General features: G+C 39.1%; 6 protein-coding genes across 11 annotated transcripts; 1 reads left to right on the top strand and 5 right to left on the bottom strand.

Annotated features, from left to right (window-relative positions):
- Positions 1-7,095: 7,095 nt before the first annotated feature.
- zgc:174863 (uncharacterized protein LOC100136852 homolog) lies at positions 7,096-23,879 on the bottom strand. Of its 2 annotated transcripts, XM_037765415.1 has the most exons (9): positions 23,727-23,879; positions 13,748-13,827; positions 13,319-13,657; positions 12,619-12,924; positions 11,230-11,352; positions 9,568-9,600; positions 7,966-8,010; positions 7,809-7,844; positions 7,096-7,696 (listed from the first exon to the last, which is right to left on the bottom strand). In XM_037765415.1, exons 2-8 carry the CDS (start codon positions 13,821-13,823, stop codon positions 7,810-7,812), a joined length of 957 nt encoding a protein of 318 aa, XP_037621343.1. In that variant the 5' UTR covers positions 13,824-13,827; positions 23,727-23,879; the 3' UTR covers positions 7,096-7,696; position 7,809. The 2 variants fall into 2 exon arrangements, with proteins under 2 accessions (XP_037621343.1, XP_037621344.1); XM_037765416.1 differs by lacking the exon at positions 9,568-9,600.
- Positions 23,880-25,291: 1,412 nt separating this feature from the next.
- jpt1a (Jupiter microtubule associated homolog 1a) lies at positions 25,292-39,816 on the bottom strand. 2 transcript variants are annotated; one of them, XM_037765720.1, is made up of 5 exons: positions 39,584-39,816; positions 34,969-35,111; positions 29,310-29,407; positions 28,956-28,983; positions 25,292-26,802 (listed from the first exon to the last, which is right to left on the bottom strand). In XM_037765720.1, exons 1-5 carry the CDS (start codon positions 39,637-39,639, stop codon positions 26,645-26,647), a joined length of 483 nt encoding a protein of 160 aa, XP_037621648.1. In that variant the 5' UTR covers positions 39,640-39,816; the 3' UTR covers positions 25,292-26,644. The 2 variants fall into 2 exon arrangements, with proteins under 2 accessions (XP_037621648.1, XP_037621649.1); XM_037765721.1 differs by having other exon boundaries at positions 25,292-26,778.
- A 3,118-nt stretch (positions 39,817-42,934) lies between these two features.
- Positions 42,935-49,904, bottom strand: sumo2a (small ubiquitin like modifier 2a). Its single transcript, XM_037765417.1, has 4 exons — positions 49,732-49,904; positions 45,581-45,712; positions 44,362-44,433; positions 42,935-43,467 (listed from the first exon to the last, which is right to left on the bottom strand). Exons 1-4 carry the CDS (start codon positions 49,750-49,752, stop codon positions 43,402-43,404), a joined length of 291 nt encoding a protein of 96 aa, XP_037621345.1. The 5' UTR covers positions 49,753-49,904; the 3' UTR covers positions 42,935-43,401.
- A 4,043-nt stretch (positions 49,905-53,947) lies between these two features.
- On the bottom strand, positions 53,948-69,177 carry gga3a (golgi associated, gamma adaptin ear containing, ARF binding protein 3a). 3 transcript variants are annotated; one of them, XM_037764987.1, is made up of 17 exons: positions 69,034-69,177; positions 67,455-67,539; positions 67,230-67,305; positions 67,044-67,142; positions 66,268-66,391; positions 65,979-66,082; positions 64,171-64,251; positions 63,833-63,970; positions 62,804-62,885; positions 62,420-62,545; positions 61,104-61,301; positions 60,915-60,988; positions 60,401-60,852; positions 57,648-57,934; positions 56,625-56,794; positions 56,323-56,433; positions 53,948-55,683 (listed from the first exon to the last, which is right to left on the bottom strand). In XM_037764987.1, the coding sequence occupies exons 1-17, from the start codon at positions 69,068-69,070 to the stop codon at positions 55,573-55,575; spliced, it is 2,355 nt and encodes a 784-aa protein (XP_037620915.1). In that variant the 5' UTR covers positions 69,071-69,177; the 3' UTR covers positions 53,948-55,572. The 3 variants fall into 3 exon arrangements, with proteins under 3 accessions (XP_037620915.1, XP_037620916.1, XP_037620917.1); XM_037764988.1 differs by having other exon boundaries at positions 60,401-60,819; XM_037764989.1 differs by having other exon boundaries at positions 62,465-62,545.
- A 5,778-nt stretch (positions 69,178-74,955) lies between these two features.
- Positions 74,956-116,540, bottom strand: grb2a (growth factor receptor-bound protein 2a). 2 transcript variants are annotated; one of them, XM_037760990.1, is made up of 8 exons: positions 116,399-116,540; positions 114,930-115,015; positions 101,591-101,672; positions 95,072-95,078; positions 86,970-87,069; positions 82,895-83,017; positions 76,774-76,948; positions 74,956-76,010 (listed from the first exon to the last, which is right to left on the bottom strand). In XM_037760990.1, the coding sequence occupies exons 3-8, from the start codon at positions 101,657-101,659 to the stop codon at positions 75,840-75,842; spliced, it is 645 nt and encodes a 214-aa protein (XP_037616918.1). In that variant the 5' UTR covers positions 101,660-101,672; positions 114,930-115,015; positions 116,399-116,540; the 3' UTR covers positions 74,956-75,839. The 2 variants fall into 2 exon arrangements, with proteins under 2 accessions (XP_037616918.1, XP_037616927.1); XM_037760999.1 differs by lacking the exon at positions 116,399-116,540 and adding an exon at positions 115,113-115,219.
- Positions 108,396-112,863, top strand: mchr1a (melanin-concentrating hormone receptor 1a). The gene is made up of 2 exons (XM_037760976.1): positions 108,396-109,268; positions 110,339-112,863. The coding sequence occupies exons 1-2, from the start codon at positions 109,211-109,213 to the stop codon at positions 111,358-111,360; spliced, it is 1,080 nt and encodes a 359-aa protein (XP_037616904.1). The 5' UTR covers positions 108,396-109,210; the 3' UTR covers positions 111,361-112,863.
- Positions 116,541-117,812: the final 1,272 nt, after the last annotated feature.

Here is a 117,812-nt window from a genome sequence, read left to right as displayed (position 1 = left end):
TGTGTCCTCCGGTGCTCCTAGTGGCATCTGCAAGATTTCCCAGACTGGAGGAAAACAACCAATCAGAGCCGAGCTGGAGCCTGGCCGTCTCTGAGCAGCTGTCAATCACTCGCAAACTCGTCAGTCAAACTAGGCAGCGCTGATCAAATATGAATCAATATTCTGTTACTGTAATGCCTATTTCTCGCCTCAAATGTTTTCAGAAACATCTTGTAGTGTACTGTTTAGCTGTAAAATGATAAAGTTTGTGACCTGGCAGCCATGTTGAGATCAGTTGAGGAAATACCAAGCACCGATTGATTGATTGGAATTGGGCCTATATCTACCTGTCCAATAACTCCAGTATTTGACAGATTGTATATTGTGCCTCTTGGCCAGAGCTTGTTTACTAGACCGAGGTGAGATTGCCCCCTAGTGGAGGGTTTGGGAATTATTTTGACTCAACAGATACAAAACAGACATGTGCTTGTGGACACAGTGGGGGGCATTTTTATGAGTATTTACATCATCCCAGGCCACAAAACAAAAACAACTATAAAAGCAACTGCAACAAAAGCTATAGCTTTCAACATACAGGTGGTGGACAAAATAACAGGAACACCTTACAGTATACTACAATACATTACAATAATCATGCAATCAAAATATTATTTAAAACATTTCTTCTAAGTTTTGACCCTATAGCCGCTGACTGACCCCATTTACATTGAAAATCCTAAAAAAACACTGATCCCACAGACTCTGTTCTGAACTCCCACACATTGCCAATCATCTTTTCAAGACCATATTTGAAAATCTATGGTCATTGCTCCATGCACTTGATTTTTTTTTTTACATGAACACTGTCACATGTTTGCCAACAAATCAAATAACTCCTGTATGCAAAATAATATTACTATAAAAAATAAATAAAATAAATAAAATAAATAAAATAAATAAAAAAATAAAATAAATAAAATAAATAAAATAAATAAAATAAATAGACTTTCAAATGTGGCCTTGGAAGGATATCATCCTTTTGACCTGGTTTTGAGCCTCTATAGACTTTCAGAAATGGTCTTGTCTGGCAGCAGCATCTCAGCTGCAGACAGGAAGAGGCTTGATAAAGTAATCAGGAAGGCCAGCTGTGTCCTGGGATGCCCCCTCGACACAGTGGAGGTGGTGGGAGAGAGGAGGATGAATGCTAAACTGTCATCCATGATGGAGAATGACTCCCACCCCATGCAGGACACCATCACAGCACTGGAGAGCTCCTTCAGCGACAGGCTGCTCCACCCGAAGTATGTGGAGGAGCGCTATCATAGGTCCTTCCTTCCTGCAGCTGTCAGACTCCACAACCAGCACTGCTCCCAGTAGACCAAATACACACCAAAAACTGACAATAACTGCACTATACTGTACACCACCTGTCTATCAGTACTACTCAGGTGCAACTTCAATTCATACTGTGCAATAATTCAGGTGCAATTTCATTCTCACTGTGCAATATCATATTTCCACCTGTGCAATTGTGTTAATAGTCTGCTTATTGTATATATTATTCCAATTTGTTAATATTCCCCCATTTTTATATTTCCTTCTATTTAAATTGTTCATATTTGATATGCCCGTCTACTTTTGTTTTGCTTTTTGCACTGTGTTGTATCTTGATTTTTGCACTATCCCCTTTGCTGCTGTACACTGCAAATGTCCCCACTGTGGGACTAATAATGGAATATCTTATCTTATCTTATCTTACATGTGATGTCCAAAAGTGAACCAGGATGTACTGACACTAAGAGGACAATCTGCACATCCATGCAACACTGAGTGTTTCCTGGGAAATCTGGACTGATAACATTAAAATCCATGCCTAAGCACTGACTGACAAAGTAAAGACTGTGAGCATAAACAAGCAGAAGTAAACTCTCTTTCAGTCCTGATGTCATCTATACGTGTGCATCAACCCCTTAGGTAAAACCTCTAGCTTCTGCCTGTAGCCTACATGCAAACATTAGGTTCATAAGGAAATTCATGAGGAACTCTTACTGTGTGACACGCCTGAACGCTTTGTCAGAAAGAGCATTTCTCTGTGTACAATAGAGCTTATCTGTCTTTTGTATGTTTATAAAAGCAGCTGAAACCGACTTCCTTTTCATCTTACTGCACAGATCAACTTACCCAACTTGTTCTGCAGTCTGCTCCAACCAATAAAAAACTAAACCTTGTCTCTCAGAAACGTTGTTCCCGCCTCCTGGAATAATTAACAGATTTTGAAACGTGATACTCTGTTGATTCGGGGTATTTCCAAGGATCTCCTCACTGTAAATGTTTTATTGGCGACACTTGACACAATTCTTATATTACTGGTGTTCTTTTAAAATGGTTAACTCAGTCTACTTGAACTTCTATTCAATCACTCTGAGTGTAAACAAGGGTTGAATTAAGCTATATATCATTTCTGTCATTTAGCCTACCCTGGGGTAGACAAAATAATAGAAACACCTGTCAGTATAACGCAATACAATTCACCAGAACCATAATCTGCAGCCTCCAAAATGACCATGAAACAACAAAAACTAAACATTATAACCTTAATTAAGGTGGGATTTACTAATAGGTCAACTGAGCGTATATACCCATTTTTGTTGAGTCTCTCAGGTGTTCATTATTAGCTCTATGTTCAGTTTTGAGGCCAAAGGTTATAGTGTTGTAAAGCAAATGTTCTGTAAACCTTTGTGAATTTTATCTCATTTGTTTAACGGCCTTGTGACCAGAGAAACCTTTTAATGCAAACAAAGTTTATGTTGGATACATTTTGCATCATCTCAATTTATGTACATGCACATTCGTGACCTGAAAGGAATAAATTCAGCAAATGAGGAAGAAGAGTTCCATATTTCAAGAATGAAAAAGATCATTCTTATAAATTTTAAAGGGCACTTTTGATTACTTCTAAAGATGCATTTATTTATGTTAAACAATCTCACTTAAGGTCCACTTAACTTAACTTACCTTAACTTAACCACAACGCGAGGTCTTGATCAACAGGTGGGGTTTGGTCCAGTTTTCATGGAAATGTAGACGTTCAAACCTTTCATGAACCTGAGCACCTCTGGGACTTCTTGATTATATGTGTCCACGTTCATATTTGCTTTTAAGCCGGGCCACTACTGCTGGAGGTTTGTGCCAGTCAGTGAAATGACACTTAACAATCAGTGTAAAACTAATTTCAAAATAAAAACTACCCTACTACCAATCAGTTTTCATGTGATCCACCTGCGCTGGTATGACCTAACAACATGTTGTAATGCTATGTGTCCAATAGGGGGCAGGATTGAGATCCAAATTATGGTTTGAAAGATCCAAATTCTGCAATATTAATCTCAAATCTGGATCAAAACAATCTGATACCATAATATGTGATTAATTGATATAAAAAACAAACAAGTTTAGCCTGATACTGAAGCAGAAATAATGATAAGACACTTGATTTGAGGCTTTAAAAAAAGTACAGGTTCGGTTTGAAAGTATCACAGTAAACTATTGCTTTGCAAAAAGGTAAAATAAATGAAATGTGTCTTCATTTCTTTACATGGTTTTATGCACAGATGAGACCATTATCAAGGAAGTGAAGAGAAAGCGGAACAAGAATAAAGAACACTATCAGATCCTGTGTGGTGTTGACACACTGCTCCATTATCAAATGATCTATTCAACAGGAAGGACAAATGCAGATGTACGTAAATGTGTTGCAGACACAGCAAAACACAACTTTAAATTTTTCTTCGGAAATTGTGTCATATCTGTTAACTTGAAACTGAGTGACCAGAAAAGTGACGTTGGTTTTCATCATGTCTAGACATATACGCTACAAATACCCATTAACAACAAACCGCCATTTCTGAAATATAATCTACAAAATCATTCACACGGTTCTCTTTTTTAATTCACAATGTGTTTTATTAAATGGAAAAATCACATATCAGTTCATTCAGTGTTTAACAAACAGTATATGTTAATCATGAAAACACAAAAGTGAGTAAAGTCATTAAAAAAGTCTGGCCTGGCTGTAGTCCAGAGGCAGGTTTCATTTGGACCTGATAACCTGGGTCAACAACATAAATTCACAGATAAACACAGAATCACAATTTTCACAGATTTATAAAAAACACAGTATATATACAAAACACAAAACCAAAAACAAAACAGTTCTCACAAGCTCCTATGTTAATTTTTTGTAAGGACATTTGTGTTATTTTCAATTTCCAGAAGAATCTTTCAAATTAAAAGCCTTTTAAATTTGAATAATGTTGTTTTTCTGTTTCCAAAAAGTCAATGATTAATGCTGATAGCTCTGTGTCAGATAACCAAGATTAATCACACACTGTGCCAATGTTGATAAGGTGCCTAAGCTCTTAACTTTTTTTTTTGGTGGTGTCAGGACAAAGCTTTTGAGTACAGCTATGTGACCTATACAGCAGGTCTCAGACCAGAAATCACGTGTCTTATTTCTATGAGGGCTGAACTGAAACCAAAAACCTCTCTGGGATTGTGAACCAACTATTGATTTGGCAGTGAAGTTGCAAACCGCTGCCAAAAGTTACATAATCCAAATTTCATTGAAGACAATTAGAGAAACACAAACATGTTTTGGGCACCGCAAAATATTTTCCAATAGCAAGTATGTGACATGTGATGATCATGTGAAACGCGGAAGTTGCGACCAGCATTTATATAGTGCACTTTCAGTGGTTAGAAAAAGGATATGAAATTTGCTGGTGTTGAATGTTCTCATGCAGTGAGAGGTAACACTGGACTTAGTTAGTTAGACCAGTTGATTTTATTATTTGTCTTTAAGCAGGAAATAACCAAAGTGTTCTCAAACCAGGACAAACTTCGGAATAAAAGCTGGCAATACTCTATATATATATTTTTTTTCTACAAATCGCATGAAAAGACAAAAACCATCAAAAAACAAATCCATACAACATAAGGCCTGATATAGCTTATTCCTCTGTGCCACACAGCTCCATTGTAGTCTAAGCTTTACCCCAAGAACCTGGCACTGCCTACACTTCATTTTTTCCACACATTGCAACATGATGCTCTGACTAATTTACCGCAAAACAAAAAACACAATGCACAATATAAATCAATCATTCAGTGTTACCTGCTGAGCTGAGTCAGACAGATTCTCATGTATCTCATTTTATGATCAATCTAGTGATGAGGAGTTCACTCCTTAAATTTCGACATTTTGATTCCATCCCACCTGGTGCCATAAAAACTTACTAGCGCAAAAAAAAAAAAATGCTTTATAATCTGGGACTGAAAATAGCTCGAAACGCTTAGACTATAGCACATTGCTATTTGTTGACAGTAAGACAAATATAGTATAACTATAGTCTTTTCTTTTAACACCTTCGCAAAACTACTTATCAAGTCGTGGAATGTGGAAAAAATGCAAAAAAGAAATCTAGCGGCAAGCGAGCCAACACAGACCGAGTCTCGACTTTTGACACTTTCCAACACCTGCATTAAAGATAACTAACAAGTTTTATGGCAATCACACAGATGCTCATTGATTTACGACCAAATCTGTTGCATTTGTGGCGCCCTCTAATGGTCGATTTGAATGAAACTTTCAGGGTATGTTTCAGTTACCGATGTGGATGTGTCCTATATGTTTCGAGGTGTTTGGCTCAACTGTTGTGGAGTTCATTTTATTGATATGCTGAGCCACACCCTTCTAAAGTTAAAGGGACTGTTTGTAACTTCTTACACAGGTCAGTGTACCATCCATGCTCACGTGTGGCTACCCTGTTCCAACACAAACTACACGGAAGCACTAAATCCGCTAAGTTATATCTAGTGAAGCCTGTCTTGCAAAACAGTGTTAACTCTTCCTGTTCTACCCCCCCGACCGCGGCCAGAAGACACAGGGGAGACCGTAGCTTCGGTCTCCAGGGCCGGAGTCTCTGCTCCTCTGCCTGCCTGCTTGCTCGTTCTCAACCGCTCCACCTCTCACATGCATGCACACTACACACTGCAGACGACGGGAGTCTGAAGCAGGACAACACAGTATCAGCATTGATTCATGGAGAGACCTTCGTCTGGTCAGCTAACATTACTGCCAAGCAGCTGAAATATAGAGTGATATTGTGGTTTTAGCTGACGTGTGTCGCCGCACTGTTTTGACCGATGCTCGTTCATGTCTATGTAGGGCGAGCACAAGCGCGAGCGCGAGCAACAGGACGCTGACTTTCGTTGACTTAACGGCCACATGTGTCGTGGCGTAAGAGTTATAACTTGACGTGTATATATAGTCATATTTGTTGAGCAGCAACAAGTTGCATATAACTTCCAATCATTGGTGAAAATGTCATGTCTATATTGTACTATCTCACGGAAATTTGCAACATTTCTGAAGAAAAATAATAATAATAATAATTAGGGCTGTCAATCTATAAAAATAATCGTGATCAATCCCGAGGTTGTCCATAGTTAATCGTGATTAATTGCAAAATAATCTAATAATTTCACATGTTCAAAATGTACCTTAAAGGAAGATTTGTCAAGTATTTAATACTCTTATCAACATGGGAGTGAGGAAATATGATAGCTTATGCAAATGTCTGTATATATTTACTACTGGAAATCAATTAACAACACAAAACAATGACAAATATTGTTCAGAAACCCTCACAGGTACTGCATTTAGCATAAAAACATATGCTCAAATCATAAAATGGTAAACTGAAGCCCAACAGGCAACAACAGCTGTCAGTGTGTCAGTGTGCTGACTTGACTATGACTTGCTCCAAAACTGCATGATCATCATAAAGTGGGCATGTCTGTAAAGGGGAGACTCAAACCCATTTTCATTCACATATTTTGAGGTCAGAGGTCAAGGGACCCCTTTGAAAATGGCCATGACAGGTTTTCCTCATCAAAATTGTGTGCATCTTTGGAGCGTTATTTAGCCTCCTTTGCGACAACCTAGTATGACATGGTTGGTACCAATGGATTCCTTAGGTTTTTTCTAATTTCATATGATTCCAGTATCTTCACTCTGGTGGCTGAACTCGGCGTGCTACAAGCTCACAATTTGCATTAATAATAAATCGACACAAAACAATATTCTGTAAAATCACACATGCACACACAAACGCAAACACAGATACATACATAACTTCCTATCCTAATAGCACGATTCAGCGTGTTCCTGGTAATGTTGATTTAATATGACAAGAGGAAGTGAGAAGCCAAGCTGCCAAAGGCTACTGTACAGTTACTGCGTGGGCGAAATGAAACAGAATTGTTCCTCAAACCACCAAAACATATCAGACATTCACTAACGTCCTAAATTCCCTATCAAGTTGGTTTTCGGTGGTGTCACACATTGCTCCTGGTGTGGTTGTCAGAGTTTTAAGTTCACGGGGCCTGAACACGACCCCCGGCCTTCTAGTTATCCGTCACTGATTCATAAATCAGTCGAGATCTTTCTTTAGATTTTGACTTGATTAAAAAGTGTTCAGTTAATAAGCTTTAGTGAACAAAGCACTTAAAGTTCCTCTGAAAAATCACAGTAATACAAGTTATCCCTGGTTATAGACAGTTGTTTGCAATTGGGAAAAGTACAATGATATAGTGCAACAAGGAAGTATTGATTTCAGAGGTTGCCAGTAATTCAGCATGTGACCTGCAGTGTCTCCTGCAGAGGAAGAGAGCTTTTAGATATCTGATCCTGTCTCGTAGCCAATACACACATAAAGAAAGAGGAGAAACTAATCTTTTCAATTGTTTGCTTGGAGCATTATAATTACCTCAGGCATGGTTGTCTCCTTTCTCCTGAAGATCACCTGCAAAAAGATTTAATTTAAAAGCCTGATTTAAATCTTACAGAGTGCATTTGAAAACTGTAATAAAACAAAGCTCTATTAGTTAGACACAGCTGGTCAAAATATTGTAATTTACACATACCTTCCTCAACATCTGGCTCATATGTTGGGACCCCGCGATGGTTTCCTGGAACAAATTAACAGATTTTTTTAGATTCTGTGGGTTACAATGGGTGGGTGTCAAACCATCACCATATTAAGCTTAAGTTTGTGACATGCAAGCATAGGCAGTGTCAGGTTAGATTTAAAAAGTGATTAGTAACCAAGCCCAGTTTCACACAAGCCATGAGAAAAGACTAAATCTATATCCAGCGTAGTTAAAAAATGTCACTGTCCCAGTGAGCAGTTTACATACGCTGATAGTGCAGAGACAGTTAACATGTGCTCCAACTGGGTTAAGGAACAAGGTTCAAAACACAGCGGGAGTACATGCCTTAACAGGCTTTGGAATGAGATCAGAAACCTGTTTGTGGTGAGTGAGTTTGGTTTCATGTTGACTCAAAATATGCAGTCCAGGAGGCCACTCAGTCAATTATTAGCAGAAGGTTTTAAAAAAGATGTGTCTTTTAGATTCATTTTAGCCGACTAAACCACTCATTACTACAGAAGGTCTGTAGCAAATATTTAGTGTTTGTGGCAGGTAAAACTGGCTGATAGCAGTGCTTGAAATGGGTAGACGTTACAGGCACTTTGGTGCACCATGATTTTTTTCTTGCGCACCGGCACATCTCACTCACTCTATTCTTTTCTGTCCTTTCCATATCAGGTTCTCTGAGGTATATGATGAGATAATGATGAATCATAATAGCGCAGAGCCAGCATTTTTGCATAAGCCGTATGTAGAGAGCATCTGGACGAGCCGACACATGGCACGGCACGGCACGGCACGGCACGGCACGGCACGGGGGATGAGAACGAGGGTGCTGTAATTTATCGGCACAATGTTCACATCCTTTTTGTAAAATAATTAGCGTTACTGTTCATCATAACTTTTTTTTTTTTTTAATTTGTGAACAAATATAATTGATGTAACATTATTTAAAAGTTTTCTGAATTTGCTCATTTGATTTACAGAATATGATTTTACAGGGGAAACATTTCCAGAAGAATGAAATGTTCAGACGAAGGCTGTGATAAATAATAAATGAATAATCATTTAACTACAGCAAGTTTTATCTTTAAGCTTTTTGGGTGTTTGGCCTGTCTGGCTGGCTGGTGTTGATTTCAGGCAATAGGCATCCTATAATGTATTATAGAGCGATACTATAGGCTACAAATAAGACAGGAAAGCACTTCAAGTATTAACACTACGAGTAAATATACAATCACATCACCTTAACACTATAATACTTTAGCTGGAATATTACTGGAGTATTATAGGCCAACTATAGGAGATGCGTAGCCCACGTATAATAATATAGCAATAAAATCACAGCTGATTATGACTGACTCAGTATAACACGCTTAAAGAAATAATGAATAAATAAATATGAGCAACAGATTGCCGATACCGGCCGATACGCACGCTAACATGTGAATGAGGGGAGTACCGTCACTTATTTTATTTCCACTTCAAGCACTGCTGATAGATAGAAAGATCAATAGATAGAACCTTTATTTGAACCTCTAAAGAGAGCCGAAGTTAGAACAAAAACAGCAACAACATGTCCAAAGATGGACCTACCCATAAGGGGTGCAGTGGAGAGCCTCCGGGCCACTGTCAAGAAAATGAGGAATGAAAATCAGATATCGACTTGTGCTTACGTAAACAATCTTTGTGAGACATTTTGTAGAACGCTGTCTAACGATGGAAAGTGTTTTTGCTCAACTGTTTTAGACTGACGAGAGGTTTGCAGTAGCTGCACCTTGATCCAACACAATAAAAGAGTGTGTACTTTCCCATTGTTAATATATGGCTGCTTGCCAGGGGATTTACAGGTTTTTCCATTTCCACCTACTGTGGTGTAAACTTTCATCTATGGTACGGTTATTTCCTGTTAGCTCTTTATTGTTTACAGAAAGCCACTGACAAAATATCACGTAACATTTGAGAATGTTAGTATTGAAATGTCACATAGCTATTGTATTTCGGTCACTGTAGATCAGCAATACTGCAAGTCACAGACAGTTTATCACAGTTTAAAGGAAGTATGAGGAGGAAGGATGATTACAGCAAGCAAAACCTCTCAATGCACCTGCCTATTATTTTAAGACAGACTTGAAAAATTGTGAACCGTCCCTCCTGGAATATTTCAGTGAAGGAAATTGCAGCTCAACAATGTGTGCGATAAAGCTGAAGTAGGTAGAATTGGAGCAAATATAATTAAGAAAAGTTATTTTTTATAAAATGGTCACTATATCCTGACAGTGGTGCATGAGACAGGTAATCTGAATAAAAATCGTGTGTCTCTGTGTCCTCCGGTGCTCCTAATGGCATATGCAAGATTTCACAGACCGGAGGAAAATAACCAATCAGAGCCGAGCTGGAGCCTGCCGTCTCTGAGCAGCTGTCAATCACTCGCAAACTCCGATCAAACGGTCAAACTAGGCAGCGCTGATCAAATATGAATCAATATTCTGTTACTGTAATGCCTATATGTAATGTTCTTGCCTCAAATGTTTCAGAAACATCTTGTAGTGTACTGTTTAGCTGTAAAATGAGGAAATACCAAGCACCGCCCACACGCTGGAGCAAACCTTCTCATTTTACAGCTAAACAGTACACTACAAGATGTTTCTAAAAACATTTGAGGTGAGAAATAGGCATTACAGTAACAGAATATTAATTCATATTTGATCAGTGTTGCATAGTTTGACCGTTTAATCGGAGTTTGCGAGACTCTCTGAAATGACCTGTGATTAGCCGAAATCTCCCGTCACGATTTTTTAAGGTCTGAAAACAGAGCCATGAGGAAGTGCAGAAGTTTAGTTTTCTCTCAGAACACTTGAATTACAATATGCTGAAAGGTTATTATGGAATTTTTGCCGAATGATGCCAAAAACATTTTGCCTACTGCAGGTTTAATGAGAGGTCTTCCATAATGTTGCACTACGTTACATACATTTGGCAGAAGCTTTTGTTCAAAGCGACTCCAATATTTTCATTTAAGTCCACAAGATGTCAATAAAAACTGTGAGTGTATTTGTTTTTTGCTGACTGTGTAGTCTGAAATGGTGAATGTGAGCGAAATCTCGTTCCTTAGAGGAAGAAGGAAATACTACATTAAACTAGCAACATTTGTTAATCTTCTTTGTACCTTTTATATGTGTATTACTCAATAATCAAAAAGATAGTTATTGGTTCATTTTGACCAACAGCCAAAAGAGGGCCTGTGTAGGTACTCACGTTGAGATCGCCTTCTATAATACCACAGCATCACGATCAGCAACCCTACGATCAGCGATCCGATGACAAACGCAGGAGCGGCTATTTTGGTGGCTGAATCCACCTCTTTCCGGCCGTCCAATACTGGATAAACAAATTGAATGACAAAGATTTAATGCTATCACGTCATTACCAAAAAAAAGTAAAGATGCAAGTTGTTAAAATGAGGCATGCATGGCCTGATGGGAAGTCCCCCCTGAAATACTTTAGCAACATACATCACTTTCACTTTTACTCTCAGAGGGGTCGGCAAAAGTTGGACATCAAAAATGTCCTCTTGCTGTAGTGGCAGCTGTGAGAGCTTCAATAACAGCTCAGCTACACAAACATGACACATGAAGCACCCAGTCTTATCAGGCCTGCATGCATAGTTTTCCTTCTTTGTGAGGAGAATTGTTTTGAAGTTTTTGGAAAGATTTCAGGTCAAATTTAAGCCAAGTTCTTACTAGAAGACTTTCAAAGTCGTCAGATCACAGTACTGTTCACACTACACAACTTGCTTTCTTGTAATTGGGAGTCTTTAAGTCGTCGTGGTTTTCACACTACGTGACTGACCAGCGACAGTGACCAACAAGCTCCTTAAAGGTACAGTGTGTAGGATTTGAGGGCATCTAGTGGTGTGGTTGCAAATGGCAACCAACTGAGAACCCCTCCGCTCACTCCTCCCTTTCCATTACTGCAGTAACGTGAGCCGCCAAGTGCAAAACCATCGTAGCGGCGTTCGCCTCGCTCAGAGGCCATCCTTACTATAATAACTCCAGCAACGGAAGTCAGACGGTGGCTGGCGGTACCACAGTTTTGCACTCTGCGGCTCATGTGTCGGAGAACTACGGTGGCTTTCAGGTAACGTAAAAATGCAAAAGGCTCTCTCCAGAGCCAGTGTTTGGTTTGTCCGTTCTGGGCTACTGTAGGAACATGGCAGAGCAACATGACGGACTCCGTGAAGAGGACCTTCTCCCTATATAGATATGAAGGGCTCATTCTAAGCTAACGAAAACACAACGATTCTTAGTTTCAGGTGATTATACACTAATGAAAACATAGTGCTGAACATTATATTCCATTTCTGCTAATCTGATGATCCCCTGAAATGTTACACACTGTTCCTTTAAGACTACAGCGTTCACTCTCTGGTTTCTGTTGAAAGATTCAGCCCTCTACAACCTTCCATGCCAACACAAAACATGCACTACCGTAGGCTCAAATTCCTCTGAGTTGCACAATCCTAAACAAGGGTCTGTGTATGTAACTGTAGTGACATGCCTTGCTTCAGATTTCAGGTAAAGCATGACCTCACATGTAACAGTGGCTGAAATTACTGTATGATATATCACTGTGTGAAGCAAATACCTCCACGTTGTAGTGAGGGCAGTACTACAACCTCTTCATCCTCTTTGCCTCCACTGGCATTGAACACTCTGCAGGTGTATTTGGAGCCCATGGATCCATGCTCCAAAGTCAGATTGCTTGAGAGGTTAAACAGACCATTTTCTGTCTGCTTCGCCTCCGTTTGAGAGTTCTTTGTTTTGTTGTGCTCATCAAACCAGCGAAGTTCGCCTTTTGGGTAGCCACCTTTGGATTCACACGTCAGGGTAACGTCTGCATTTGGAGTTATCTTCTCAGGGTTGGAGCGTAGGGTTGGTTTGTTGTATTTGGCTGCAAAAAGTAAACGGAAAACAAACCTGGTCATTAAGCTGAATATTGCTCCATGACGTCAATCAAATGACACCAATAAAGTATCATCAAATGATTTGACCATTATACTTGAAGTGTACAATATGTGGAAAGCAAGACAAACAATGAAGGAACTTGCTCCTAGAACAGGCATATCTGGATGTGATTATTTGTAACAACGATACTGAAAGTAAGTAAAGACAAAGGGAAATACCAATCTGAGAGGCCAGGAAAGTCCCCTGGATCTCTAAACAAATAATCTTCACTTCATTAAGGCAACAATTAAATCTTTTTAAAGATCATTTTCTGTTTGTAACTAGAACACATTAACGTTCACAGAAACAACTTTACTCAACGAAAATTAACCACGGCTCACCTGTGACTTTAAGGCTGATGCTGCTCGAGCCATCACCGCTGTCTGTTATCACCATGCATGTATAATCTCCCTGGTGCTCTACTGCAGTGTTGGTGATGAGCAGCGAGACGTTCATGTTTCTGACATTCCAGGACGGCTCAGCAAACGAATAGCCTGGCTTAGGCTCAGGTAGTCCTCTGTTAAAAAGCAGTAAGGGTCTTTGGTCTTTTTGGTCTTTCTTCTTCCAAGTGACCACCCGGATTTCTACATCGTTTTGTAGGGTTTTGACGACACACTCCAGCAGTGTCTGCTGGCCGTACTGTCCCACCTTTTCATCCTTGCATTCCACATTTATAAAAGCTGTAGAAGAAAATATTTTTAAAAAGGGATGAGAAGTCAGTAGCATGCAGCATTTCATACTTAACATTCTCCGATTACAGCAGAATTTACCTGCTTCTGCATTTCCTGTGCTGACATAGATGTAGACAGTGAGAATAAGGAGGATACCAATTGAGGCCATGTTCATTTACCTGAAATGACAAAAAAAAACAATTCTTAATGTGGGGATCAGATAAAATGTAACACATGTTTTAACTCGCAGAGGATTCATTTCTGCAAAGGGCAGTCAAGTTCACCGTGTACACTAGGGCTGCACGATTTTGAAAAAATATCTAATTGCGATTATTTTAACAAATATTGCAATTGCGATATGTTTTGCGATATTACAGGGGATGATCATTTTTAAATATTTTCTTTCTCATTTTCATTGAAAAACATATTAAAATGATTATGGTGTTATTTTTGCAGGAATCTGTACCAAACAAAGAAGTTTTCTATAAGTTTGTAGAATATGATGTGTAGGCCAGGACATCTCTGCAGCACGACAATATTTAATTTAAAATGGTATTTTGACACATATTTCGCCTTTAACAAATATTGCGCCTCCTAAAATTGTATTAATTGTGCAGCCCTAGTGTACACCAAGGGCAATTTTGGTATTCTTGTGGCCAGAGGAGCATAGCACCACCTAGATATGTGATAGGATTATTAGGACATATCTATTATTATGCATTAGAGGTCAGCGTGTTAGAGGCTGGTGAAAGGCAGCACTCTCCCCACCAACACGCTTTGACAGTTTGTTAATTGAATTCCAAGATATTCAGTTTACTGTCGTAGAGGAGTAAAGAAACCAGAAAATATTCACATTTAAGAAGCTGCAATCAGAAATCTTTTTTTTTTTTTAAATGAGTCAAACCGATTAAACGATTATCAAAATTGTTGGCGATTAGCTGACTAGTTGACAACTAATCAATAAATCATTGCAGTTCTAATTAAATATCCAATCTGGTGTTTTGCTGGCTGTATATTTTGTACATTTTCTGTTTTCTTTATTTTTCTGTAATTATTAAAAATGATTATCTCTGGCCACATCCCTATAAAATGTAACCATCAACCATGGTGTTCCAGGTGGTACTGCAAATTGTACTGCAAAAACTAAGACAGTGTGTAGTGCAAGCGTGTTTTACAACTGTGTTGTGCTGGTTGGACAAGATTACTGGTTTTACAATGCATGTCTCCCTGCAGATGGAACCCATAACTAAACTGCCACCCTCATATATGACTGTGTGTGGCCTTCAGCTGCTGTGTTGTGGCAGATGCTGTTAAGATACAGGTACAGAATAATATTTTTTGTTTTCATTTTTGTTCTGACACAATCAGATTTTTTTCCTGTGCAATATCAAATGTCTTGAAAGTATGATACAAGTAAAACAAAGTATTGAAAGTGGTGTAAACAGGATATGGGTGTGTTGCAAGTTGTCTGTTTTCCCGTGGTTTGTAGAGATTGCATTTTGGATTGTTCTCTGTGTGAAAATAAACTGAACCATGGGGAAAACGCTCCAAGTTTACAAACTCATCAACTGATTTGGACCAAAGCAAACGATCTATGGGTGTGAAAATGCCCTAAAACATGAACCTTCAGAGGGAAAGAGTAGATGAGCAATTTCCCACGGCATTATTATTATTATTATCATTATCTTCATTAACAAAACTAGTCATAGGTCAACTGAGTTTCACACCACCTTGGCTAAACCATTTCCTGGGGGAAAACCCAGCGACGGTATGCCCGAACAAAAATAGAGACTGTAACCTTTTCACGTCAATAGTTTCCCCTGTGACGTAATTAACTCATATTTATTTTTTTAAACTGTCAAGATTCATTCAGGTTATTTACAGAATGATGACTAAAAAGAAAACCAAGTTAACAATAGTCTCATGGGTGTTTGTTTGTCTGAAAGCACTTATTTCCATTGGACCACGATCAATGACACAAATTAGTGAATGCACAAAGAACAATTTGCAGCTCATCATCCATCACAATAACTTGTTCTTTACTAAACCCAGGGGAAACACAAAAAGCTTTTAGACACTAGATCTTGCATGGAGGACAACCCAATACTCAAACTGATACTGAAAGTGGCAATAGACAACTTTTTTTGCTTTAACTTAAGTAAATATTGATCGCACAGTGTAATCTCTATAGAATAATGACACCATCTGCGATAGGACTGGTTTACACTATGCAGTTCTGTCTGCACACCGGGTCTCAATGTCCCGGGGGAAATGAAGGCTTGAGGGCCGCCACTGCAAAAATGTCTATAAATGGAAAACTGGGTTGTTTTACTCCGCCTTTATCATAGCACTGGGATCTGGGGTTTGTAGTTCCAATTGGATTAAGATTGTATTTTGGACAGCAGACTAGCTGCTAGTAGTAGCAAGAAATCGAACCAGGAGCTACAGGGAAGGAAGCCAGGACCAGCCGTACACAAACATCTACGTTTATTTCTGGAACAAAGGAAACAAACATATATAATTCATTGTCCGTTTGATAATCTAAACAAAGAACATATTTTCTTGTGGTGGCCTTTCAAAAATGAGCAGCGGTGAAACTTAACTATATTCTGTTATATTCGATGCGGTCATCTTTGCGACAGGGTCGTGTCTAGAAGGTAAACCATAATTTGTGAAACTCTCGTGAGATGGTTAAGGTTAGGCAATGACCTCTAATAGTTAAGGTTAGGCACTGACCTCTAATAGTTAAGGTTAGGCACTGACCTCTAATAGTTAAGGTTAGGCACTGACCTCTAATAGTTAAGGTTAGGCATTGACCTCTAATAGTTAAGGTTAGGCATTGACCTCTAATAGTTAAGGTTAGGCCCTGACCTCTAATAGTTAAGGTTAGGCACTGACCTCTAATAGTTAAGGTTAGGCCCTGACCTCTAATAGTTAAGGTTAGGCATTGACCTCTAATAGTTAAGGTTAGGCCCTGACCTCTAATAGTTAAGGTTAGGCATTGACCTCTAATAGTTAAGGTTAGGCATTGACCTCTAATAGTTAAGGTTAGGCACTGACCTCTAATAGTTAAGGTTAGGCATTGACCTCTAATAGTTAAGGTTAGGATGGGTTGACGGGCAGCGAGTCTCGCGAGAGTTTTTGCAACCAAAATTGTGCAAAGCTGACTTGTGTTTTAGCTGCTCTGACTGCCGAACCCTTGTGTTCTCTTGTCTGGTTTCCTTATACCATCCAGCCAACTAGAAAGATTCTCATCATTTGAGCTCTATCTCTAAGTCTCTGTTTTCATTTTTGTTCTCCTTTGTAACTTGACATTACCATGCCTACCGGGTGAAAACAATAAATAGGCTAGATACCTCGCACGCATGTGTCTTTTTGTTCGAGAGAGGGTGAATTACCCTCACCTGGCACACACAAAGCACCGGAAAAACAAACAAACTGGGGCTGTAATGCTGCATGAAATGTAAGTGGAAAGAAGTGAAAGGAGTGAGAATGATGTCCATAACTTTATCTGTTGCTGAGTTATGTACTAATTCAGTTTTGTTTTATTTATGTTTGAAGGCCTGTGTCTTGTCTCAGTGTTTACATCAGTATAAACTAATTTCTTTGGGGTTGTTGTTTATGACCACTCAGTTCCGTGAATGTCTAAACAGGACTGGGTACAGCGTTGGATGCGGGCTCCTGTTCATTTCTATAAAAGTTGCTCAGTGGCGCGTGAAGCCAAAATGGCTCTGCTGCGGAGTATGTGCACAGCATACTATTAGTTCAAAAACAATTCACCTTTGCACAACCTTTGTATTCTGCTACACTATGAAAGAGTGAAACAAAAGTCTCAGGCTACGTCATGAAATACAGCCAATAATCTATAACATGTGTTTCCCTAAACAGAGACAGATTTAGCTAGAAAGATTTGTCAGGTCAGTTTATAAGCTGCAACATACAGTTTTTACCAAAAGGGACTGCAGTTAAGCAGCAAGAGGAAGCAAAGTCTCCAGAGAATACATTGTTCTCTGTGTGTATAAATTTACGAGGCATTAAACAGTCTCTGAGAAGAAATTCCCCCTTTTTTTTTGCAACGCATGTACCTTGAGTGGATTTAAAAAAGAAAGAAAAAGAACGGTGCACAAACAGAAAATAGAAAGTGAAAAGTAGATGCGATCCTAAGTTAAGACATTTGATCACTCATTACTACATGTCTAATCACTTTTGTAAATCTGTTTTGACGTGGAACTTTTAAATGATTCTGGCTCTGCAGATATAATCCATTTTGACTTTTGTTTGTACCGTCTGTATTTAATTCCTTGAGAATGTGGCAACAATAAGATCTTATCAACGCCATCTTGTCTAAAATGTTTGTTCACTGGCTATATATAATCTCAAGGAGGTTGGTGATTGTGGGTGCTGGTTAAACCATGGCGCCGCAGTGCACGGTACCTTGTTTGTCACATAAACATGTATCTAAATGTAGGCAAGTTTGCTTCTGTTGTTTCTAGAAGTTGCTCATATTGTAACTGGCGGTCTAACATGAGGCCGGGACTCAGAAACCTGTTTGATCAGTTTCCCACTAGCTTTCAAAGTGTTTGTGTTTACTTGCACTTGAAATGTCACTTTGTCCCACACATCAAGATAGACTAGTCATACTGAAAGAGAAAGTCAAAAAGATCAAGTCCACTCAAAAGATTTATATCAAAACAGTTAGTTTAAGAGTTGCCAGATGTTAGGCAATATCCTGTTCGAAAGAGCTAGAAAACAAATATCTGTGATGACCCCTATGCTCTTTTTTGTTCCCTTTCAGAAAGTAAAGTGTTGGACTCGTGGTTTGTTGCTCACTCAGTCTCTCTAATCCTGCAATGAAATATTGGTGTGGTTGTGGTTTTTGGCATCTTGGCATTCCTGTCTGCGCCATTTTATCCAGGCAGCCTCCGTACTACAGATGATACTTGTTGCCACACTCCACTGCCATTTTGTAACTATTTTACTTACTTTCCCTCAGTTTATTTTGATCACATGTGTAATCTCCCACCTTTTGCCTTGAACCTTGATTCAGTTCATGACACAGTTATCATTTAGGGCAATGGTTCCCAACCTGGGGTCCGGGGCCCCCCTTAGGGGGGCGCCAAAGGTCACAGGGGGTGTGCCAGGATTTGTCTGAGGTTGTCAAAATTAGATTTGCTCATGTATAACTAAAATCCTAATAACACACTTACTGGATAATTTATACAAAAGTCTGTATATAAAACTATTTAAAAACATATTTTTTCGCTACATAGTTGCCCAAACTAACTAAATATTCTGCTTCAAACCATATTTGTTGGCGTTTAGCCTTTCAAAAACAACATTTTGTTGTTTTTGCACACAAAGGGAGGCTCTCACTTGAATTAACAAGGCGGCGTAGCAGTAATCTAACATCACCATAAATTACATCTAATTAACCACAATAACAAAATCATTACTTTGGCTTTAGCACTATCATAGTGAATTAATCAAGCCATATTATGCATCTGCTTTCACTTGGCGAATCTGTCAAGACGTTATTACTTTATTTATGTTGATGAAACTGATGAGTTATGCTAATTAAAGAAAATGTATTTAATAGCTCATTTAACCACTGATTTAGAGTACGGCTTGATCGGCCACATGATCGAAAACAGAAAACAAGTTTTGATTTTCCATTTGAAATGGTCACTATTACGCCAACACAAAAGGGCAGGGACAGCGCCGCTTCCCTGAGCAACTTGTGTTTGTGGGCACGATTGGGAATTCAAACAAACAAATATGAAGTTCACACTCATTCACATAGGCTACAAGCTACAGTCTGGATAACAAGGTGAGGCAAAATACAAGAACATTTAAAACATAAGTGAATTCCCTGCAGGATAATCGAGCCACTGCAGCTGTGTGGTGGAGGATGCCTGTCTGAATCACTTCACAGTGGAGAAACATCTGCACTCCCCACGCAACCACGCCAGGATTTAATCTACGAGTTTCTACGCTGATTGCAACACACAGAACATATAAAGCACATCCTGCTTAAACACCAACTGAGACTAAAGGTCAATCCAACCCTGGAGTTACACACACCGTCATGTGGGACAGGTCACAGCACATAGTGGTTGTGGTTTTAACAAAAATGACATTCAGTGGTACGAGTTCTATCGTAATTCTTTTCTCCATTTAACCCTCTGAGGTCTGAGTCATTTTTCCCTATTACTGGGGCCTCGACTCAATAATATATAAGCGTATGTGTGTGTATAAGTACAGTACTGTATATAAGTTCAGTACTGTACAGCACAAGCAAGTAATTGATATAATTTTTTTCAGCACAACATGGGAAATTTGAATATGTAAGTATGTAAATATTTTGCCTTCATGTAGCTCACTACAGTTCAGATAACTATCTTGATTCATCTATTTACTCTCTGAAGGTTACTTCCGTGTTGCAGTAGATTTCTAAATGCTCAGCATTGTAAATTGGCAATACATCCTTTTTATAACCGCCATTGGCGCAGTGCTTTATGCACGATTCACCACCCAATATCATAGCTCGTGTTTGGAGAGGAGAGAGTCAACATGCCGACAATAATGTTAAAGAGTTATTTGCGTAGTCGGCATTATCGGATTATCGCTTGTATTATTTTCCGAAAATAACAGTGTTTCCTTAACTGATTACCAAGCCTCTGGATGGATTATAAGAACAAGTGATGATAGTGACAGAGATATTATTAAACGTGTGAAGCGAGTGCTTTTGCATTCACGGGCGAAGGTCGCGACCCAAGAGGCTTAAGGCTTCCTGTATAAAGTGTTTGAATGTCCTCACAGCCTCTTCCTCAAGAGCTCTTGAAGCTTAACATCTGCGAGGTCAATGAGCCGTGCTGTTGTGGAAGGCTGACAGTTGACACTGTGGCCCGATTCATACTGACATTTGACAGCTTCAAAATCCACTAACTATATATTGGCTGATGTTGTGTTTTTCCGACATGTCAAATAGACTTTATAAGACTATTAAGAGTATGACAAATACCCCCAATATTCTTTTAATGAAATTCGCTTAAAGCTGCAGTTAGTAACTTTGAGGAATGTTTTAAAGTCAGCAAAGATTAAACATCTATCAACATGTCAGTCAGTCAGTCCTCCCTTTCATTGTGATGCCAATGTGAAACTTTCACTCTGTCTACAATCGCACAGTCAAATGAAAACCTATAATGATCATCACTCAGTAGCTTTCACAACCCTTACGTCACTCATTTCAACTCCCCCAGTGAGGTTGCCAATACAAAGGCCGACTAGCTCGTTACATCACCTTCACAACTTCCTTTTTTCTAACTGACACTACACGCACATAAATGGCGGAGGACAGAAAGTATGTTTGCATAAACGCATGCCAAGTTTGCTCTTTGCAATTGCTCTTTTGCTATGCTGCCTTCCATGCCAGAAATATTGCAATAATCTGAGGTCATCTGTCCAGCTGCTGTCTATGAGAGCCGGCTGCCAATCACTCGCGAACTCCGACCAAACGGTCAAACTAGGCCGCGCTGATCAAATATGAATCAATATTATGTTACGTTAATGCCTATTTCTCGCCTCAAATGTTTTCAGAATCATCTTGTAGTGCGCGGTTTAGCTGTAAAATTAGAAAGTTTGTGACGTCGCCGCCATTGTGAAATCTGGTGAAGGAACGGCAAGTTCTGGTCACATGACCGGATGGAGCACAGCCAATAGGAACGCTCTCTCTCAATGAAATGACCTGTGATTGGCCAGAGTCCCCCGTCACGGGCTAGATTTTCTAAAGCCTGAAAACAGAGCCATGAGGACGTGCAGATGTCTAGTTTTCTCTCAGATTACTTGAATTACGAAATGCTGAAAGGTTATTATGTAACTTTTGCCCAATGATGCCAACAATATACTGCCTACTGCAGGTTAAATTCTGCCTACTGCAGGTTTAATTTTGAAAAAAAAAAAGTCAAAATCATCTGATTCCAGCTTCTTAAATGTGAATATTTTCTGTTTTTTTTTACTCCTCTATGAGAGTAAACTGCATATCTTTGAGCTGTGGACAAAACAAGACATTTGAAGACGTCACATTGGGCTTTGGTCAACATTTTTCACCATTTTCTGACATTTATAGACCAGAATTTCTGCAGAATGATGCCAAAAATATACTGCCTACTGCAGGTTTAGGAGGTAAACCCAGATTAACCACATTTTTATTCTGTGCTTAGGCCCTCATAATTAACATGCTTGGAATACAGTATATTCTATGTCTAATTGTAGAAGAAACCAACATATTTTTCCAGAACAGTTGGGCTGACTATCCCATGAATCAGAGGTGGAAAATATGCTCTTTTTATGGTGTGATTCATTCCCCTGTCTAAAATGTTTTAACAGCAATCTGATGAAGTTTTGTTTAGGGCTGCAACAATTAATTGATTAGTAGTTAATCTATTAAAGCTGCAGTGGGTAGAAATGGAGCAAATATGATTAAAAAAGTTATTTTTATTATCCTAGGATCCTGACAGTAGTGCATGAGACAGGTAATCTGAAAAAATTAATGTGCCTGTGTCCTCCGCTGCTCCTAATGGCATCTGCAAGATTTCACAGACCGGAGGAAAACAACCAATCAGAGCCGAGCTGGAGCCTGTCGTCTCTGAGCAGCTGTCAATCACTCTCAAACCCCAATCAAACGGTCAAACTAGGCAGCGCTGATCAAATATTAATCAATATTATCTTCCTGTAATGCCTATTTCTGCCTAAAATGTTTTCAGAAACATCTTGTAGTGTACTGTTTAGCTGTAAAATGAGAAAGTTTGTGATCTGTTGAGGAAATACCAAGCACTGCCCACCAGTCGGAGCACAGCCAATAGGAACGCTCTCTCTGAAATGACCTGTGATTGGCTAATCTTATCTTTGTAAGGTGTTTTTATCTTTGTAAGGTGTCCTTGAGTTTCTTGAAAGGCACCACCAAATAAAATATATTATTATTATTATTATTATTAATAATAATTAATAATAATTAAAGTCTCCCGTTAACAGGCTAGATTTTTCAAAGCCTGAAAACAGAGCCATGAAGAAGTGCAGAAGTCTAGTTTTCTCTTAGAACACTTGAATTACAATATGCTGAAAGGTTATTATGTAAGTTTTACCAAACGATGCCAAAAATATTCAGCCTACAGCATGTTTAATTTTTTAAAGGTAAAAAAAAAAAGGTGATTTCTTTCCTCCTCTATGACAGTAAACTGCATATCTTTGAGCTGTGGACAAAACAAGACATTTGAAGACGTCACTTTGGGCTTTGAGCAACATTTTTCACTATTTTCTGACATTTATAGACCAAACAACAAATTGATTAATCAAGAAAATAATCGACAGATTAATTGACAATGAAAATAAATCTGTAGTTTCAGCCCTATAGTTTTGTTGCATCATGGTGCAAGCTGCTACCCAAACATTTACTTTTACTGTATTGTTATGGCAAAACGACATGATTACAATGATTTATGATTTACAAGAAGTCCAAAATAACACATGAGCACCACCACTATCTGTTGTTTTATGGTTTCATCTCAGGACTGTACATCCTACAGCCCAAACTGAGCTGACTCAAGGGATTTCTTCATACTTTGTGGAAATCATAACACAATAAGCAACTGGTTGATTGCTCATAGGTTGCATATTTGCCAATTCTTAGTGTTGGCAAAAGCATGTGATCAGTTAATAAACCATGTGCTTTAGCTGTGGATCCCAATAACATGTCTGTTCCTTTTTTTATATTCTTTAAGAAGAAGCACTGTCAACACTTCATAGCTGCCACCACTTGTTGAGATTTTAGATGTAAAAACAACCTTGTAATGAATAGACTGAGTCCAGACATTAAGCAATTCACATACTTCTACTGTTGCTTCAGTAACATAAAAATACAACACTTAACAAACAAACCACCATTTATTAAACTGTGAAATGTAGGTTAATTTATAGCTACCGTGTGTCTGCTGCTACCTCACTAACTTAATGTACACACACACATGTATATGATGGTTTTCCTATGCGACAAACCACGCTGCCAATGTCGTGTTAAACTCACCAGACACGCTCCTCTTCAAGGCGACGTCTCTTGTTAGTGGAACACTGGTCGGACTGCCTACTCGACACAGAGACACCCAGTCTTGTTGCCCTGGTTCATTTTACTTTCACTTTCAGAATGAGTACGCTTTGCTTGCCTGTTCGACCACATGCCAGACCAAAAATATCACGGGAGGTTGGACTGAGTCCAAGGTCCACCCAGAACAAAGAAGACATGCAATGAGGACTCAGCACAGACACACACACACAGCTAGGGCATTTACTGTAAGAGGCTCATTGATAAGGAAATGAATGAGAAAATGTTTTTTGAAAAACACGTTTGCCCACTTCAGGCTACTCTGATTGTTATCCGCATGGCATTAAATACTATAATTGCAACGTTTGCACCAATCATACATTTTAACATGGGAGTGCTTTTAGGTATGAGCAGGGGCGGACTCAGCCTGTCTGAGGAGCAGGGGCGAAGGTTTTTTACAAGGGCACCAGCTGCATGCAGTGGGTCCACCAGCTGCATGCAGTGGGGCACCAGCTGCATGCAGTGGGGCACCAGCACACAGAAAGTTTTATAGCATGTAGGGCAGCCTATACTGGCACTGCATCATGCTTTCTCAATATTAAAGCCACCATAGAGGGCACTTCATTACCTTTTCTCTACTGGAAGGACACCCTAGAAGGCATGTTATTTTGGTTTTCTCCACTGGAAGGGCACTCTAGAGTGCACTGCATCACATTTTCTCTACTGAAAGAGCACCCTAAAGGGCGCTTTATCATGTTTTCTTCACTGGAAGGGCACCCTAGAGGACACTTATAACATGTTTTCTCCACTGGAAGGGCACCCTAGAGGGCACTTTATCATGTTTTCTCTACTGGAAGAGCACCCTAGAGTGCACTGCATCACATTTTCTCTACTGAAAGAGCACCCTAAAGGGCGCTTTATCATGTTTTCTTCACTGGAAGGGCACCCGAGAGGACACTTATAACATGTTTTCTCCACTGGAAGGGCACCCTAGAGGGCACTTTATCATGTTTTCTCTACTGGAAGAGCACCCTAGAGGGCACTGCATCACATTTTCTCTACTAGAAGAGTACCCTAAAGGGCGCTTCATCATGTTTTCTTCACTGCAAGGGCACCCTAGAGGACACTTTTAACATGTTTTCTCCACTGGAAGGGCACCCTAGAGGGTACTTCATCACATTTTCTCCACTGGAAGGGCGCCCTAGAAGGCACTTTTGTTGTGTTTTCTCCACTGGAAGGGCACCCTGGAGGGCACTTTATCATATTTTCTCCACTGGAAGGGCAACCTAGAGGGCACCACATCATATTGTCTTCACTGGAAGAGCACCCTAGAGGGCACCCCAATGTTTTTTCCACTGACAGGCAGTCTCAAGTGCAGTTTATCATGTTTTCTGAAGTCAGTCAAATCAAGTGGATATCTTCAGAAGTTACATCTTTTTAGTATAAAATCTCCTCTTTGTGTTTGGCCCAACAGTGGTTCCCCCTTGAGCTGCAGTGGAATAATTATAACTGCTACAGTGTCAGATAAAACACAAACAGCAAATACAACCCATGGTCAAAATTGATTTTTAATGTTCATTTCCACTTGTGCCATTTCTTGATTTCAAATTTCTGCAGTGACTTACATCCAGCAACAGGAATTGGTATAGGATGCAAACACACATTTTGCATCATAACAGACGTTAAAAATAAGACACCACAGGAATATTACATTTCATGTACCTGAAATGTTGGTATTCTTGCATGACGGCTGGCTGACACAGCAGTCACACACGCGACTCAACAAGACAGAAGCAGGAGGGAGTTTTGAATTTTGGTTTAAATAATGTGACAAAGAGATGTACAAAAAGACTGTTGTATATTTCCAGTGAGCATGATGATAAACACATGTATGAGGGGGGTAAAACATAGAAAAAAGGCTGAGCTGTCATAAGGTCACTTGTCAAATCTAGGATGGGTTTTTCCGGAAACACTCAGGAACAACATTCCATTGATTCCCAATGGAGATACTAGGTCTCGTTGATACTGGTAGGATGCAATAGGGGAAACCCAACCTTATTTGATACTGTAGCCTAACACACAAACAGGCACACTTTATTTCAGAGTAAAATTTACCTATAAAAACATGGGGCACTCAAAACCGGCACTGGGGTTACAATAATCTAGTGACTACAATATAAAAAAGGCTTATTCCAATTCCGACATGGGACCTACAGTACTCATCTGAAGACAAATGTTTGCATCCTTCAGATCACAATGACAGTAATTTATGTGGCTCCTATTTGGCTTCTAAGTGGTTAATAATATAATCAGTAGAAAGTTTCCAACTTCATGCAACAACAATACAACAATTATTCCACAAAAACAAAAAAAAAAACAGGTTAAATAAATAAAAAAAAATCTTCACAGTTACGTTTCTTCTCACATTCATACGTTACAGACCAGACGTGCATGCAAGATGGATCAAAACTGAACACAGTGCAAAAGTGACAGCTTTTTTTATTTGCTTGTGTTCTGGAAACTGCTTCACATACAGCTTGTGCTGTCGCAATAAATTTAGGGGAGATTAATTTATCAGTATCTGATATGAGAAATGTGATCCTTGTACCCTGTTAGGCACATCCAGTGCATTACAGGGGGCAAAGGCAGACGTTGTCTACATAGAAATACATAAAGTGCTTCTGTCAAAACAAACAAACAATAAAAACAGTACAAAACGGTTTTCAAAAAAGAGGTATCAAAACAATGCACTTGGGGATGTGGAGGAAACTGGTGTCTGTTGGACATCAGATAGGATTCCTGCGGTACAGACAAATGGGCCGGGGTTCCTTGTTTAAAAAAATAAATAAAAATAAGACGAGTTCAGAGATGAGTGGATGTAGGGATGGGTAGCTGGCTGGGATTCAACCCAGGATGAGGCTGGACTTGCCCCCGGGGGGATTCCTGCGACCGGACGCTACTCCTGCAGCGGTGTCGTCAGCCGGAGGGGCCTCTTCCTTCTGCTCTGGAACTGGTTCAGGCTCAGGAGCACTGTTCTCTGAACAGGCAGGGAGGCACGGAACTATCAGTTATATTTGGAAACAATAACAAAGGGATAGTCACTATAATTTGTCATGAGAACACATTACACCCATCGGAAGCTTGCCAGGTTCGACTTAATTGAGACATTTCCCTGAAGGAACTCTAAGCACGTACTGTGTAGCTATATGTTGCCAAATCATCATCTTCTACTCTTTTTTCTCCTGCTTTATTCTTATTAAATGGTCACAGATTTGGAAAGTAGTTGATATTGAATTACACGGCAAAACAACGACAATGCTGTTTCTTCATTTCCATCTTTTCTACATGGATCATCAACATGTGAGGATGCTGACTTTTTGCCTGGTTTTACCCTCCGTCTTTCCACACAGTACCATGTCTGCAGCCATCAAATGCATATTTAAGACCCTTTCACAAGATTCTTGTTTTAAAAAGGACCAATATGTAATATATTTACTGTATTAAATCATGACCATGATATGTCATCAGAGATTAAGGAAACAACTGCTCATTTTTACACCCGTTGCCACATATGAAACAAACTGGCATGCAAACACAGCCTTCTGCAGCCATGGAAGGAAGCAACGGACTGGATCAACAGAGATAACAATAACGTATCTGTGTGTGGTCCGTGTGCAGCTGGGTTATCGAGGCAGCGAGTATCTGAGACACACAGCCGGTGAAGTTATTATGACTACTGCTGCCGGCCAGAGGCTAACGTCGTGATGATAACACAGGCTAACTGCTATCAGTCACACCGGAGGAGCAGACGGGCCACGGCTCCAATGTTTTGAATTTTAAAACGCCCTCTGTCAGTGCTACATATTGCTCCTTTAAAACAAGTCAGCTGGAGACGGTGTTTTTAAACCAACTCGTGGATCTAACGTCAGCTTAGTTGTCTAGCTAGCTACAGCTAATAAAATCTGAGACAGTTGTCATTTCAGACAGCAAAGCGGACGGGACGGTCACTGGATGGAAATGAGAAGCTGCTTTTGTCCTCTGTAATCAAGGACCCACTGTTTATAAAAATGACTAAGAATTTTAAGCGGTAAATAATATCACAGTTCTTTCTTGGACATGTTGTAAAGTGTTACTATTTGATGGTATATTTTTAAAAACACATTTAGATAAAGTGCCAACAAGCACTTGATTTTGTAATATTTTGGTTTAACCGGAAATCGCTTAGCATTAAAAGGTATAATATGCAACAATTTGATGAAAAACAATGTTTAGACTGATACAAAAATAATCCCTCTCAATCATCACTTATGACCCTCTAGAAAGGGTGGCTGTGTCTGTTTCTGCAGAGACCCTGCAGCCCTCAGCCTGTATTTTCTCATGGCCATCTGCAAACAGCCTTCCGGGCCCAAAAGGGGGTGTAACCCCCAGCCAATAACAGCAGCCATATTAGACGGATGAGAACAGGTTTGTTACATCACTGTGAATTCCCCTGTTCCTCTGTCTCTCCTCTGCTGTGTGTAGTGTCTACCGTGTGCTGCTATCAGTGTCAGTTGGACCAAGACACAAACACCAGGCAGAGAGGACAGCCTGCCTTTCGACTGCATTCATTCAAAATCGGGCAACTCGGCACCTTCCTGCAGGGTTGTGCGGAATTAGTTGTGTGTTTACTTGTATTTAAGAATGTAACCGCCGTGAAACAATAAAAACATTTTATTTCTCCGACTCGCTGCTTTGTTACCACTAACGCCGCTCTCTCTCCGTTCACTCTATAGCTCGCTCGACCACTGCTGCTGTCTCTCTCTCCCTCTCAGCTCGTTGAGGTGTGGAGGATGGGCCAAATTTGAATGAGGTGTGTTTACAAACACCAACCGACAACTGCTGCATGTTATACCTTTAACTTTATCAAAATAACCTAAATCTTCAATATTGGGTGGGCATTATACTGTATAAGGTATTGTAACAACAATTTAGAAGAATATTTTCTTTTAAGTGAAGAAAATGTGGACGTACCTGTATGCATTTATGTATGTCTAGGCATGTATGCGTATGTATACAGGTACACATAATGTATGTACACATGTATATTTGTATATGTGTGATGTTATATATGTGGAATTTATGATGACATATCACTAATCTGTTCTTTGTAATACTGGATCACTGGTTTAGGGTCTACTAAAGTGCCTGATGTGACCAGAAACAACAAGTTCTTACCGTATTCGCGTACAGAATTTTCTCCATCCTACAAAAACAAGCAGAAAAAAGAAGAAGTGGTAAGTATTTCATCAGACTTCACAGATCGAAATGGAAATGTACTGCGTTATCAGCTGTGATGGAAGGATGCACTGTACTGAATGAGGAAATGCAATTAAGAAATGCTGAAATGTTATTATGGTAATGTTCCTATGTGATTGATACACAAGCTACATTTGAGACATTAAGGGAAGATGAAAAGACAATGAACAGATACTTCAAATCATTTGGACTTGGTTCCCTATATGTTTGTCTGCCCTCAGGTTTCACTTCATTTCTTCCCACCATAACTCATGATCTGATGCATGATCTTACTGTGGCAGGGGCGTCTGCGGAGTTGTTGGTGGTCTGGTTCCCTCCTCTCCTCAGGGGGGCTGACGACTCACCACAAAGTACACCTGTGGGCTTCCCACCTGGAAGAACAAGGAGACATAATGGCTCAGAGAGGAGACCGGAGGTGCAAAGACTAAATCCAATAAACAATTTTTTTTAATAGAGACAAAAGTCATGGTGACATACAGAATGTTAGATCAGTACAACATTGCACTTCCTCTTCCAAATAAGTTTGGCTAACCTAACTGAATTACCTTGGGCAAGTTCAATACTATAATGACAGGGATTAGCTATCAAAATCTATGGGTTGAAATAAACTGGAGTACTTTAGTTTTTAATTTTAAGATTTAAAGGACGGAACATAATCTGAAATGTGATGGCAAAGAAAACTGCTCAAATGAAGGAATGATGTTACAGAAAAATGATAGAAAAGTTAGTCCACAGGGGTCAATAACAAGAACAACTTGATCTGATCTCCCTCTCCTGATAAACGGCTGCCAATTGAGCACCTGGATCATTATTTACTGAATATGAGCTAGCTAAAATAATTAACTGATAATAAAACCAATAAACTGGATCATAAAGAAGTTTAAGACACCAACTCGTTCAGGCTGGGCAGGAGGTGAGGTGAAACATTACTGTAGTTGTTGAAAGAAAGCTGCCAGCGAGCTGGTTAGGTTCACAGAGTAGGTTGCCATAGAGACTAACGTAGAGTCAGGGGTCATCAGAGAGGGCCCATACTCTATGTCACAAAGGAGGACACTATCAAAGTCATCATTTAAGTAGATGGATTCATTTTCATTTTGCTTAAAAGAAGACTAAAGGTGCTTTCAAACAGCAAGCAGTTACCACTGTGTCATCTGCTGGGCTCAAGGCTAACATCTGCAGCAGAAGTGTAAGAACACGCTGCATGGCAAATATCATATTTACCATGCTCACCATCTTAGTTCAGCATGTTAGGATGCTAACATTTTGCAGCATCTAAAATATACATCACTGAAACTGAGCCATTAGAGAAATATGATCTTTTTTTTCTATATATTCTTCTATATTATAGTTTCTATAATTGTTTTTCTGCACGATTTATGTTTTTGTGATATATATTTGACTCAATTTTGATATGTGTCAATGTGTGTTTGGTATGTATATATTTATTTATTTATTTAACCAGGATGTCCCTTGAGATTAAAATCTCTTTTTCGAGGGAGACCTGGCCAAGATGGCACACCACATTTACTTTATGCTTGTTAAATATTTATATATTAATGATATCTTGATGTTTGTGGGAGAATCAGACAGCCAACTTGTGCCAACTTGAGAATAGATTGACTCTCGATCATGCAGATCACAGTCACCTGAGTGATGAATGTGTTTGTGTCTATATATTGCTTGTTCTGCTTTGTGATGGTGATTTGATAATCCCTGATGAAGATCTCTGTTAGATGGAAACGTTGCACAATTAAAATTGCTAGGAGCTTTTAATACAGTGTGCAGATCTTTTGTTTAATATTTTTGATCCAGCAATTGTTTTTTTTTTTTGGATGTGCATACCCTACATCCTGTTTATCACTGGAGAAACATCCCACAGTCAAACAGGCTGCAATTCATGTCTTAAACATCCTGACACATGGAATCCTCTTAACAGATAAAACACTGTGGAACGATATACTTTAGGACTTCATTAAAAGAAGTCGGTGATGTCTGCTATATTTTCTTAATGCTAAGCTTTCAAAAATACTGATATTTCATAAGAATATTAGTACAGTAGCAGTGTACTATGCATTTACATGCAACATTTACATGTAAGCTTTATCTCCATCAACATTTTGGTCATTACGTAATCACAGGAAATTCCGTTGTTGTAATTGTCTACAATCTTTATACTCAAGAGTAAACAGGAGGAGCACTCAAATTCCCTACAAATATGTAAATCAAATGCTCAAGCATGGTGTCAAGGTCTTCACAGGGTGGGTGTGGAATTTCCCAGGAACTAACTGGGGACCACTTGTCTCAGTCATAACGTAGGAATTTGAAGGCAACAAAGGGAAATGACAGTCGCACGAGCAGAACAAGCCTGATGATTGCAGTCCACTGATTTAATAACTTGACCTTATGGCCCACATTATGCTGGACTTTTCTTTGTAAGAAAGTTGCTGTGACATTTACTCCTACATTTCATATTAGCTTCCTATTGTGCTTTGGGGAATTTTTCTGATTTTGGAAGTTTCATTTTCACACTAAATGTCTTTCTGACAAGAACTCTGTTCACTTGTGGGGAAAAAACGGGGCGTTTTATGGAATTTTATATAGTTTCGTTTTTTCTGATCATGTCCAAAAGTTTAAACACTCAGCAAATATCTGCATATTGATAGATAGATGAGTGTTTTTTAAGAGTTTCTGTTATTCATCATTTGTCCGCCTCTCAACAACAAATATGATTCTATTGTACAGATCCACACATATTTAATATCGCAACTGTATGATACATGAAAGGGGTAATGCCCGACAAGGTGTCCATTATCAGGAATTAATGCGCGGAGGACGGTGTCTTCCTGGTTGTGGACACCTCGAAGTGAATTATCCCACTTAGACCATGGTCACTTGCAACCAAAGTCTAAAGTTTTTCACAATCCATTAACTCCGTTTCCCTGGTAACCCTGAGGGTTTGCTAATACCTGGACAAATCACAACCATCCCATAAGGTTCCTATGCAATGGAAACGTTGTTCACTGCTCCAATAAATAGGATGGACCTTAGCTATGACTTGGCACCTGGGGATATCTCTAGATTTCTAGCAAGATTCAACATCAATAACATTGACATATGGTTGAATATATATATATATATATAAATAATTTGACAGTATGTTTAATGATAACATTAGCTACAGTAGCTATCCAGGCATGTCATTGTCCCAAAATCAATATCAGAAGTTTCACGAACAAATGAGAGGCTATGTGTGTGTACTGTCAGCCGCAGCTTGAAGTGGCAAGTTGAATAGTGAATTGGATGCATATTATGTGATAGTATAAGTTCAGAGGGGCAGTGTTAACTTACTTCTTGCAGCTTGTGTGTTACAGTCGCCACCCTGTGGTGTTCAGAGGATGATGTACTGAAGGACTAACATTACACTCACTGTTGTAAATAACATATTCAGATTTTTTTGGAGCCAGAGCTTTAATTTAGAACTGTGAACAGACAGTTTCACAGGCATACTCAATCAGACCATGATATAAACCTGTTTGGTTCATCCCTCGACACTGAATTGTTCTGTTGTATTGTATGTACATATTTGGTTCATACTTGTATACTTGTTTTGTATATCAGATGATACACACTTAGTTTAACTTTTTGACATTGTTGAACATAACTCTGTTTACGATAGAAAGAACCCTTTGACCTTACTTTGGATGGATGCCAGTAGGTGCGGCTGGCGCCCTCTGACAGGTGGTTTTCAACTAAGCTGTATTTATATATATATACACATGGTGCTTGTGTTGTTTGTCTTTATAAATCTTACATGGTGAAAGTCAGAGTGAGTACAAGAGAACGACAGTGTGTGGTATTCACTCGAGAGTTTTTGATCCTACACACCTGTCAATAAGACTTTCTGGTGTCCTTTGTCTTAGATGTCAACAGCGAAGTGAATGGAAGAGAAGCAGAGAGTAATGATGTTTACCATAAATATTTACATTTTGATATTTTTGAATTATACTTGACTAAATTCTTACAGAAAAATACTATATATTTTATTTCATTACATTGAGCTTCCAGCAGTACGTGGTATAGTTTAAAGAGTAGATGGAAGCCTCATTTGTGTGAAAATGTGTTTTGAATAGTGAGCATACAAACAGATTATGCTGCAAGAGTGATTTGACAAGTTTCTTTGGATGTTGACACTGTAAAAAAGGTTTGCTGCCAACAGACCTCACGATGCTCTTATTTCAGATAGTCTGGGCATGATTGACGTCTGATATCATGTACAGAAGGTTCCCCAAGCGTTGGCAACGGAACGGATGGCCAGCTACTTTTATTTGCTGCTGCGATATACACAATTGTAAGGTTGGACCAAGCCTCTCCAGTACTGCACAGTGAAATCAAAACCGTGAGAAAAGCACTCCGTGACTGCGAGGAAAACAGCTTGCTGAAATTTATTTTTTTTAAAGTTGATCCTGTTCAAAGGAGACAGACATTCTGACTTCATTAAATCAAGGTTCAAAACACTGTTAGGACTAAAGGTTAATTTATATTTCTGCATGTGAGAAGTAAAAGGAGGAAGACGGAAATATCAGAGGGAGAATGTGTGAAAGCTTCAATACGCATTCAGCCTGTGACTACGTAGAATCTCTTTAAATACCCTCTGTAGGTGTTGATGACTGAGAAGACCAACAGGAGATATTTTTAGACAGACAAACTATTTGCTTTGTGTTTTAGCCACTTCATTTAGGCTGTTGTTATACACTGCACCATCTCAATAAACATTCCAAATAACACATTTTGGTGAAACTTCATTTTACAGGTCCGCAAATTTCATGGTAATTAGGTGATAATTAGCAAGTAACCTATTTGACATTTCTTTTTTTACTGCCAAATTACCCCAATATTTACCTCAATTTGATAGAAAATTACTTTATTATAAACATTATTTGATAATTATATGCTAAAATAGCATATAATAGTTAAAATAGGGCCCTTAGGCTTGAGAAGCGGCTGCTCTTCATCGGAGGTGGAAAACCAAAACTAATAGAAGACGCTTATGATCAGGCACAAATCTCACCATTGTGTGACTTATTGTCTACACAAATGTAACCTGGTAGTTAATGGAATGATCTCTGTGGAAGATATCTGACGTTTGGTTCCCACTTCTAACGAGGCTTGTGAGCTTGTGAGTTTGACATATAGGTGCCAAGCAACGACTTGTTGTGAAGTGAATTCAAGGGAATGGGGGAGAGAGAATGCGACATTTAGTGGCTGAATGATATCATTGTTATCAATAGAACCTTTAAATTGGTGCATTTGTTCTAAGAAATTAGGAACCACTGGTTGGAAACAAAAATGAATACCTGGCTGTCATCACTTTTACTTCCTATTATGTTTCAATTCCTCTATCGGTCACATTTTGCTGTTCATTCGACATTTAGAGAAGGATTGGAAACCCCCAGCACTGGGCAAGAATGACCTGTTTCTCAGCCTTTTATTATTCCTCTTAGAAATAGACTTTTTACTTGAGGCAGCTCAATTCTACATGAATATTTCAGATCTCTGCAGGCTTGAGAAGATCCTGATTAATAAAGAAACACCAGTGATTGAATATCTAATGACAGCGCGAAAGAGAAATCAATTCATCATTTGGGCACCTAAACCTATTATGTCAAGTAGAACCACTAGAGACAGCAAATGTTATTCTTATGTATTCAGCTGTTTGAGGATTTGAGTAGACCTGGGGAGGCAGACGATCAGTTTGGTCCAGCAGAGAGAGAAAAACCTGCAGTGAAAACCTTGTACCTCCAAAACACAAGAAAACAATATTCTCAAACTGGTTTTGTTTTTAAGTGACACCATCCATTAATGTTGTGGTAAACTGCCAAAATAAGATGGCTGTGAGAAATTGAGTTATAAGCTTTCACACTAAAGATTGTACCTGGTGGATTGTTCCTTCGATTAGCGTAGGGGTCCTCTGGCTCAGCGAAAACACTGGAGGCCATCTTGTCTTTCCGGACGGGAGCCTTCTCCTCATCTGGACCGAGTGAGAAGTTGGAGCCGCCGCCAGGAGGGCGCAAAACCCTGGAAGGAGAGAGATGGTCAGCACTGTTACTGAAAGCTGGATCGTACTGGCTGATTTCTCTGGAATAACCTACCTAAATGCTGTGGTTCAGACTAGGGATGGGCAGGGAGATATTATTGTTCATTCATAAAAATACATTTTATTTTGCATCATTTAACAATGTGCTACCCTTTGGATAAAATCTAATGACCTAAACTGTCTCTCCGATGTTTCAACTCATCAGAGTGGTTGTAGAGTGTCTTTGCTGGGCAGCCAGATTCAAGTGGCGAGGAAAGACCCGTTGGTCCCCGCTGAGATAAAAAGGTCACATCAGACACTTTAAATTAATTAAAGGAATACAAAAGCATTCCCTCTAATGTGTCTGTGTGGACTTTATATGTAGGCTACTGTAATACTGTGGTAATACCTGTAACAATGATAATATTCATTCCCTGAAACATGGTTCCTCGCCTCAGTGAGGCCACCATATGCAGGGCAGACCACTACAAGATGTCTTATTGTACTTCTTCATCGATAACTGATCTGAAATCCCACCCAACACCCAACACCCAACTGGAATGACACATCTGACACATCAGACAGGATTTGCATTTCTCTTTGCAAATAAAATAAAGTATTGACTGAGTAAATCTTTGCTTGTAAACTATTAATTAGAAATTAATACAGGGTTTTTTGAAGAATCGATACAGTATCACTAAACATAATATTTCAATACTCAATATTTTCAATATTCCACTGCTAGTAAACACTGAGTCAGTGGTAACAAGACAGTAGAAATATGGATCATGTAACCTTAATCACTGACTATTTTTAATTTAGGAATTGCTAAGTTTTTTCCCCCAGGCCATCAGACTTTTAAATAGATAATTCATATGACACCTTCTCACACAAAAATATATCTTATACTGTATATACTGTATATGTTCTTAATGTATATATTCTTAATATGCCCTTGTACAGTATTTCCTTTTATAATTGTAATATAACTTATTATTTTAATGGAGCTTCCCAGCAAAAAGCATTTCACAAGATTGTACCTGAATAACCGGTGTGACAAACATCTTGAATCTTGAATCTTTTTAAGAATGAGATTTTTTAATATAAGGAAAACCTGTCTGGCATGGTGGCAGGTGACCTGACATTTTTACCTGCCACAGTAAAAAGACAGCAATTGGTGAGATGATACAAATGTGATGACACCAAACAAATTGAGGGAGGGATGGGAGTGCAGATGACAGAAGGCAGATTTCTAATCAATACAGTATCACTAAACATGATATTGCAATACTCAATATTTTCAATATTCCACTGCTAGTAAACACTGAGTGAGTGGTAACAGACAGTAGAAATATGCATCATGTAACCTTAATCACTGACTATTTTTAATTTAGGAATTGCTTTTTTAAGAATGATATTTTTTTATTATAAGGAAAACCTGTCTGCCATGGTGGCAGGTGACCTGCATTTACCTGCCACAGTAAAAAAACAGCAATTGGTGAGATGATACAAATGTGATGACACCAAACAAATTGAGGGAGGGATGGGAGTACAGATGACAGAAGGCAGATTTCTAATCAATACAGTATCACTAAACATAATATTGCAATACTCAATATTTTCAATATTCCACTGCTAGTAAACACTGAGTCAGTGGTAACAAGACAGTAGAAATATGCATCATGTAACCTTAATCCTGACTATTTTTAATTTAGGAATTGCTTTTTTAAGAATGATATTTCTTAATATAAGGAATCTGCCATGGTGGCAGGTGACCTGACATTTTTACCTGCCACAGCCAACATTTATACCCTGTATTTAGCAGGTGACAGGTGCTAATTTCATTCCCTGTAACATGGAATCGATACAGTATCACTAAACATGATATTGCAATACTCAATATTTTCAATATTCCACTGCTAGTAAACACTGAGTCAGTGGTAACAGACAGTAGAAATATGCATCATGTAACCTTAATCACTGACTATTTTTAATTTAGGAATTGCTTTATTAAGAATGATATTTTTTAATATAAAGAAAACCTCCAAATTGTTACCTGCCTCAGCCAACATTTGTACCCTGTATTTGTCAGGTGGCAGGTGCTAATTTCATTCCTGTAACATGGAATCGATACAATATCACTAAACATGATATTGCAATACTCAATATTTTCTTCCATCCTAGTAAACACTGAGTCAGTGGTAACAAGACAGTAGAAATATGGATCATGTAACCTTAATCCTGACTATTTCTAATTTAGGAATTGCTTTTTGAAGAATGATATTTCTTTATTATAAGGAAAACCGGTCTGCCATGGTGACAGGTGACCTGCTATTTTTACCTGCCACAGTAAAAAGACAGCAATTTGTGAGATGATACAAATGTGATGACACCAAACAAATTGAGGGAGGGATGGGAGTGCAGATGACAGAAGGCAGATTTCTAATCAATACAATATCACTAAACATGATATTGCAATACTCAATATTTTCAATATTCCATTCCTAGTAAACACTGAGTCAGTGGTAACAAGACAGTAGAAATATGCATCATGTAACCTTAATCACTGACTATTTTTAATTTAGGAATTGCTTTATTAAGAATGATATTTTTTAATATAAAGAAAACCTCCAAATTGTTACCTGCCTCAGCCAACATTTATACCCTGTATTTGGCAGGTGGCAGGTGCTAATTTCATTCCCTGTAACATGGAATCGATACAGTATCACTAAACATGATATTGCAATACTCAATATTTTCTTCCATCCTAGTAAACACTGAGTCAGTGGTGAACAGACAGTAGAAATATGCATCATGTAACCTTAATCCTGACTATTTCTAATTTAGGAATTGCTTTTTGAAGAATGATATTTCTTTATTATAAGGAAAACCTGTCTGCCATGGTGACAGGTGACCTGCTATTTTTACCTGCCACAGTAAAAAGACAGCAATTTGTGAGATGATACAAATGTGATGACACCAAACAAATTGAGGGAGGGATGGGAGTGCAGATGACAGAAGGCAGATTTCTAATCAATACAATATCACTAAACATGATATTGCAATACTCAATATTTTCAATATTCCACTGCTAGTAAACACTGAGTCAGTGGTAACAAGACAGTAGAAATATGCATCATGTAACCTTAATCCTGACTATTTTTAATTTAGGAATTGCTTTTTTAAGAATGATATTTCTTAATATAAGGAATCTGCCATGGTGGCAGGTGACCTGACATTTTTACCTGCCACAGCCAACATTTATACCCTGTATTTAGCAGGTGACAGGTGCTAATTTCATTCCCTGTAACATGGAATCGATACAGTATCACTAAACATGATATTGCAATACTCAATATTTTCAATATTCCACTCCTAGTAAACACTGAGTGAGTGGTAACAGACAGTAGAAATATGCATCATGTAACCTTAATCACTGACTATTTTTAATTTAGGAATTGCTTTTTTAAGAATGATATTTTTATTATAAGGAAAACCTGAAATCTTTACCTGCCACAGCCAACATTTATACCCTGTATTTGTCAGGTGGCAGGTGCTAATTTCAATAACTGTAACATGGAATCGATACAGTATCACTAAACATGATATTGCAATACTCAATATTTTCTTCCACTCCTAGTAAACACTGAGTCAGTGGTGACAAGACAGTAGAAATATGCATCATGTAACCTTAATCCTGACTATTTCTAATTTAGGAATTGCTTTTTGAAGAATGATATTTCTTTATTATAAGGATAACCGGTCTGCCATGGTGGCAGGTGACCTGCATTTACCTGCCACAGTAAAAAGACAGCAATTGGTGAGATGATACAAACTGAGGGAGGGATTGTAAGACAATAATAATCAAATCAATATTCCACCTTTGCTTTCAGTATTTATTCCCTGTTATTTAGCAGGTGGCAGGTGCTAATTTCATTCCCTGTAACATGGCCCCTCTGCTCAGTGAGGCCACCATATGCAGGGCAGACCACTACAAGATGTCTTATTGTACTTCTTCATCGATAACTGATCTGAAATCCACGGGGGCCCCACCCAACACCCAACACCCAACACCCAGCTGCAATGACACATCTGACTCAGACAATAAACACAAAAAAGGATATTGAAGGGAAAATACATACATAAAAGGCCTTACAGTTAATGTGTAGTCTGCTGTATGTGCTAGCTAAAGGAGAGCCTCTCTACAAAAGGGAGGCACATGTGTGCTATCTCTGCTAGCTTAAAAAAGGGAATGTCCATCCCATCAGACAACGAGAAGGTGTGGTACCCAGTTTTCTCTCAGCATCCTCGCCTCATGTTTCGCCTCATCTCGAGGTGGTAAAGTCATAACAACAGGCAGGAGTCAGGGCTAAAACACGTCTTATATTCTGGGTTAGCGTTGAGGTTAGATGCTGGACTTGTTGGCATCATGGTGGCTACACGGCGGTTATACGAAACGACGCATTTCTTTTACCTGGAACTGCTTTTGGAGCCGGGCTCCATCCCTTGATATGTCGTGGTCGTCGTCATTTTTTTTTGCACCAAGAAGTCGTTAAAATGTGTATAAATTTAACAGGCGAATTACACTTTCATTAGCTTATTCACTTCACCGCCTCATCATTGTCTGTATCCTAGCGCGGTGCTGGTTCCCAATAATCAACCTGCTTGCTTTCCAGTCTGGAAGTGGGCAAGTGTCAAAAGTGACCGGACGGAGATGGCTCACTTCCGGGAAAAATTTCCAAAATAAAATATGCTTTAATAATTTTACCATTATATCAAAGTATTTTTTTTTTTGTAAATATGTTTTAATGATTTTTAAAGATTTTATCTCACAAAAATAACATGTATAAATCAAACAAAATAGATATCATTCATCAGATCTGATTACAAAGTTAAGTCCAAATCCCCTTCCCTACCCCCTTCCCTACCCATCCATAGGGTCACAGGTTACAGAATACATTTAGGTGCATGAAGGAAAGATATACAATAAACAAAAGACAGGGGGAAAAATAATTAGGAAAATAACTTATAAAAAGAGAAAAAGAAAATAAATGAATGAAAAAATAAATAAATAAATAAAAATAAGATAAAGAGAGAAAAAAGAAGGGGGGGCTGCTAACTACTGTAATATGACATTCATGTTTTCTACTCTACTCTTCGTCAAGGGGTTCCTGCAGAGTCATAAAAATCCAATTAACAAGGATTTGAGAGGAACCTTTCAGCGTGTATTTAACTTTTTTTTAGTTTTAAGAAATACATAACCTCATTGACCCAGTGAGAAAAGGATGGAAGAGTGCATTGTTTCCATTTTAGGAGGATCAAACATCTCGCAAGGAGTGTAGTAAAACCAACGACCACACAGGCCTTATCTGGAAGGCGAGCACTGGATTCCTTTGGTATTAAACCAAAGAGAGCTCAAATTGGATCCGGGTCGAATTGGGTTCCAAACATCTCGCTAAAAGCTTTAAAAATACTTATCCAGAAGGTGGAGAGATTCGAGCACAGCCAGAACATGTGCATTAAGTCTGCTGGTTTAAAGTATTTATTTAAGGAGATCATGATTTACAGTTAATAAGTATTTCTTTATGACCTTGTAGTGAATTTCAACAAAAAGTGACACATCTTGTATTGTATTTTGAAGGCGAACCAGCTGTATTTCCGGTTTTCCTCTGCTTATTTCTGGCTGGTTCTTCCTCAGAGCATCCATATAGCACATCCATGGGTTGGTTTGACTTGACAGAAGAGCGGGTGCGACAGAAAGCTTTGTGGAAGAGGGCGTTTCTATCAGCCTATGTACCGCCCACAAGTGAACAGCTACTTCCATGATTGGATCCTGGTGTATTAATCAAAAACTGTGATTGGATAAATTAATTACATTTACTAGATTTGATGTGTGCACCACAGATATCGTCCAGAAAGCCTCAGAGGTACTGCATTTAGCATTAAAAAAATCTGCTCAAATAACAGCATGGCAATGTAATTTCATTGTGTATTAAAAACAGCTGCTCTCTATTTTAATCTTTTTCCAAAATGCATGATATGGATCTGATAATACTTGAAAAAGTGAAGCAGTTTGAGGGCAAATTCAATTAGTGCTTGCTGGTACCTATGATAGGGACAGACTGCAGTTTACCTGAGAGATCCTACAGGAGACATTTTCATCTTTAGAAAGGACAGACGGAGACAATTTCATTATGCTATTAGAAAACCAATGCACAGTATAAACCTGCCATATTTGAGACTGAACAACACCTGCATCCGAAAAAGAAAACTTATTCCAAATAATACACATAAAATCAAAAGATAACTGACAAACTGCAACCTTATAAAAGAGTAGAGAGTAGAGTAGAAAAGAGTGGAACACATATACATTTTATTTGTAATAAAACTGTGAAGTCACTAGGAATCATCAGCAAACTAAGAAGTTTCATAAATATTTCTTGTTTATTAACCTTATATTATTCCATGATTTATCCCTATTTGATTTATGGTAATATTGTTTGGGCAAATACATACCCCTCCAATCTTCATAAACTTGTAACTTGTAAGACTGGCAACTTTGTGAAACTCTAAGGAGGCTCCAGCTCCACTGTTCAGGAAACTGAACATTCTTTCAGTTTATGACATAAATATTCAACAGATGTGTGTTTATATATAAATATATGTTCTTGCCTTCTTCTTTACCATCATCGTTTAGCAACTTCATTAAATCTAATTCTCAAATTCATTCACATCATCTAATCATCTTCAACTTCCTTTTTACAAAACAAAACATGGCCAGTACTCCCTCAGGTATCGTGGTGTACAAATATGGAACACCAAAATACATGTTATCAAGAAGAGCTCGTTATCCTTAGAACATTTTAAAAGGAAATTATCATCACATTTAAGTCATGATGTCTAATTATCTTTTGATGTTTAGATACATTTTCTTTTTTTTCTGTACTGTTTTTTGTATGTATTTCATTGTTTTTATTGGATTGTTTCCACTTCTTGTTGTTGTTTAACTTTTAATGTATTTTTATGTTAGTTTAGATCTTTCTTCCTGTTTTGTTATCGTTTGTTTTTCTCCTGGGGTTTTGGGGAGGTCCTTTGTATAAGCCTGTGGCTTCTTGACCTCTCCTGACATATTTCTTTTTTTGTTTTTTTCATTGACTGGATTTTGTGCAGTTTTATATACGTGCAAATAAATGAATAAAATAAATAGTAGAATTTTCCAAAACTCTTTAATATTAAGCTTATTGTCACTTTTGGAGACTTGACGCAAGTCTTGTTTATAGACTTTAAAGTTAACAGTTGCAGTCAGGAGAGGCTTTATGAGAGGTTAATGCAATAGCGCAGGAAACCTCCAAACATAACGGCGGATATATTCAGATGTTATGCTTAAGTCTCTGGATGGTGACTTGCATTCAATTAACTGCACAATGATTAATGACGACTTCCATGGTTCACCCTCTTTTCTGCAAGCAAGCCTTCCTGTCTGGCTCAAAGTTGTGAGCAAGTTTCTTTTTCCACAGCAGGACAGTAATACTGAACAGGCACTGAAGCTGTGACAGGCCTGTTTGCAGGACAGGGAAGAACAGAAGTGTCTACTTGCAGGGCTACTTATAAGAATAAAAGGAAAAGAAATTACTTTTGTGAAGATATTTGAATAAATACATTATAAATGAAAAATATCTTAGATTGACCTTGAAAAGGACTTTTTTAAATTGTTTTATACATCACTGGTTAAGTAGTTTACCGTTTTAATAAGCATTTTACATGCTAGTTCTGGTGATAGTTGCTCGTTTAGATGTTTAAAGTTTCCATAAAATAAACAGGGACATTTGTTTAAAAAAAGACTCAATTTATTCCAATAATACATTTTCATAACAACAGATGTGAACTTAAAATGCAGGCTTACTTGACAACAATAACAAAATTCCATCTGAATCAAAACCTCAATGACATAAGTATATAAAAAAAAAAAAAAAAGGACCCAGGAGTTTTTTCTAAAACTTCCAGAACAAAGAAAAAGAAAAAAAAAATAATTGTGACAAGCTTTTAATTTCTTCAGCACATTAGACTCACTGCAGCTTACAAGTTGTCTACACTGTGCAGTTCAAACATGTTATCATACGAATGACAGTGTGATTAAATCTATCTACATCAACTGTGCCGCGGCCTTTGAGCATTTTGTAAAAGAATTCAACTGGATGGTATCAACACTGGTCATGAGCATTTGAAGACTGGGCAGAACAAAGCTGTTCAGGGATGAAAAGGGGAGGTAGGGATGTCCGTAGGAAACAGTCTTTAAAGAGAAGAGCCTCCGGTTTGCTGTTGGAACACGTCAATTGTATCTTCATCCTCCATTTCTAGCTGTAAGCAAAAGTTCAAATGTTAGTTGATGTGATGGGAAGAGTGATAGGTCTTTACTGTGAAGCTACTTAGGAAGTGTTGACAATGCCACTGAGGTCAGCTAATGCATCCAAAACCTCTCTTTGACATCTCTTACGAAGCACAAAAAATAGAGTAGGTCAGATAACGGAGGCTGGCTAAATATTAAAGACGTGATGTAAACAAAAATAGGGAGGAAAAGGTACAGAAGCTTAGTAGAGTTTCGCCTCACTGGAGACTTCCAACATGAAAGTAAACAAGACGTTTTCCTTTATGTACCCGTTCTATGGACATAAAGATGCAGCACATCTGCAGCATGGACTCTGATCTGTGCACAGCTGCTCAGTGCTGTTTGTAAAGTCTGTGCTTCAGCTGTATAAAATACCAGCACTGTAACACATTATATAATGGACAAAGCTGATGTGAGAGCGTGTTCATCCTCATGACAGTCTCAGGTATAAAGTGAAAGAGTAGCTTCACAGCAGGTCTTCAGTGTGGACTCGGTTTATAATGGAGCAACTCTTTGTATTTCTACAACTGTTGCACTACTAATGGCACAGATTTAAAATTGAATTCTGATATATTAAACATAAATTCAGACTATCATGTATGAAACCTTTAAACAAAGTTACCCACTGCAATGCACAAACAAATTAAATTAAAATGTATTTTGCAATTATAAATAACATCGTTTGAGTTTCAGAACTTGTGACCTTAAACTTTTGTAAATCCTGTTGCAGCACCGTACGCTTTCTTGTATTCTTTAAGAAATAGCCCAAAACATAAAAAACTAAAAAGTGTAAAATCAAAGCCATGTAATGTCCAAGGTAGCAATACCGTGAGGTTCGTAGGCTGAACAAGAGGGTGAAGGCTTACCTGCGAGGGTGTGTCTGTTTCATTGATGGGCTGACCGTCAAATCGAAATCGTATTTGCCTCATCGACAGCCCCTATGTGGACAGAGAGAAATATTATGTTTAAAATATTGAAAAATCAACATTATTATGGGGCACCCCCGTGACCTAGGCGTTAAGTTGATGACCATGAACTACAAAAAAACCCCCCCAAAACATTCACGCTGCACAGCTATCATGTCTAATTCACACTACAAGACATTCAAAGTCGTCAGATCGCTGTACTGTAATCATGAGTCTTGAAGTCGTTATGTTTTTCACACTACATGACTGACCAGCGACAGGGGGTCAAATACTACAAGATCTCTCATCGGGAGGAATCCCAGATGAGGTCTCCAAACTACGTTTTGTTGTCGTTGGCACGTGTTCACAAAATAGCCTGTTTCCAAACATCTTTTCTAACTATTTATTCCTCTAGGTGCAACAATAACTTTGCTAAGTTCCTATTGTTACAGGTGACCACTCCTCCTCCTGGTTTCCCCTCAACCTGTGTCTTGCGCTCTCATTGGCTGTAGCTCATGGCCGTAGTCCCCGACAGGTCCAGATATTTAGCATGCTAGATATCTGGAATGTGTCTGAGAGGCATCCGTGAGCATCTTGGGTTGCGTCTTTGAGCAGTTCACAGGTGACGCTCGAGGGCTGATGTGCAAGCGGCGAGCCAACGCTTTATTTGCCTCTGATCTGGAGCTTTTGTCGGTGATCTCCAAAAAGAGGAGAGCGGAAAATCATGGCTAAAGTTGTGTATTGTGAACTAGCTATTGGGGGATGTTAGAGAGCACCATTTTTATTCTTGAAACCACGTGACAAATAGTGAAAAATTAGCAAGCTTGGCAAGATTTTGCTTTACTTAACCAGTGCAATGTAGGTAACAGAATTGGCAACATTTTGTTGTCACTGTGATCACTGACATTAATAGAAATGTGTGTCACAGTAAACCGATATCAGAATTTCATGGTCAGTATAGATACGGTCTATTAAATAAATGCAATGAGTAATAATATTTCATGAGAAATAATACATAAACAATTATGGTCTATTCCTCATTTGGCAAGAACACCCAGGATCCCTCAGCTGAATCTCTGGTCTACAGTTTGAGAACCACCATTCAGGCTACCAGCAATGCAATGAACTTAAAGATGACTTCTTCTGAGGAGTCGTAGTATTAATTGTGTAGCGGTCTCACCTGCCGTTCACAATAAGCTTTCATCAGTTTGCTGAGAGGAGTGTGCCTTTTGATCTTGAACTGCACCACTGAGCCATCCTGCCCTGCCACCTTCAGGTTGATGTGCTCATTGTTCTCTGTCTTCACTCCCTCCTGAAAGAGAGAGACACACAGAAGTTTGCAGAAAGTTGAGTTGATTGCAAAAAACAATTACGCAAGGAAATACAAGTAGCTTACTAAAAAATATGGCCTCCAGCATGTGTGATTAATTTGCCCTCCAACAACCACAAAACCCCCTACCCCCCTGGGTCTGACACAATTTAAGGTTGAGGTACAGTATGTCCTTCAATGACTTATGACAAAAGTATAAATAAACTATTCACATCACGTGTGTTAATTACGTGTTTTTACCGCCGTTACATTTGTCTGACATCTGCACCTGGTGAGCACCGATCTGAGTCTCTGGTGGTTTACTGAGCACAGAAAAAGGAGCAACATCACAACTTCAACGTTAGCATTAAGCATTAAGCAGGTCAATTGACAATGGCCTACGACAAGGGTGCCCAAACTTTTCCCTTGGAGGGCCACGGGCCAAAATTAAACACCTATTGTGTTGTATTGTTAAGATGCAAAATGGTACTAGGATCCCAAGTTCCCATGTATACTGCATTCAAAAAACTACATGTTTTCCCCAAAACTGCATAGGATTATTATAAAATGGGCATGTCTATAAAGGGGAGACTTGTGGGTACCCATAGAACCCATTTTCAGTCACATATCTTGAGGTCAGAGGTCAAGGGACACCTTGACAAATGGCCATGCCAGTTTTTCCTCGCCAAAATTTAGCCCAACTTTAGAGTGTTAGCCTCCTTCCTGACAAGCTAACATGACATGATTGGAAATAATAGCTGTCTTCCCAGCTACAATAAGAGTGGCGGCAAAGGACGTCAAAGAGGGACACAAATACCCCACACCTCACCTCCATACCATTATTGACACACAGTACACCTGAACTGAATGGACTGTAATGCTGTGCAATATGCTGCCTTCCACTGTGTAATTGTCCGATATATATTTATTATTTATTTTTTTAAATATTTTTGAGAGTTACACATTCTTTTAACATGGTCATGGAGCATATATATACTGTATATTTGTATTCTGGGGGTATCGTTCCTATGCAGAGGGTAGTTTAGTTTATTTATTGACTACACTGAGGGCGTTTTATATTTTAAATAATGTATTTATTTATTTATTGTGTTGAGTTGAATGTGCTACTTATTTTGTACTGTAATTACCTTGTGCCTTTTCTACCCTTTTTTCTTTTCTTAAAGCTGACTCAGTGTAAACTGCTCAGAATTCCAATGTACGTACATGTGCAAATGGCAAATGAAACTCTTGACTCTTGAATGTAACTTGGTGACATCACCACGTTAAGGAAGAAAAGGACTTCAATCAAGGCGTTTCAGGCAGTTCAGGAGCAGTGTTTCTGTGGGGGAGAGTAACTCCATTTGGCGTGGACTTTGGGCTTTGTAACGTTGCACAAAAAAACTACATAACACACTAAAGGAAAAGGGGAGAATCACAAAAGCATAATAGGTCTTCTTTAAGCTTCCTCCCCATAGCAGTCGTAAAAGGCTTTAAATGAGCTATGATCTCTATTCAGGACCACCCTCTAAAAATATTTAAGGAACATATTTGCGGTTTTGTCATTTGAGCAAAAAGGTGTTGCCTATTTGTTGTATAAGTAACCTCTAACCATAAACACGAGTCTGGTACGGCTTCCAAAAGACAGTAAAGTCGGTTGGGTCTTTTAATAAAAAAAGGAGAAAAAAAAAGAAAAAGAATTTGCTAACATCTGGCGGGCCAAATCAAAACCTGATGGCAGGCCAACTTTGGCCCGCGGCCCCCACTTTGGGCAGCCCTGGATTATTATAAAGTGGGCATGTCTGTAAAGGGGAGACTCATGGGTACCAATAGAACCCATTTCCAGTCACATATCTTGAGGTCAGAGGTCAAGGGGACACCTTGCCAGTTTTCCCCCACCAAAATTTAGCCTCCTTCCTGACAAGCTAATATGACATGATTGGTACAATAGAGTCCTTACTGTAGGTTTTCTAGTTTCACATGATGCCACTATCTTCTAACCATAAACCCGAGCCTGGTACGGCCTCCAAAAAGACAGTAATAATAAAAATAAATGAATTTATATAGCGCCTTTCAGAAACCCAAGGACACTTTACAAAGGGGGCACACAAAATCATACTAATAAATAACACAGAGGAGAAACTATAGCTAAGTAATTAAAAGAGTGATGTGTAGGAGGAGTCAGCTGGGATCAAAAAGATCTACAGAAAAGGTAAAGTCGGTTGGGTCTTTTAATAAAAAAAAAAAATTTGCTAACATCTGGCGGGCCAAATCAAAACCTGATGGCGGGCCAACTTTGGCCCGCGAGCCCCACTTTGTATAAAGTGGGCATGTCTGTAAAGGGGAGACTCATTGGTACCAATAGAACCCATTTCCAGTCACATATTTTGAGGTCAGAGGTCAAGGGGACACCTTGCCAGTTTTCCCCCACCAAAATTTAGCCTCCTTCCTGGCAAGCTAATATGACATGATTGGGACAATAGAGTCCTTACTGTAGGTTTTCTAGTTTCATATGACGCCTCTATCTTCTAACCATAAACCCGAGCCTGGTACAGCTTCCAAAAAGACAGTAATAATAAAAATAAATGAATTTATATAGCGCCTTTCAGAAACCTAAAGACGCTTTACAAAGGGGGCACACAAAATCATACTAATAAATAATACAGAGGAGAAACTATAGCTAAGTAATTAAAAGAGTGATGTGTAGGAGGAGTCAGCTGGGATCAAAAAGATCTACAGAAAAAGTAGTCGGTTGGGTCTTTTAATAAAAAAAAAAAAAAAAAAAAATGAATAAAAAAGAGAATTTGCTAACATCTGGCGGGCCAAATAAAAACCTGATGGCGGCCCAACTTTGGCCCGCGGCCCCCACTTTGGGCAGCCCTGGATTATTATAAAGTGGGCATGTCTGTAAAGGGGAGACTCATGGGTACCAATAGAACCCATTTTCAGTCACATATCTTGAGGTCAGAGGTCAAAGGGACACCTTGCCAGTTTTTCCCCACCAAAATTTAGCCTCCTTCCTGGCAAGCTAATATGACATGATTGGGACAATAGAGTCCTTACTGTAGGTTTTCTAGTTTCATATGACGCCTCTATCTTCTAACCATAAACCCGAGCCTGGTACGGCCTCCAAAAAGACAGTAATAATAAAAATAAATGAATTTATATAGCGCCTTTCAGAAACCTAAAGACGCTTTACAAAGGGGGCACACAAAATCATACTAATAAATAACACAGAGGAGAAACTATAGCTAAGTAATTAAAAGAGTGATGTGTAGGAGGAGTCAGCTGGGATCAAAAAGATCTACAGAAAAGGTAAAGTCGGTTGGGTCTTTTAATAAAAAAAAAAAATTTACTAACATCTGGTGGACCAAATAAAAACCCTGTGGCGGCCCAACTTTGGCCCGCGGGCCCCACTTTGGGAATCCCTGGCCTACGATTTATAACAATGCTCAGCGGCCTAGTCAGAAGAGGAATCACAACTAGCACGCCATCAACAATCCCTCTTAATCCTGAGACACTTGATGAGCTGGTAATGATGAGCACGATGAGTATACAGATGAGATCCGTTCACAGATCAGTTAACGGATCTGTGTTCAAACAATCAGCCTTCATTTGAGGCCCGGTGCTGCTGCTGCTCTCTGGACACCTTTCTCCGGATCTTTCTAACGTTACCTCGACATATGTAAGCTATTATCACTACATATTCAATTCATAAAGCTAATACTGACACTAGTAGTTAAAAATGTGTCATTTAAGTGTGTTTATAATGACCAACAGTTGTTATTTCTTTCATACCGCCTCGTCTCAGGCGCGTTAGCCACGTTAGCTTATGATGCTAACTTCGCCCGCGACCGAGGTAGCGCTAGTTTGCGCTATCAGCCTTCTTTGTAATTATGCGACTGTTATGCGACGATTTGGTCTCAAATGCGGCTTTTCGCAGTGTCATCTGTACAATTATCGCTACACGGATTTGGTGCAGACTGTAAAGAAGAGAAAAAACCCGTATAAAATGCGCTGCTCACCTTGGGTTTCTCGTCTGCCATGGCTGCTGCTGCTGGTCTGTGTGTGTCTGCGCCTGTTCTGATGCGGCTGCGCTGTCTGGCGCGCCACTTTGAGTCAGTGAGTGAGTTAGTGAGTGAGTTAGTGAGTGGGCTGTATGGCAGAGAGCTCTCACCTCTTCTGGCTGCTTTCTGCTGCACACACACACAGCTGCGCCAGATTGACTCAGCAGCTCTTGTGAAATGCACCAAATATTTAATTCCACTGCATTTCAAGTGGAGTATTTTTAATTTTTAGACTACTTTATACTTCTACTCCACTATATATTTATATAGTCGTGTATCACAGCTGTTACCCTGCACTATATTCAGTTTTAACAGTTTTCTTCATCTTGTATTTTTATATCTGGTATATTTTTTTGTACTTTGTAGGCAAGGCAAAGCAAGGCAGCTTTATTTGTATAGCACATTTCAACAATATAGTGTATATCCTTTGGGATACTTATTGTACTGTGTACACTGTTATATATCAATATTGATGATGTCATTTTCTGTAAACTTGAAAGGTAACACTATATAGTGTTTTTACACTGGTAAATGCTTTGGTCTAGTGTATTTTTGTATTTTACATTACTCACATTGTTACTGTAGCGCTATTCTGGGATTTGCCATAATAAACACATAACTAATGAAAAGTCAATCGTTAATTTCAAAGATTGAGCATTTTAAATATGCATCATTCCAGTTTTTTATATGACTAGAATATCAGCGGATATGTATTTATTTCATTTCATCTCTGGTGAAAAAAAACATTTAAAGATTGAGTTCAAATGAAAAAGTCAGATCGGTGCATCCCTAATTATATATCATATTACTGGATTGTTATTGCTGATGCATTAACGTGTAAGCAGCATATTAGTGGACAAGTTGGGGCTAATTTTAACTACTGTACTACTACTACTGTTGGTGGGTAATAAGCTCATCATAGGTTCTGTGTGTAAAATCTGAATTTGCAAAGTAACCAGTAACTGTAGTTATCACATATGTAGTGGAGTAAGGCAAGGCAGCTTTGTATAGCACATTTCAGCAACAGGGCAATTCAAAGTGCTTTACATAAACATTCAAGAACATTGCGACAAAATGCAAAAGAACATTAAGAAATAATTAAAACAGTTATGAAAACATAAAAACATTAAAGATTAGAAAATAAAAACAAGCTAAAAATAAAAACTAGGATAGAAGCTAAAATAGCATAAAACACGAAAGAGTAAAAGCTCTTGTGTAGTATCAGATCATTATCTGGTTTAATAAAAGGCAGCCGCAAACAGGAAAGTTTTAAGCTTTGTTTTAAAAGAAGTGAGAGTTGGAGTTGGTCCTGCAGGTTTCTGGGAGCTTGTTCCAGATATTTGGTGCATAAAAACTGAATGCTGCTTCTGCATGTTTAGTTCTGACTCTGGGGACACTAAGCAGACCTGATCCAGATGACCTGAGAGGTCTGGATGGTTCATAACACAGCAGAAGATCAGAAATATATTTTGGCCCTGTTTTGGCCCCCTTGTACTTTGCACTACTAACTTTTTTACTGCCTTTTTACTAACATGTTTTGCACTATGAAACTGTGATGCTGGAAACTTGAATTTCCCTCGGGATTAATAAAGTTACTATCTATCTATCTATCTATCTATATGTGATAACTACAGTTTTTGGTTACTTTGCAAATTCAGATTTTACACACAAAACATATGATGAGCTTATTACTCACCAACAGCAATATAGTAGTTAAAATGACCCCCAACTTGACCACTAATATGCTGCTTACACGTTAATGCATCAGCAATAACAATCCAGTAATATGATATATTTGTTTTGCTCTTTGTCTTCATTTTGCTCTTTGTCTTCGTTTTCAATTGTTATGTTTGTTTTATGTCTGCAACCGTGTAACTGTGCTGCTGCCTATCTTGGACAGGACACTCTTGGAAAAGAGATTTTTAATTTCAATGAGTTTTTACTCCTGGTTAAATAATACATTTTAAAATAAATATATAATTAGGGATGCACCGATCTGACTTTTTCATTTGAACTTTTTTTTTGCATATTAAAAATTCACAATCTTTAAAAAAAAATGGCACCATAGAGATGCAATTCCACTGCATTTCAAGTGGAGTATTTCAATTTTTAGACTACTTTATAGTTCTATGCACCAAATATTTGGAACAAGCTCCCAGAAAACTGCAGGACTATAACAAGAATTAGAGGACTGATGTCTCAGCAGGATTTGTGTAAAACTAGTCCATGCATTTATCTTCAGCCGACTTGACTACTGCAACGGCGTCTTTACTGGTCTTCCTAAAGAATGGATCAGACAGCTGCAGCTGATTCAGAACGCTGCTGCTGCTAGAGTCCTCACTAAGACCAAGAAAGTGGATCATATCAGTCCAGTTCTGAGGTCTCTACACTGGCTCCCTGTCTCTCTCAGAGAGTTGATTTCAAAATACTCCTGCTGGTTTACAAAGCACTAAATGGTTTAGGGCCAAAATACATTTCTGATCTTCTGCTGTGTTATGAACCATCCAGACCTCTCAGGTCATCTGGATCAGGTCTGCTTAGTGTCCCCAGAGTCAGAACTAAACATGCAGAAGAAGGGTTTAGTTTTTATGCACCAAATATCTGGAACAAGCTCCCAGAAACCTGCAGGACTGCTCCAACTCTTTTAAATCAAAGCTTAAAACTTTCCTGATTGCTGCTGCCTTTTATTAAACCAGATAATGATCTTATACTGCACTAGAGCTTTTACTCTTGTGTGTTATATTCAATTTTAGCTTCAATCCTAGCTTTTATTTTTAGCTTGTTTTTATTTTTAATCTTTCATGTTTTAATAACTGTTTTAATTATGTCTTAATGTTCTTTTGCACTTTGTAACAATGTTTTTGAATGTTTATGTGAAGCACTTTGAATTGCCCTGTTGCTGAAATGTGCTATACAGATAAAGCTGCCTTGCCTTGCTTTGCCTTGCCTTACTCCACTACATATGTGATAACTACAGTTACTGGTTACTTTGCAAATTCAGATTTTACACACAGAACCTATGATGAGCTTATTACCCACCAACAGTAGTAGTAGTACAGTAGTTAAAATTAGCCCCAACTTGACCACTAATATGCTGCTTACACGTTAATGCATCAGCAATAACAATCCAGTAATATGATATATAATTAGGGATGCACCGATCTGACTTTCTTCATTTGAACTCAATCTTTAAATGTTTTTTTTCACCATAGAGATGAAATGAAATATATACATATCCGCTGATATTCTAGTCATATAAAAAACTGGAATGATGCATATTTAAAATGCTCAATCTTTGAAATTAACGATTGACTTTTCATTAGTTATGTGTTTATTATGGCAAATCCCAGAATAGCGCTACAGTAACAATGTGAGTAATGTAAAATACAAAAATACACTAGACCAAAGCATTTACCAGTGTAAAAACACTATATAGTGTTACCTTTCAAGTTTACAGAAAATGACATCATCAATATTGATATATAACAGTGTACACAGTACAATACGTATCCCAAAGGATATACACTATATTGTTAAGAATAGTGCAGTCTAACACAACAGCCCTGCAATAAATCCTATCATAATCAGGGATGCACCGTTCCGACTTTTTCAGTCCCGATAGCGATATCTGGGCTTTGGGTATCGGCCGATACGGAGTACCGATCGGATACCAGTGTATAATTAATAAGCCATGCATGAATACACCAGCAATCTGTAAAAAAAAATTTCAAAATCAACAGGAATTACAATTTAATTGTAAACCTTTTTAATGCAGCAACAAACTGGTCAAAACTTAAACAGGAATTAAACAGTACAGTATATAGTATATAAAAACAGAACTGAATTGAAGAGATTGGTCCCATTGTCATCGATACCCGATCCAGCTATTTGAGTTACTATCAGCCCGATATCCGATCCGGTAACGGTGCATCCCTATATACAGTATAATACAGTCTAAGGACAGGGATCATTCTGCTGCATGAGTACTTTTACTTTTCATACCTTGTTACCCTGCTCAATGCAGGACCTCTACTTGTAATAGCACATTTGAAAACTGTACTATTGCTACCTATTGATTATAATGAAATGAAATTACACCTCTGACAATGTTGTGGTTAATATGCTGCATTGATATTCGTCCTTAGACACTGAAAAATGAGGCAAAAATACGTGATAATTGTAATACAAATAAATCCATCTCATTCTTTATTTTTTTTTCCATGCACAGAAATAACTTTTCAAAAAATATGCAAGGACAAGTTCATTTAACAATCTAAGACAAATAAATACTTTTATAAGAAATATGTAGAGAATCTCCTATATAGCACTAATGGCCCCAGAAAGACAAAAATAAAGAAGTCACAGTTTTTGATTAACACATTGTAAGCTTAGTGCTTTGAATTAACCGTCAATGTTTTACTATTGATATACAATATTTTCTCCAGGCTTACTCAAAGAAATATTTTACTAGTTTGATATAGGAATCTCCCACACAAGCTAATAATTTACAGCTGACCCAGGGCAAATAAACTACCCAGCTTGGTTTCCACAACAAGGCCTAACAGCAGGAGCAAGGGCAAAGCTATGCACGGCATTTAATTAAAATCAAACAATGTTCCTTTCTGTCTACAGGGATTAATGTCAACTGGTCAGCACTTCTTGAAGCACATCCACTAAATGTATACAATTGATTCTTGCCCTCTATAGCTCATGTTGCACTTACAAAAACGGGCTAATGTCTCTGGCACAAGGCTGCTGTTTTAGCTGGAAGGAATTACATTTTTATATTAAAATGCTAGCCAGAGTGCACATCCTGGACATGTAACGACACGTGTAATTCATCAGAATCCACCCTGTTGCTACATAATATAACATAATATAAATTGTCCGTCTGAATATTTGGTAAAATTAAAGACAGACCACTACTGATTTGTGCCTATCTTACTGCAATACTGAAAGTGTCCATCATAAGAAGAGTATGCAGAAGGAATACAGCTGTCGCTTGCAATATCATACAGGACATTAACAGATCTGACACCTCCCTCCCAAAACAAAAAAAATAAATAACACACTTCATGTCAATAAATACTGAAAGACTAGAAAGCATAACAAGAGTCTGACCTGTGAGTTTGTATAGAACTCAAAAGACAAGTAAACGTATTCAGCAGTAACTGTGAGGCATATTGAAAAAAGTCAACTGAGAGTAACTAATTCTTAATGGGCACAATCTGTGAGTGCATTTTATTCAGCAACAGAGCGGCTCTAGTGTGCTCCAGTCCTATGTCTTCAGCATTAAACGTTGTTATCATACATAGTGAGCAGTAAATCATGTGAACTGCAGGTTGTGACCACATGTTCATATGACCCCTGGCTTCACAATCTCCTTCAACGTGTGTTTTTGCTCACTGTCAGTAAATAGGAACATTAAAAATGAGAGCAAAAGGGTATAATAATAATGATAATAATAATAATAACAATAGTAAAAACCTGATAATAACTTAGCAATATTTAACATTACCACCAATTTTCCTACATAACCATCATCCACTTCACGCCACTTGTTACTGCACCACACTGACTACCTCTGTCACTGTAGTAAAGTTTAAGCTGGATGTACGCTACAGGACTTTGGCTACTTCAGTGGGGACATCTCAAGCAGAAAAAAAACTCCTTCAATGTCCATTAGAGTTTATATTATATTCTTCCAATTTTGCCTAAAAGTCTTCCAATACTGCCCTTTCTCTCAACCTTTGAGCTGCACAGACAAATTAAATTGTCTTGTAGTGTCAGTAGGCCAGGCTATAGAGCCCCCCATCTGTCAGCAGAAGGAAACTCATTCACCTCCCCCACTTCGGAGTGTGACTGCTCTCCCAGCGTGAACGTCAGTTTGTATCTCATCCGAACCTTTTCCTGCAAAACACACACATACACACACTCAGCTTGGCAGCTTTCATTAGCTTGCTGGAACACACAACTAATGTAATGCATTGTCAGTAATCATTATGTCCTCAAAGCATACTGGTTTGCATGTAAGACTGTAAGAAGGGGTATTACTGTGCTGTACTGACTTCAAACATATAGATAAAAACATTTGCTGAAGTAAGAAAGTGTTATGTCAATTAGTACATTATTTATAAAAAGGTACAGTGTGTAGGATTTGGCAACTGAGTATCCCTCCGCTCACTCCTCCCTTTCCAAAACTGTGGTAACGCGAGCCGTCGAGTGCAAAACCCTGGTAACGCCGTTCGCCTCGCTCAGAGGCCATCATTACCAACACTACTTTAGGAGCACCGGAAATCAGACGACGGCTTGAGGTACTATGGTTTTGCACTCTGCGGCTCATAGGGATTCACTGATCCGACTTTTCCAGTCTCAATACCAATAGTGATACCTGGGTTTGGATATCAACCGAATACTAATCCGGTACCAGTGTTTAATCAATAAGCTGTATGCCTCACTGTGCTTATAGATCCCCCAAAATGCTACACACTGTTCCTTTAATGCATTAAAAATGTATGAAGACCAAAACAGCCCCGGGCTGAGCTTTACCTTGAGAGGATTGGAGAGCAGCACGACCTGAGTGATGGCAGCGGGGGGAAGGATTGGGTTAAAAGGAGCCAGCTCTGTCCCCGAGGGTGCCTGCAGTCTCACTTTCATTGTCTGATGAATTGGCAGAACAGACATCCAGGTTCGTTAAATAGAAGCAGCAGCCCACTTAAAATTTAATTTTAAGTCAAATGTTTAATTTAATGAGTTGAACGTCTGCCAAAGAGAATACTTTTACATATAAATGCATGCTGTAGCTTCCTATGCAGTAACGGTGATTAACAGAGAGGCACAGCAGGTTTTACCTTGGGCACAGCAGCCTGCAGAGCAATGCTTCCGACAGGCAGCGGGGCTGTGTTAAGCATGGACGCCACCATCACTAGTACATCAGGTCTGCCCGCCGGACAGTCGGTGGCAAAATGCAGCAGAACACGGACCCCGTTTTTGTCATATGCCGTCACAGGACTCACTTTACCTGAAATACAGCACACAAAGGGGAAAAACAAAATGTGATTATTACAGAGATTGTAACAACATGTCTAGAGTCATTACAAATACACCATCTCTCTTATTGCTCCCAATGCACTCTGTAATGAAGGCATATGTTGATGCATGTCCTTCCTGTTGCACATGCGCTGATAAATACTTTCATACCACAATGAAATATCACCCAGTGTCTTTTCCAGTTTTATCAAGTTTGCCACTGTCGCCACTGAGTGGCAGTAAAGTCTAAAGATGAGATTTTCCACCAATCATTCTCAAATAAGGAGGAAGGTGTTATTTTCTGACTAAAAATCTGTTTATAAAAATGACTTTAGTAAGTGGATTTGATTTTCTTGCAGTGTCATCACCATTATCTATACAACCAATGTGTTTGCCTAAATCGTTTACAAGAGCACAAAGATCTTCATAGACCTAGCCTCTTAATTTTGCTTTAAAGTGCACCAGATTGATGCATTTAACTTTAAAATGTACAACGGACCGCCCAAGGGTCCGAGGTCCACCCACCACAGTCTCAAAAAGTTCTGTGGTAAACACTTTAACCGCACAGAGGGAGCTCTTGCAACCTTGTAAAAAAAACACTTTTGAAAAGTACATTTCCACTGAAGAGGCCAAACATAATGGACCATAATTAAACTAATGTCTCCACATGAATTCATAGTTGAAGGCCTACAGGGTGTGGAGAAATGGAACTTCAACGTGATGTCCTTGCCAATCTCATATTTTTCTGTCAACCTTTTCCTATATATAATTATGAAAAGCAAAAAGCAAAAAAAAAGCACACACACACACTCACAAAAACATACAGTCTATTTCATGGAACTCACTTGGTTTGATGGCATCCAAAGGGACAAAGACATTGGCCAGGGACACCTCTTGTCCCTTGCCTGGGCTGGCCTGGCTCAGAGGGAGGATGGGGGACAGAGAGCGTAACAGAGGGCTGTCGTCTGCCGGTCTCTTGGCAGGTGAGGGGGTGGAGCCTCCTGCCATCCCTCCTAGGAGCAGTGAGGTGGATGTGGTGGAGATCACACCGAGACTGGAAGACAGAGTAGCAGGAGCGGGTGGATCCTCACTCTTGACCCGAAAGCTGCCAAAGTCCATCCCACCGGGTGTACTGTGTGGATAATTAAAGTGTCTTTGTCAAACACGTTGCAGGTCCCGTCATGCTTAAACATATAATGACAGACATAAACATTGATAACAACAAGATAACAGAAGCAGCAAACAATGTGCAGTCAGATTTGGTAACCATTAGTAGAATGCAAAGGCACTTGGCCTTACACTAATTACAAATTAAATCTCAACCACCTGACATTTGAACAAGTGGCAGCTAGACGCCTAAAGAGATCGTTTGGGTGTTTTGAAGTGGGCTTGTATGAGGAAATTATCCACAGTCAGTGTATTACATACAGTAGATGATGGTTGGAGAAACAGACAGGAGTACTTGTACGGGAGAAAAGCAATGTAATACTGTGGAAGAGGGCAGCAGCAAAACGTGTATATATATACATTATATATTACGCTATAATTAGAATATTTTCACAGTTTTACCTTGCTGTCAGACAGCCCTTTGCGACGGGGAACTGAAGCTGTTGTATCCATCTATGCTCTCTTCAAAGCCACCAGACTCCGCTGACAAAAACAGTAATTTTACCTCACAGAACCCGGGGGATGCTGGTTTACCGCTGCCTCGATCGGTTAGTTTGTGTTTTTGTGTGACTTTGGTGAAGCTGAACTAACCAAAGTCACGCAATAACAAAAACAAACAAACCGATTAAGGCAGCGGTAGACCAGCAACCCCCGTGTTCTGCGAGGTAAAATTACTATTTTGTCAAAGGAGTCAGAAAGGGCTGTCTGACGGCGAGGTAAAGCGGTAGGAAATATTCTAAAACCTAATATCCACTTAAATTGATATTGATTTTTTGAGGTGGGCCTCTCTTTTAGGTGGCTAAAATATGTTTTGCTGCTGCCCCCGTCCACAGCAGTGCATTGCTTTGCTCCTGTGCCTGCAAACGCTACATGGATGCTGGATAACGTTACACCCAAACTTTTCTTCACTTCCCTGGAGTCATTGAGCATGAGCGGACAACGTTAGCCTACAGAAACAGTGCCACTAATAAACTGCAATGCAAATTGTGTAAGTTTGCCATACTAACTTATAACGTTACCGCTGGCAAAATACCTCCCCTAATTACTTTATAACTGTGGTAATCATGTCAAAGCAAGCGACTATGCCGATTTGGAAATGAAAACATTGACTACGTGTAATTCACAGATGTTTCTGCCTGTAAATAACCAGACATGGGTGTGTTTTTCCCCGTGAACCAGACTGTATTTCACTGGTGTTTCTGTGTAGCTTGGGTGTGTGACGCAAGTATGTCATGGCAGGTGTATTGCTCAGAACCCAAGGAAGCTCATTGAGTATATAGTTGTTTGTATAAGCAGTGCTTGAGAAAGCAGCAACACCACAGGCTAAGCATTCAGCCCGTTCCAAACAGGAATGTTTTGCATGGGCATTGCACTAGCGTTTTGAAATGTAATTTGGACAGTATTCTTAAAAACATTCCCCAAAGCATTTTACCATCCGCTCTGAGTGACATTGCTTAGTTAAAGTGCTCATAACACCGCTCTTGAAGTGACTGCAGTCATCCACGGATCACTTTGTATCAAAGGCTAATGGAGTCTTCCGGATTACTCTGTCATTTGGAAACTAGTGGTTCAGATGCACTTGACATCCCATATGACAAAACAGAGTGAATGCTGTTGAGCATCTCAGTGGGCGGAAGTGCATTTAAAGGGTTACATCGGTATTTTTCAACCTTGACCCTCTTTTCCCATGTTTTTGTGTCTAAGTGACTAATTGGGGACAACAATTCTTGAAACTGGTCTAGTATTGAGGGAGAGGGCTGCAACCTGCAGCCACGAAACGAGCTGTGAAGGGCAAGGGTGCAGCATCAATGTAAGTGCTTGTTTTTGCCACTGACAGGCTCAGATTGTTATTATAAGTGTCTGACTACATTATGAAAAGGACCCTGCAGAGAAATGAAACCTTTTTCTTACCATTTGCTTGACCCTTTCTGTTTGTTATTGTGTCCAAGTCCCGCTCAAGGAGAAGCCTCGTTGTGAAATCTGAATATCCGTATACCCTGGCTCAAATAAATACGGGCAGCCGAATTCAAAGACCTCATCCACATAATCAAAATCATCTAAATATTCAGCCATGACATTGAAAATCGTTTAAATAACACAAAGCTACGCTTTCTGTACTTCAACACAACAAACTCTGCCCTGCAGGCACTCGCGTTTCCACACTGGATGAATTTCAGAAATTGATGTCCCTATTAGTCAGTTAGACACAAATAAATGGGAGAAAAGAGTTGAAAAATACTGAAGCTACCCTTTAAACTTGAGCATTTAGACACTCAATCAGACCAATCAGTGCCATTTTACACTACATGGGCATGAATCATTTTGGAAAAATATGATCCAGCATCCAAGATATTATGTGTGACAGATGGGCAGATTGGTGCTGATCCATATTCCCTCTCCAGTTTTACCTCCTTGCATAAGTATTACTCACATTTTAGGACTGCCCAGATCCAGCAAGGCAAGGTCCTGCAGATTGTGACTGAGAGAAGTTGAAGTCATGTGGGACGCTCCAGGTGAAGCGGAGACCTGTTGTGGAGTGACAGGGGCGGCTGAGGAAGCAGACGAGCCCATGCTGAATGAGTGAGGAAGAGCAGCTGGGGCCGTGCTGGTTAACACTGAGCCGAGAGGCTGTGGGAATACGACTGATGTTGTTGAGACAGATACTGTAGACACTGGAGTGGTGGAGAAGATGGGGCCGGGGAAGTTTAAAGCAGAGGCAGGTGTAGAAGACTTGGCTGGGCTAACTGGGGCTACCGTCACAGAAAGGGCATCTGGAAAAAGTGACGATGTAGAGAACGTGGGAACCGAAGGTGAAGTGGTGTTAAAAAAATTTAAATCTTGTCTGGAATCCTGGAATACATGGAAAAAAAAAACAAAAAAACACTGCTTTTACAAATAAGATAATACTTGATGTTAGTAAAAATGACTGCACTTAAAGTAAATACCTGTAAAGATGGCAAATGATTGCTCAGGTTTACATGTGCTGATTTACTTGGAACAGGAGCGGGTTCGTTGAAGCCTATGAAAGTAAACAAAACATGTCACATATGTACACAAGACACGCTCAAAAAACAGTTTATGTCCAACGTTGCCATGAAAAAACAAAAGATCAACTACATAATATTGTATGTTACCTAAAGATAGTAGCTCTTCGTCCAGCAGAGAGAGTGCTGCAGAGGGTGCACTGGGGCTGGGGAACGGAGGCTTAGTGGCAGCAGACCCACACAGCAGGTCAGCAGGAAGAGACAGGGAAGATGTCGGGGGTTGCTGGGAGACGCTTTGGATGTCCAGACCCATGAGGTCAATCAGAATCTCCGACTGGTTTGTGCGACCTGTGTTTGTCAGAAGGAGAACTAGAATTACCGCCTCGAGGTTGTATGACTTTTTTATCCCGTTAAACATTTATGTGAAATTGTCATAATTAGGATATGAATGATTGAGGTATGGCCAAAAACATGTTTTGTGAGGTCACAGTGACCTTTGACAACCAAAATCTAATCAGTTTATCCATGAATCCAAGTGGACGTTTGTGCCAAATTGTCCCTCAAGGGTGTTCCTGAGACATCGCGTTCACAAGAATGGACAGGACGTACAGACTACCCGATAACATGCCGTCGCTGGTGTGGAGGCATAAAACACTGGCGGTGGAAAAACAAAGATGTATTCATTTTCAAACAGGCAACACTGTCCGTGTCCATCCATCTGGCAAGCAAAGTTTAAAGGGTCAGTTCACCCAAACACACAATAACTGCTCAACATAATCACAGACCTTTCTGTGAATCGAGAACTATGGCGTTTTTTGCACAATTTCTTAAAAGAAACTTCCCCGTCTCAGTTGATATAGAACAATTTACTGAATCATAAAAAGAGTTGAAACCAAGCTGCTGATAATCACACATTGAGTCGTTTTGCACCTTCACATATAATGACACTTTTTTTGGGTGCAATATCTCATAGCAGCAGCAAAGGCTTGTTTTGACTTGTGATTTCTTATTGTGATTCATGTGTATGAGATCCATAAATATTCCTGGATAAATAATTATTATTTTATTACCATAGTTACTCACTTTATTACCTCGAGGTATGATAACAATCCAGACACATTTTGCACATGAACTGTACTGAGTTGACATACCAGTATATTCATAGGACATGCTCTTTAACAGTGATCTTGTTCAGATTATTGGATCTTTGTTTGTAACATGAGGCCGATGTGTTCTTTGCACATTGTTATATATTTCCAAACATGGTCTATGTCAGGTTTTTCTGACTACAAGCTTTAATTATGATTACATGGATGCCCATTGTGCATTAAAGAGTTGTGATACACACAAAATGAAAGCTTCTCTTAAAAATATGTCAGAAACTGCATCGTCAAAAGGCCATATTATAATGCTGTAAACATACAATGAGGACACACAATTCTCTGCTCAAACCAGATCAACTTTACCTTGTCTGACTGATAATTGTGTTTGTTGTGCTTCTTCAGTCTCACCATTGATAATCTGTCCTTCCACAATCTTCTTATAGGAATTAATGACATGGGAGAGGTCATCGCTGGCCTGCAGGATGTCTCCTGATAAGTGCATTTTAAAAAGGTTAGGCTGGGATGATGTTTATAACATTTGAACAACAACAACAGAAAAAAACCATAATTTTTTTCCTCAGTGTTTGCTGAATGTAGGAACTGTGTGAGCAGAAGGCTTTTTATGAGTCAAGTTGTTGTTCCGGTCTGATAGGTCTTACGTCAGTACAAGGCCATGACTCAAACTTGTATTAGGATAGCGAGAGCACGTCATCAGAGTCAATAGGACCAAATTACAGGATTTCTTACCCAAGCTGCTGTCATTATCCTCAGTCTCAGTAGCGAGCTGAAACACAGTTTGCCTGAGCTTGTCGCAATCACCATGCAGCTCCTGGAAAAAAATAATAAAAAAACAATTTTGAATCTCACTCAGAAACTGTGTATCATAGGATATGAACAGAAAAGTGTTTCTCATACATAATAAATGTCACTTAAAGATATGAAATTAAAATGTTATGCATTTTCTTTACTTAAAATTTCTGTATTTAAATTACTTTGGGCTGTTCACTATATATTTCTTTACTTGAGTTCCTGTGAAAGACACTTGATACTTAATGAAGGACATGTTTATCTCAGATTGAGGCTGTTTTCATTGCCTCTTGCAAAGTTTAAAGGTACAGTGTGTAGGATTTGGCGGCATCTAGTGGTGTGGTTGCAGACTGCAACCAACTGAGTACCCCTCCGCTCACTCCTCAATTTCCAAGACTGTGGTAACGTGAGCCGCAGAGTGGAAAACCGTGGTAATGCCATCTTTGCCATAATGACGCTACTTTAGGAGCTAGAAGTCAGATGGCGGCTGTCGGTACCACGGTTTTGCACACTGCAGCTCGTTACCGCAGTTTCACAAGCGTGTTGGAGAACTACGGTGGCCTTCAGGTAACGTAAAAACATGAAAGGCTTTCTCTAGAGCCAGTGTTTGGTTTGTCTGTTCTAGGCTACTGTAGAAACATGGCAGCCGGCTCCTTAAAGAGGACTCGCTCCGTATGTAGATATAAGGTAACGAACACACAACGATTCTTAGTTTCAGGTGATTATACACTAATGAAAACATTGTTATGAATATTATATTCCATTTCTGCTAAAAGACTCCCCAAAATGTTACACACTGTTCTTTTACATCTAACAGCAGTAAATGATTTTGGACTGCTTTGGGGCTGTTTAGCTAAAGGTTGAACTATTAAGTAAGAGAGTGTTCTCAAAAAGGTCAGTAGAAATGCCAAAGAAATAAGTTTATTTGTTTCCAAAGGTCAACTGAGCCCTATCTAATGGGGAACGAACCCTAATGAGCTCCTTGTCTCCGTCCGTGGAGTCTTCCGGACTGAAGTGAGTGAGCATCTCGTTAAGGAGTTTGACGCTGTTGTTGACCGCCTCCAGTGTGCTTTTTTGCTTCTTTGTTTTCTGTGTTCTCACCTCGTCCTGGAGAAGAACAAAAAAACAAGTTAAGTTGCACTTGTTGGTAGTACTCATTAAACTTGACTATCAGTATAAACACAAGCTTTGAGATAAAAACTGAAGAAAGGTGCGGAGTAATTAGTTTCTAACGTGTCTATCAGAAAGCCACCAAAACTGAATTAAAACACAATGATAACAATCAAAACATTTCATCTGACACACACCTCCTTGACCATGTTCTTGATGAGCCGATTGGCCTCTTGCAGATCTTCAGGCTTTTTGCTCTTCAGCAGCTCTGCTAATCTCTGCAGAGAAAATAAACACTCAAGCTCATTTCCCACAGATTTTCTCAGACACAAGCAGCAAAGCCATTAAGCTCCCAGACCCTGAAAAAACAAAACTCATCCATAGATCAACTGCAGTCAACACAAAGTAAACATGCAGTCACGACAGTGAGGTATTGGAGCAAAAAAAATAAACAAGAGCAGTGTCGTAAATGCACATTAAATATGACCCATTTTTCTGTGGGATGCCACAGCCTTCAGTCAGTGATGAAACAGCGAGAGAGGGCAAGAAAGATCCTCTTTTGATCATTTAAAACCTCTCAAATGGAGAGTATGTAGTGAGAAAATCCTGCAATAGAAATGTCCATCAAAGGTTAACTTTGGTATATTTCAACCTGAACCATATTTACCCATGTTTTTGTGTATGACTGACTAATGGGGACAACTTTTTTTTAAATTGGTCCAGTATTGTGCGAGAACGCTGCAGAAAGCAGCCGCTAAACGGGCTGCAATGTAATTGTTCGGGGCAATTCCTCACAGTCAATTTACGTCCACTAAGAGTGCTTGTTTTTGCCACTGACAGACTGAGATGTTATTATGAGTGTCTGACAACATTATGGAAAGGACCCTACAGAGAAAAAAAGCATTTTTTTTATCTTTTGCTTGATCTGGTCTGTTTGTTACTGTGTGCCTCGCTCAGAGAAGTCAAGTCCTGAAATTCAAACTCTGACGACATTGGCACTCCTAAAGAAAAACGTTTTATTTCTCCGTAGGTTCCATAATGTTGTCAGACACTTATAATGACAATCTCAGCCTGTCAGTGGCGAAAACAAGCACTTCTAGTGGACGTAAATTGCTCTGAGCGATTACATGGCAGCCCATTTAGGGGCTGCTGTCTGCAGCGCTCTGCTTCAGTACTGAACCAATTTTAAAAAATAGTTGTCCCCATTAGTCAGTTGGACACAAAAACATGGGAAAATAGGGTCCAGGTTGAAAAGTTACCCTTTAAAGAATGACAACATGAAAGTATGTTGCTATGAAAACATAAAAATGGGCTGCATGCACACAGAAAACTTAAAGGAACAGTGCAACATTTTGGGTAACAAGCTTTTTTGCTTTCTTGCGGAGAGTCAGAAGGGAGGGTTGATACCACTCCCATATCTGTCCACTAAATGTGAAGCTACAGCCAGGAGATTAGCTTAGTTTAGCATAAAGACTGGAAAAAGCGGGCAACAGCTTAAGTTGGCTCTATCCAAAAGTCCCAAAAATCCAACTTCTCAGCCTCTCTAAAGCTAAAAAACATGTTATATCTTGTTTGTTTAATCCATACAAAAACTGAAGTAAAAACGACAGACTGTGGTTTTAGGGGAGTTATGTGCTGGAATATTTCTTGCAAAAGGCAGCGTCTTTCTGGAGCTAGGTTAGCCATCTCCTGCATGTAGCTTCATATGTAATGGACGTATGTGTGGTATTGATGTTCTCATGTAACTCTCGGCAAGAAAAGCGAAAAAGGCTATTTCCCAAAAAATGGCAAACTATTCCTTTAATAGTCATCAACAAGGTGGATCTGACTAAATATGCAGGCACTCAGATACTTCAACTACAGAGGTACCAAATGATCTACACTGTGCCAATAAAACAATTCATTGAAAATCTGAATCTGTAACAAGAGATAAAACAAGAGAAAGAGAGAGCAATGTGCAGTGAGTGAGCTGCAGTGTTCACTTCCAAAAATAATTCCTTCTTACCTTGCTCTTCTTCTCGTCATCAAACACAGGATTGGCGGGACGCGGAGAAGACGATGGTAATAATGTAACATCAACACGGATTTCTGGGTCAACTGAAATAATACCTAAAATAAAAATGACAACAGACAGCTATTTTAATGCCAGTTTCGGAACAAATAAAATTTGAGTCATGAGCACAACACTGTCATAACCGACTGCTAGGTGTATTATTTTTGGATGTCACTATTATGCAACCATATTGTTTTACTGTGTATCATATATTATCAACATATTTTTTTAAGTGTCTCACCCTGTGACTTCAGCATCTCGTACGCTTCATAGATCTTTGCATCATCTGGTAGCGACACAGTCCAACTGTACAGCATCTCGATCACTTTTGTCTTCACTTTCTCTGACACGTTGTCTCCTAGATACTAAAAAATAATAAATGCACAGCTTAGAATGACAACATACTTTAATTTAAAGGTCCCATATAGTAAAAAGTGAGTTTTTCCTGTCTTTTACATTATAAATTATGTTTAAGTGCTATATAAATACTGTTAAACTATCAAAATGCTCATTATACGGAGAAATACACAGAGCCTGTATTCAGAAATTGTGCGTTTGAAACAAGCCGTTAGGATTTCTGTCCATTTGTGATGTCACAAATATACAATATTTAGATCATTACACGGTTTTAAATGTAAACATTCTAAATGTGTCCCAGTTTATTTCCTGTTGCAGTGTATGTAAATAACATTAGCTGACAGGAAGTAAACATGTACCCAAACTGCTGCCTAGCAACGCAATTCTGTTGCAATTCTGTTGCAATTCTGTTGCAATTCTGTTGCAATTCTGTTGCAATTCTGTTGAAATGCACTAAAACAGAGCGTTTCAGACAGAGGGTAATTACAGGAATATTCAGGCAGACAGTATGAGGAAAATAAAGTTGTTTTTTTTAACATTACAGCATGTAGAAATGTTCTATTAGAAACACAAAATACAAGTATGAACCTGAAAATGAGCACGATATGGGACCTTTAAGAAAACATATCCCCCTATTAGTGGAACATTTGTGTTACTTACTTTGGGTGAAACCACCTTAATTAATTCATTTAAAAACCTAAATTTCCCAACTTCATTGTGAAACCGTCGCCCGCAGTTCTTCATACAACTCTCGAGAACCTACAAAAGAAAAAACAAGTTAAAGATAAATATCTTCTTCCACTTTCTGCGGAAGGGTATCACGGTGAAGTGATTAAAAGTACCGACCGTTAATGCTTGGATTGCCTCCCATTCCTGAGGGGACTGGATCTTGTGAGCCAACAGTCTGACAGATATTTGTGGGCTGGAAAATTATGACAGAAAGAAACAATGCAAACTCTGTAACAAAAGCCTTTTATAATAAGATCCACGTGTTTAACACAATGAGGACACAGATGACTAACATTAGATGGGCATGATTCAAATTATGTGTGGTGGACCATGTGACCGTACCCTTCCAGTTCCTTATTGATTTGGTCACAGAATCCCATTATATACTCCCAGTCTTCCTGTCTGTTGGAAGGGTTGGTGGCTTTGTCTGGGGAAAAAAAGAGAAGGAGGTGATCTCTCATATCCTTATAGCACATTTCAAATCATGCCAATAGACCCACCTTTGGTAAACCTGGAAAGCTGATGAAGGCTGGAGCTGAATTCAACCCCCTAAGCATCAGTTGTTATCAAACGTTTTCAGGTTATCTTACTTTATCTCTCTAATAGCCTCCAGACACTTCACTGATCCAAGCCTTGTTTGAACTTGGGTAAGTTAGAGCTAGTGATGTGTTGATTGCGAACGAGTCGGCTCTTTGAGGCGCGCTGACGGTCTACAGGTACAGAGCAGGAGGGAGAGGAGGAGAGAAAGAGAGAGGAGTGCGGTGCGCGAATAGCAGACAAGATGAGTGACAATCGGAAACGAAGCAGCATGTAAAATTATGGTATTCTGGAAATTATAAGGGTTAGTATAATTAAATTGAATAATTTAAAAGGGACTGTTTGTAACTTTTTAAACGTATAAATCTACCGGGTCGGTTTCCCATGCGCGGTCGCATATGTGCGCTCCAGTGTGGCTACGCTGATCAGACAAGACTCCAACACAAACTACACAGAAGCACCAAAACCGCAAAGTTATATCTGGTGATGCCCGTCTGTTAAACAGTGTCAACTCTTCCTGCTCCACGGCCAGAAGACACAGGGGAGACCGTAGCTTTGGTCTCCAGGACCGGAGTCTCTGCTCCTCTGCCTTCCTGCTTGCCTTCACTCACACACAGCACGCGTTCTCGCGCTCCACTCTCACGTGCATGCACGCACACTACACACTGTAGAAGAGTTAGTAGCTCTGAGAATATCTAGTGAATGCACAGTGGACGTTTGTGCAGAAATAAATGCTGCAGCTCCTCCAGACCAACAGAGGTTTTCCGTGTCTTGTGAAGTGACGGGGCTCCGCAGCGAGAAACGTTATCGTCTCCGACCGGTTGCAAACAGTCCCTTTAAGTGATATATCTGCACACATACTAATCATAGGTCAAAACAGCTAAAGCTAAATTTGGCAGAACTATAAAAGGCAGAAGTGGTAAAATGAAGAGCCGTTTGGGAGCCGAAAGAGCCGGATCTTCTTGGTGAGCTGAGTCAAATGATCTGGCTCACTAAAAAGAGACGGACTTCCCATCACTGGTTAGCGCCTGGAGGTGTTTACAAAGGTCTTTAACACCAAAATGTAAAGACATAATGTGGCTCACCAACACAATAATCACACAAGCACTTCAACATACCGACTATAAGTCCAGGTGACAAGTCTAAACCAAACCAGCAGAGCTTATGTTGGCTAGAGACCTCCATCAGTGTCTGTTTGCCAGCAGCTGTCTGCGTTTAGCCACTTTCTCACAACACAGACGAATTAAAGCACGATTACTGCTCAGTTTCAGCGATGTCATTTGAGTCCAACTATTGTTTCAGACACCCACGGTTATATAGCACATTAGTACGCACCTCTAACGTGAATAAACGACGTGAAAAGGGAGTTTAAGTGTGAACTTACTGAGCAAGGACTCCAGAGATTCTCCATCGTCCGCCATGTTTGCTCTCTGTGAAGGCAAACAACGCGTGACGCCTGATGCCTTCACGGACTGTCGGACAAATGGGCGTTGATAATGGCTAGTTCTTCTTCTTCTTCTTCTCACAGTTTGAATGGCGGATTGCAAACAGTTTAAAGATGCATACCGCCACCTACTGCACAGGACTACTACTACTACTATTACTACTAGTATCATTTAAACCTATTTCTTATATCCTACCCACAACTCTGTGTTATTTTAAAAGGAAAAAAGTGCCATCTTCTGTTCCCAGTATCCAAATCAGATCCCATTCCCATCCAGCCTCTCTGACTTTATAATTAAAGGTCCCATATTATGTCCATTTTCAGGTTCATACTTGTATTTTGTGTTTCTACTAGAACATGTTTACATGCTGTAATGTTAAAAAAAAAACTTTCTTTTCCTCATACTGTCAGCCTGAATATGCCTGTATTTACCCTCTATCTGAAACGCTCCGTTTTAGCGCATTTTGACAGAATTGCAACAGAATTGCGTTGCTAGGCAACAGCTTGGGTCCATGTTTACTTCCTGTCAGCTGATGACATTCACAGACACTGCAACCAGGAATGAACTGGGACACATTTAGAATGTTTACGTTTAAAATTGTGTCAAGGGTCTAAATATTGTATATTTGTGACATCACGAATGGGCAGAAATCCTGACAGCTTGTTTCAAATGCAGAGTTTCTGAATACGGGCTGTGTGTATTTCCCTGTGGATTGAGTGTTTCGATACTTTCACAGTATTTATATAGGACTTAAACCTGCTTTATAATAAAAAACAAACATGAAAATCTCACTTTTTTATAATATGGAACCTTTAAATCTTTGTCTTTCTGCTTCATTTGGTGCAGTACAATGAAATACGTTCATTCGAATAACATTTTCTTTAAAGATGCTATTGATAACATCAATAACATTCAGCCACTAGATATCACATTCTCCCTCCCCTGTTAAATTGGATGTACTTCACAACAAGTCGTTGCCAGGCACTTACCGTCAATCTCAGTTATTTATCAGTTTTTTCAACACTAAGGTTGCGTCCGAAATTCCATACTAACATGCTATTTAATACGCTAAAGCAGGAGATATTTTAGTATGCAAATTGCATATTACAGTAGGCAACGCTGGACACTTAGCGGCATAAATATCCCACAATGCGATGCAGTAGTGACGATAACGTTCATAACAGACCTTGAGGGACAGCACTGTAACGTCAATAATGCTTCAATTTAACTGTAAATATAAGATTTAACTTTGCTAGGTGTAACATATTTTAAATTACTTCAGACTTTGATTCTCACAAACCGTTGTTTTGGTCACGTGAGGTTGGCACGGGTTACCATGGTTACACGTCTCTCAGGAATTGACAACGTAAAAGTACTTCTCAGTGCGTCCGAGTAAATACATACTACTGTTTAATCACACAAAAGTTAGTCGAACGATAGTACACATAATGAGTATGTAGTACATAGTATGCGATTCTTCCACAGAGATAAACAAAAACATTGATTTTGGACCCGCCAACATTTTTAAAATGATTAATTCACAGTCATAATCATTTTTTCAGTAAAAGCCATACATTTATTCAGCACTTTTCTAAAAGCTCTCCAGATTTTTTTTTTTTAAATATTTGTCTATGTAAAAATATTATCAATAAGACCTTTAACTCTACAGTTTCCACACTCGTCACTGTTCCTTTTCCCTGGCACAAACATAGTACCATTTAAACCTATATGGTCCAATCTAAGTCTATCTGTGATGAATTCCTCCCTTCTGTTCTTTTCTTTATAGCTCTTTTCCTATGACTGCCTTTTGCATTCTGTGATACCTCCTTCCATTTCGGTCTTCATTATACTTTTTCTTTCACTTCTCTATTCCTATCTTCTTAACCACTGCTTTTCAAATCCCATTTCCTCTACCAAGTGATATTGGCACAGGTATTTCATTTTGTAGGGCCTGTTTTGCAAGCCTGTGAGCAAACTCATTCCCTCTCAGCCCCTCGTGTGCTGCATCAACTCTGTGTAGTCTTAGCAAACACAATTCAAAGAGTAAATCCTCCCTCATTGAGTGATGTTTGTTGACTGTATGCTTTTAATGACAGCTGTTGAGCTCAACCCAGTAAGCGAGTGAAAGCTTTTCGTTCCTTAAGTCTAGCGGTGTCTCAGCTGCTTCAATTAGACCGGTGTTAGTTGTCTTAATAGTCCCAATGAATAATATTAATGCTCTATACTGCAGAAGTTAGTTTGATGATCCATTGACATGTTTGTATGATTGGGTAAAGCCTGAATTTTTCTTCATTGACTATATGAACAATGATTTTATTTAATGATAATATTTCTATGTTAGCGATTACTATATAGTTACATGTCTCTTTTTTCCCTTTAACTTTTAGGTGTCACACTCACAATTACATGCATATTAGACATCCCTCTCTTAAGTCTGCTGACAAGGTGGCTAGCCTCATACATATTTGGTACACGTGTTGTCATAACACTCACAGCTTTATGCATCTGTATATTACCATTAGTGGTGCCTAAACCAAAATGCATCTGGCTTTCACAGCCCAGCGGTGATTATAGACTACATCCTGAAGAAACAATCATTTGAAGGAGGATACCAAAGTAACAAAAAGGCCTCTCTGCTTCACCTGTGTCCCTATACTTTGTGAAAGTCTCCTTGTATCGTAAACTCTTCATTTTTGTTCTAGTTTCTATAAACAGTGTTTCACATTAGTTTATAAAAATAATCACCGTCCCTTTTCCTCCTCTAGAGGTGATCATGAATGTTTTGTTTGTATATTTCAGAGCTTAATATCTGCCATCCTGTTTTTGGGATGATATGATTAATATAAGTTAAGCAAATTGTGTTAAAATAGCCACGTCATAGTTTTATCAGATGGTTATTTAGTTTGTTTTAAGGTTGAACTTTGAGATACCAGCTTCTAGATATAAAATAAAGTAAAACAACTTTGTTATAAGACACCAGCCAGTTACAAAGAATACCAATAAATAAATCATGGACATCAACCAAGCTGGTTCCCTGCTTTGTATGGTGGCAAGTTTCTGTCTGGCCTCACTTCATGACTCTGCAGCCCTTCACCACAAAGGCAGCATCTGACCCCAGGAAGCTAAAGGCACCTGTGGGCCATTACGACCTTTTTCCTGACATCATGCCACGAAATCTCTTTTTCAGCAACAACTCATCCTCCCTCACATGGAGATCAGACTACCAAACTCCTCCACTAACACATCTCTCACCTCCACTGTCTGAGTTTTGTCTGCTCCCGCCTGAGGTGTGACTGCAAGAGCAACAGCAGGGATCTTGACCTCAAGTTGTCCTCAGCAACCGCGGTGGCTCCAGCTCAAATAAGACACGGATTACAAAGCTACAGCGTAACAGGTGGCACAGCTCGTGGGACAGATCAGAAGAAGGACAACTCCATCAGCCTGTAGCTCACATGGTGCAGGCTTCTGAGGAGACAGGAGTTGCATAATACTTCACCATCCACCTCACATTTCATACACACCTTGGGGCGAGCTGACATGTGGCTCAAGGTCGAGTCTGAGGGGGCCCACAGCCAATGCTGTGATGCTCCTCTTCCAGCTGTTGTTTCTACATCTGTCCAGAATCTGTATCTCACAGCTCCTTTAACTGTGTGGCCACGTGGTGGCGCTAACAGCTCAGAGAGGACCCACTGGTCCTCAGCACTCTTTATCTTTTAAATTCCACTGTTTGTGTGTTGAGGACTGACACGTTTAATGGAGTTTATACAGCTCTAACCGGGACCAACAAGAAGAGTGATCAGGCTGACAAGCAGGTATGTTTCAAAGACACACAAGCACAGAGGCGTTGTCACTGTCGTCTCAGCTCGGGACTCAGCTGAATAAATGCAGATTCACGCTGTGCAAGCAACTGCTGGTACACTAATTCTATGTCTCATAATGGACAGGCCCATTAAGTCAGCATCGGAAACAACGTGATGACAAAGCGTTCATCTGCCATAGTTAATTTAAATAAGATTTATAGTGTTTCCTTCTTCAGCACCTGCTTTTGTGTGGGGAAATTGTTTTGTTTTGTTTTGTTTCTTTTGTTCTTCTCAGGGAATTCAGTTTAGAGCCACGCATCAGAAGCCAGTCAATAAAGCTGTGGGAGGATCACTGCTCCCTACCAACGTATAAACCTTTAAAGTAATGAATTGTCTTTTATAGAGGTAAATGTGGGTGGAAGAATGGTGCATGCATTTGACATCCTTGTCACAAAAACCAAAGAACCTAATATTGTGTTTTGTGCAAATAAAGCACGACACCAAGGCTTTGACAAACACATTTTAGTGTTTTTACTTTTACACAAAGGATTAAACATACCACCCATACACATCCATACCAGCTCTATTAATCCCATACAATATGCAAGTGCATGGCGCCACCATGCCAATTACATCGGTATAATGCACTGCTGTGAGATAAATTAAAGATATTTGCGCAGAAGACTAATATATTAAACGAGTCTCAGCCATGTGTGTGAATTAATCACATTAGAAAATATTATTTCAGCTCATGATTTGCTTCTGAATAATCACTCAGAGATCGTCAGCTCTGACGGATGCAAGACATTAGAGCCTTGAGTTTGAAATCAGAAGTAATTGACTCAACATTGAGGAGTTCAAATGTAGATATCACACAACTGTTCTCTCCTCATCATCAGTCTTTCACTCCAGGCTCAACATGGTTTAATGAAACCACATCTCTGCATTCTGCAACAGCACCATTCATTAGCAATAAATGATTGAAAGGATGAAACATGACTCCCTTGATGAATGTTTTAGTGTTTTTATGCTGGCTATACATGTGCATTGTAGTAAATATAAAGAACACACTCCACAATGCACACACACACACACACAGTAAAAAAATTAAAATTCATATGCACGTATTTGTCTAGTATTCCCGCGGAGCAACACACTCTGCGTTGCAGTTAATCATCATCTAGGCTCCACAAACTACTTTAATTCTTACGAGTAACTATACATGCACAATGCAATTAAAAAGTGTCGCCTTCAGGGTAAAAAAAAAAAACTCTCTATGGCTAATTTCCAATTCATTAAATCCAGTCATTCAGAAACATGGGTTTTTCAAGGACGGTTGCTTACATTTGGTGGCATGCATCCATAACCTCAGAAACAAAAACTCATTAACATGGTTGACTTAAGTTTAGCAGCAAGCTCATTGGCACCTAAATGCCTATCTGAGCTGTTCAAAACACAGCTGATAAAGAAAGCAAAATCCATTATATCTGACAGCACCCACCTCCTGCATTCAATACTTTTCTGCCTCAGACAAAACTAACAGATAGAAATTCTCTTTCATGCCCTCTGACATTTCACTGCTCAACTCTGTAAAGTACAAGTAGCATCAGCACATCCCCAACCATGCCCGTTCTTTTCACTTTTATTCTAACTTTTCGTACTCCATGTGTTCACCTTTTTTTTTACTCCTGTATTAATGGGTTTTTAGTATGTGGTTATGTATTTTTTATAGGGCTGTCTATCAATTAAAATATTATCGCATGATTGTCCATAGTTAAGCAAATTTTTTATGTGTTCAAAATGTACCTTAAAGGGAGATTTGTCAAGTATTTAATACTCTAATCCACATGTGAGTGGGCAAATATGCTGCTTTATATAAATGTATGTATATATTTATTATTAGAAACCAATTGACAACACAAAACAATGACAAATATTGTTCAGAAACCCTCACAGGTACTGCATTTAGCATAAAAAAACAACATGGCAAACTGCAGCCCAACAGGCAACAACAGCTGTCAGTGTGTCAGTGTGCTGACTTGACTAAGACTTACCCCAAACTGCACTTGATTATCATAAAATGGGCATGTCTGTAAAGGGGAGACTCGTGGGTAACCATAGAACCCGTTTTCATTCACATCTTGAGGTCAGAGGTCAAGGGACCCCTTTGAAAATTGCCATGCCAGGTCATCCTCGTCAAAATTCAGCGCTAGTTTGGAGCGTTATTTAGCCTCCTTCCCGACAAGCTAGTATGACATGGTTGGTACCAATGGATTCCTTAGGTTTTTATAGTTTCTAGCTTTAAACCTGAGCCTGTTACAACCTAAAAATCTAAAGTTTCGTTAATGCATTAAAGAAATTAGTGGCGTTAAAACGAATTTGCTTCAATGCGTTATTATCGCGTTAACTTTGATGGCCCTAATTGTTTTTAGCTTAAATGTCTAGCCCAGTGAGCTACCTCTGCAAAATGCAACCAGATGTAGTAGGACATCCTGGTATTTTTGGCATACTGCATTTGAAATATTATAATATCAACTTACAAAACAAAGGATAGGGACCCCATTATTAAAATTGACGCAGCACACCACACATTACATAAAAGTAATTAAAAAATGTATCATTAAACTTATCCAGCACAATGCGTTTTGATCGTCTCAACTGGCATCTTGTCATTGATCTGTTTTTAGCAGACGTGTCCAGTGGCAGGTTTCTTTTTTCAAGGCAATAAACTCAAAATGATAGTGCGTCAATACAATAAATGATTGTTACCGCCACCACATTGAGTAAGAATAATCCACACAAAACACCCTAACCTAACCCTCTTTACTTCATTTGAGATCTGTGCAGATTTGAGGAATAACAGCCCGCCTGCTCTGCTCATCTCCGGTGTAGCACGGCCGTGTCAAAAGACATGCTTCTTTTGCTTTTCATTTCATCAGGTACGGTTACTTTTCACATTGTGTCACATAATTGTAGGGGAAACTGCCGTACTGTCCTTTGCACGTTCCTTTCCACCAGTTGGCATCAGACCGATCCACGACCTGAATGATGTCTCCAGACTTGAAGCTCAGCTCGCCGTTCTCCTTAGACTCAAAGTCAAACATCGCCCGCACACTCTACATAAGGAAAAAGATACAACAGATACAACAGTTGCAGTAGTTTGTTTTCTTTGTTACTTTGATTTAGTAACTCCTTAGTTGATTGTTAATCTGCAGTGATACAGATTTTCTTTTGAAAAACAAAATGAAATTACGGCCTGATTGAAATTTAATAAGTGAGTGATGGATGACTAATTCTTAAATTTCCTCTGGATATAGTCGGATCACTGTCATAATTTATATTCCTCTTTCATCCCCCAGGACATTCACATATAATTATGACATGGCATCATCTCTTCTCAGTATAATGGATGTTAAAAAGGAATCCCCAACAAATGCACCATTCCAGGAGACTTCTCAATCAGTGTGCACAGTTTGAAAGGAAAAAATAATTAATACAAACAAATCTTTAAAAGTGGGGATAAAAATCTTTTGGTGTCTTGACCAAGTAAATACTCCACATGAAACACACTGGATGACACCTGAGTAAACTCTGCCCCCTGATGAGGTCCATCGAATACGTCTGAAAGCTCTGGTAAAAAAAAAAAAAAAAAAAAAAACGCACATTGTGATGAGAGTTTTTTTTTAAAACTGCTGTTAAGGTCAAAATCTGATATGATCGAAAGCTCCGGATCAGCTACTAAAAGGATCTTGTGGTAATCTTGTGTGCATGCATATTTTACTGTGAGCCTTTCAGTGCACACCTCTGTCCTCTAGATTTTGTGTAAGCACGAGAGCGTGCATGTCTAAGCCCTGTAAATGTGTATTTGTCATGTCTGACCTGTGGATCATGGATTCCCTCGGTGTCTTGGAGATAGATTGTTTCGTTGCGGATCACAGAGGACGTGTAGTGATATGACATTAGTTGGTTCAATGAGTTGAACTTTACAACCCAGAGGAAATACATTCCTGAGCCGTCACGCAAGACCTTGAGGTGCTGGACAGTGTTGCCAGACCTGAGGAGGGTGAAGAACAAAGAGATTTTAAAAACATGGAGAAGGTTTTGTTATGTTTGTTGATCTTGGAAAGCTAAAAAGTGAAAAGGGCAACTTAAATAGACTAAGATGATACCTGAAAAACTTCAAAGCACCGCACAGGATGTCACATACTTTCAACTTTTTAATTTTTTTTTATTGGTGTAAAGGGCAGTACGCAAACAGGGACACAATACACAATATGTACACAATACATAGGAATAGACAGAAACAAGAGACGGACAAAACAAAGCACAACATACATAAACAAAACCAGAAAAAAACAAAAAACAATAAAATAGATAACTAGAATAACTAGAACCTCTCTGTGCAACTTGCGCCATCATCCACGTGTATTTTTGTTTATGTTGAGATCAGCTGCATCGTAAAACACTTCATTCAAACTGCACAGAAACAAAATAAAACTCACCTAAACCGTCGTCATTACTCTTTCCAACAATCACCAAGTGTGCTTTGGTTTAACTCAACTGTAATTTCACAGAGTTTAATGTGAAAAAACGATTCTACAGTTGTTCCCCCCCACCCCTCCCGCTCTCTCTCTGTCTCTCTCTCTGAAGGAAAGAAGACGGGGTCATGCGTCATCAACGCGTCATCAGTTACACTGCACATGTGTTATGAGGTCTTAATGTTCTGGCTGATTGTAATGCTTAAAATAATTCCTGAATCCAGATCGCCACCAAAATCGAATGGATTGTTCATTGTGCCACACCAGACCCTTCCAAAAAACGTCATTCAAATCCATCACAGACTTTTGGAGAAATCCTGCAAACGGACAAACAAACAAACAAACAAACCAACGCCAGTGAAAACATAACCTCCGTCCTAAACCTTCGGCCTTGGCGGAGGTAACAGTATTATTGTTATTATAAATATGCAAACCAGTCGTTGTTTCGTTGTTGCGTGTATATTTGAAACTGATAGAGAAGAGAGAGGGAAGCCTGAGCAAATACTAATAAAAAAAATATATAATAATAATAATAATAATAATAATAATAATAATAATAAAGGAAGTCTAATCCAATTTGACATTTCTTTCCCACAAATTACAATATAAACATTTCTTGTTGTGTATCAAACATTAAAAATAATGTTCTGCCACTTTAACATTTAATATTATTATTGACCTTTATTTTAAATCCAATTGAGATTGTAATCTAATTAATCAAAAGTGTACCTGAGTGCATACAAATATTCATAAAGCCAATACCAGGAAATTAATTTGCTATCAATGAAATCAAACAATTAATAAAATACAATAAAACAAGTGGACACAATGACAACACGTAAAATACAAACATCAAATGCAGGAGACAACGTTTCAAACTCCGGCTGTACGACAAGGGAGACGGTGAAAATGAAGCCATGCCATTTTCATCAAGTTGCATCATAAGTAACAGTGAGACCCAGCGAGGCCAGAGCTCAGATGAAATGTGTTTTTCACATTCTGTCCTCGCACACACGCGGTAGAAAGTGACAGCTTGCTTTGACGAAACGTTAAAGATCAATGATTGAACTGTCAGATTGACACAAAGAAGTCACCTTGGACGAGGCAGGCCTGTCAAAGAAAAACAAAACTGTCTAGACTACAATCTGTGCATCTATCCAGCTCTTAGTATATAACTTATACATTGGTGATAAAACACTTCCTTTAGCACCCCTTCAAATCCAGAGTCCACCCACACAGGAAGACATTTTGACATGTTACAGGTGTAAATGATCAAATTAATGATGGCTAAATTCTAGTTAGCTGCTTCAGCTTCAGTGTCCTGCTAGGCTCCCTGTCACACTGTCATGACTTACTGGGACACTTGAATAGAACAGAGCCGTCATTAATGTTATTAGTAACACCTGTGTTTTTCCTACTATGACAAGTCAAAAAATGTCTCAAGCCTGTGTGATCACACACAGGGGGCTTGATTGTTAAAGGCAGGGTCGGTAATGATGAGAAAACTAACAAGAGATTTAAAAAAAAATATTCAACCGAAAAAAGCAAGCCCAGTGTTGCCAACTCTTTTCCAATGAAAGTAGCAAGCAGCACGAGCTCCAAAAGTCTCTAAATCTAACCAAGAAAGTCTGCAATTTTCTTTTTATTTGTCAGAGCATTTGATTTATCGTTTGCTGTGTCAGGATGTAATGAAAATTTCAACAAATATAACTATATTATTCGCAAATTTTTTATGTTCAAAATGTCCATTAAAGGGAGATTTGTCAAGTATTTAATACTCTTATTAACATGGGAGTGGACAAATATGCTTGCTTTGTGCAAATGTATGTATATATTTATTACTGGAAATCAATTAACAACACAAATAAAAGACAAATATTGTCCTGAAACCCTCACAGGTACTGCATTAAGCATAAAAGATATGCTCGAATCATAACACGACAAACTCAAGCCCAACAGGCAACAACAGCTGTCTGTGTGTCAGTGTGCTGACTTGACTATGACTTGCCCCAAACTGCATGTGATGATCATAAAGTGGGCATGTCTGTAAAGGGGAGACTCGTGGGTACCCATAGAACCCATTTTCATTCACATACAGTATCTTGAGGTCAGAGGTGAAGGGACCCCTTTGAAAATGGCCAAAATGTAGTGCACGTTTGGAGCGCTATTTAGCCTCCTTTGTTACAAGATAGTAGTATGGTTGGATATTTATGAATGGATTCCTTAGGTTTTCTAGTTTTATATGATACCAGTATCTTCACTCTAGCTTTAAAACTGAGCCCGCTCCAACCTTAAAACCGCAGGTTGCGTTAATGCGTTAAAGAAACAAGTGCAGTTAAAACAAATTTGCGTTAACGCGTTATTATCGTTTTAACTTTGACAGCACTAAATATAACAAAAAGTGCATTTGAACAGTGCTATAAACCCTTAAAGGGAAAATGTGAACATTTGGCCATGATGGCAAACTGCTTGTTTCATGGCGGGGGAACCTGTTTATTGTTGCAGCAGGTATAACGTTGAAACTCTATCAGCTGATAATCAAACAGCAGCAGGTGGTCGAGATGCAGTGGTTAACTTAAATGTGATCTTTTTCTCAAGTGTTGACAGAGACGGTATAGTGCCTTTTCCGTTTGTATTCAGCTATTGGAGCCACCTAATCCTCCCATGACAGAGCAGCAGGTTGTTTGGGGCCCTTGAGACCAAAACATTCAGGCAGCCACTGTCAACTCATCAACTCTAAAATGTCAAATCAGGACGTTTCCCTCAGGTGGCTTTCAAAGTGGTAATTAAACTTAGATCCACAGCATCCTCTTGTGTTTCTGATCCAGTCTGTCTGTCTGTCTGTTAGCAGCATATCTAAAAAAAGATAATTCAGTAAAGATCTGGTGGAAAGTAGCCTAAGGTTATGGGCCAGTGGAGAACTGAAGGGTAGAAATGCTCTTTACAAAATGGCCATTTATAAAGTGCTTTATAGGAAGGAAGGATCGACTTGATGGCAAAAATAAATCACACAGGTTGACGACACCCGAATAATCTAATTATTTCCTACTGTCAGTTTTCTTGTAATTCTCATTATTGAGTCGGAGCTTCCTGTGGCTTTGTGTGCTCAGAAGCAAAGAGGCCAAAATACTTTTTTTGACAATAGCCGCTAGATGGCGCTGCGGTAACGCTAGCCTGTAACCCAGAACACTTAAATAGCCCTCATTTAACTCATTATGTACTAAAAGTTGTAAAATGAACTAATAACCGAATCCAGAGTTGTTTTCCTTTGCACAATGAACGTGTATCAGACCCACGGGACTGCACCGCCCTGCACGCTCTTATGACATGTCCGGTTCTGCCAGCTTCATGCCAGCTGTGTGCGGCTGTAATAACGGATATATTGCCTGTAATTCATCACTTTTATGATCTTATAATACACCAAGGGGCTGTATGCTGTAAGCCTGTACCGTGGAGGATGTATTAATGTCTCTGTTCCCAAACAACCGGCTATCTGCCAGTTGTAGCACACACGAAATGAACAGAACTTAACACAGTTTTAACGTTTGGCTATTTATGGGGCTCAGAGGGTAGAGCAGGTCGTCCACCAATCGGAAGGTCGGTGGTTCGACCCCGGAGTGTCCTTGAGCAAGACACTTAACCCCAAATTGCTCCCGAAGGCATAGCCATCGGTGTGTGAATGAGTATTTAGATTAGATCCTGATGGGCAAAGTTGGCACCTTAGCAGCCTCTGCCATCAGTGTATGAATGTGTGTGTGAATGGGTGAAGGCTGACATGTAGTGTAAAGAGCTTTGAGTGGTCGGAGGACTGTGGTGTTTTGGGGATTCGATTTTGGAGGTCCTTTACATTAAACAGATTGAGATTGCTCTCAAAATCTGTGTGCTGGATTTTTCTAACTTCCATTTATGTCCATTGCTCACTTTATGCTCCTCTGGGAAGTAGCCGGGCAAAACTGTTTAATAAGTAAGTAGGCTAAGTAAATAGTTATAATAGTATGCATATTTATAATATGTTATTGTTCAACACAGGCCATTTTGGTAGAGACATTAAATATATGACAATGAAATATAAATAAAATTGCTTTTCTATTGTACAGCACTTTATAGGCGGACGTTTTACTGGCGTCCTTTGGTCGCTTTCAGTCCAAAATGGCAGAAGCATAGCTTTCGCTGCTGGGCGCTGGCGTTGCAATGGAACGAACAATTGACTTTCACTTCTTAGCGATATACGTCCTTTGGCACTGATCCGTTTGTTGGCATGGTCAGCCCCAAAGAGTGTCCCTCCCAATATCTGAAGGCCAGGCTGAACCTGTACTAAAGAGACACCACGCCCTGCATTTAGACAGTTCTTTTCAGCTCATTGCAAAATGTCCAAATATACTGACAAAAGTTCAGTGTTGCTTTTCTTGGTTTGGCTTCTATTACTTGGGCTCTGTGTGCTTTATCCGGTGAGATGATGGGATTTTGCAGCTACATTTGTGACAAGAGAAACCCCAGCTGTCTCTCTCATTGTATGGTTCTGGCGGGCAATACTGTAGAGGTCAGGATGGCATGTTGAATCTCTATAAAAAGGTCACAGTCTAGTATGAGGGGTGATTTATTTTTCCACTTCAACACATATTGGACAAATATTAGAGGAAACTAAGACAAGACAAAGACACAAAGTGAAAGCCAGGAGATGCTGAGCCTCTGGATTGGCCTATGCCCCCCCCCCTTATACACTCGTAAATGAACTCACACTTTCACTTCAGACACAGATCTCCATATTTTTGATTGAGTGATCAAGATGACCTTATTACAGTGGGACAGTCCTAATTTGTATGCATTTGAAACAGTGTCCTTGTCCTCACAATTGCACTTGAAATTAAGTTTGGATTTTAAAAAGTGATGGCTGTAAAACGTGTCTGTCGGGGTGAATCTAGGCTGCAGGGCCTAGACAGATTGAATCACTGCTGTAATAGAAAAAAACATTTTTAGTCTCTGTCTGTCTGCCTTCTATATTATGAGGGAAATAGCTGCAGCCTCTGAAAAGTTCAGCGTCTCATACACAAAAGAACAATGTTCTCTCTTTTTCCGCGCCGAGGCTCACGACTATTTCAATAATAAATTTAATTTGGAAGATGAGTTGTAAATCTTCATTTCCTCATTGTGTAATTAGTTTATTATCACTGGTTTCATTTAGAGCACACTCAATTAACCGTGTTATCTTCAGAACACAATAAACAGTTGTAGGACTGTAAATTGTATCAGTGATAAATGATAACGATAAAGAGAGAATCGTTAATTGTGTTTTAAAGGGCAAATTAATTTCCCCAAACTTTTAAAATTAATAAAAAAATAAGGCCTTTTGGAAATTGGCATATTGGAGAAAAAAAAGGATAAAATATCAGCAGAGACGTGTGTGTGCGCTACAGCAAATAGAAAATGTACCTCAGGGTGGATTAATTGTAATATCAACTGACTTGACAGAGAGGATGAAATCCCCCGGAGTGGACTCGCTCCTTCGGATGAGGAAGGCTCCGTTTTCTCTTTGTTTGCTCAGCAGGTCTTCAGCTTCGACTTGATTCATGGACCCATAATACCAGCTGTCAAAGTCAGCAGAACAAATAAAAAACAGTCACTGACACTTGAATCATCATACTGTCAAATAAATTAGAGTATAGCTGCCGTTGAGGATAAGAAACTAGACACTTCTGAGGCGAGAGGAGTTCTTGTTGCTAGAATCATAAACACAAAAGTCAACCACAAACAAACTGCAGAAAACACAGAATCTCTGGCAGCTGATTGTTTCGGCATGATAATAATTACTAGTTTTGCTTTTTTCCTGCCATGTTTGCTGCTTATGATGACTCACTAAATCTGGGAACAGGTGACAGAAAATGAAATCCATAAAAAGTCTCATGATATAATCAAATCATCAGTTTCTAATTAACCTTCATGAAAATAATATAGTTTACTGAGTTGAGTTGAACCGAATTAATTAAGGAATGTCACTCATAAAAGTCTAATATAATGCTGAAATACGTGCTGGTTTCAAGCAGTGGATGGCCGGAAAACCAGAAGTATACTTGGTAAGTTCTACTGCATAGTGTAATATCACCTTGTACGTTAGCAGCGTATCTCAAATTACTTAAACCTGCAGTAGGTAGAATGTTTTTGGCATCATTTCAGACAGAGAGAGCGTTCCTATTGGATGTTCATTCAACAGAGGCAGCTGTCAATCACACACAATCTCTGATAAAACGGTCAAACTAGGTAGCGCTTATCAAATATGAATACATTTTCTGTTACTGTAATGCCTATTTATCACCTGAAGTGTTTTCAGAATCATCTTGTAGTGTACTGTTTAGCTGTAAAACGAGAAAGTTTGCTCCGGCTGGTGGGCGGTGCTTGGTATTTCCTCAACTGATGGCGGCGGGGTCACAAACGTTCTCATTTTACAGCTAAACAGTACACTACAAGATGCTTCTTAAAAACATTTGAGGCGAGAAATAGGCATTACAGTAACAGAATATTGATTCATATTTGATCAGCGCTGCCTAGTTTGACCGTTTGATCAGAGTTTGCGAGTGATTGACAGCTGCTCAGAGACGGCAGGCTCCAGCTCGGCTCTGATTGGTTGTTTTCCTCCGGTCTGTGAAATCTTGCAGATGCCATTAGGAGCACTGGAGGATACCGGAGGACACAGAGGCACATGATTCTTTTCAGATTACTTGTCTCATGCACTACTGTCAGATTATAGTGACCGTTTTATAAAAATAACTTTTGTATTTTTTTTATCATAGTTGCTCCAATTCTACTCACTGCAGCTTTAAGGGAATTAAATAATATTCTGATGGAAAGTAAGGTTAGGAGCCAGTAAAGAACTGAAGGGTAGAAATGCTCTTTGAAGATGGCCATTTATAAGGAAGGATCGTCTTGATGGCTTGACGACACCTTCTTTCATTTATTGATTCGGAGCTTCCTGTGGCTTCATGTGCTCAGAAACACTGATCTGTTTGTTGGCTGAAGTCTTCAAAAGGACACGGACAGCCCCGAGGGGTGTCCTTCCCCGGACCTGAAAGCCAGGCTGAACTTGTACTAATGAGACACCCTAGAGACAAAAACAAAGGGCTCTTTACAAAATTTCCAAATATACCTGGAAGTTTCCCTCGGTTGGCTGACAAAGTGGTAATTAAACTTAGTGCCACAATATCCTGAAAATTTTTCCATGAAAGTTCACAGTACAAATGTTGCTTTTCTTCTTTTGGCTACTATTATTTGGCAAATTGTTATCGTGTTGTTGTTGTGACAAAAAAAAACATTTGTCGCTCTCCTTTTTGTGGTTCTGACAGGCGTTATTATAGAGGTCAGAATGGTGAAGCCAGGACGTGTGAAGGTGTTGCTTTTAAAATCCTAAAAAAAAAAAACTTCTGATGTGTAACTGATGTGTCCACCCAATCTGGGTATGGATGGAAAGACTGAATTTTGAGGAGTCCGGGATGGGACAGCCTCCTCGACCTTTAATATCACATCAGCTTTGAAATGTGGACTTTGATGTGTACGGCCCCTGAATTGAGTTGCAGCATGCTGTGTGTGTGTTATCCCTGCAGTACCGTACAACCTGTCCAGAATATTTCCCCAAAATGATTCCCTTTTGATTTATATATCCACAGTTCTGAACTAGTTTTATTTAGTTTTAGTTTTTACTCAAATATGGTACTTAAATACAATTTTGAGGTACGTGACTTTACTTGAGCATTTCCATTTTCTGCTACTTTATACTTCTACTCCGCTACATTTCAGAGGAAACTATCATACTACTCCATTACATTTAGATAACTTTACTTACTAGTTACTTTTCAGAGTCATGTTTTCATAAAACACATAATGATAAGCTTATAAAATACAATATATTGTTTAAGATTAAACCAGTGGTTTCCAAACTTTTTGGCGTCTGATTTCTTACGTCTGTCTGACCCCTAGGTTGGGAACCACCGGACTAAACTGTATATGAAGCAGTTGTTTAAATTAAAATGCTGTTTACACATTGATGAATCTGTATTAACAATCTATAATGTGATATACTGTATAGTAATGCCAGTAGTATGCCAGTCAATGGCCATTTTTTTGCAGAACGAGTATTTTTACTTTTGATCCTTTAAGTACATTTTGCGAGTCATATTTTTAGACTTTTACTTAACTAAGATTTTAAATGCAGGACTTCTGGTGGGGAATGATAGCGCATTTTTACATTGTTGTATTGTTGCTTTTATTTTAGCAAAGGATCTGAATTCTTCCTCCATACAACAAAAGACAGGGTTTCCACCTCTGGGACAGGGGTTTGCATCCCGTGTGAAACCAACAATGAGTAGTTGTCTTTGTGTTCGTAGTTATTTTAACCAAAAATACAATGCGTTTCCTTAAACTTAACTTAGTGTTTTTTTTTGCCTAAACCAAAAGAAGTTGTAGTTTTGTGGCCTAAACCTAAAGAAGCCTTTTTGTTTGAATTCAAAACATGACGTTTCATTCAGTTTTACATGTTAGAACGTGTTGCTTTTAAGTTTCACTTTCACTTTCACAACGTAATAGGCGTAGTAGGCCCCTAATGACCCATATCTATGGCGCTTATAACGACTGATAACGCCTATTTAATGGCCTGATAACAGTCGAATCGGTTGTACCAACTGAGTACTCACGCTCACTCCTCCCTTTCCAAGACTGTGGTAACGTGAACCGTCGTTTGTAACAAAGTGACTTTCTTATTATGTCACATCTTGATTTATGTGCTTTCATCTAAGTGCCTTTAAGAAATGCCAATTTCAGTTCAATTCTACTATTCAGTGCGCCACAGCTGGGATTAAATGAGATGTGAGGGAGCACAGTTACATTCCCACCATCAAAACAGGTCTTAAAGTCAAAGAAAATCAATATTGGGTGAGACTTTATAATGAACTGCTGTGCTGTTGTAGTGCCACGGTGATCAAGAAAGAGATTCAGGTCAGTCAAGGATAAGACTCTTCACTCCCTTGTACCGCTTCATCGTGGTATGCAGCATTAGAGAATATCTTTTTATTTGTATCGTTTAAGTTGTTTGTGATTGACTGAATGATGGAAAAGTTGTATTATTTAAAAAATTCAACAATCTTTTATTCATTTGAAATGCCTATGTGATGTTTTATTGCCTGCCCTAGGTATTTAGGTGTCTGGCTATTTACCTGTATGTTAAATCACTCCATTGTAGTTAAATTGGAAACACAAACTATGTTTACTTTGACTACTGTAATATTGATTTTACTCTAAACAAGACAACCCCTTAAAGCTGCAGTGGGTAGAAATGGAGAAACTATGATTGCTTATCATTGTAAATGGATCATCTTTGGACTTGGTTGGACACAACAAGCAATCTGAACATATTACCTTGGGCTCTGAGCAAAAGGACATTTTCATTATTGTCTTAACACTTTATAGACCAAGCAATTGGACAAATAAGTCGATAATGAAAATCAATTGATGCAACACTACTGAAATGTTTCATTTCCTTCAATCATGACTTACCCATGTGGTTTAACTTGGACACAATTCTTGGGAATCATGCCTTCTTTCCCACACTGCTCTGCTTTGTAAAAGTTGTCGTCACAGTATAAATCCAAAATCTGCAGAAATGACAGAGAAAAAGAAGATACTGCAATTGAGGAAAAAAAATGACAGAGCTTACACAGGTGGTTCATTTTTATCCACATAGAGAGGTCAAGAGGTCCAGTGATGTCAAAAACCGACTGATCTCTAATACTGCACAGCCATTGCCAAATACGGACACTGTCTGTGCAAAAGGAAATTCTGTTTTGAAGAACCACGGAGAGCAATTCCTCTCCAGGTCCCCTGCTGGAGTTTGAATCCCTGCTGTTGACTCAAGATGTTATGTAGTTCTGGAGAGTGTGTCTGTGAGACGAGAGGGCAAAGTGAGAAAAACAGTCGGGGGCTCTGTGTGGCCATCAAAAAGTCAGACAACCTGAGGGGCTTTATCTGAAGTCTCCGAACTCCCCAGCAGATAATGACTGTTTATCCGAACGTCTGCAGCTATCATCTCTCTCAAACAGAGCCGCTGAACATTTTCTATTGCGGATGGGAATGAAATAAAAGCTTTCAGATGAATAGAGCAATGAAGGCAGAGATATATAGCCTCAGGGTAGCCCGAGACTCCCCCTACTTCACACAATATAATCAGACAGAAATGGCAGAATATCATCTTGAAACACAAAGAGATATTTGTATAAATCAAATCAGTCTACGCTAACACTCATCGTCATTATTATTTTCTCCCAGACATGCTTATGATGACTTAAAAGCCTCATTTTCAATACATTCCCACTTGACAGGTTGTCTCTTATACAGAGCGAGTTATCTGCCACCAGCCGCGATGCAAATTAAAAGCCATTCAACCTGGACAGGTCGCACTGTGCATGAAGCTCCAACTGTGACAGAAATGTGTTGCATCCATACTTGCCAACTTTGAGACTTCACAAATTGCCAGAACATGACATGACACAAATAGGGAGGATTTCAAAACCAAAGCTCTGTGGGTCCTCCCCCAGAAAGATCTGAGTTTCAGAGACTTTTAAAGAATGAAAATAACAAAATTATTAAGTACAGTGCAACAGCTTTTTTTGTTAAATAAGCCTTCTTTTAATTTAACTTTTAATTCTCAGGAAAGAAAACTGAATAATTTGCCCCACAGGTGTGAACCTGTGTGAATATCTGGTATGAACTAGGTTAATAGTCATCAGTTTTCATTCATTAATTCGGTGTTTGCGCCTGCTTGAGTATTATTTTCTCTAGTACTCTCCATTTCTCTCTCCTTCTCTCACTCAACTGAAGGTCCTTTCAGACACAACATGACAACGACACCACTGCGTTCTGAAACCCGTTATTTCTAATGGTTCCATGCCAAGACAGTTTTGCTGTGATGCTGTGATTGAAAAGACATTTTGGTGTAGATCTATTGCCATCAGGGTGGAAACAGTAGGGCTTATACACACTGAAAAAAAAAAAGGTGTGAAAAATTGCCATAAATTGGGAGAAATGCGGGAGAATTGTGACCCCGGGAGGAAACCAGGAGAGGGCAATGAAAAACGGCAGTCTCCCAGGAAGAAGGAGGGTTTGTAAGTATGGTAGCATCATGCATTATGAACAGTTTATAAGATAAAGTTTGCAGACTTTTACAGGAAACATATAAATTCACACACTGAAAAAGCAGCGTCAGCCTCCTCCTGCAGGATTATTCCCCTTAGGGGTTTCCAAACCACAATAATCAGTTTTACTGCTCACTGATGGAGCTCCAGGGACTCAATCATTCAGGCTCACAGTGAAACAAGAAAATATAAACTGAAGTGACCACTCGGACCACTGGAGAATACTGCATCTGGTTCAGAAAACAAACATTTTGTTCTACCGTTGAAGTGGTGCCACTGTTTCCTGGTGGAAAATAACTTAAAACTAAGTATGACTGTAAATTGTAAATACACCTGATTTATGAATCAAATGTGGTTTAAATGAGGGTACATTGTTGCATTGTATTGAAAGGAGATAATAACTTTATCCGTTGCCACAAAAGAGGAGCTTCCATTTTGCTGTAAATTGTGTATTTTTGGATGTTTCCCAGTAAACTGTAAGCTTAACAATATGAATAAGAAGATGGTTATATTCTGTTTACTTGAAGCTAAACATAAAATTGCTCTGTCATGGAAATCCATGAATAGACCAAGCAAACAGAGTTGGGATGATGGATTGTTGCATCGTCTGGCTATGGAGAAACTTACTTATATATTAAGAGGGAAATACAACACTTTTTTTTTATAAGATTTGGGACTCATTCATGAAATTTCTGAAGGGGGAAGATTTTGCTAAGACCTTGTCGTGATCTATTGTTAATTTTTTTTTATTTTCTTATATATATATTTTTAATTCTGAGCGGTTTTGTTATTAATATGAGTCTGATTTTTTTTCTACAAAGATGTGGTCTTAGTACCTTGTCAACAAGTATGACAGCATAATTTTAATGCAGCATACTTTTCACTCTTATGTGAGTAGATATTTAAAGAATAATCATTACTTTTACTCTGTTACATTTGGATGCATTCATCGCGCTACTTTTATTTATTACTTTACGCATTCATGATCCGTTTAGAGGCAGGTGGTCAGCTGGTCTCAGGTCTGCTGGCGCTCTGTTATCCTACCACAGCCACGCCGTTTTAACCACAGATGGTCTTCCTCAGGTCAAAGTGAGGAAGTGAACACACCTGTATTTAATAGGCGATTAACAATGAAGCATCACAGCATTATCTCCTAATGAGTCTAAATGAGTCACCTGCTGAGAGACATTTTCAGAAAGATAAGAGACTGATTTGTTTTCAGGTGACTGGAGATCCCTGTCTGTGATGAGAACTGTGACTTAGGACATCTATACTTAAATATATACTTATACTATATTTGAGTACTTTTTCTTTTGCAAAGAATAAGAGCACAAGTCACAGTGTGTGGGTGTATATAACTTATGCACATGCAGACATAATTTGAGGTCTGGTGAGGATACACATGTAGAGTCCGACAGGTCAGCATGATGATGATCATCATCCCCACTGGGGAAGATTTTCTCCCTGCAAATTTTCTGAAACCCAGTAATTGCACAACAGAAGACACTACTTATAACTATTATGATTCAAGGCATAGTTTGAGAAGACAGCTAGAGAAAGCAAATGTAATGAGATAATGACCTTTAAGACAAAAGACCACAGAGAGAAGAAGAGAGAGGAGAAATGTTTGGCAAAAAATATTCTTTCAACCCAAACACTGTTTTTAAAACAATGCAGCACTTCCTGATGTGGAAGGCTGATAAGTTGTTCTTTCTTTTATAGATCTACACAGAGACCTTGATAAAACAAAGGGAATTTGGGGGGGAAAATATTATAAATTTAAAGATGAGTGGATCAAATAGAATTGCAAATTGTTGCACCATCTCGTCTGTCGGGTTTTGATCATTTTGTTTGTTTTGTTTTGTTTGTTTTGTTTGACAAACAGGTCGATGCACTTAGAACAGGTAGAAGCCAGTTGATGGGGGTCACATCACTTTAGGCTATACTGCTTTTTGAAAGGACGCTTTCATCTCAGTGGGACATCTCTTCTAAAGCCACAAAACAATGGTCAATGCTGGTTTGTTTGATCACATAACCTGTTGTTCATCTTTTTCTTTTTGTCTATGGGCCTCTTCTGAATTGTTCATGAGGAAAAAAAATCCTAGTTATTATTTATCAAGAGTTTAACACTCAAAAACTCAGCTATTCTGCTTCATCCGTGTGTTAGTGTGGTTGGATCAGATTCGATAGATAGTGCCGATGTTCAGCTTCCCGCTGTGTTACCGGCATCCGGAGCTCCCCGCCACTCATTTGCAGGCGAGACACGGCATTTCGCGTCAACCAGCAGAGTATTGCCGGCGGGTGAGCGGAGATCTCTGGGCGCCGGTAACACGGATTGAAAATCGGCAAAAGTTTCCCTTTAAACAACCACTGACTATTGCTGACAGTTGGGTCACGAGAACTGGACTCTGTCAAAGTCAAACACTTTGTATGGGCGTCAACCACCCAAACCTTCAAATCCAAACTTTTTGATGGACTATGAAAACTAAAATCCCAGTCCCTCTCCCTGCAACGTGCGAGTCTGACCGTTCCATGTGTCTGCAAAGGGGTATTTGACATGAAAGAAAACATGTCCTTTTCCACACTGTCAAACGCATGAATGCTCTCCTGGCTATATATTTGGTTAGTGAAGTGCACAATTGGAAGAGCCGGTCTCTTCCAATTGTGCCTGCAGCACTTAGGCCTTAAAGAAAATGACACTTTTTCCAAGTGGTTTTGTCACCGCAATCTGTGTTAAAGGCTCGTGGATCACTACAAATAGTCGGCAATTTTGAATTTTCAAAAACCTCTCAGATCCTCATTTGAAATGCTTAAAGCTTCAGTAGGCAGAATATTTTTGGCATTATTGGGCAAAAAATCCATAATAACCTTTCAGCATATTGTAATTCAAGTGCTCTGAGAGAAAACTAGACTTCTGCACCTCCTCATGGCTCTGTTTTCAGTCTAGCCAATGACAGAAGACTTTGACCAATCACAGGTCATTTCAGAGAGAGAGCATTCCTATTGGCTGTGCTTGGTATTTCCTCAACAGATCTCAACATGGCTGCCAGGTCACAAACTTTCTCATTTTACAGCTAAACAGTACACTACAAGATGTTTCTGAAAACATTTGAGGTGAGAAATAGGCATTACAGTAACAGAATATTGATTCATATTTGATCAGCATTGCCTAGTTTGACCGTTTCATCGGAGTTCACGAGTGATTGACCAGATCAGCTCTAAATAGTTGTTTTCCTCCGGTCTGTGAAATCTTGCAGATGCCATTAGGAGCACTGGAGGACACCGGAGGACACAGAGGCACATGATTTTTTTCAGACTACCTGTCTCATGTACTACTGTCAGGATATAGTGACCGTTTTATAAAAATAACTTTTTTAATCATATCGGCTCCATTTCGACCCACTGCTGCTTTAAATCTGCACATACAACAAATTTACAGTATATTGCGGACCATCAATATCAACAATCACAATCTGAAAATCAATCAACACTGATCTGCTTGGTCTTTGCATCCTCTAGTCAAGTGCTACCTTTCGTAAAACATTTAATCAGACTGTGACGCTTTCCCAAAACTACTCAAAGACTCGTCTCCTCCTCTTCCTTCGGGTGTGCAGTAAACGGCTCTGCTGTCCACTTTACCAGCACAGGCTATCAATTTCCCCGGAACTCTGAGGGATAGAAGAATAAACTCAATTTGCACTAATAGCCTGACAACACTCGGTTATCGGGCTCATCAAGCTATAAGAAATAGATAGCAGAAGTAAGAGTTAGAAGAACAGGTGACAGAATAATACATTGTTCACCGAACCACTTATTTTGTACTGCTTTCAATGTCTTTTGCTCAATCCACATTCATCTTTTGTTAAAGAATCCATCTCTGTCTCTGTAATCAAAACCTTAATAGCATAGGCATCAATGGCTAATGGGCTGTCATGATGCAAGATAAGGTGACAAACACTAAATAGGGAGAATGAGTGTTGAGAAGCTGGGAGTAGATAACAATAGAGGCTGGGAATATGTAGACTTTTAAGAGAGACAAGGAGGTAGAGTGTCCTTTTTTGATATGAACTGATGTGTCTTTTGTCTGTCTGTTTTTTTTTGTTCAACTAATATTTTCCAACCGATGACTATTTCTGTCCATTTACGTAATCCTCTGCTCTTCAATCAGCATGCCAAAATGAGGAAAAACTCTGCAGATATAAACCTCCAAAGCTTCATATTTCCTGCTACTCTTTCTCAGTAAAAAAGAAGCCCATGTTAGAAAACTGGCAGTCGAATGCGGTTGCCTTCCTCACCTTTTTTTCTTTTTGCTATCGCCTGAGGGACAGAAGGGGCAGTGTGGCTGTCAGAGAAGAGGATTACATCAATTACCATGTCTGCGACGCACTCGGTACATGCCTGAAATTTATTTGGATGTTTTTCCTCCGACCTACATAAAGCTAACTTCCTCTCAGAGCACTGAAAAGTGGTGTGAGGTTTGAAGAGCTGCAGCAAAAGGAGTCATGGAGGATCATGTATATTATACAGTATAATGGACAGGTACAGGACCAAGGGAGTCTGAGACAAGACCAAGTCCTCTCTTGACTCGCCTTGCCGTTTCACTTCTCTTGCTCTGCTTCTCACAGACACAAAAAAGGAAAAAAAAAACATGGCAACCAGAGTGTTTCGAAGCTTCAACCATGGCCATGGCAGACGGTCTGAAGGGTATCCGCAGATCGATAACGTCAAGTATAGCCGACTATAGATTTTTTCTTGAAATATTATGACTTTATTCTCATTAAATTGCTACTTTACTCTAACCACAACTTTTCCCTCAAAATATTACAACTTTCTCGACTTCTCAGAGAACATACGTAGATCTGGGAGTTGTTTTGAATGTGCAGAAAGTTTTGAGCAACCTTGCTGAAACACACTTGCTGAGCTATTTAAGTCCAGAGGTTTGTAAATGAATTCAAATTAATTAATGTGGGCTACTATTGACTGTGAATATGGGGCCATGGGTGCAATTAAAGAGGTTACTTCCCCAAACAAAAGAAACAAAAGAGGACGGAAGAGTAAATTATGCCTACGTGTGTGTTGCCTCAGCAGAGATAACATTAAATGAGAAAAGTTGAGCTACAAGAGAATACATTTTTGAAAGCAGTACAGAATGCCTGACAGCCTTGCTGAATTATGTTCTATTATATTTTGAATTCTCACCTGCTACCTGACTTTTAGGTTTTCCTTTACATAAATAAGGACATTTCCTATGGCGCTGGATGACCCTGATTTGCATAAAGTAGCCTAGACCTCATCTCTATGCAAATGAGGAGCGACCAACGTGACGCACTGTTTCTCAAATCGCACCACCACGCTACCAGAATGCATTGCACGGCTGCTTACATAAACAATGAATGGGAAGCGTGGAGAGGCCGGAGGCTGTGCACACATACCATTAGTGGATTTCATATTATAGACATAACAACTAACTATTTATGTAACAATTTAGCCACAAGGCCTTGTTTTTTATTTAACCAACCCCTTTCATAACCCGCGAACTGTTTCTCGTAGACTCCTCTGGAATTCATCTCGTTCTAATGCAATGCTGTTTTTCGGTTTGACAACATGCTTATACTTGTTGATGAGGGTTAAGTTGCCACCATGGATTACACCACCACCTTGACTGACAGACTCAAAGACTGTGTTGGCATCAAATATGTAAATTTGTTGCCATCAGGGATAATGCCTGTGCTGATCTGAGGCGCCTAAGGCATCGGTTTTAGTGCCTGTGTAAAATAGTTCTGCTAAGACCTGAGACTAACTCTTTTGGGACTGACTGAATCTGCTTGGTACTGCTAATGATGAATACTGAATATAATGAGGGACTGTAACCTCTAAATATTTTGTATTGTTCTGGAAATTTAATGGAGACACACATCCACACACCTCACAGATCTGCAAGAATTCAGTGCCTCTTCTCCGGCTCGATCTCATTATACCATTGATCACAATCAAAGGAGAAACACAAGATTAAGCTACATATGAAGCTTAGCCAGCTGTTACCTCATCCCCAAGAAAAGGCCAGAACAAGAGATGAAGTCATAGGCACAGTTTGAACTTCAAGGTTGGGGGTTCACAGAAAGGGAATGTAATGTGTACAACACAGAGAGGTACACCGTATCCTAACTGGATGGGACGCGAGCGTCAGTAACAAAATCAGTTTGATTGCATTGTTTTCTATTGGAATGAACAAACTGGCCGCGAGCAACGAAGCACTGCGCAGTTTTGAGCTGAAATTTTGTCGGACACACTGTTTCTATTTATTCCTGTGGTTGGCTTTGAAAGCGCAACAATAACGAGGAACGGCTGGATTTATGAAGTTGAAATGAGGAGTTATCTGTACAGTACGATACCTCCTCATTTCACAATAAAAACCTAAATAAGGTGACAGCTGGCTGGAGGGAGATCTCCATGAGATCGCATGACAGTTTACTTGCTGTTGGCTATATATCGTAAGTCAACTCCAGTAAATACCACAAACGTCAGTGTAGTGGCATTCCGTCTGGATCCCAAAAATAAGCCACAAACGAGCTTAAGGCACAGTAACTTCAGTCTGACGCGAATGACAGGAGATGTAATCCAGTTTCAAAACATTTACTGAAAAAAGTTACATATTAAATTGTGTCATACATTAGAAAACGATGTGCTCCAGTGCCTAACGCAGCTCTCTGCCTGACTCTACTGCACACTCACTCTCTCACTATATTAAAAGGGAGTATAAATCATCAAAATTCAACATACATGCATTTGTCTTTTCACCTTTTTAAACATTACCTAAGTCAGCTAGAAATTACGAATTTTGCATGTTTTGTAATTTAACTTCTATTCACACATTGTGGCTCTTACAGTCAGAAGATAGCAAGCACTACTCACTCATCTTTTAAGTGGTAACGTCTCCAGTCTGATCTTGACTGCACAGCTGATAGGTACCCTATGTGGTTTGTTTACATGATGTGAAAGTGCATATGGTCCGATATTATTAGTTTATAAGTAAATAAAAAGGCCACAAGTCTATCTTCTTATCTTGTTGGTTGGTTCTGTCAATAAGACACAACAATGTCAATATTATTCATCATTACTATAAATTAGTAATTCAGTGTTATTATATAAGATATACAGTAGATGCATTTCCAGTGGGTTCATTGAGCCCACTGAACCAACGCAAACTGCGCCTGTGGATGAAGTGCAACATATTCCTCTTGTTTAATAAAACATATATCTATAAAGATGAGACTAGGGAAGCTTTCGGCATCAAAGAAAGAGGACACACAGCAATTTCAGACGAATTTCAGAAGCCCGTCATGGACAGAAGGACTGTAATAAGTCTTCAGAGCAATTGTCAGCTGCACAGAATAAGAGGCCATTGAGAAGGGTCCTTCAACTGTAATGCTTTCCCATCCTTCATTTTACTGAACCTGTTTGAACTCAGAAAAGTAAGCAATTGTTCGTTCTTTCTTTTTATCTTTCTCCCTCCCTCTCTCAATTTCAGAAGATATTTCGAGTTTTTTTTCTTGCAAGAAATTGGGATCAAGGAAGTCTCATTCTTTCATACAGAAGTTCTTGGTCTCTACAACAAAGCTGAATGTCTCATGATGGTACAAAAAAATATTGATTTAGCAACGCAATTTTTATCAGAACTGCACTGTTCCTGAAAAATGTCACAATCTACCGCTGTAGTTTGGGTGTAATTAAGGATAGAATGGCCCTTCCTAAAAATGTTAATCTCAGTTTATCTCATTATACAGTTTGTCTTGAGGGCTTAAGGAATCGTCTACAATCATGACATACGAAGGAATCTCTGGTGTTTGGTGGGAGCCAAAATGTCATTTCACCACACTGGTTACCATTCAAGATCTTAGTTAAAATTCTTTTGTTTGCTTATAACACATTGAACAGCAGTTTCTCTAAGGACAAACAAGGGCGTTTTGTCATCATCCAATCTCAACTTAAATCTAAAGGGGGAGCAAAGTATTAACCTTGGTGGAGGAAAAACAGACTCTTCAGACTCACCTTTTCATCTGTACTTCTGATTTTATCAGTTGTATGCCTCGCCAATATTTAATTATTGTCAACAGTATTTTTGTAAAGCACAGAGTGCCCTTTGGTTTGAAAAGTTCTCTACAAACAATTATTTATATATAACAGATTTTGCACAAGCAAACCAAGGACAAATGTCTGCCTTTTGCATGCAAAAAGTAGACAAAGTATTTCCTATTCTATTCTATATTGAACTATATGCTTTAAGCCCAAAGCAGTCTGACTGTCCTTCTGTGCAGCACATTCTTTACTTTGACTGGGTATCTACTGCAAAGAGAAAGAATTTCCCACTTATTGCACTGAAACATGACATGCTTCAAAGCATATTAGAGTGAAAAAAAAAACCTCATCCAATTAACCACTTTAGGCTTTTGTGGGAAAAATGTTGCAATGCAAGGAAATGTCAAGAAGCTAGAATGTTATTATCAGACTGCTAGACTAATTCAGACACATCTTTTTTTTTTTTTTTTTTTACAAGTGCTCAAATTAACATCTCTTCTTTTCATTTGATTGATTGTTGGGTTAAAGAAGAACTTAAAGCAGTAACATAGAAAAAAATCATGTGCCTCTGTGTCCTCCGGTGCTCCTAATGGCATCTGTAAGATTTCACAGACCGGAGGAAAACAACCAATCAGAGCCGAGCTGGAGCCTTGCCGTCTCTGAGCAGCTGTCAATCACTCGCGTACTCCGATCAAACGGTCAAACTAGGCAGCGCTGATCAAATATGAATCAATATTCTGTTACTGTAATGCCTATTTCTCACCTCAAATGTTTTCAGAAACATCTTGTAGTGTACTGTTTAGCTGTAAAATGAGAAAGTTTGTGACCCGGCAGCCATATTGAGATCAGTCGAGGAAATACCAAGCACCGCCCACCAGCCAGAGCACAGCCAATAGGAACGCTCTCTCTCTGAAATTACCTGTGATTGGCCAAAGTCTCCCGTCACAAGCCTGAAAACAGAGCCATGAGGAGGTGCAGAAGTCTAGTTTTCTCTGAGAGCACTTGAATTACAATATGCTGAAAGGTTATTATGGATTTTTTGCACAATGATGCCAAAAATATTCTGCCTACTGCAGGTTTTAATGATGAAAAATATAAAAACACTGCCAAAAGCAATTCATCATCTTTATCTGTAGAGGCCAACTCTTGAAATGAGAGAGGCATTTAAGTGCCACATCACCACACATCTCTTCCACAGTTTTAGAGGAGTAACTGAATCACATAGTTTAATATGATCAGTACTCATTTAGGGAGACATTCACAGTAAAAAGGCCTGATGCCAAAACCAAACCAAGCAGCGTGATGAATCCAGGAAGGGCAACACATCCTCTGATATTCAATTTGGAACAAGAGCAGGCAACGTTCCTGATGCTGCTCCAAATTCATTTCTCTATGCTCTCTTTTTATCCACTGACTTTTCCCTGCGATCTGGCCTGCATAACAACTTACAACAGAGCTGTCCCAAGAAGCTGACAGACAAGACTAAGTGGAGCTCTGATATCAGGGCCGTAGTGGGAATTGCTATTAAAAGCCAATTATTTGTTGCTGCACCAAAACACACATTGACACTCTCAATCTTTAAATATGTATCAGACAAACACAGACCCCCGAGACACATTCAGTCTGGTACCTTTCTCAAGGAGGAAGCTTGAAAAGCTTCAAATGAAGAATTTTGTCTGCTGAAACTAATAATCAGCGGCCTTAATTTACCAACTACCAGACGGAGTGACAGATGGAGACGTGTTGTTTTGCCTGCTGTGGGCATCACAAGTAATACTTTTAGTCAGTCAGACAGATATGTGTGTGTGTGTATTTACAACCGTGTGTTTCCTTTTCACAGCATCAATCATCTGAGAGAAAAGTAGAGCGCTGATGCAGTTTTGGCATATTTGTGCACTTTAGGTGTAATTGGGGTGGGGTATTATGCCAATATTCAGTTGTGTGAATTTCACACAGCATTAACTTGTCATTAATATTCTTGTGTTTTACTTAGGGCTGTCAAAGTTAACGCGATAATAACGTTTTAATACACAAATGTTTGAACGGATTTAAAGCATTAACGGGCTCAGTTTTAAAGCCAGAGTGAACATAATGGCATCATATGAAACTAGAAACACCTAAGGGATCCATTAATATCAACCATGTCATACTAGTTTGTCGCGAAGGAGGCTAAATGACGCTCTGAAGATACACTAAATGTTGGCGAGGAAAACCTGTTATGGCCATATTCAAAGGGGTCCCTTGACCTCTGACCTCAAGATATGTGAATGAAACATGGTTCTATGGGTAATCACATGCAGTTTGGACAAGTCATAGTCAAGTCAGCACACTGACAGCTGTTGATGTCTGTTGGGCTTGAGTTTGACATGTTATGATTTGAGCATATTTTTATGCTAAATGCAGTACCTGTGAGGGTTTCTGGACAATATTTTTCATTGTTTTGAGTTGTTAATTGATTTCCAATAATAAATAGATGCATACATTTTCATTATGCAAGCAAGTTTGCCCACTCCCATGTTGATAAGAGTATTAAATACTTGACAAATCTCCCTTTAAGTTACATTGTGAATAGCTAAATACTGTGCAATTAATTTGCGATTAACTGCAATCAACAATCATACGATTAATCACAATTAAACAGTTTAATCAATTGACAGGCCTAGTTTTACTGTAAGTCTTTCTTAAATTTAAAAGAAAGGTTCTTTATTAAATCAAAATTTCACATTGTGACACATTGTCAATTTAACTCGTCAGTCATGTAAATGTGAAAACTGTCAACGACAACTACAGTAAGGCCATATAGGAATATTTTCACTATTATATATGGAGAAAACAGAATTACTGAGTTATCACCCAGGCAGGTGTAACTATGTCTGGGTTAAAGACCAAGGCACTATTTTGAAGAAAGACATTTGCAAAACGTAACCCTTAAACATCAACAGTGCAGCACAAAGAGCAGCTGATTAGTCTGTGAACCACAGATTCTGCAAAAGGTTAAAACACATTGTCTCGAACACAAGCCTCTTAATTTTAACAGCAGAAGCAATTACTGCCATTCTATTTATGTCCTCCAAAGTGACTAAATAATAACGATATATCAGCCCTCTGGAAGCGTTGATGAGCAATACAAACGACGACACTTTGCCAGGTACTGAGATTGAATTTATATGTTTTTTCTGGTGATGTGTTTTGCTTTGTTACTATTGAATTTCTCCTCCAGTTGTCTCAATTTGCAACTGCTGCTTTAACAACCAAAGAATAGTAGACGTCTAACCCCAAACTGGAGAGTGTTTGTTAAATTTGAATGATATCCAAATGTTTGTTTATTTGGATCCTCATTAGATTGGACTTTTTCTGTCATAACTGATGTGAGAGAAAAAAAAAACTGACAGACCCGGACATGGAAACTGTGGTGTCTGCCAGATTTAAACTCACACACCCACTACTTGTTATTTTAGGCCCACTCTGTGTAAAATAGCTAAAACAGTATATGTATAGTATAGTATGTATGTATAATAGTTTAAACAAGTATGCATTACAGTACATCTTGCACATCAACATATCTATCTGACATATTGTACATACACCTCATATGTCGACTTTAAAATGTTTAAATATTCAAATAGAAAATGTATCCCAGCATAATACTTTAAGTAAAGTAGAACAAGCATATGGAGGACGAAACCTGACAAAATAAAAAATAAATTAATAAATGACTCGATAAATAAATAAATATGTCATTAAAAGTAGCAAAAATAATTTTAAAAATAAATGCAGCCATGAATTAATTGATGAAATGTGACATAAATTGATATTTCTGGTTTAATTTGCTGCTTTATTTATTTATATTTGTAATAATTTCCTTATTTATTTACTATTCTTTTTGATTTTCCCTTTTATTAATTTATGTATTTATTTTATATTTTTTATTAATTTTGTATGTATTTATTTTTGCCTAATTTTTTTTATTTACTCTTTTTTTTTTTAATTTATTTTTAAATGTATGTATTTATCTATGCATTTTTTTCATTTAATTATTTAAGCACCCCCTTATTTATACAGTTCAGCTTCAGACGGTTGATCTGCACACCTGTACCAGTACCAGGCAGCGACTGGGGTAGCAGCAGCAGGTCGACGTCCTGCTGTAAGGAGCCAAAGATAGAGTGCAGCCAGCTGGCTAGCATATAGTCCATCTATGTACTCTGACCCCATGACACATGTTGAGTGACAGTCCACTCATTTGCATAATGAGGCAAAAATGCAAAAATAAATACATAAAGAAAAGAATGCATAAATAAATATGTTTAAGGGATGAAGGGGAAAATCATGCATAAATAAAACAAATACATGCACAAAATACATAAATAAATACATGCATTTAAAAATAAATATAAAATAAATACAAAATAAATGCAAAAATAAATAAATAAAGTTAAAAATTAATAAAAATTAATACATACAGGGGAAAATCAAACATAAGAGTAAATAAATTAGGGAATTAATACAAAGATAAATAAATAAAGAAGCATATTAAAACAGAACTATCAATTTATGTCACATTCAATCAATTAATTAATGGCTACATTTGTTTTTAATATCATTTTTGCTACATTTAATGACATATTTATTTATTCATGTATTTATTGAGTCATTTATTTTGGAAGGTTCCGTTCTCCATACAGGCAAAAGAACAGGATGAAATCAATTATAGGCCTAAACCATAATTTGATTGTAAAAAATTAAAAAAAGACAGAGAGAAGTATAAATGCTAAAACTGTAACTGGGAAGCACACATGAATTAATAAATCTTAAAGTAAATAAAAGTAAGTTGTCCTTAAAAATCTAGAAGCTGCGTTTTCTTCAGTGACTTGTCGATTCATAAACAAATAACAAATGTCTCATCTCTACTACTGATCCACGCATGACACTCAGTTCATCGTCTGTTTGTGCAGTAAAGTCGTTAATGACTATGGCCTCCATGGAGAAGAAACACCTGGCAGAGGACAGACCGAGACTTTAAAGTTTGAATCAGTTATTGTTGCATAAACTAAAGTACACTGATGTACTACGGGCTTTATACGTCACTGAGCTCGTGCAAACGGAAGGAGGAGGTGACCCGAGGAGGAAGCAAGCGCTGTGATTGGTTGCATCCCTCGACCAATTAGAACGCGCCATCTCATCAATTAGCCAATGGCTTAAGACGGGAAAGACTTGTTCAGTAAGTAAAGGAATGTGAGTTTTGACATCCTAGTAGTAATAATAACTCTGATGGACCAGTGGTGACAAACAACAAAAATGTGCATCACACCAAATAAAACATTATTTTTTACAAGAGACTGCATGAGATAAATTGTGTGTTGACTTCTGAAGCATAGACTATAAAAGAGTAGCCATTCTTACCAGCTCTGACATTACATCAAACAGGCTGTGAAATAATGATGCAATCAGCATTTTCCTTTGTTTATGACTTGCAATTTTTATTTTTGAAATATAACATCAGTGCTGTAGCCTGCATAAAAAAAACAATAAAACAAAATAAAAAATATACCTTTTCCAAACATACAGCAACAAAAGGTCCATCAAAATACAGAGTAGTTTTATTAATTTATTAATGTATTTATTTATGTATTTATTTATTTATTAATGTATTAATTTATTTATTTATCTATTTATTTATTTACCAGGGACAGTGCATATTAATCAACATTTCAGTTTCCAGCTCAGTGTAAATGTGTGAGTTAACTAATGAGCTAATTTTCATCTGTGGTCCCTGGGCAGGTTATTACGAATAAGTGACCTAATATCAATACAATGCTTCAGCAAGCACTCCAGTACAACACAATTATGATATAAAACAATACAATAAAATACATAAATACATTACGAAAGTAGCAGATATGTAAAAACAGTGAGTATATTCTAAAGCAAAATATAGAAAAAGAGGCTACAATCCTGAGACAGAAGCGATCAATATCAATGTGCTTCCACTTCATCCTTTCACTTATACATTTATATATGTGTACATAAAATATACATGGCCCAACTGATGAAGTAGTTTTCTCACCTGACACACATCCTGTGTGACATTCTTTCATTATACAGAAACTCGTGTCACTCAGTCCTTAAAATGAGACTCTGCAGACGTCTTTCAATTCCTTAGAATAATTTGCCATAATTATTGCCATCTGTGTCTAATTCTTCAGTGATTGGGTGGAAAGCAGATAATTTCCTAAATCATAATGTTTGCAGAATACAAACTGCGCATGGACAAGCATCCCCCAGCTGCAGTATCTTTTAGAGAATATATAACCTACTGGGGTCCAGTAGTAGTGATATACATACATGGTACATGGAAGATTGTGGAGTCATTCCCAAAGACTGGGTCGGGGCCCACAGGTGGGTCGCAGGAGATTTTATTAGGGTCGCCACATAAATTTACAGAATTTCGTCCATCGTATTTTAACATTTATATCTGCAGTACACTTTTGAGCCACATGAAGGAGCCTGAAGGTTCGTATTGTTCTGATAATTGTAGCCTACTTATAACAATGAATCTAATATGAAAGGCAGCGTACAGTCAGACAAATAAACAGAGCCTGTTAACTCCGCCTAAATGCATTTATTTGGTATTATTTATAAAGTATTTAACATGTGTATATGTTTTCAATAACACATGCATAAAATAAAGTTTTGATTCCTCAAACGTATATCTCTTCAAAATGGCTGGTTTACCTATTCAAGGTAATATAAAGAGAAAAAAAGTTTGGGAAACAGTGGAGTAGATCAGCTAATTTGAAAACAACATATATTATTTGACATATCCACATGTTCAAATAGTTTATTTAGCTTAAGAAATAGGATCATTTTAATCCTTCAGTTTATCAGAAAAATTAAAAATCACCAAATTTGGAGATACATGATTTTTGACGGACAGGAAGCCTTTGAAAAATTGTAATCTGAGTAAGTAACTAAAGCTGTCAGACCAATGCAGTGGAGTAAAAAGTACATTTGCCTGTGAGATGTAGTGTAGTAGAAGCATAAAGTTGCATAAAATGGAAATACTCAAGTAAAGTACAAGTACCCTGAATTTGTACTTAAGTAAAGTTCTTGAGAAAATGTACTGAGTTACATTCCACCACTGATCTTTGTTGTCACAAAAGCCTTTCATCTATGACACTCTGACTGCACCGCAGTCACACCTCAGTTTTTCACAAACCTGTAATCAGAATGTGAAAGGGTCACTTCAAAATACCAAACACACCGAGGAATTGTCCCACGAGCTCATAGATGTATGGCTGTTGTACAAACTCTAATGGACCCACAAATAAAAGGGTATGACACCTGCTCGGCACAGAATAACCGAGTCAATCACTGACTTGTGAGGGAAAAGGAACATCCAGCAAGCTTGGGACTGAGTGTACATTTGTCAGGAGTCCAAAGAATCCACCCCCACTCGACTCCAACAAGATGAGTGTGTAGTGCTGACTGCTGGATGTGTAATCAGGAAATTGTTTGCTAACACATACACCATAACAATTTCATTAGACTAGCAATATATCCTTTTGAAGAAGATATACGCACATCAAGTAGCTGCGAGGTTATTAGAACAGCATCAGTAACACCTGCACACTACTCCATATTTTTATTGACTACGTTTCGATCCTGCTTTGATCTTCGTCCCATATTTATTCATCATTCATTCATGCTCTTTCCATTTTTGGATTTGATATAGATAACTTATTTAGAAGGGTGTTTTAAAACCCAGCTATTGTACATATATTAAATATTTCTTCTTTCCTTTTTCCTCTACCTTAAAGTAATATTTTTTAACGTATAGGTGATGGATTTTCTGATATATGTGAGGATGAATATGACATAATGTTTATAAATAACATGTTTGATATTTAAGAGTATGGTATTTAGAAGTATTGTAGTGTTTAGGAGTAGTGTGCAACCATTTACTAGCAATTTGTCCTCACACAACAGTTGATATATATCTAGCTGTTGAAGCTGGGCTGCACTAATTACAGCAGCTCTAATTGCCACTTAATCTGATTTATCCATTTAATCACAGCAGCTGCAGTGACCTTTTCTCTTGCTAGGGCATTTCCAAGTTTTATAATGGTTGAATCAGGTGAATGTCAAGTTTCCACATGGCTGACACTACCGTAGATCCCAGGGAGTGATGGCCTGACTGAAGAATGGCAGATTGATGACAGGCTGTGTTTTCCCCTCAGTGTGCTTATGCATGGCAGTGCTGTAGAAACAAACCTGTTGGAAGCAATGTTTGAAAAACATACAGGCACATTTCATAACTTCTGTTCTTCCCAGATCTAATTATGAATTATGACTCAGGTGGTTGCCAAATCAATCAGAAGAGAAATCTTAAGTACCGTTATGGATCTGGGCCAGTAGAGGTTGCTACTAGCAACACAATGTTCATCATAGTGACATTAGCGGAGTCCCCATTCAGCGGACGCATCCTCCAAAGGTTACATTTGAAAACCGAATGCGTTACAGCGGCTGCGACAAGGCTGTCTCATCCCATCAGAGACTCGTCTGTGAAATGCAACCTTTCTTTTCCTGGTTTTGGAGGATCCAACTGGTGCATCCTGAAAACTCTCGGGCTCTTTCGGGCAGGAGCTTTGAAATAGCTGGTGAAGCAAATGGGAAATCCTCCGTAGACCAGAGCGTCCCATTTCGGAGGCTTCTCTGTTCTGCTGAGCCTTCATGGACTTGGTAGGCTGCGTCCTCCAAAGAAGGTCGCAGCCCCTGAATTGGGACACAGCTATTCAAACACAGTTATGGCAAATGGCCATAGATTGTATATAAGAAGTGGACGTAGTCACCGTGACGTCACCCATTGGTTTGTGGACTGTCGCTTTGAAGGCATTTTGGCCGTCACCATCTTGGTTTTCGTCCGTCGCCATCTTGGCTTTTTTGGCAACCAGGCGTGACACGAGAGGGTGGAGCTAAGTACAACCGAACGCTGAATAAGACATTTTTAGGCAATCAAAATGTTACAATTAACTTTCATGAACTGAAAACAAACTGTGAAAGGGTTAAAGTTGTAAGATGAAAGTGTAGACAACTCCCAGAACGAACAACGTCGTGGTAACGACCTGTCAATCACAAGGTAGCCACGCCCTGAAGAAGACTTGAAACTAGTGATTGAGACCATAAACTCATGTTTACAATGTTTACTGAGGTAATAAATCAAGTGAGAAGTAGGCTCATTTTCTCATAGACTTCTATACAATTGGAGTCACTCCCTGCTGGCTATTAGAAAGAATGCAAGTTTAAGGCACTTCAGCATTGGCTTAATATTTCAGACCCGGAGGTTGCCCACTGAAAATGATCAAAGAATGCATATTAATATCCTACAAATGTGTTGTTGCTCTGACCCTGGGTCTTTTCCCAGTGGGACGTGCCCTGAATACCTCCACAGGGAAGCATCCTGATGACAGACGCGCCGCCAGTCATTGAAAGTGCTCTGTTGATTATTCAAAGTAATGGAGACATTTTATTCTGGAATGACACATTGGCTGCTGATTTCTTTATGGAGTCATTTTTCAGTTTTATGAGCAGCACAGACGTAATTTCTTTCAACTCTGTCATATCAGCAGTAGCAGATATGTCAAAACCTTAGCACAGAAAAACCGGATACAACAGATTTGTCCTCCCTGTACCTCTCAAAAAGCCACATGACTCCACCGCTTTCAGCATTTATCAAAAACACCTTACAGAGAAATATCGCTGCGACGTGATGCATTATGTAGAGCCGCATGTGTTGAGTGTCACAGTTTCACAACGTTACTTCATCACACAGTCGATTATGCATTAGGATGCAATTGGACACATTCCAGTATTACACACTCCTGTCTCCTTATTCTGTTGCCACAGAAGAAGCAAAAGTTAGATAAATATTTTCAAAACATTTTGTGCTTTTTGGGAGTACGGTTTGATAAGAGAATGTGGAGTGGCGGCATGAGGAGAGTCGATATAGCGGGGTCATGTTGCACTACATCAAAACCACCTCTCCTCATAGATTGAAACTAAATCCTCAGACCAAAAGATCAAGGACATAGATTTAAATGTCCAAGAAGATGTCTCTTGGGAGGATTGGATAGAAGTGAGAGAAGTTTAATCAAAGTCTTAAAAGCTTAGGACAAGCATACTGGAGCTGTGAGAGTAAACAAGAGTTCACCGGTATGCATTTTAAATTATGTGAGAAGGGCGTTTGAGGACTGTCGAGTGAAGGGAGTCAAGGAGTGTAAGGAAGACATCTAATGACTACTGATGATGCTAGGCAGTCATTTAGTGTCATTTATGTACAAAATTAGAAAGGAACTGAGACTTCCTCACCAGATGTCAGTACATACAGCGCAGCTTACTGATATGGCGTGGGCGCTAAGCCAAATGAATGAATGATATGCTGTGATCCGCTGCAGCCTCTATCCCATTAAATGAAGGAAAACTGAAAATGAGACCAAGTGTTATTGACAGCATAGAAAATGTAGAAAGTTGGTGCAAAGTGGGCTTCATGTGGAGAAAGAAGGAACGAGGAAAGAACTAAAAAAAGGCAATTTCAAGTGAAGCAATTCACTCCAGTATCGGCCACCAGATCGCTACAGCCTCACAAAGCGATGCAGATTTGGCCGAAGGAATGAGAGAATGAGAAAAAACAGCTCGTCATACTGTTTGATACAAAGTCATCTCTGAATAGGGCTTTAGGGCAACAGTGGATTAGATTACTGAAGGTTATTGGTCTGGCTCGGGTTGATAACTGAAAGTGTGAGTGCGTGGAGCTTGAATAAGAATAAGAAGAAGAAGAAGAAGAAGAAGAAGAGTAGCAGTGGCATGTTGTCCGAGATCACAGCAGACTTCGTTCATTATGCAGCAGGGTTTCTATGGGAGAAAAGACAAATCATATAGTGACAACATCACTGATAATAAACTACATCTACATATAAAGTTCTAGTACCTTTAATCTGTTTTAAAGAAATAGTATGTAACATTTCGTTACTTGAAGGCCACCGTAGTTGACACGCTTGTGAGACTCCTGTGTTATTACGATAAGGATGGCCTCTGACTGAGGCGAACTGCGTTACCACGGTTTTGCACTCGGAGGACTGAGCGGAGGGTACTCAGTTGGTTGCAATCTGCAACCACACCACTAGATGTTGTCAAATCCTAAATCGCAAAACATGATTAATTATAAGCAAAGGAATTTAATTTTTAATACGTTAAGTTTGATTTCTGTTGAAATCAGATACTTTTACTAGTTTAGAATTCAGGCTTCTGTTCATCTATTGTACATGATGCAATATTTCACTAATGAACGACCTTCTTCAGGGAGAGCAAAACATGTTTAAGATGCTTGATCTCACTAATGTGCTGCACACAGGCATTAATATTCTTCATTTAGTTTGTTTACAACATATGCAAAACTCCCCAGGATGTAAGGTTTCCTGTGGAGGAGGTGCACAGCATGGACACACACACACACACCCAAACAACACACACACACACGCACACACACACACACACGACCTATTTATGACCCACAAATGAACCATGCCATGGTCGCATTCAGTTTTCATGAGGATGACGTGCGAGGACTCCAAATGGGAGGCGGCAAGGCCATCTAGTGGTTCATAGTGGGAAAAACAATGCATTGTTGAAGACAGGTGGACCAACAGAAGACAGCAAGGATGTGCCGATCAACTGCACTTGAGGGAGCTCCAGTGTGCGGACCTTCGTTTATGATTTCATAGAGAGGAAAGCGACCAGTTTGGAGCTGCTCAAACGAATCAAACCTGACAGCAATTTGCGAGGGAGTCCAGGATTCACTTAGGAACACCTGTTGCTCGTCGTCTGCGCACTGAACATGGATACAGGACACGTCAAAGCATCATTTAATAGCAAAAAAGAAAAACACTTCTAAAGTGTATTTGGACAGTTCTTCTTCTAATCCCCCAGGGACAAATATGTGAACAGCTTTTTGTTCATATTCTTCATTTCTATTTTTCTTTCATTGCTGTGTTTTGATACTGTCTGATACTTGGCGGTCAAACCATGAGCGCACAAATTCCCCATCAACCTCGCCTTGAGATAACATCAAATAAATATTCACAATTTGGATCCAAACGTCTCCAAGTAAGCGCTTTTACGCACGCGCACTTTTTCTTCTAGAGGAGATAATATCAGATGCGGACAATCGATTATTCTGATCTGATTTTTTTTACAGCCAGCTTGACTGACAGCTGCATCGCAGACGCAACTCGTCACAGACTCCGAGTGAAGATGCTCTCACCTCACAGAGGAGCGGTGCAGAGCGCACTGGTCTGCTCATAGGATGGTAAAAAAACATGCACAATGCTTGTGCTGTAAATGATTTAATTATTAAAAAATAGGATATCTGGACTCACTCTTTGAAAGTAAGGAGGCTGCTGCAGATGCATTTGACTTGGGGAAGCAGAAGCAGGCACTTGGTGATACTTTTTAACTTGGATATACTTTGAATTACAGATGGATTTCTTAAACGACTCTAATTTCTCCCTCGGAGACACTAATTCAACAACACAAGGTAGGTAAGGCAAGCAGCGCACTGGTGATATAATCCAGTTAACATGGTATACACACCTTGTTTACAAGCGGCATAACTGCATGCAATTACAAAAAATCAAATGGACGCACGAGTATTTCTTTTGTTTTATTTTTTCTTCTACATCCTCAAGTATCCTTTTTTTTTTTTAAAATCATACAAGCTTTCATTGCAAAAATTCAGGCTGCAGTGAATTCCCTTCACAGCCTGATATGTTTGATGAGAAATATGAAATATGACTACCTTAATCTCATTTGCTGTAATCTCTAGGATTTATATGTATTGATTAATGTACATAATTTTAGTGTTAAACAAAATGACTGGGTTTGGTAAGATCACAGACATTTCTGTGACTTTTTTCTGTTTTTAAATGTACTTACACATTACATATATATATATATATATATATATGTAAGTACATTTTACATATATACATATATATATAATGTGTAAGTACATTTTAAACAGAAAAAAAGTCACAGAAATGTCTGAAAAAAAATCTATATATCTATAAACCTCTCTCTCTCTCTCTGTCTATATATATATATATATATATATATATATATGCATGCAGCAACCTATTTTAAAGTCTGTTCTTAACATCAAATAGATTATTACAAAGATAATTGCCAGGACTTCTGCCCCGATCATCCTCTGTCTTTGCTTTGTGCTGTGTTTAAGGAGCCAACACACACACACACACACACACACACACACACACACACACACAGATCATTTCAGGGTGTGAAATACACGCATACAGAAATGATTGATTTCTGTATGTGTGTATATCACACCCTGAAATTATCCAGCAGCCTGAAAGCAAGATGTTGAGAAGTGCTCATTGTAGTATCAGATAATAGATCTGCCTACGTAATAATCCCCTGGCGAACCAGTATTGTTAATACTCTGCTGCTCTTCAAAATTGCACCCTTTAATAATGGCTATTACGTGCTGGTACGATGTATGCTTTCATGTCCACGATGTATAAAATACAGTGTGATGTTATTAAAATGTGCTTGCTGCTCTCCCTCCTCTTCTCGTCTCTTTAGCTGTAGATGGGGCCCTTCACCGCAGCGCCATCCTCCCTGTCATCTTTGGCATCATCTGCTTTCTGGGCATCGTGGGAAACTGCATCGTCATGTACACCATCATGAAGAGGACCAAGTGCCGCGCCAAGCAAACTGTTCCGGACATCTTTATCTTAAATTTGTCAATCGTCGATCTCCTGTTTCTCCTCGGGATGCCGTTCCTCATCCACCAGCTGCTGGGCAACGGCACCTGGCACTTTGGAGCCGCGATGTGTACGGTCATCACTGCACTTGACTCAAACAGCCAGATTGTCAGCACTTACATCCTCACCGCGATGACCCTCGACCGTTACTTGGCTACGGTCCATCCCATCCGCTTCAACTACATCCGCACGCCTTGCGTGGCATCGCTGGTCATCGGGCTGGTGTGGGGTCTGTCCTTGCTCACCATCATCCCCGTGTGGATGTACGCCGGCCTGATGCCTCTACCAGACGGCCTTGTTGCCTGCGCTCTTCTTCTGCCTGACCCGGTCACTGACATATACTGGTTTACGCTTTACCAGTTCTTCTTGGCGTTCGCTATACCTTTGGCCATCATCTGCCTGGTGTTCTTCAAGATCCTTCAGCATATGTCGACCAGCGTGGCGCCGCTGCCTCCGCGGAGTTTGAGGGTGCGCACAAGGAAGGTGACCCGGATGGCGGTGGCCATCTGCCTGGCCTTCTTCATCTGCTGGGCCCCTTACTACATCCTTCAGCTGATCCACCTCGGGGTGCAGAACCCGAGCCTAGCTTTCTCCTACGCCTACAACATAGCCATCAGCATGGGATATGCTAACAGTTGCATCAACCCGTTCCTCTACATCGTCCTCAGTGAGACCTTCAAGAGGCAGTTCCTCAGAGCGGTGCGCCCGGTTAACAGGAAGTTCCGCGTACGCCCGAGCACCACGGACGGTGGCAGTGTGAGTGTGAGGCTGGTACCGGAAGGGGCTCGGCAGGAGCCGGCCTGTGGGGAGATGATACCATCCAACATGGCCCCGCAATGAATACAAATCAAAATGACTTCACTATGTATCACTGTGGATGGGACATCAGCACGAGAACACATTAGTGTTTCTGAGCATTAATGTCTGCACATCAACTCCAATCGACAGCATGTTTGCTAATTTTCAGTCAAGATCTGAATAAAAATGTTCTCTCCGATCATTCCTCATCATGCAAAGCACAATTTTGCAATTTTTTTTTTTTAAAAACTAATCAGCCTGCCTCGCTTCACTCAGAGACCATCCTTATCATAACAACACTACTTTATAGGAGCAACGAAAATCAGACGGTGGCTGCCGGTATCACGGTTTTGCACTCTGCGGCTCACGTTACCGCAGATTCACAAGCTTGTCGGAGAACTACTGTGGCCTTCAGGTAGCGTAAAAAACGCTAAAGGCTCTCTTTAGAGGCAGTGTTTGGTTTGTCCGTTCTGGGCTACTGTAGAAACATGGAGGAGCAACCTGGCGGACTATGTGAAGAGGACCCGCTCCCTATGCAGATATGAAGGGCTCATTCTAAGCTAACGAAAAACAATGATTCTTAGTTTCAGGTGATTATTTCATCACACTAATGAAAGTTATTAATATTGTATTCCATTTCTGCTAATAGATCCCACAAAATGTTACACACTGTTCCTTCAATTCATGCCAGCTAAAAACAGTGAACTTATCCTTTAAACTACTTCAACAGGGGACATTTTCTTCCAGACTGTATCATCGTCAGGTCAAAATGTTCTAAAATAAATTACATCTAAATCATATCACTGTGTGCATCCATGCGGTACACCGAGCAGTTGCTTGCAGCTGTATATGACTACTGTTATACGACTGTTGTACTGAATAATGGAAAGAGACGTGTGAAATGAGTTGTGAGCTTTGGGGACATCAAGAGTTTATGTATAAAGACCTGCATAGATGTTATTGAGGTTTTGATAATGCATTCTTGTTTGTTCTTGTGTCCTACTGTGATCTTTGATGTAATAGCTCGCCTCTGAAGAACAGAAAGAGACTGGACATAATGCCTCGGATCATACATTGTTAAATACTGTAATGCATTAAATATTACCCTCTTCAAAGGGTCCATATTATATCCGACACATTAGCAAGATTGCTTTGAGGAATTGTGCTACGATAATCAATAGAGTTATTCTCCTCTTTTGGGAAAAAGAAAGACAGTAATGTAAGTGCATGCGATGACTTTCAATGAGATGATTGTATGACTCTTCACTGTAGTAATAGTGCTTTAACATGGAGGAGGTGACTTCCAGTCAGGGACGGTTAATTTACTCATCAATCACAGTCATGCTTTAATTTTCTGTTGTTTAAATGGTGTAAAAAAAAAGACAGAATTTGGTAAAAGAATCCAACAGACTTCACATCAAAGTGGAGAGGCCTACAGATGTGCAAAAAAGGATGTGAAGTTTGTTTTTTGTTTCTCTGTTTGCTTGTTTGTCTGCTACAAGGATGTCTAAAAAAAACAAAAAACACCATTTGGCAATTTACAAAGCAGTCACAACAGGAGTTTGCAAAGTTATGATCATAATGATCAACAAAGCCCGTCCAACTCAGCTTGAGATTTTGTCAATTTCCTGCAGTGATTCCACCCAAATCAGTTTGACTCACCGCTCTTATTATGTGTTAAATAATGCAACTGAGAGCCATCTTTACCAACCCAAAGAGAAAGACAAATTAAAATGCTTTTCATCTGGAAACATCCGGAAGTTGTGTGAGGAACCTCTTGTATAAGTGAAACGGTTATTTGTCAGGCAATGACGGCGCATTTTCAGCATCGATTCAGTCTGAAATTCAAAGCAGGAATATAAATGAAGGGCTCTGCTCTGAATGATGTGCCAAATCTATAAAAGAGTGCCATTTTGCCAATGAGGTGTTGTTAATGTTGTCGTACTGATTTATATCTTAATATGCAGAATGATGATGGTGAAATTATATGTTTGGGAAGGGTTATTAATGTACATATATGAATCACTGAATATGAAACTCAGGGTTTCTCAACCTTTTCTGACCCACTTTTCTTTGAGTCTCCAAATTGACTGAAATGCCAGAAATTAGAGTTGTTTTAAGAATAAACTATTTTTGTATTGTATTTTTTGAGAGGGCGTAGGAAGCTCTGAACGGATCGCACACAGAATTGATGATATAGTTTAAAAGCTTTAAAATTAAAAAATCAATCAAACACTGTTTGTCAGTCTTAGAAATCCCACATGACCCCCACCTGCTGATTAAAACGACACCCTGTAGGGTCCCAACACCAAGGATGAGAAACTCTGGTGTAACTGTTGTTCTTGTCTGTTATGAAGCAAAAGAGAAAAAAAAGTCTTGTGTCAAACAAGAGCAGCTTTGCTTAATTGTTGACAAAACAATAAGTTGTGGACCACTTTATATGTATTGTTGTGAGCATTAATAAATCAATATGTATACTGTAACAGAAATATTTGGCGAAATCGTTTACTGTTTGTACCATGGTTGTTATTTTTTGCAATATGATTTCACTCACATGTAAAATATTTTCAGTGCTCAGATTCTCATTGCTATAATGTAAAAGTCACTCATGAATTTAATGTAGTTTAAAGGTGCAGTGTGTAGGATTTGGCAGCATCTAGTGGTGTGGTTGCACATTGCAACCAACTGAGTACCCCTCCGCCCCCTTTACAAGAATGCGGTAACGTGAGCCGCTAACCGCAAAATCGTGGTAACGCTGCTTGCCTCGCTCAAAGGCCATCTTTACCATAATAACACTACTTTAGGAGCAACGGAAGTTAGACGGTGGCTGGCGATACCACGGTTTTGCACTCTGTGCAAGCGTGTCACTACGGTGACGGCAGGACTGGTGACTGCAGGAGGGCGGACTCCGTGAAGAGGACCTGCTCCCTAATATAAACAGCTCATTCTAAGCTAATGAAAACTCAACGATTCTTAGTTTCTTAGTGATTATACACTAATGAAAACATAGTCATGAATATTATATTCCATTTCCGCCAATAGATTCCCCGAAATGTTACACACTGTTCCTTTAAAAGCAAAACACAGTATTTTGACTATCCAGAAAAAGTGTGTGTTCTGAGCAAAAAACATAATAAGAGATCTTTTGCTGGAGCTCAGGACTCCTGCGGATGCATCCTGTGGTCTGATAAAGACTTTAACTCAGATCTTCCAGGTACATGACATGATCTCTTCAATAAATGACATGTGTGTCAATGTGTCTTCAAACATTTGGTTTCCATGCAAACAAGGAGACCGTCTACACAGGAGCAGGATATTATATGTAAGTCTCAGGCGTTTCATCATCAATGGATAAGAGCAGATGGAGAGGAGAGATGGAGCGAGAGAGCACCACCAGCAGGGCCACATGAGATTATTTGAAATCCCTACTGTATCGTATGATCTCGGTTTGAAGTGTACTTGTGCATCTTTCAAAGAACATGTAGGTTTAGAGACTGCAGATGAAAGGCCATGCTGTACCCCCGCTGCTTCATACTCTTGACTAAAGAAAAAGCCCTCATTCACTCTACAAAAGCATGTGGATGGCATTCAGAATCTCTCATTGACATTACCATGTTGCACAAGACGAGGCGAGGGAAAGATGTTTGCTGAGGTGGCTTGGAATGCAAAGTGAGGAGGCAGGCTGTAGATGATGATCCTAAAGAACAAGGAAAACAGGATGAGGCAGAGCAACAAACACATGAGATATTGCACAAAAATTAGAACCCAAGGAGCAGCCTGAGATGTAAAACTACCACTGTAGCCGACAGAACGATCTGGAGATGAGTCAGCGGCGGAGCCAGACGTTGTTAACATTCAGGTCCAGGGGCTTGCTCAAATTTACAGCAGCTACATGCGCTTTCAAGCCATTTAAGATAAAAGAACGCCCGAAAATCTGGTTATCATTTGAGAAAAACATGATTGTTGCCAAGGAAAAAAACAGCCTGTAGAGCCTCCATCCTATTTTGTATCTAATATTCTCTAACTGTCTTCATCATTCTGAACCCGTAACATAACAAATGAGGATGACTAATTTTCACTCCTGCCACCTAAAAAGAGGTAACATTTTTTTTTTTTTTTTATCATTTTTAGGTTACACAACATACATAGGTAAGGTGGGAATTTGGCATAAACAGCATTATCGATGTTGAAACCTATTTTTGTGATACTATGCTGGATTAGAGTTGACAGAATGAACATTTGGCAAACCCGGTCTCACTCCCAACTCATCAAACACCGCCGATAGGGCAGCGACGGTCGGAGCAAGAGACGTAGTATTAATCGTGTGATAGTCCGGTTAAGGGCGGGTAGGAGGAGTTGTGGATCGGTCAAACAAACACAAGACTCCCAACCAGGAGACCAGAGTTTGTGCCCCCTGTGAAACTAAAAGTAACTTATTTTGTCACTTACGTCGTTAGTCACGTAAGTCGAGTCAACCACGACTGTTACCTAATCCTAAGTGGTTGTGTTGCCTAAACCAAACTTCCTGTGAAAACAGAAGTTTATTTTGAAAGGACACTATGCGTGTAATGAGCGTATATTGACACGCCGTCCCCGGTCCGTCCAAAAGTAACGCAAGAGGGGTACCCTGTCCGTCGGTCTCCGACCAAGCGGCAGTATTTGACGAGTTGGGAGTGAGAATGTGTTGATTTAGCTGATAAATCTGCTACATTTGAATTAAAATGCCATAATAATCTGCAAAACAACCAAGTAAAGGTGGTCTTCAATACTCTGAATTGAATATTAGGCTAACAGAAGAACATTTACCCAATTATATTAGATTTCTTTAGGGTATAGCACAGTAGGATAAACAACATGGGCATATATTATTATCCTACTTTATTTGATCTACTCCTCACTCCGTTCTCCTTTCCTCCTCTTTTCTTCTCTCACTCTCTCAGCTTCATTTATTTATCCCTGGAATAAAAGCTTCCATAGTCCATAAGCTAGTTAGTTAACTATCTAGCTCACTGAGGTGACACAACTGCATGAAACACGACACACACAAGACAACAACCCCCATGACAATGTTAGGGCAGACCTGTTACAGATGGCGATATATCCCCAGTAATAGAACTTCAGCTCCATTGATTTGCCAGTCCAGTCAGAGTTTACACAAAGTTGAAGGTAAAAGATTCAGGGCTTTTGAGAAAGCATTCAAAGCTGGAGCCCCAGCTGCCACCGCCCAGCTCTGCCCCTGCAGCTTGAAATAGGATTAACATCACTGCATGATGAGCTTGATAGAAGGCAGGTGTGTGAGTAATCAGTGGTAATTGGGAGCAGAGGACAAGGACACACAAGGGAGGAGGATTGGGCTATAGGTTCCAAATCACATACTTTTTTCTTTTTTCCTTTTACTCCATATCACAGCTGCCCTTACAAAGTACTTACTGTTGCATGAGTATGCATAAAATTGGGACCTACTACTTCGTCATAACATCGTGCCTTGAACTTTGACCCTTTTCGCTCATATATCCGCTGCCCAGAGGATTGTGGGAATAGCCAGAAAAGCATGGGCCCAATACCAATCTCCACACTCACAGACTCACAGACTTTGAGGTGTGTTCCCGCAAAGTCTGTGAGGGTTTAGGGCTGTTCCACTGTCAAATCGTCAAAGTCCTTGAGGGCTCTCTCGTAGACATTTTGGCCCAATTCCAGTGTCCCGCCTAAGACCTTAAGCCCTGAACCCTCAGGGACTTGACTGATGTCACCTGCTAAATGGTTGAGTGTGACAGGCTGCAAGGGCTTGAAGTGGTATAAATATGAATGGGAGAGCACTTTACGGCGTTTTTTACTGCCTTTTTGAACATCTTCCAGGCATTGGCCTTACGAGACTAGAGGTAACTGTCAAAAAATGTATTTACTTGTTTTTGTCAAACTTCATTTAGTAAAATTAAAAGGACTGATTGATGAATAAACCAGGTGTCTAATATAGTCTAATGCTTGCATTCCTCTGATTTCATGTGTTTTTTATGTTCCATCTTAAATCCTTAATGTTAATGTTTCTGTGTAAATTGAAATATGCCTAGCTGAACACCCATGTGCTGTCATCTTTCTTTACCTTTTGACATATTACATTTACAAGAGGAATGCAAGCATTAGACTATATTACACACCTGGTTTATTCATTAACCAGTTCTTTTAATTTGATAAAAGCAAGAAAATTGATTATTTGACAGTTACCTTTGGTCTCGTACGGCCTGGAAGATGTTCAAATAGGCAGTAAATAAAAAACGTAAAATAAAAACCCACAATTGGCGTCGTCAAGGTAACGTGATATGTCGCCGCAAAGTGCTGTCCCATTCATATTTATTACAATTACCAGGTGACGTCAGTCAAGTCCCTGAGGGTTCAGGGCTTAAGGCCTTAGGAGGGGACATTGGGATGGGCCAGGGATACACAGGGTAGGGGCAAAAACACAAAGAAACACAAGGAAAAACCCAGAGTCACAGTCA

Source organism: Sebastes umbrosus, chromosome 3 (assembly GCF_015220745.1).
Source record: "Sebastes umbrosus isolate fSebUmb1 chromosome 3, fSebUmb1.pri, whole genome shotgun sequence".
Lineage (NCBI taxonomy): Eukaryota > Metazoa > Chordata > Actinopteri > Perciformes > Sebastidae > Sebastes > Sebastes umbrosus.
The sequence above is the reverse complement of the archived record's forward strand: the minus strand, read 5'-3'. Positions and strand labels throughout refer to the sequence as shown.

Bases quoted from the DNA above. Each gene is read 5' to 3' on its own strand.
- zgc:174863 (XM_037765415.1), bottom strand. From the start codon at position 13,823: ATGAACATGGCCTCAATTGGTATCCTCCTTATTCTCACTGTCTACATC. The intron at 12,925-13,318 runs GTGAGCCGTGGT...TACTTTTTGCAG, and splicing joins CATCAGCCTTAAAGTCACAG to CCAAATACAACAAACCAACC. The intron at 7,845-7,965 runs GTATGTGTAAAT...ATCTTTTTGCAG, and splicing joins TGAGCCAGATGTTGAGGAAG to GTGATCTTCAGGAGAAAGGA.
- jpt1a (XM_037765720.1), bottom strand. From the start codon at position 39,639: ATGACGACGACCACGACATATCAAGGGATGGAGCCCGGCTCCAAAAGC. The intron at 29,408-34,968 runs GTACAATCTTTA...TTGTTCTTCCAG, and splicing joins TCGAAGGAACAATCCACCAG to GTGGGAAGCCCACAGGTGTA. The intron at 28,984-29,309 runs GTAAGATCATGC...TTGTTTTTGTAG, and splicing joins CCGCAGACGCCCCTGCCACA to GATGGAGAAAATTCTGTACG.
- sumo2a (XM_037765417.1), bottom strand. From the start codon at position 49,752: ATGGCAGACGAGAAACCCAAG. The intron at 45,713-49,731 runs GTGAGCAGCGCA...TCTCTCTTTCAG, and splicing joins TGGCAGACGAGAAACCCAAG to GAGGGAGTGAAGACAGAGAA. The intron at 43,468-44,361 runs GTAAGCCTTCAC...TTTTGCTTACAG, and splicing joins AAACAGACACACCCTCGCAG to CTAGAAATGGAGGATGAAGA.
- gga3a (XM_037764987.1), bottom strand. From the start codon at position 69,070: ATGGCGGACGATGGAGAATCTCTGGAGTCCTTGCTCA. The intron at 66,083-66,267 runs GTGAGACACTTA...TTTTTATTTTAG, and splicing joins CGAGATGCTGAAGTCACAGG to GTATTATTTCAGTTGACCCA. The intron at 55,684-56,322 runs GTAAAGCTCAGC...TGTGTTTTGCAG, and splicing joins TGCTCTCCAATCCTCTCAAG to GAAAAGGTTCGGATGAGATA.
- grb2a (XM_037760990.1), bottom strand. From the start codon at position 101,659: ATGGAGGCCATAGTCATTAACGACTTTACTGCACAAACAGACGATGAA. The intron at 76,949-82,894 runs GTCAGTTGATAT...CACCCTCCTCAG, and splicing joins GATTTCATCCTCTCTGTCAA to GTCTGGCAACACTGTCCAGC. The intron at 76,011-76,773 runs GTCAGACATGAC...TTCCTTATGTAG, and splicing joins AGGGAATCCATGATCCACAG to AGTGTGCGGGCGATGTTTGA.
- mchr1a (XM_037760976.1), top strand. From the start codon at position 109,211: ATGGATTTCTTAAACGACTCTAATTTCTCCCTCGGAGACACTAATTCA. The intron at 109,269-110,338 runs GTAGGTAAGGCA...TCGTCTCTTTAG, and splicing joins CACTAATTCAACAACACAAG to CTGTAGATGGGGCCCTTCAC.